The sequence below is a fragment of the Arvicola amphibius genome, chromosome 7 (genome assembly GCF_903992535.2).
Source record: "Arvicola amphibius chromosome 7, mArvAmp1.2, whole genome shotgun sequence".
NCBI lineage: Eukaryota > Metazoa > Chordata > Mammalia > Rodentia > Cricetidae > Arvicola > Arvicola amphibius.
Genome location: NC_052053.1, coordinates 29049563 through 29182754, shown reverse-complemented (window position 1 = coordinate 29182754; position 133192 = coordinate 29049563). Strand labels below are relative to the sequence as shown.

The 133192-nt window shown below is 43.2% G+C and overlaps 2 protein-coding genes across 3 annotated transcripts; both read right to left on the bottom strand.

Moving 5' to 3' along the window:
• Positions 1–15428: 15428 nt before the first annotated feature.
• Positions 15429–42370, bottom strand: Arl5a (ADP ribosylation factor like GTPase 5A). Of its 2 annotated transcripts, none has more exons than XM_038335719.1 (6): positions 42090–42370; positions 33351–33411; positions 32798–32945; positions 31146–31229; positions 23037–23188; positions 15429–19718 (listed from the first exon to the last, which is right to left on the bottom strand). In XM_038335719.1, the coding sequence occupies exons 1-6, from the start codon at positions 42133–42135 to the stop codon at positions 19670–19672; spliced, it is 540 nt and encodes a 179-aa protein (XP_038191647.1). In that variant the 5' UTR covers positions 42136–42370; the 3' UTR covers positions 15429–19669. The 2 variants fall into 2 exon arrangements, with proteins under 2 accessions (XP_038191647.1, XP_038191648.1); XM_038335720.1 differs by lacking the exon at positions 42090–42370 and adding an exon at positions 41650–41946.
• An 8207-nt stretch (positions 42371–50577) lies between these two features.
• Cacnb4 (calcium voltage-gated channel auxiliary subunit beta 4) lies at positions 50578–89997 on the bottom strand. The gene is made up of 10 exons (XM_038336467.1): positions 89936–89997; positions 84419–84495; positions 83025–83044; positions 82723–82803; positions 81688–81746; positions 73605–73714; positions 70062–70213; positions 67601–67696; positions 54736–54921; positions 50578–52224 (listed from the first exon to the last, which is right to left on the bottom strand). The coding sequence occupies exons 1-10, from the start codon at positions 89995–89997 to the stop codon at positions 51964–51966; spliced, it is 1104 nt and encodes a 367-aa protein (XP_038192395.1). The 3' UTR covers positions 50578–51963.
• Between the last annotated feature and the right edge of the window lie 43195 nt (positions 89998–133192).

Here is a 133192-nt window from a genome sequence, read left to right as displayed (position 1 = left end):
TCTATAGATTGCTTTTAGTATGATTCATCTTTACTATGTTAATTCTACCTACCCAAGAGCATGGGAGATCTTTCCACTTTCTGGTGTCTTTATTTCTTCAAAGATTTAATGTTCTTGTTATATAAGTCTTCCACTTGTTTGGTTGGAGTTACTCTGAGATATTTTAATGCTATTTGTGGCTATTGTGAAGGGTGGTGTTTGATTTTTCTCAGCTCATTTATCTTCTGTGTACAGAAGGGCTACTGATATTTTGAGTTAATCTTGTATTCTGGTACATTACCGAAAGTGTTTGAGTTGTAGAAGTTCCTTGGTAGAATTTTTGTATCGCTTATGCAAACTATAATATCAGCAAATATTGAGTTTTACTTCTTTCCTGATTTGTATCCACTTAATCTCCTTTTGTTGTATTATTGCTCTAGCTAGGACCTCAAGAACTATATTGAATAGATATGGAGGGAGTGGACAACCTTGAATTGTTCCTGATTTCAGTGGGATCGCTGGGTGTTTCTTTCCATTCAGTTTGATGTTGGCTTCTAGTCTGCTGTATACTGCCTTTATTATGTTTAGGTATGTTCTTTGTATCCCTGCTTTCTCTAAGACCTTTATCAGGAAGGCATGTTGTATTTTGTTGAAGCTTTTTAGGCATCTAATGAGATGATCATGTAGTTTTTACCTTTCAGTTTGTATATATGGTGGATTACATTGACAGATTTTCATATGTTGAACTATCCCTGCATCTCTGGAATAAAGCCGACTTGATCATGGTGGATGATGGTTCTGATGTGTTCTTGGATTTGATTTGCCAGTATTGAGTATTTTTGCATCATACGTTCATGAGTGAGATTGGTCTGTAATTCTTTCTTAGTAATGTCTTTCTGTGGTTTGGGTATCAGAGTAATTATAGCCTCATAAAGAGTTTGGCAAAGTTCCTTTTGTTTGTTTGGAATAATTGGAGGGAGTATTGGTATTCATTCTTCTTTGAAAATCTTGTAGAATTCTGAGCTGAAACCATCTGGTCCTGGGCTTTTTTTGGTCGGGAGACTTTTGATGACTGTTTCTATTTCTTCAGTAGTTATAGATCTGTTTAATTTGCTTACCTGCTCTTGATTTAATTTTGGTAAGTGATATTTATCCAGAAAGTTGCCCATCTCCTTTATATTTTCCAATTTTTGGAGTACAGGTTTTCAAAATATGACCTGATCTCTGGATTTCCTCCCTGTCTGTTTATGTCCCTTTTTATTTCTGATTTTGCTAATTTGGATATTATCTGGTTTTTGGTTAGTTTGGATAAATTTTTTCTATTTTGTTTTTCTGGAAGAACCAACTTTGTTTCGTTGATTCTTTGTATTGTTTTCTTTGTTTCTATGTTGTTGATTTCAACTTTCAATTTATTTCCTGCTGTCTAGTTCTCTTGGGTGAGTTTGCTTCTTTATGTTCTAAAGTTTTCAAATGTTGTGTTAATTCACTAGTGTGGGATTTTTCCAGCTTCTTTATGTAGACATTTAGTGCTTTGAACTTTCCTCTGAACCCTGCTTTCCTTGTGTCCCATAAATTTGGATATGTTGTATGGTCATTTTCATTGACTTTTAGGAAGGTCTTAATTTTTCCCTTATTTTTTCCTTGACCCATTGATGATTCAGTTGAGCATTATTTAATTACCATGTGTTTGTGGGTTTCTCAAATTAGTGTTGCTGTTGAATTCCAGTTTTAAGCCATGGTGATAAGATACATGGGGTTATTCCAATTTTCTTTGATCTGTTGAGGTTTGTTTTGTTACTGAGTATGTGGTCAGTTTTTGAGAAGGTTCCGTGAGGTGCTGAAAGGAAGGTTTATTTTATGTTTGGATGGAATATTCTATAGATGTCTGTTAAGTCCATTTGAGTCCTAACACCTGTTAGTTCCCTTATTTCTGTTAATTTTTTTGTCTGACCTGTCCAGTGGTGAGAGTGGAGTGTGAAGTCTCCCACTATTAGTGTGTGGGGCTTAATGTATTGATTTTAAAATTTAGAAGTGTTTCTTCTACCTATGAGGGTGCCCTTGTATTTGGGGCATAAATGTTCAGAATTGAGATTTTTCTCTTGATGGATTTTTCCTGTGCCTAATATGAAATGCCCTTCCTTGTCTCTTTGAATTTTAGTTTGAAGTCTATCTTGTTAGATATTAGGATAGCTACTCTAGCTTGTTTTTTAGATCCATTTGATTGGAAATGTTTTTCCCAACCATTTACTCTGAGGTGATGACTGTCTTTGAGGTTGAGGTATGTTTCTTGTATACAGAAGGATAGATTCTGTTTTCTTATCCAGTCTGTTAGCCTGTGTCTTTATTTTTTTATTTATTTATTTTTTTTGGTTTTTCGAGACAGGGTTTCTCTGTAGCTTTTGGAGCCTGTCCTGGAACTAGCTCTTGTAGACCAGGCTGGTCTCGAACTCACAGAGATCCGCCTGCCTCTGCCTCCCGAGTGCTGGGATTAAAGGTGTGCGCCACCGCCGCCCGGCTAGCCTGTGTCTTTATAAGGTGAGTTGAGTTCATTTATATAAAAAGATATTAATGACAAGTGATTGCTATTTCTTGTTAATTTAGTTTTCATTATTTGTGATGTTAATTTGTGTGTTTTCTCCTTGGGATTTGCTGCTGTGTTTTTGTTGATGTAGCCAACTTGTGTTGGAATTTTTCTCTGGTACTTTGTGTAGGACTGGGTTTTTGTGGCTAGGTATTGGTTAAATCTGGTTTTGTCATAGAATATCTTTTGTCCTTCAATGGTGATTGAAAGTTTTGCTTGTTATAGCAGTGTGGGCTGGCATCCATGGTCTCTTAATGTCTACATAATGCTTGACCGGGACCTTCTGGCTTTCATTGTCTCCACTGAGAAGTCAGGTGTAATTCTGATAGGCCTGCTTTTATGTTACTTGCCCTTTTTCCTTTGCAGCTCTTAATATTTCTTCTGTATGTTTAGGGTTTTGTTATATGTGGCAAGGGGCCTTTTGGGGGGGGGATGGGGTTCAGTCTATTCGGTGTTCTGTAAGCTTCTTGTATCTTCATAGGCATATCTTTATTTAGGTTGGGAAAGTTTTCTTTTATGATTTTGTTAAATATATTGTCGCTGCTTTTGAGTTGAACTTCTTCTATACCTATTATTCTTAGGTTTAGTCTTTTCATGGTGTTCCATATTTCCTGGATATTTTGTTTTAAGCTATTGCTAGATTTAATGTTTTCTTGGATTTGACTGAGCCTATTTCCTCTATTGTATCTTCAGCACTTGGTTCTTCTATCTCTTGTATTCTGTTGTTTATGTTTGTGGTTCCTGGTCATTTTCTCATGATTTCTCTTTCTGTAATTCCCTCAGCTTGTATTTTGTCTCTTTCAGTTTTCAAGTCCTGAATAGTTTCTTTCATATGTTTGATTGCTTTTTCTTGGTTTTCTTTAAGGAATTTGCTGATGTCGTTTTTTGTTTTTTGTTTTTTGTTTTTTTTTTTTGTTTGTTTTTTGTCTTTTCCTCCATTTCTTTGAGGGAATTTCTCTTCTCTTTAAGAGTCTCAAACATTCTCTCTGAAGTTATTTTTTAGATAATTTTCTTCTGCTTCATCTATTTTTGGTTGTTCAAGTCTTGCTGTTGTAAGGTCTCTAGATTTTACTGGTGTTGTGTTGTTTTTTGTGGTGTTGCATGTGTTCTTTCTTACCTTGTCTACTTTTCCTCTAACTGGTGTGGTTGGGGCTCTCTGTGACTCTGGTGATCTTCTAGGTGCCAGTGAATCCAAGGCTCAGATGTTGGTTCCTCATGGTACTGTCAATGCCACGGTTCTGGTTACTCTGTTGATTACTCCATGTTCCTCGAGGTTGCTCAGCTCAGTGCCCCCATAGTTTGCTCTGCTCCTGTGGAGCTTGTTGTCTCAGGCCTGCTCTGGCCTAGGTTACCAGCTCAGACCTGTTTCTGTAAATGTTCCTGGTCTTGATCTGATCCTGTGGAGGTCCCTGGCTTGGGGTTGGTCCTGCAGAGGTCTCTGGCTCTGATCTTCTCCCTCGGAGGTCCCTAACTCGGGTGCACCTGGACCCACAGAGGACCTGGCTCAGGCCTACTCCCTCAGATGTCCCAGACTCACACCCAGACCTGCAGAGGTCCTGGCTCAGACCTAGTTCCTTGGAGGTCCCAAACTCATGCCCAGACATGTAGGAGTCCTGGCTCAGGCCTACTCCCTCCAAGGTCCCAGATGTACACCCAGATCCTCAGAGATTTCTGGCTCTGGCTTACTCGCTCAGCAGCTTCTCCCCTGTACGTGCCTGTGGATTTCACTGTCTCAGGTCTGCTCTGGCCCAGGTCTCTGGCTCAGTCCTGCTTATGTGGAGTTCACCCATTTCTTTGTCTAAAAGAATCTAAATACAGATGCAGAAGAAAACTTGATCATTTTTATTAGAGTTTTCAAGAAAAACAACAGGTCAGGCAAGGGTAAGTCTAGGCAGCTACTAGGGGGAAGAAGAGGGATAAAGAAAAAGCCTTTCCCAGGCCAGCCTAGTAAAGGAGGTCTGCAGAAGCTGTAAGGTAGAGGGCTGAGGAATAGAGAGGAAGTCGAAGGTCCAGGGAAGCATGGTTTAGCTCTCAGATGAATCTGAAAGAGAAAGGAGGGGAAGGGAAAGTCAGACTCTATTCTCAGGGGATAAACAGCAGCATGGCCTTTGGGAAATGGCTTCTCCCTCTCCGGTCCTCAAGGTTACATTTTCACTCTGGGCTGGCTAGCTTTTCTTCCCCCTCCAGGTCATAGCTTTGGGGCCAGCCTGACCCAGGAAGGGGTAGGGAGGGAGGACACTTGATATAAGTAAGCTTGAGTCTGAGACAGGGGAAGGGCTCTTGCTACCAGTCTACTTTCAACACATTCAAATAGTACGTGACAGTTCTGAGAAGGGACTCCTTTTGAGGACTGCCCTTCGTACCCTTCAGTATAGGCGATTATGTCAAGGTTTGCTCTTTATCGTGGAGATTTCTGGATCAACCTGACCCAGAGTCTTACCGGAAGTGGGTTTTCATTATTTATCTGTGTCTGTGGAATGTGCTAGTGCTGTACATGTTGTACTCAACTGTATGCGAAGGCCACATTATCTTAGTCTCTCTCTAACGTAATATTGTTTGATACAGGGTCCGTCACTGAATCCAGAGCTCACCGGCTAAACTGGCTGACTGATCAGTGAGCTCTGGGATTCTCTTATCTTTGACCCTACACTCCAGGCCAGGTTACAAATGTATGCCACACACCCTTCTTTTTATGTGGATGATGACTTTCCATCTTACTCATTGAGAAAGGGTATCTCAGTTGGACACAGTTGGCCAATACAAATCATCTGGCTGGGCAGCTTGTTCTGGGGATCCTCTGGATCAGTGGTTCTCAACCTTTCTAAAGCTATGACTCTTTAATATAGTTGTGGTGATCCCCAAACTATAACATTATTTCATTCCTACGTCATTACTGTAATGAATCGTAATAAAAATATGATATGTGACCCCTTTGGGGTCACAGCCCACAGGTTGAGAACCACTGCTCTACATCCTCCCTCTGAGCCCAGGGATTCACATGGGCTGCCATAATCATACGGCATTTATGTTATAATTACATTGGCTATATGGATCAAAAAGCCCAGGAAAAGACGAGAGCTCAGTATAGCCCCAAATGTTAGTAGTGAGCAAGGGTGCAGGCATTTCACAAGGACTGCCCATGACACGGGAGCCAAGTCAGGAGGAACAAATAAGAGCTGAAGACTCTGCTTGCCCCTGATCCCTAATAAAGCAGGCAGATAGCCCATCCCACAAGGACTGAGGTCTAGCGCCACTGTTGGACCCCAAGCAGAAGCTTTCATTGCCAGAAGTACTTACATCTCCTAAACATTAGCACCGTGTACACTGTTTCTGAATTAGCGCTACCACATTGAGCAGCCTGAGAAATAAGTTATAGTTTTTTAGATCCCTGACCCTAGGCTGGGGCTGAAACTGAATTATTGAATACATTCTTAGTGTTGCGTGCACAAGGCCCTGGAGCTGAACCCTAGCATTGCCCAACACAATCCCTGGAGGGGAGACGAGTACCCAAATACCTACTAACTTTTACTTTGGCATAAATAAGACGTTGTGTCTATCTGTATCTATGAGATTGCCAAAGGACACATTTTTGAACACTAGGGAAAGTGTAAAAGTATATGAGAAGACAGAATCCTATCCATCATTATTTGCAATTAAAATGCTGCCCTGTGAGATGCACATGACTTCTGGCAGGTTGCTGGTCTCTTGATGTTGGACCCTCGTTCTAGCCCATGAGGGTAGGGAGTTGGACTTCTGATTTCAGGCCACCAAGGCACGAGCATTCATAAACGTATGATGGCCACACATGGAGAAAACTAACGACCAAAAACTAATGCCTCTGAAACACAATTCTTCATTATCTTAAGTGAAATTAGCAAAGCAGGCTTCAATTCTAGACATCAGAATCCCTGCCCCACCCAAAAGTTCTATGTGCAAAGAATTTCTTCTGGGGCGACTTTCCAACCTATGCACCTTCTCTTGAACTCCCAATGTAGGCTACGAAAACTGCTCTAGTTGTATGCTGTGGTGGCCATTCTTGACTGTCAGCTTGGCGACAGTTGGGATGAACTAAACCCCAAGCAACCGGGTACACCTGTGTGGGATTCTTTTTAATTAAACCACTGAAGTGTGAAGATCCACCTTAAATCTGGGCCACACCTTCTGGAGGGCAGGCTGCATAACGGAGACGGAAGAACGGAGCTTTTGCGCTCTGCCCGCCTTGGCTCTTGTTGGGAAGTCCATTTCTTCACTGACACCAGTCTACGGCTACAGGATTCCTGCACTTACTGAAGAGCAGCTGAGACAGCCAGCCTTGGGGACTGCACAGCTGCTGTGGCTGGATTCTTGGACTTCCCGTTAGTGGGCGGCCATTGTTGGACTAGCTGGACCACAGCCTGTAAGCCATTCTAACAGATCCCTTTTGTATATATCAAGGAAACAAAACTAACTCTCTTCATGCATGTGCACACACACACACGTGTGTGAGTGCGTGCATGTGTGTGTGTGTAAGGGGGAGCAGGCATAAACTTCCCTTTCACTTCAATCAGTAGACTACAAACTCATCTCCCTTAAAATACTCCAGATTACTTCATGGCCTTATTTTAAGTCTCTTAGACTGACAGAGCCAGCTGCAGAGACATACTGTCTATGGCAAGGACATAATAAGTGTTCAGCTCTTGAGCAAGACCATGGTCCTCACAATTTGGCTCCTGTCACACAGCCAGAGCACAGTCCACTCTTATTTACAGCACTCAGAATGCTGAGTTACACGTGAGGTCTACATCCCTAGAACTTAATAGGCCCACAGACGTTGGCACAACCGACGCCATGATGAAAGTACCACTCAGGCCTTGGAACTCAGCACATAGGCAGCACTACCACCTCTCCTCCCCCAGTGAGAACAGATATCTAATCCTTCAAAGTCCATTGTTCTGGGACAGTGCCTAAGTGCGCTAACTTTGCTTTTTTGCTATTGTAGTTCTGCTTCTGGCTGCCTGTTCTTGCTGAGGCATGTCAACCCAGGATGTGGTTTTTGTGCTTGAAATCTCATTCTGAGAAGGACTGGGGTCTGCGCTTGGGTCCTACACTCCCAGTCAGTCCAATTGCTGGTTGCCTAGTAAAGACTTTCTATTGGCTTGAGCCCATGTCTGAGTGGGTTTCTCTGGCGGAGACCTCTCAACACTGATTTCCCTGAACTCCAGCAGTTAGCAAAGTAGTTAGCAAAGCAGAATCAAAGCTTTGGCAAACATATCTGACTTCCTCTTTTAAAGTGAGTCATTTAGTTTTAAAATATTTATTGTTGATAGCTAAACTGTTGGCCTGTCTGGTAGTCACAGCGTATTAATTTTAATTAGTAGTTAAGACACATTCTACAGGCAGAGACAGGAGGATCTCTGAGTTCAAGGTCAGTGTGGTCTACATAGCCAGTTCCAAGACAGCCAGAATCACAAAAGTCTGTCTCAACGCACTCCCTAACCCCAAATAAAGCATCTTACCTATGCTCCTGTTCATTATACACTTTTTATTCTTAGGTTTTTTGTTTTAGTTTTATACCAAATTCATAGTGAATTAAGTAAAATTATTTTCTTTAAACTTGATATACTCAAATATTTAAATATGAAACAAAATGACTTAATACTATAATTTCTTTTGAAGATAGTCTCACTATGTAAGAGTATAGCTTTAAATTCACTCTTCTTCTGCCTTAGCCTCCTGATTGCTGGGATTATACATGTTTCACCCAGCCCAGCAGACAAAAGGTAGCCTTGTATTCACCCTGGAGAAGCCACTGCTGTCTAGGGACACTGCCTACGAGTCCTTGTTTATATACTAACTTAAGTGGATGGGCTTATGTTTAAGAGGAAAAAATTACTTTTTGTCTCAATCTAATAACTGGTAGACAATTTGTATATATTGATAACATTTTAATGGAACTGTTGCAGATCTGGGGTTGACAGTTTAAGGCAAAGCTTCATTTCCCAGTTGATTTTTACTTGCATCCTGAATCTTCAGAAGTCAAACTGCTACTCTGAAAGTAGAAACCACATACAGTAAAAAACTAACATGTAACATTGATCAGATTATGACTTAAAACCAATTAAAATGTTTAATCAAATTAAAATGTCCTTTAAAATAGCTTTAGTTTAGTATACAGACCATTGAATTAGTAAGCCCAGTTTGCTATTTATTAAGGACACACAAAGAGCATGTCAAATTACCTGTTTTAATATCTTTTTCTTTTGACACAGGGTCTTGTGTCTCCCGGGCTGTCCTTGAACTCACCATGTAGCCTAGGACAAAAACGTAGTCCCTCCTCCTTTCATCCCGAGTGCTGGGATTGCAAGGCTGTGCCTTCATGTCCTGCTTGTGCTGTGCTGAGGACTGAACCCAGGGCTTTCGGCACACTAGACAGGGACCCTACCAGCTGAGCTCTATGCCCAGCTTCCTGTGTTATTTTGTCAAATGCATAATCTGTTATTTGACATAATATCTCAAGTACAGATGCTACATTGCAGAAATGGAACACTTTAACAGATACACAGACCCAGCTCTTAACCAAGAACCAGGGAAATTCAAAGACGCCCCTAAGGTGCCCTATGGATTCTTTCCTAAGGCAAGTCTAGGCGAACAGTGCTTAGACCACTGTATAATAATCACATGCTATGTAGCAGTTAAAATGGCGAAACCCTGCAAGCTTGTGTTCATGATCATAGCCTTGGAGAATGTCATGCTGGCTGAGTTTTGATGTGAAACTTAATGGAATAGAACTCCCGGCCTCAAGACTGTCTACATCATTCTGAAACAAACAGGAATCCTGCTGGGCGGGGGAGCAGATACCTGCAATCTAATTGTTTAGGAGGTAGAGGCAAGAGGATTATGAGTTCATATCAAAACTGGGCTACACACTGGGTTCTAGGCCATCCTGGGTTGTGCAAGAACCTGTCAAAAAGTATGTGTGTTGGGAGGAATCTTGTAATATGGCACCAGAAGGAAGTACTGAGTGGCCTCCCAGTGTGACTGTCAAGCTTGGTGTTCACAGACAGAGCAAAGGTTGTCATTTGGGACTAGGAGGAGAGGACCTCCCCAGTAAAGGGAACATAGTTTCAGACCCTGGGGTAAGTCTAATACATTTTGAACTGATTACTGTAGCAGATTGGAGAGTCTTTGATGTACTTTTATTCTGTACACGGACACTATTTATAGAGGGGAATGCTCCCCTGATACCTTTCCCTACCTTTGTTGAAGATCCTTTGGCTTTGGATACATGGGTTTACAACTGAGCTCAGTTTTGTCCCAGGAATGCCCTACATTTATGGCAATACCAAGCTGGTTTGGGTTGCTGTAATTTTGTAGCAAACCAGGTCATGCAACACCTACTTCATTCTTTTTTTGCTCGAGATTGCTTTGTCTTGATGGAATTTTTGATTATCTTTAATATAAGTCATCCGTAACCTTCAACAGCCTTTATAACAGCTGGCCAACACGAAAAGCTTCAGTACTTAAAAAGCTAGTTAACTTTTGCTTCTGTTACCTCATTTTGGGGCCTCAGAACTACAAGCTGACAAGACTACCTTCCACTGTCATCACTGACAAACGTCACCTGCCAGGTCAGAGGCTCTCACTGCTTAGCACACTGCTGAATCTCCCTGGACCTATCCTGGAGTAATTTTTAAACTAGTTGTTTAGGTTAGCACACATGTTCATTCTTGTCTGCTTAACAGGCTCTACCGCTGTGGCTCCCAACCTTCCCAATGCTGTGAGCCTTTGCGGTAGTTCCTCAGGGTGTGGGGACCCCCAACCATAACATTTCCATTGCTACTCCATAGCTGCGAGTTTGCTACTATTATGAATGCAAATGCAAATACCTGTGTCTTCTGACGGTCTCGAGCAACCCCTGTGAAAGGGTCACTTGGTCCCAAATGGGTTGTGACCCACAGGTTGAGAACCACAGCCCAGTCACTAGGTGGCAGGCTCCTTGGGGCAGCCATGAGAGATTTAGTCTCCAGGTGTACATGGGAGGATTGCGTGGGTTGGGCTGAGTGAAGCAGGAAGACCCACACTGAAAGGGGCAGCCCCTGGACTGGGCTTGGGGCTTGCTTGCACTACATAGAAAGAAGCAAGCTGGAGGACTCTTAAGCATCGCTGTGGCCAGCTGCCTTAGGCACCTGCTGCACGAACTCCCTGCAGTCACCTTCAGTCCCTGAGCTGGGACCAAAACTACCCCGACCTTTGCCAAAGCATTTCATCACAGCAACTGGAAAAGAGCTAAGACCGGGTAGAAAGTGGAGTCATTTTTTTATAAATCACTTTTTTATTAATGAATTTTCAACACTTAAACTTTTAATTGACAAATCATTGTCTTGTCTAGTCAACCCTAATCCCAGTGCAGAGGACTCATTCAGGACCTCCCCAGACAGATTCCTTGCATAAAAACAGCCTAGCGTTTCCCTAGGATTTGTGCCCATCTGCATGAAAACTTTCTATCATTTGCATTCTTTTGAAAAATTTATGTGTCTGTGTATGGATGTTTTGTTTGCATGCATGTCTCTGCACTAGATACACGTCTGCTATCCAGAGGCCAGCAGAAGGCATCAGAGTCCCTGGAATTGGAGTTAGTTTGTTGGGAGCAACCATGTGGGTGCTGTAAATGGAACCAGGTCCTCTGGAAGAGAGTGCTTTTTTAAAATTTACTTTATTTAAATATTTTTTATTTATTTGACATTTTTCTTCATTTATTTTACATACCAGTTTCCCCTCCCTCCTCTCCTCCTGTCCCCTTCCCTTTTCCCATCTATGTCTCCTTCATCTCCATTCTGAAAGGGACAGGCTTGCACAAAGCATGGCACATCAAGCTGAGGGCAGAACTAAGCTCCTCTTCTTAGCATCATCGTCGAGGCAAGGTGAGGTAATCCAGCATGGGCAACAGGTTACCAAAAGCCAGCTAAGCTCCAAGGAGAGGCCCTGCTTCCACTGTTAGAAGCCTTCCTAAGAGACCAAGCTACACAACTGTCACACACATGCAGAGGGCCTAGGTCAGCCCCATGCACGCGCCCTAACAGTTGGTCCAGGGTCCATGAGCTCAGGTCAGCTGTCTCTGGGTTCCCCCATCATGACACCCTTGGCTCTTACAATCTCTCCTCCCTTTCTTTCAAAAGACTCTTGGATCTCAGCTTGTGGATCTGTGCCTTTGCTTCCATCAGTTACTGGATAGAGTATCTCTGATGGCAATTAGGGAAATCACTAACCAGCTAACAGTAGAAGGCCAGTTCAGGCACCCTCTCCACTATTGCCAGGAGTCTTAGTTGGGGTCATCGTTGTAAGTTCCTGGCACCAGGTTTCTCCTTATCCCCAAAATGCCTCTCCTCTTCAAGATATTTCGTTTGCCACAAGGACACTTGCTCAAATATGATCATAGTAGCATTATTAAGTCAGAACCTGGAAAACAACCTAGATGCCCCTCAACTGAAGAATGGATAAGGAAAATGTGCTAATTTACACAATGGAGTACTACTCAGCTGTAAAAAAATGATGACCTCATGAAATTTGCAGGCAAATGGATAGAACTAGAAAAATCATTCTGAGTGAGGTAACCCAGACCCAGTATCCCACTCATAGGTGGTTATTAAGAGTAAAGTACAGGACAACCAACCTACAATCCACAGCCCCAGAGAGGCTAGATAACAAGCAAGGCCCAAAGAGGGATGCATGGATTTCCCTGGGAAGAGGAAGGAGAAAAGATCGGGGGAACTGGAGTTGGGGGGATGGAGTGAAGGGAACTAGAGGGGGAGGGTTTGGGTGGGCTGGGTGCAGGAGGCAGGTTGGAGGCAGGATGGAGGCGGGGAGTAACAGAAGAGAGTGCTCTTAACCACTGAGCCACTTCTCCAGGCTCCAATAATAGATCTTTACATTACCTCATACTGGAAAAATCTAAGAAAACAGTTATCCTGTATTGTTTGGGGAGTGACATGGGAAAAGGCTTTTCTGTAAGCAGTTACTTGACAGCAATACTCAACACCCCTAGAGAAGCCACCCCAAACTATAGCCACCTTATACCCACCTTATAGTTACCCATGTCAACCCAAATCTCCCACTCATCCAATTAAGTTCTTATGCTCATTAAAATGCCACTTCACAACGAAAATGTCACATAAAATATGCATATGATGAAAATGTCTACCTTATCTATCTTTCCACAGGAGTTCACAAAATATGGGTTATGGAAAAAGACTCCATTGCTGAAAAGGTTTCGAGAGCAACAAAACTGAAGCTTCCAGCTTGGAAATGTGCCTGAGGCTAGACAGAGCTGTGAGTATAAGCAGCTGCCTCTGCTGGGCTGCTCCAGCAGCCTGCTGCAAACAATATACCTTCCCCTTTACTGCGTTTAGCTTTTATTTTTTAAATAACCTTCACAATGGAGGCAGCTGTCTCAAGGATGCTTCCAAAGCAATCAAATAAGGCAGAAGAGAAACAGGCAATCTCTTTATATATGCAACAACTGACAAGATCCTGTCAAAATGCTGCCAATTTCAAGCTTCCGCTGTCAGATGCGGACGGCTCTGTGGCTGCAAACTAATGTCTACTCGTCACCCAGACCTCGGAACTGAGGGGCATCTTATTTACTTACAAATTGAAATTAGACCTTTCCTATATTCTTTTCCGTTCCCACTAGTATAACTTGTTTAAGTTTTCAGACAAGTAGTTTAGGTTCATGTAGTTCAGGCTCGTCTTGAACTCATTATGTAGCTAGAAATAACCCTGGGCTACCAATCCTCTTGCCTCTACTTCTAGGATTACGGGGATGTACTGCTATGCCTACTTGTATGCAGTGCTGAGGATGGGAGCCAGGGCTTCCTGCATGCCAGGCAAGCTCTGTACCACCTGAGCCCTAAGCAGATTCTCTAAGAGCAACAGATACGAGTCAGTACGTTCAAAAGCAGCATCAGAAAAATAGCAAGCATGATGCTGTTGCCTAGGATACAGCTGTTACCTCCTAAGTCTTCTCTGTACTTCCACAGATAGCTGGGACCACCCCGACTCGGGTGACACTGTCCTACTTCCATAGCACGCATCGATGTGCACAGCGCACACTACCTTCATTTCCCTCCACCATAGCATTTCATCACATAATCTAATCCATTCAGTGGCAGGTGACAAAAAGCTAATATTCGTTAATAGAAACTTCATACAGCCAGTAACAAAAAGTGCAAAAGGGGTAGAGAGTTTATACAAGTTATAAAATGACCCCAATCTATGATGATCCATCTCAAAGAGTATCCAAAGAAATCTAAAACAAAATAATCATTTTTGTCCCAAGACTGGCTGAGCTTTCAAAGAACCAAATAAAGATGTCTCCCTGCTCTCAGAAGCTTATTTAACACTGTGCTCTCGGAAGACTTGATGTTAAAACAGGAATTGCAGTCTCGCTGGAGATCATGTACAATTTATAGTACTGAAACAAATGGAAATTTTTTTAAAAAATATTATGTATGCAGTATTGTGTGTATGCCTGCAGGCCAGAGGAGGGCACCAAACCTCATTACAGATGGTTGTGAGCAACCATGTGATTGCTGGGAATTGAACTTGGGACCTTTGGAAGAGCAGGCAATGCTCTAAGCCGCTGAGCCAGCATCGGGTTTATAAACATCAGAGGGGACAGTCTACTGTTTTCTGTTTCTTCAGCCATTGCAAAGGTGAGTGAACGCTCAGTGCTAGTTTGATGCGCTGTCAATGAATTACGACATATTGCTGGAGGTGTAGCATGAAGTAGACTTGCCTACCAGGTGTGAGGCTCTAGGTTCAATCCCAAAACTACAAAACCACAAGATAAATAGAAGCTCTGCCCAAGAACCAAAAACAGATCTTGGTGTGCCATTGGTCTTGTGGGGGAGTTCTGTGTTGCCCGTCATTCTGTTGGTAGATATCCAGTCTTCTTAGCATCGTTCATTAGAGGCTGTCTTTTGTGTCATTTGACACCACTTCTGAATGTTAGATCACTGTAGCTGTGTGGGATTTTTTGGGTTCGCTATACAATTCCTGGATAGAGAGGGTCTATTCGGCAGGGAAAAAAATGTTTCAGAAAGCGGATCTTTAGCCACCCATGATTCTTAAGATTTAGGCCTTACGTCTCAGAGTAAGAGATGGAAGCAAAACGGAAAATTCGGGGACACAGGAAGAGGAAAGGAGCCTCCTCACCGTCGAGTTGGGCTGAACTGTAAAGACTACACACACTGAAATACTCCTTTTCAGATTCCCCAGCTGTAAGCATGTAACTTCTGTTACTCTTACAAACACGCTTTCCTGTACCATAGCATAGCAGGGAATCCTGTGACCCCTGCCTCTTAGTCCCAAATCCTAGCCCTGTTCCTTCGACCACACTATGATCTCACTTCCTAAACCCAGGAATGCTTTGAACACTGCCACTTCAGAAGCCACCACACCTCTGTTTTGTTAAACACTCTAAGCACCTGCCAGCCTACCTCTTGATAAGCTCACACGCACACTTTCCTCAACACCATGAATCTTAGCCTTGTATAAATCTGTTACAACTCCCTGTGGGGGGAGGACCTAGTTTTATTCATGTTTTCTTACACACATTTGATATTTTCAACTTTTGTGTTTTCATTTAAATCAAACATAAACTGTAACTTGGAACCCCTGTCATCAGTAAGACAAGATACAATACCAGCTAGGTGGGAGTGCTGGTGCCCACCCTCAGTCCCAGCACTTGGGAGGCAGAGGCAGGCAGATCCCATGTGAGTTGGAGAGCAGACTGGTCTATAGCCAGTGAGTTTCAGAATGGCCATAGCTATGTAGTGAGACCCTGTCTCAGAAAGGAAAAAAAAAATAAACAAAACCCGAGAACATGCGATGCCATAGAAAACATGTATCATTTATTACATGGACTTAGAAATCAACACAAATCAATGTCAGGCACTTCTTAAATACACACTATGAGAAATCGCTACCAAAGAAAGATCCACACAGAGCAGGCAACACCAGAGAGATTCACCCTTCCATTTTAGGAACAGTACAGAGTTAGAGAATTGAAAAAGATGAACTATTGCATAATTAGCCCAACTGTATCCTGTTATATTTCTTCCCAATTTCACTTCTTAAGCACCCAGAGTGCTAAACTCTGCTTTCTCTTACTCTTCCGGCGGGGGCTTCACGACTGCACCTGCTCTGAGGAACGCAGCACATGCGTTTTCAGTAGCATCCTGCAGCTTTATTTTCTACTACATCCGATTCTACAGAAACACAGAATGGCTGATTGCTGTTTTTCTTCCTTCCTTCTTGACAGTCTCTTGCTATGTAGTCTTGGTGGCTGATACTAGCCCAAGCTGACCTAGTACTGCCAGCAATCCTGTCTCTTGTTCTTGAATGTTGGAATTACAGACTTACGTCACCACGTATTGCTTATTTTGCTTTTAAAGCTCGTTTCAGCAAGTTTACTTTTTAACACTAGGTCTCAAATTACAAATTCCTTTAGACATTTAATGCTGATCTTTGCTATTTAAACAAACATCAACAATGAAGAAGATGGAATGGAGGGCATTTTCAGCTGTCTTCAGGCTCAAACCTAATTACAGTTTTATTTTGTCGTTTTCCATCTTATGCTGGCTGAACTGGTTCTCGAAAACATCACCATTCTTGTTGCTGAGGATAATGCGAATGTGACAATGGCCTTTGGTCCTAATTTGCGTAGATCAAGGACCAGAAATTATGTATTTTTCTTGTCTTTCTGAATTTAGCTGTCAGCATAAGAAGTTAATATTAAGTATAATTAAATCTAGAATAACAGATGATTCTTCTACTGGTATCTATATACGATAATCTGAATCTAGCCTCCTGATAGAATCTCTGATGAGGCAAAGGTCCAGAGCAGTGAGTCAAGTCACTGGCGGGAGGGCAGACAGAACTAAAGTGGTTTACTGAAAGCCTACTGGTCTGGAAATAATGGTTATGGGCAACATTTAGAATACCGCTAGAGGAAAAAGAGCCACCTTCATTGGTGGTGAGCAAACACCAGGACAGCAAGGGCTAGCCAAGTATGGAAGTTGCTCCTGAACAAGAAACTGAACATTGTGTTTGGAGAACAGATGTAGTCAAGTATGTTATGTAAAGAAACCCTCTCTACATTGTCTGGAAAATGAGACTGGTACCAGGATACCAAGGGCAATTAGAAGATCCCAAAGATCACATATGATCTAGGATGTGCTGTTACCCCCATTAACATAGAACAGACTACAGATGCATTCTTAAAATGCCTGCAGAGAAAACTAGACAGCTGTCTGATTTTCCTATTTACACTAATATAAACAGATTGAGGTTGTCTGTACTGTATGTGATTGCTGTAGCTACAGCGAGAAATATAAAGTGCCTGGAAGAGAGGACCAACACCATCCCTCTTCTCGGCAACTTAATACTACACACTCAGACAAAAGGAAAAGACACCTTAGGGACTCCTGCCTGTCCTCAAGCTCCCCGCACTTAGCAGTGACTTCCTGTGACTACCTACAGGCACTTCCTCAAGGCCAGGAAAGCAACTCTTATTCCTTCTCTGTCATGCCACATTACGTAAGACTAGGTTTACCACCTGCATTCAAAATGCCAATCAGCAGCGCTAATGCACCTGTTTATTAAGGCAAAACATCACAAGAAAATGAACACTCATTCCCCGCTGCCCCGCCCACTTGCCTTCTCAGTATTCTACCATGATGGCCAAGGGGTGCTAGAAATATAAGGGAAACTGAGCTTTTAAAATAAAACTCTCAATATAATGGGAAACACACATTTTATACATTTTATGACAAAATCAAATATATTCAAATGATTTATCTTATGGCCATTTTTACCAAGATATCAAGAGAAGTTAAACAACTTTTTAAATTAGTATCAAAACAGGACACTAAAATCTATCCACATGTACAGAGGTATAAATCTTTGTTCTTTTCAAAGCTGAGCACAGCGAGGTTAATGATGTCTGCTCACACCCAGGAGTCACCAGGACCTGCTGAGTTCTGCCCCACGACATGTAACTACCAGCATGGCACAAGGGCCGCTCCACCATATTCAGGCCTAATACTGCTTGACTGTTTTGATATTTCTATATATTAAATCTTTTTACTCAGTCATAATTTTGCTTTTATGTACAAGTACACAGGCATCACATTGTTTGATACTTAGATTAAAAAGGCTAAAAAAAAAAACCCCAAAACCTCCAATTTTGTAAAAGTGGTAAAGTATGCTTTCTTATAACAGGTCAATAACTGACTATACTACACCAACATTAACAATGGAGTAAACACTTTAAACATCCAATCAAGAATAAATTTTAGCCCATACCTTGGCCACGCCAGTATGTGCCGAATTGATGCAAAAGCAACCCGGCAACTATGCACACGATCATTCCAATTAGAATATAGAAAGCTAAAAAGCTGTAGGTCCGGGCTTGGGAGGGATGGATGGGGCCACACTAGATGCTATTTCCCTTTGACAAAACTAGAAAGTAAGTTTGAGAAAGTATGAGAATGTGTGCGTGGAAGTCAGCACACAGAGCCCAGTGGCTGGAGGCAGACTTCTAGGTGCAGGAGCGCAGACAGTAGACCCCGAGAGCCGACAGCAGATCTCCACATGGCACCCGTCAACGCTCATCTGAGCCCCATGGGTTAGACGCTAAGTGTCTTTAACACTTTACTGAGATTTTTTAAACTTTCATCAATGTGTACAATGTGGACATCTATTTCTTACCAAAATCTTTAGGAAATTTTTAAATCTGAGACTAAAACTAATTAAATGGTTTTTTTTTGAATATTCAGCCTTAAATTTTGAGTTTTGACCATTTCAAATTTCTAGGCCACAAAAGGCATATAGAGTCACCAAGCATATGTTAAAACACATGAAAATTTAGTGTATAGTCATGACAGAAATACCGTCAACTTTTAGATAAATTTAAAAAATTGGAAATATAAAAGTTGTTTTGGGTCAAATCACTTCTAATATAAATAATGTAACATGCCAATGCCAAATTTTCAATCAAATTCTTGAAAGAACTCAGTATTTGGACTTCTTATTAAGCAAGGTATTTTATGCAGGGGAAGAACATGTAAGAAAACCTGCAAACTGAGAAATTTATCAATGTTCACTGAAAACTGCCTTATGTTTACACTCAAATTCATTTGGAGGTTTGTTGTATATTTAATACCTAAAAAGGCTGCAGTTAGAATTCTATTTATAGAATGTTACCTCTGGATAAACCCATTTCACACCATGATATCCAATTAAAAATTACCTGATAGTTTTAATCACAATTTATGATTGACTGACTAGTAGCTGAGCTGGCATAAGGTTCGCTCACTGTGCAGTTCTGCCCCGCACAGCTGGCCAGGAGTCCAGCGGACACTCCACTTACTTGCGCTGCGTTTTCCCATCTGTTACTGACAACAAAAGCTGGTATACAACGGCAAGCTTTTCCCCCACCTTTTCTTTTTTTTTTTTTTTTTTTAAAAAGCAGCAGCTCAATAATTCTGGGTCAGGGCTGGCTTGTTAGGACAGTACAAAGAACACAGCGCTAACTACAAAATGACACTAGGGTAAGGTTATTAGTTGTGTTATTTGCTTTAGAACACAAAGCCATTAAACTGAACTTGAGGTATATACACAATACATATTCAACTTTAAGCAAAATACTTTCCATAATATTACATTTTTAAAAACTGGAAACAGTATCTGTGCTGATTTGTAGTTGATTCAATGTAATGAGAAGGGAACATTCAACTTGGGGTGGGGTGGGCAAGTCACGCTGACAATAAAGCTTTTAATTCAAACGTCTTCCTCTCGTGTTACTCGCCACAGCTATTCATATCCTGGGAGGATCCATCATGAGAAAATCCGTCACAGCTTTGAAGCATTTTGGAAGGAATTGAGAGCACACTGGGTAGTGACATTTCCTCCTTGTTTTCAAATAAGTGGTCTTTTTCTTATAGAAAAATTCTTAAATCAGTTTATTATAAATATATCTGAACCGTTGGGGTTTTTTTTTTTTCCCAGCTCTCAGGTAAAGTCCAGTACTTTGTGGATGCAGAGTCCGTGAGAAAAGGTCAGTAGAGATCATCTGATCTTCAGCCGTGACATCATCCACTCAAGACCTTGGCATAATCTGTAAGACAACAAAAATGATGTGATTAAATTCTGAACTAGGAAGTTAGAGGCTAGCGAACTTCACTGCTCTGAAGAGTAAGCTGTGAGTGCCGCAGCAATCAGTCCAGGAGACGCTGGTGAAGACTCACTCACCAGGCCACACGGCCTCAAGTTCACTTTCAGCTTAATGCTCAGAACAGTGTTTAACGTACAGGGAACTCGCATGACCGATGCCCATAGAATCAACAGTTGTTATATAAACACACACACACACACACACACACACATATTTAGAAAAACAAGCACAGAGTGCAATGTATCCTAAAAACAAAATCAGACAGTAAGCAGATTTTTGTATAAGACTATTCAACGAAGCATTTAATAGGAAAGAGTAAAATTTGAATGTCTAGAATCAGCAAAACCCAAAAAATTTTAGAATACTCATATAACGGTGAAATCTTCCCTTTCAAAATATACTCAACATAAAAAATTGTTCATGGCATAAATAAAATAATGGGATACTATACTAAACATATAACAAAGTTCTGAATACAAAGTATATGTACATAACTATATAATAAAGTTCTGAATAGAAAGTATATATCCATAACTATAAAATATCTGAGGCAGTAAAGTATATCATTTTTACTTTTTATTGACCAAGTAACTGAACTAATTTTTGAACTACAGAAAAGGATTCTCCTTGTGCCAAGAGAAACTGAATGCCTAGCAAGAAGGAATCAGTGACTCTACAGCAAGGCCACACTGTCGCAGCATTCTTAGTCAGCTTTCCAGACATAAAACCGTTACAGTAACCTTTGAAGTCTGTTATTACTTACGTGTATGTGCGCACACATGTGTGCAGGTGCCCAGAGAAGCAAAGAGGGAATGTCACACCCCATGGAGTTGGAGCCACAGACAGTCATGAGACACCTGACATGCCGGGAACAGAACCCTGATCTCTGCAAGAGCAGTATGCTCTTAATCACCGAGCCATCTCTCCAGTTCCTATTTCAGCTTTTCTTTAAACTCATTTTTTATCAAGTATAAATGTAAAAATATAAAAGAATACACAAAACAACAAAGCAAACTGGTGGCTTTGTGAGCGACTACTTTTCTCCATTAGACTCCCACTTTTAAGCTGACAGAGAACAGTGCACAATAATGATTTCAAACTGTGAAATGGACAGCAGTTAACTAGAAAAACGACACTGTATTCAATTAACTAGAAAAATGACAGACTGTATTCAGTTCATAACAGCCATTTTAATCTTCCCAACAGTCAGACTGCAGTCCTTCCCAGGGTACACTAGAAATCCTAGCAAGGTCAAGTAAGGCCATGCTCCATACCATGATCTTCAACCAACTGAATCAAAATGGCACCCAAAAAAAACGTCACTTTAGCTATTTCATTTATTGGTACTCTACGTTTCTGCCCCACACTCAAGACCGCTTTTCATAATCTCAAGTGCCTTTCTGTGAATAGATACAAATTTCCAGACCTTTGAAAAGTAGTAAAAATACTCTTCCCTTAGGCTTTTCACCCAATTTCCTTCCTTCCCTTGCCACACCCAGTTTCCAGCTGGGCCGCAGAGGTGACTCAGCAGCTCAGAGCTTGTGCTGCTCCTGCAAGGCCCCAAGTGTGGTTCCCAGCAACCACACATTATAGGCTACAACTGCCTGTAACACCAGTTTCACGGAATCCAATGCTTTTTAAAATTATTTTGCTTTTACTGAGCTAAATATTTTTCTCCACTCCTCTCCCTTCCTCCCCACTACCCTTGTATCCTCTTTCATGATCCCCAAACTTCCAATTTACTCAGGAGATCTTGTCTTTTTCTACTTCCCATGTAGTTTTAGATCCATGTATCTCTTAGAGTCCTCTTGTTGTCTAGGTTCTCTGGGATTTTGAATTGTAGGCTGGTTTTTCTTTGCTTTATGTCTAAAAGCTACTTATGAGTACATATGATATTTGTCTTTCTGGGTCTGGGTTACCTCAGTATGTTTTCTAGCTCGATCCATTTGCCTGCAAATTTCAAGATGTCATTTTTTTTCCACTGTGTAGTATGCCATTGTGTAAATATACCACATTTTCCTTATCCATTCTTCAGTTAAGGGGCAGGCATCTAGGTTGTGGCCAAGTTCTGGCTTTTACAAACAATGCTGCCATGAACATAGCTGAACACATGTCTTTTGCGGCACGATTGAGCATCCTTTGGATAGATACCCAAAAGTGGTATTACTGGGTCTTGAGGAAGGTTGTTTCCTAATTTTCTGAGAAATCTCAATACTGATATCCGAAGGGGCTGTACCAGTGTGTGTTCCCATCAGCAACGCAGAAGTGTTCCCTTCACCCCACATCCTCCCCAGCATAAGTTGTCACCAGTGTTTTTGCTCTTGGCCATTCTTACAGGTGTAAGATGGAATCTCAGAGTTGTTTTGATTTGCATTTCTCTGATGGCTAAGGAACTTGAGCATTTCCTTAAGTGCCTTTCAGCCATTTTAGATTCCTCTGTTGAGGGTTCTGTTTAGGTCTGTACCTCTTTTTTTTTTTTTGATTATTTGTTCTTTTGATGACCAGCTTCTTTGTATATTTTAGAGATGAGTCCTCTGTCTGATGTGGGGTTTGTGAAGATCTTTTTTCATTCTGCAGGCTGCCATTTTGTCTTGTTGACTGTGTCCTTTGCTTTACATTTCAGGAGGTCCCATTTATTGTTCTCAGTGTCTGTGCAATCCAGTGCCCTCTAACCTTTAGGGGTTAATGCATGGACATGGTGCACACATACACAGAAAATTTTTTTAAAAGGACTTTCAGATGCTATTCTAAAATTCACTTCCTCTTTAAATTACCACCGACTTCCTTTTGCCCGCTTTCCCAATACACAGATTGAGTCCACTCATTCACTGTTGAATTCAACAGTACTTTTTCCATTTTGCTGGTCCTTGACCACACATCTGACATAGTTTACTACTACTTCTTAAATACCTCCAGCTCGGGTAACAAGCCTAGGCAAATCATACTACCTCCCAATACCCTTGGCTCCAGAAATAAGGACTTTCGTGTCATACTGCTCCATTTTCACTCCTAATCCCCCCCCGGGTAGAAAAGGTACTTTCTGGCTTTTCCAGTTCCAGTGATGCTCTTATTTCTCTATGCTGCTAAAGTAACTGTAGAATCTATATTCCGACCTGTTAGTTCATACATGTATTATCTGTGCTGCATCTCTTAATACAGTCATCCAAAGTCTCTGATTACAGAGACTGACTCCCTTACAGATTTTGTGATTTGATAGACATTCATATTTCTGAGCCAGATATGATACTCATGAGATCTTACCCCTCGCCAGTAAGAGCGCAGCATGCTTGGATATGCCACTGGTGGTCTTTTATAGACGTTAGCTTCAAAAACTGAGAGATCTCTGCTACCGTCATGCATTCTTTAACATCTTGTTTATTGGCAAAAATCAGCAATCCGGCTTTTCTTAGATCCTGCAAAAGCAAATAAAATAAAGGCTAGTACATTTCCCCATGTATTTTCAGTTTAGTTGGTTATTTTTCATAATTTTAGCAATCTGGACTATCTTTTTTAAAATTATATTTTTTTTCTCACAGGCACCCCAACTCATCTAGAATTTAAACATTCTACATCTTATAGATTGACAGAAATAAACGATCTGTGTATGGATTTACATATTTCTCAGTTATGTGTGTCTGTAGGTGTAGTTTATGCACTGTATGTGCAGATCTATAGAGGCAAGAGGTAAGTGTTAGATGCTTCATTTTGGAAACGGGACCTCTCAGGATTTGCTTGGACCGGCTGGCCAGAGCCCAGCAATCCTGTGCCCCCAGCCCAGCACGGGAGCAGCACGTGCTGCTGTGCCTGCTGTGGAAATCAAACTCAGATTCACATGCTTGAGCAGCAGACATCTGACCAACTGACCTACCTGGTAGATCCTCAGTGCCAACTGTTTAGTCTTAAATGACATACTTTATGGCCCTACGTGCTTAACACTGTATTTTCAAGCACAAGAAACACAACAGCAACAACCAACAAACTCCAAGCCATCCTTTTATTGTACCAAAACTCTGCCCCTTTACTTTTCCAGATTTCATTTTCTGCTTTATTAATATTGGCTATATATTCTAATACATGTAAAGTCACTCATGGTTTTGTGGTCTTGCTATGCAGTCTAGGCTGACTTTAACTCATCATCTTCCTTCTTGGGCTCTAGTGGGCACCACCACTCACACCTCAGCTCTCCAGTTAGCAGGCTGTCCACTCTCTGGACAGCTGGGACAGCCTTATCGCAACACTGTCCCAGATGCTTTCTTTATGCAGCATCCCTTTTCTTCCTCTCCTAGGCAAGCCTTTCACAGCCAGCGTTCCACAAGAGCATGAACTCCTCAGAAAATGACCACGCTGCAAGTAGCTGGCATCATCTGAACACTATATATAAATCAATCTACGCATCATGTAAGGCTAAATTCTCGGTTTGGAAACACTGTGTGTGCGTGTAGTGCCCTCTGCAGGGTAGAGTTGCCTGATAATGTTAGACAAGAACACAGGTTGCTGGTTTTAAGACTGCATATTTAGTTTTAGACATAGTTTGGTCCAAAGATCTAAACATACATAGTAATTACTAAAGATATAATTTTTGAAAATCTTATCCTAAACGAAAATTGACTATTATTGATAAGTGGTTATGTGGCTGAGTTAATAAGCAGACAGACTTTCCATGGGATTTAATTTCTATTCTATGATCTAGAAGTTTTGATATCTCTTGCTAGTGTACATTTAACTCTTTCATACAGGCTAGGTTTGCTAATGATGACATGCTCAATATAAAAAATTCTGATAAGTACTGGCTCAAGTTAGGAAGCATATTCTGTACCATTTTATAGTAATTTAAAGCCATCATTCTTAGTAATAAAACTTAAAACCATAAAAATAAAATTTAGAACCATAAAAATTGAGAGCTGGCTCTGCTGTAGAGTGCCCGCTGTGTAGTAAGCATGAGGGCCAGAGTGCAGAACTCGGTGATGGACATGATGGTGGCTGCCGATAATCCTCGTGTGAGCGGGAGGCGGAGCTGAGGACTCCTCAGAGAAAGCTGCAGAGCCAGGCATGCCCAGCTAGTGATTGCCTCTATAAAGGTGGAGATGAATTTAAAACACCTGACAGCAACATAAGGCCTCCCCAGCATGGGAACACACATACACACACACCAAACAGAACAATAAAAGTAAATAGAAAGGGTCTCTAAACTAAAACTGTAATTCCCTTTCTAGATCTCAAAACTCAAACTTTAGGAGAATCTCCTGCACCTCAGGCTGGCATCAATGGCCTTGATTACTTAAATGATCACAAAAACAGCAGTCATAAAACAGGTATTTTACCTTTTTAAATATTTAAAAGGTTGGAAAATCTATGCTTTTTATTATATAACCTCAAGACCAAACATACTATGACAATAATAGAAAGCATATTGGATTAAAAGCTATTTATTAAAATGTATTTGTAAACTATCAATTTAGGGTAAACAATGGTAACGTTTTGTTCATAAGCTAATAAATGTTCTCTACTATACAAATTACACATCTGATCTCAAGAATGTGAAATTCCCAGGCCTGATGGTGCAGGCCCATAATCTCACAAATACTGGGAGGCTAAGGCATGCTCACTGCTTATTCCAAGTCAGCCTGAGTAGCTTAATGAGACACTGGCAAAACCAAACATGATTTTTAAAGACTGGGGATATAACTCAGTGGCAGAGTACTTGTCAGGCACAGGTGGGACCTGGGTCCCAACAGCCCATACAGAAAGAAAATTTTCTAAGACATCTGTTAGTCACGAGAACAGTAGCAAACGCGAGCATCTACTTCTCTGTCGTAGACCAGTATCATCACTTTGTTCCACAAAGCTTCGTTTGGGAAGACAACTTCTAGAATTTGAGTCAAAGAAATTTTAGATTTTGCTGTCTGAAACTATTTTAAAATTAACTATGATGTGGGATCCCCCTCTTTATGCTGTGAATACCATTAATGAATAAAGAAACTACTTTGGACCTATAGCAGGACAGAACTTAGTTAGGCAGGGAAACTAAACAATGCTGGAAGGAAGAAGGCAGAGTCAGGAAGAAGCCATAGCTGGAGAAAGACGCGCTGAAACTTTGCTGGTAGGCCACGACCTCATGGTGATGCACAGATGAATGGAGATGTGTTAAATTAAGATGTAAGAGTTAGCCAATAAGAAAGCTAGAGCTAATGGGCCAAGCAATGATTTAAATAATTAGTTTTGTGATTATTTTGGATCTGAGCTGCCAGGTAGTCAGGAAACAAACAAGCAGCTTTCCTACTATAATTATATTCAGAGTTTAATACTTGTTTTTTTATTCATTTCACATACCAAACACAGTTCCTGCTCACCCACAACCCATCCCCCCTAACTACTCCACTGAAGGGGTAAGGCCTCCCATGCATTTGGGAGTCAAGAAAGCCTGGCACATTGAGACAGGACCAAGTCCTTTCCCCCTACATCAAGGCTGAGCAAGGCATCCCAATAGGGGTTGGGCTCTAAGAAGCCAGCTAAGTTTTAAGATTTCTTGTAAGATGAAGCCTTGAGAAGCTGTTCTTGGAGCCCCATGTTTTAGAATGCACTGCAGAGTCACATGCCTTTAATCCCAGAACTTGGGAGGTGCAGGCAGGCGGAATTCAAGGCCAGCCTAATTTACAGAATGATTTCTAGACAGTCAGGGTTACACAAAGAAACCCTAAAAAACAGACTGTGTAACTGTAGCTATGAAACAATTAACTAATTCCATTTCTGTGCATTCATTTTTTTCACCCATTTGTCACCCGTCAGAGATCTACCACTGACTCTGCTCCAGCCTACCAGGACGCTACTGTGCTTCCAATACCATCTTTAAGCGGCTCCCTATCTCCCTACTCAGTCTCCTTTTTATCTTCTCCTAGGAAGAAGTCTAAATAATATTTGTACCTATTATACAGCCCATTCAAGAATAGTTGTTATATTCAGAAGCTTCCTGCTAAAGATAAACATACATCCAAGAAACAGCATATGCATGTGTTTTCCCTTGTAAAGTCTCTATAAAACTCCACTCTGAAATAAAGAATGTTTTGTCTCTTTATAAAATCCCAAAAAAATCTTTCATTTTCTGCCTCTTTTACGGCTTACTTATCTTCCAAACTAGAAAACAGAACTTTGTAAGTGAATGAACGATGAATGACAGGCTGTATTATTTATAATAATTTATTTGCATTGGTGTATTGCCTGCATGTATGTCTGTGTGAAGGTGTCAGATCTTGGAGTTACAGTTGTGAACTGCCATGTGGGTGCTGGGAAGAGAACCCTGGTTCTCTGGAAGAGCAGTCAGAGCTCTTAACTGCTGAGCCATCATTCTCTCCAGCCTCCCAAGATGTATTTTTTTTAAACCCTAAAATGTTTGATATGAATGCCAGAATTTGAGTCCCCAACAGAAAAAAAGACATTGGAAGCCATGATCCCTGTCTTGGTTAGGGTATTTATTGCTGTGAAGAGACACCATGACTACAGAAACTCTTGTAAATGAAAATCCTTAATTGTGGTTGGCTTATAGTTCAGAGGTCTAATCCACTGTCATGATGGGAAGCATGGTGGCATGCAGACAAACATGGTGCTGGAGAGGTAAGGCTCTGAGTTCTATACATGAATCCTTAGGCAGCAGGAAATGACACGGGGTCTGGTTTGAGCATTTGAAACCTCAAAGCTCACCGCCAGTGACACTTGCTCCAACAAGCCACACCTACTCCAAAAGGTCACACCTCCTAATAGTGCAACTCTCTATGAGCCTATGGGTCCATTTTCATTCAAACTACCATAATCACTAAAACAAAATGTGTATTCTTAATTTACAAAAACCACTTTTTATCACATTTCTTAAACTCTTGAAAATGGACCTGAAACAAAATCTGTAAAGCAAAACTCAAAAGAAATCATTGAATAAATAGTAACATACAGCTTCATTTTAAGTATCCCAGTTTTCTTAGGCCTTACCAAATTATGAAATAAAAACTGTTGTTACAATTTCCTCCCAATTGGAATATTTTATCCTGGAAGGAGACACTTTTTAAGAATGAGAAAGTAAACAACTCACAAGTCTCAGGAAGCTCCTGTAACTTACAAGACATATACACAAAAAGGCTTCTTCCCCAAGTTATAAGCTAGTAATGACTATTAGGGAAAAGAGACTCTCTGGATCACCAGAGCTATTTGCAAGTTGAAAGGAGTTCCAGGAATGCTGTTGTCATGAAGTCAACCAGCACAGTATGGACTTTTGGGTAATACTGCCTCTGTGTTGGCCATGTTCCTTTAAGTAATCCTTTACCCATACTCCTATAAGTAAGTCAATAAATTTATCATGTGAACTTTGGTACAACAGTTGGTGTCCTATGCTAAACCCTATGGTGGGACGTGATCTTTATGAAGTTAGTCAGGCTTCAGGTAATCTAAATGAAGACTGGCATGTAGACCAGATTTGTAAAGTGGTAAAGCAATCAAGAGGGAAGGAGAGAAGGGCAAAGGTGATCTGCCGAGGCTACTCCAAAAGACAAATGTGGTAAACTGCAATTCCAAAAAAAAACAAACCCCAGAAAGCCAAATGTACTATTACATTTCTAGATGACTTAAACTGGAGCAGCAGTTTATAGAAGACTTAAAGTAATAAAACAGTCAAGTGATAAGCTTGCGTTGGGGTGGGCAATTATAGCTCTAGTGTATACATATAAAAGCACACCGGGAGTAGAAACTGCCTAGCAGAGTTTCTTTTTTTTTTTTTTTTTTTTTTTTCAGCACGCAGGTTTGGCTGATATAAAAAGCAAAGGCACAATGATGGCCTAAAGCATGTCAGAACCAAGAGCTGACTCCAGTGCCAGACACAGCAGGCAAGCATAATGAAAATATTCTGATGAAAGCACTCTGCTCCCCACTTGACCCTAAGTCAAGTTGAGTAATGCAAGCCACTCCTGTTAAGACTGCTAGTGTTTAAGAAACATGGAGCAGCCATGAAGTGGCAGCAATAACACAGGCAAAGAAGTAGGGATGGTTCATGGTAACTCGTTTTCAAAGCATAGAGGAGTAAAGGGCAATGTCTCCCATCTATGCTGTTCTCAACATCTTTTGCCTGATGTGGGAGGGTCTTCTGTTTGAATTGATTTCATTGGTTAATAAAGAAACGGCCTTGGCCCATTTGATAGGCCAGCCCTTAGGTGGGTGGAATAGACAGAACAGAATGCTGGGAAGAAGGGAAGTTAGTCAATCATGCCTCTCCTCTCTGAGACAGATGCAATGAAACTCCGACCCAAGATGGACATAGGCTAGAATCTTCCCAGTAAGCCACCCCTCGTGGTGCTACACACATTATTAGAAATGGGTTAAGAAAAATATGAGAGTTAGCTAAGAGGCTAGAGCTAATGAGCCAGGCAATGTTTAAGAGAATACAATTTGTGTGTTATTTCGGGGCATAAACTAGCCAGGCGGCTGGGAGCTGGGCAGCAGGAACCACAGCCCACTGCTCCTCACTACATTTGCCAATGAAACTGACAGATGTGACGAGATCTTTTCATGCCGTACTGCATTCTGCTAATGCTTCCTTTTTAGTTCCCCTTCAGGCATCCAAGATCAACTGGCACTTACTATGGTGTTTTTCATAGATCCTGTCTATGATTTGTAAAGATTTTATTACATAACACTTGTTCTACAGATGTGTAAAAGCACAGTGAAGACTACAGTTTTAAACAAGGTTCTCTGTTGTGGTTTGAATTTGAAATGCTGCCTACAAGCTCTTATGTGCAGACACTTGGTTCCCAACTAGTGATGCTATTTGGGAAGCTAACAGAACCTTGCTGAAGGAACTAAGTTACTAGAGGTAGGCCTTGAAGTTTCAGAGGTAGACCCTGAAACTGTGTAACACAGTCCACTCTCTGCTGATTTTACTTCTTGAATGTGGGTGCCATGTGACCAGTCAGCCTCCTGCTCCTGCCTGCTGCTATGTCTTCCCCACCATGACTATGTCCTTCTAGAACTGTTAATCTAAAACAAATCTATTCTCCTGAAAGCTACTTTTATCGGAGTAGTTTTATTTCAGGAACAGGAAAAGAAACTAAGTACAGGAGTGGGGTAGGTTTATAAGTCATAAGGTTGTTGGGCAAAAATCCCAATACCTCTTAATGAGTTGTCAGTTAGGGAGGCCCTGAGGCCTCACAAACTTAAAGATATCTACTGCTCTAGGTTGCAGGCCAAAACTAGCTAGAGGCCATACTGCTGAAGACAACACATACTCTAGCTACGGGATATGAAGACAAAAGGAGTTGTTAAAGGGCTTATTCTTGATGGCTGGCTGCTTTCATAGTGCTAGAAGGTACCTCACAGGCTGCTTGGGGAAGGGCTGTCACTAGGAATCATGGTTGGCTATGGATCCCAAGGTAAATGTGTGTGTATGGGTGTAATAGTGGCATGACTGTTAGGTATATAACCCATTGTTTTACAACTGAATTTAAGGCTCATTGTACAGGTGAAAACTCACTAGTACTGTCAGAAAAAAGCCCATGTCAGGGAAGATCACAAGCCCAAGGGGGGAAGCGGGGGAGGAAGGGCTGCACTGTTATTGTTTTCTTTAAATGACTGATGTGCCTGTCAAACTGCCTTTTAAACATTTCTCATATTCAGATTACTGTTGCTGTTGGCCTCAGTAGGTAAAGAAAGGAGATTTCTTTGTTTGTATTAGGGAGTGTCCTGCAGAGACTCAAAGTCTCTGGTTACATGTGGTGGTTTCAAAGCTTTGAGGCAGAGGCAAATGAAATCTCTAAGTTTGTGACCAGTCAAGGCCTGGACCTCATGGATGCCAGCACTCTACCAGTGACCTATATGCACAGCCCTAACTTACTTAAATTTTGACTACAGTAGTAAAATTATTTAAATTTTGACTTCAAAATCCTACTAGCGGGACTTAGCATAATAAGCTAGTGATATAATTTCATTAGAGCAACTAAGTTTAAATATTAGTTTGATAACAGAGAACACTCAAGAACTGTTATACATCCAGGGACTTGCGATATACCTGTCAAGCTATCAAATGATAATCCACTGTATGAATAATCTACCCACACAGAAAAGGAAAACTACTTGTAGAAATTCCTTTTGCTCAGTGAAGCATCTAAATTAGATTTATCAAAGTTAAATATCAATCTATGATTGCCTGCACCATCTTTCTCCTGCTTCCAGACATACTTCAAATTTGGGAAGTATCATAATCACAAAGCAGGAATGACATGCAAACATGACCAAGAGATTAATATTTTTTAAAAATGAAATAATCCTTATGAGGAACTGTAAAGAGCAAATCAAATGTAATACAAAGCCCATCCCCCCACTTACAACCACAGCACTTACCTCATGGGCTAGCATTTTGTAGAGCTCTTCTCTAGTTACAGAAATCCTCTCTCTGTCTGTGCTGTCCACAACAACTATTACAAACTAAAATAATTACCAAAAAATCATTAGTGACTTGGAGAATTTGGTATTTGAAAATCCAAGGTACTTATTTTGTACTTTTACAAAATAAGATACTTATTTAATTACATGATTCTAATATCAAGACACTAAAATCTTCTGTAATGTAAGACACCCAGGGATGCATTTTTTTTTTTGAGACAGGGTTTCTGTGTAGCTTTGGAGCCTATCCCGGAAACAGACCAGACTAGCCTCAAACTCAGAGATCCACCTGTCTCTGCCTTCCAAGCGCACCACTGGCGCCCAGCACGCTTACACATTTTTAAGGAAAACAAAGAATATGACGCAAACACTTTTTTCTAAATCACTACATAAATACTAATGGGCCTATATCCCTGTATTTACACTACAATGTAATTTAAAACAAACAAAACCCAAACACTTAAAGTCCTACATCTAAGTTGCTAGAACACACTGAAAGTATTAACTGGCATCTAAAAACAAAAGCTTCCTTATATCCAGGGCACTGCTATGCAAACACAACCTGTGCTGAACAGACAATGAGACCCCACTGCCCTCCCAACTCTAAGAGCATCAGGAGGCAAGAGGGTAGCAGAGCAAATGTGTGGTTACTGTACGTACAATGCTCACATTGCCTGTTACTAAAACACATTTTTTTAATTTTTAGAACTTGGTAATAATTTCCAAATAAACCATTGTGATTCTTAGCCTTTTTGCTCTTCAGTTTCCACCAACTGTAAGATTTCATTTGATAGCTTTCTGGCAGAAGACTTTATTATTGTGATACTCATTCTAACAAATAGTATTTTAATAAACCCTTTTCAAAGCTAACACAATTTAACACCTGGAGCAATCTATATGGGGGCATTACATATACCTTTATAAGCCATACATCCATTTCCTCCAAATACAATGGAATGCTAATGGAAGCTGGGGCCAGACCATGAGAGACACTTAGTAGCATCACTAATGATTTGAATATCATCTTTACATATGTATAGAATATTTTTAAGATCTTCTCATCCACACCACAAAAACCACTGGTGCGACCTTTCAATTTATAGGCCTACATGATGAATGTATCATAGGTTTCAATTTTTCTCTTGGAACATTAACATGTAAATAAAAGCATATGATTATGTCTAAATGCTTTATAATCAAGAGGTATCTTTAAGTGTAACTGCACTGAATAAAAGAAGATACACAGCAAAAGCTGGCTAGGACTCAAACCACAGAAGAGCCCTTCACTTGGCTAGGATTTCTTCCACTTAGCCACATATAGTGAGAAGAAAAGCAATCAGAAATCATGAGATGTAAGTCATTATAAAATAAACTACTTCAAACAACCCAATCGATCAACCACCCATTCTCCCTATAGAGACCTAACAGTGAATATACAGTCAAGGATTTGAGACAAGGAATGGAAGACAACTAGAGTCAAGCATAGCAGACAATGCTTACACTCTAAAGTCAAAGTACTGTCCTGTTTTTAAAGGACTGTAATGACTCAAATCCGAAAGCTTCTCAAGGACTCAGAATGACTGTGTAAGCGACAGCATTGAGAATGTTACCTCAGTGTTAGTATAGTAAGTGTTCCAGGAAGAACGAAGAGACTCTTGACCACCAATATCCCACATCAGGAAACGGGTATTATTAACCACGATCTCTTCCACGTTACTTCCTATTGTGGGGGATGTATGTACAACTTCATTCATGGAACTAGGAGGGGAAAAGTTCACAAAATCAGTGAGGAAGCTCGCTCATCTCAGGTTTACATCAAGGGACAAATCAGCATGACTTCTTTATTTCATACCCAAGTGTCCTTTTTCTATGAGCTCAAAATAAATAATGGTTTCAGAATATTACAGATCGTTTCGGCAAACTGTTATAATCCACTATTTTCCTGTTTTCTAAAAGTTAGATGCTCAATACAAACAATGAGCATGTCAGATGTCATGTAAATTTCTGGCTCACCACAAACAGTTGTTTAAGTCTGGTTCCCGGCTTATGGTGAGTCTCCTTGGAGCCACATAATTTTTCATTGATTTCATTGACTGAATATCACAAAAGAAGAAAGAGTAACCAGAAACAACAAGATTAAACTTTTAAGCAGTTAATACTTACAACTGGTAAAGGATGGTGGTTTTCCCCGCATTATCCAGCCCAACAATGATAACTTTGTGCTCTGAAATAAACAAACCAACAGTGACTTACAACACTCACACACTCCCCTACTTCACTTCTCTTTGTAATGTCACAGAAGTCGGCACACAGCACTTTCAAACTTTCTTAGAATCCAAAGAATATTCCAGCAAGCAAGAAGTGTGGTTAAGCTCACTTTCTCTGCCTCTCCTCACTCTACAGAGACCTCCCACCTTCCAACAACCTCTCCAGGTAGTCGGAAGCACTGTTCTCTCAGCCTATAAAAGTCTATGCTCAGCAAAGTATCCCCAAATGTGATCACAATTAGAAATGACTAAAGTCTGTCACCATCACTGAAGCTCCATCTGTGAAAGTTCAGGCATCCCTTGGGTATGTCCATGTGGAGTGCGGAAAAGGAGATGGAGCAGCAGCCTCTCTGTGGGTAACTAAGTGACGAGTGCACTTGCCCACAGCACTGCTGTGGCGAACAACTGTGAGGCCTGCCAGCTACAGTGGCAGGGACTCACCCTTGCTTCTGGGGCATCACAGTTCCTAAATTTTCTCCGTCTCTTGTGCCTTGTTTTTCTTTTCTCTCTAGTTCTCTTTAATTCTTTATCTAGTGAACTCTTAATTTTGTATGGTTTGGGTTTTCATTCTACCATTCTACCAGAGCTACAGCAAAGCACCTATAATTATTTGTATGTGCACAAATCTAAGCTTAATCAGGTATCCTTCAAACACATGGAACACAATATTTATATTCCTGGTAACTATAATTCTGCCTGGCAAAAGGTAGGTATTTAATAAGCACTAAATTAATATTCATGCTATGAAGAAACAATGTTGAGGATTCTAACATGAGAGTAAGGAGATCTTTACTATTCTCAGGCATTTTACAGATCATTACCATTTACTCCAGATGGGGGATCCTAATATATAGGTGCCCATGTCATAAAAGGTACAGCATCAAGTAATAGAGAAATTGAACTCAATCCAGTTTAACAAGTCAACCACAGGCAGCTTAGCACCTCTGGAGTCCTCAAGTGACATGATGACCCTCCATCACATAGTTTCTCAGCATCCTTTGAAGACCTAGGCCTATTACATCTCATACTTGGAGATGACTAGGGTGAAGGCACAGGCTCATGGACAAAGTGATCGACACTTTTTAAAGGCGAAGGGTCAATATATTTATCTAAAGCATGCTATGAAAAGTCACCAGACTACACCAACTGATAGCACTCTAGTGGGTTTCCATCTCCTGAGTCCACAAGCTCAGCCCGGCTACCATCTGAGAGTAGACAAACTCAGAGAAAGCAACACAAAAATGAGTACCCCAGAAGAACACCAGCAAGTACAATAAAGATAAATGCTTCAAACGAGCCTGACAAGCCAGGAACTAGACAAGCACCTTGGAAGGCTAACAGGAAGATCACAAGTTCTAGGCTGGACCAGGCAACATGGTAAGGCACCATCTTTAAAAACAAAACAAATCCAACTAGCTAACAAGGACAGGCTCCCTCACCCTCGCCCAACACTCAAGAGTCACTCACAGCCAACCTAACTGTTGTTTCTGAGACTTACCAATTTTAGATTTTTAAAAACAATTTTGTGTTTTTATAATAAAGAAAAAGTGACCAATTTCCTCTGAGGAAAAGCATATTTTATGGTTGAATTAAAATCATAAAACTCTTGAGATGTAGGGAACTCCAGCCAAGTCTGTTACAGACATCATGGCCCGAACGCTGCTTCCCAGAGAGGTCGCATCTGCATCAGAATCAGGAAATTCAGCACAGCAGCTAGGACACCCCTCTTCCAGGTGCACATCTAACTAGCACAGACTGCCTAATCTTACTTTTCCCTTAGAAAAGTAGGCATTACACATTTGATGATGTATGCTTTCTTCAGTTCTGTTAATACAAGAGCCTACAAAAGTATTAAAACAAAAAGACAATTCCTAGTTGAATCCTGACTTTATGGTGGAGCCTTCTTGGACTGTGGTGGCACACCTCTCTAACCACAGCATTCCAGGGGCATGGCAGCTGAGTTCCAGGCTAGCACAGTTTACACAGCATCCCCTAGGCCAATGGCAGCAGAGTAAGACTCAGTTCTAATACAAACTAGAGCCTTTCTAAAATATCAGCTCTATCCTAACTAAGAAATACATTTTGTACTACCCCATGATTAGCTACAGGACAAAATTTGGACAGATTTTGGGTACTCTGAAGAAATAATGTTTTAAAAACATTACAAAATAAATAGCACTGATCCAAAAGTAATACAAAATACAAGAATCTATGGTCCATAACTATAAAGAATGACTTCAGCACGCATGTATGTGTAAACAATGTGCCCACGAATGATAAGCACATTATCTATTTTGCACAGCCCTTAATCACCTAAGGAGGTTATGAGCGCACACTTTGGCGGTGCCAGCACTCTTCAAAAGCCTGCTGCTTTTCTGCCTACTTGCTTCCAGAGAGAGCCTGAGGTATCTATCGAGTTTTACATTCCCAATGATGTTGAATCCTTTAACCTCTGAAGATAAATCTGAGTTTTAAAGAGGGTCTCCTTGGTATCATTTTGGTTGGTCACTAGGGAAAACGTAGCTGAAATGAGAGCCAGCTTACTGTTAAATGTAGTATGATCCTTGAATAAAAAAGAATCATTTAAAAAATGTCAGTAATGAAATTCTAAATTGAGCTTTAAAAGATACATTGACTAGGAGGAGACACTGGCAGGAAAACTATCTGGTTCCCTGAAATAGCAGCTTCATGTCAGAACTCACTCTGATTGCACAGCCGTTGTGGTTCTTTGTTGGTTTTGTGATCTTTAGCTAGGCCATCAGGGACTTACAGCCCGATTCTAAAACCACTGTTTTTCTTAGTGCCTAGAAAGGATTATCTACATCAAAAAAAAAAAAGTAAAGTTTTGGGGGGCGGGGGTCACACCTGGCCACATGGGAAAGGGGGGGTCACACCTAGACACGTGCTGAACAGGACAAGTGAGGCAAGAACAATGAACAAAACCACCAAGCGGTAACAGATGCTAAGGCAAGGCAGAGGGCAGAAGAGGCTGGTAGCATAAGAATTTCATTTTCTCAGGATACCGTCTAAATAAAGGCCAGAGTACCTAGAAATAAAGAAACCAAGGGGTTGGAGCATATGGTGGATGATGCGTTGTAAGAACCCAGATCAGGAGACATAACAGAAAGCTTTTAGCAGGTTAAGACTATCCAGGATGGAAAAAACAATCAGCCACACATTAGATCTATCCGGCAAAGAAAACCATCATTTTATAGTCTACAAGATAGAAAATGATAGACGTCCTAACAGGCAAAAGTTAGGGTTGAGTGAAGGCAGAGCAGGAAAGGTAAGAAGGCAATGGAAATACCCAAAGTCAGAGGCCTTCTATGTCCCCTGCAGATAAAGCAGACAGGAGAAAGGAGTTACCCCATTGGGAACCAGGGGAAAGGCAGGAAGGAGTGTGACAGAGGGGAATGTCTTAATCCAAATCTCCTAATTCCTCTTGTGGCTGGCACTAAAATCTAGACAGCTGCTCAGTATACCTCATCTCCAGATTATCTCATTGATTTTCTATTTAATTTTGCTAGCACTATTTCTACTGTGGAGACAATGCTCTTCTAATTTTACAAAACTACCCAAGTCCCAAATACATAAATACACAGCTTAAATGTCTAAAACAGCCACAAAGGGAATGTAAGGTAACACAAAAGGTTGCTGTGACATTACAAAAAAGGAACTCGGGGCTGGAGAGATGGCTCAGAGGTTAAGAGCATTGCCTGCTCTTCCAAAGGTCCTGAGTTCAATTCCCAGCAACCACATGGTGGCTAACAACCATCTGTAATGAGGTCTGGTGCCCTCTTCTGGCCTGCAGGCATACACCCAGACAGAATATTGTATACATAATAAATAAATAAATATTAAAAAAAGAAGGAACTCAAATCAAACATGTGCAAAACTTAAACTCTCCAAAGAGCCACAGACTGTAAAAACCAAACCAAAACCAAGCCAAAAATAGCAACACAGCAGTGCAACCCAGGGGAGACTCTGTAATCCAGTGGCTCACACCCTCATGTGGCCTCCCATCCACAAGCCAAATTCTCTTCCAACTTTACTAGGGAGGAATGCGCTTACAATAAAGTATAATGACCATTTAATCAAAGGTCTAGCGTGTGAGTCATGACGAGAACCGTAGCATCCGGTCAGCGCCGTGTAAGCGGCTGAAGGCTGAAGGTGGCAGTGCCACAGTCACAGACCAGCTTAGCCCCGCTCCATCCAGGAGCAGATCAGGCCTGCTCGCACGCACCTGCTCGCACACACATCAACTCCCTCACACCTGATGCTCTTCACCACAGCCCTAACGACATTCCACAGAGAACGCAATCCTGGAGTCAGCAAGTGCTAGAATTTTGTCTCATAGTGTGCTTCTGATCAAATACTCCATAGAACCTACAATACAGCATGTTAGGAAGTAATGTTACTGAGGACAAGTGTCAATTAGACTTTGGCCATTCCAACTCTTTGACACCGTGTCACTGCAATTGCTGCTTTGTGTGAGTTTGCATTTAGGAGGTCTTTCTCACAGTGTTCCTGCACCCAGGAAAGCCCGAACACCACCACACTATTGCTCTCAGCTGGGACTGGGAGTCTGCTCTGCGCTTTACCTTACCAGCCAATGCTGTTTCATCATAAAAACGCTTCTGGTTGTCCATGGTCCTTCCTCTTTCCTTTTCTTTGACATACCCAGGCAGCTACGCATTGTCTAAACCCACATCTCTGACTACCACCGTGTAGAAGACAAGTTGTGTCCCAACAGCAAAAGCTGGGACACAGCTGCTCAAGTAGAAGCTCCATTTGCCATGCTCATTCCTGTCCCCCTCAGCCAGCAGAGCCTAAAGCAAAACATGCGGGCAGTGAGGCAGCTTTCGGTGAGCAAAGAGATCGGCCTGGACGCTAACAAGGGTTAGGAAAGCAACTGTCCATCAAGCTGTCTTGTACTAAAATTCAACTTGGGGGACTGAAAAGCATCATAAAGTTTATTTCTAAAAGCTGAATATAAGCTTGCCATTCACAGACCAGTGAGGAGGCTCTGGGAGAAGAGACTTGCTACTAAGAAACTGCTGGGGGGAGGAAGGCAGGGAAGAAACGATAAAACACGCAATATCTAGGAGATAGAAATCCCACAGTAACTGAGGTTGGCAAGTTTTACAAAGGAAATATCTAGTACTGATTAAACAAAAGACTAGTAAGAAGATAAAACTAATCACTACGCCACGCAAGAGCCAGGTACTAAGGGTAAAGGTACGTGCGCTACAATCGGCTTGTCCAGAGAGCACACACTGTCACCAAGAACAGGCACTTCCTCCTGCAGTGTCCCTCCAGGAAGCTCCACTCTGTACACCTGGAGCTTAGGGCAGCATCCTGATGAGGCGCAGACTCCTAGGCGAGCTCTTGCCTCCATGCCTGAACTCCTTTGGAAAGAGAACACACCAGGAACAGATCCTCAACACCAGATGTAGGCAGAGTGAGCAGCTTTCCCGGCACTCCTCCACAACTCCATTCCCTTCCCGACAACTAATAGGAAGGGCAACAGATGGCTGTCAACAGGGAAAGTCCATGGCCTCGGCAAGGTTCTTTCACCCACCATCTCGTGTGTGCGTGCGTGTGTGTGTGTGTGTGTGTGTGTGTGTCTCGTGCATGCAGTGGGGGTGGGGAATGGTGAGAACACGCTGGCACTAGAGCGTTTGAAACCATGTTTGAAAGTCCAGGCTTATCACTGTAAATAAATAACGCCCTAACGTGGATTTGTAAAGCTGAAAGTTTGGAGAGTAACGCAACTGGGGCAGATTAACCAACCCTGATGAAACACCTGGAACCGGGTGTTGCAAGAGTCACTAATATTACCAGCTGCTAATTTATCTGTAGAGGCAGGCTGAGTTTCTCTCCTGCTGTCCTAGACTACAATAAACACTTCATGAAGGCATGGAGATCTGCCTGTTTTATTCCCCGACTTATTCCCACCACCAGGAGCAGTGACTCTCAACCTCCCTAACATTGCGACCTTTTAATATCAATTCCACATGTTGCGGTGACCCCTGACCATAAAATTATTTTCGTTGTGACTTCCTAACTGTAATCTTGCTCCTGTTATAAATCATAATGTAAATAACTGTGTTTTCTGATGGCCTTAAGTGGCCCCTGTGAAAGAGTCATTCGACCCCAGACAGGTTGTGACCCACAGGATGAGAAACACTGACCTAGACTAAGTGATGCCCCAAACAGGGGCTAAGAAGGTATTTAACAAACCACCGGTAAAGAGCCCTTTTAGACATACAGAGTTATCAAGGGCAAGCCTGCATCTAAACAACCTAAAGGGTCACAACACAACCACTGAGTCAACACGGAGTAAAAAAGAAAAAGGTGCGAACATCTTCTCAAAAGACCAATAAGCAGTGACATTTCTTTTTTTGTTTCCTTGCCAACTGTCTGGTGGAAATCTGTTTCCTCTTTTCCAGGGCACTAACTACTTTCAAGGATTGCTGAAACTTTTTTTTTTTTTTTTTGAGTCAGAATCTCATGTAGCCCAGGATGGCCTTGAATTCATTAGGGAGCTGAGGATAACCTTAAACTTCTGATCCTCCTACTTTGGAATCTTGAGTGCTGGGATGACCCCCCCCCCCACCACCACATCCTCAAATCTCTCGGTTGGGGATGGTGAAGTAGACACTTACCCAACCGAGCTACGCCCCAGCTTCAGATACTTTTTTTAGTGATGTAAACACATTACAATATCTAGACTAAAGTCCAAGCTCTACTGAATCTGTGTGCCACTACATAGAACCTCTGGTTTTTCTAGGTTGAGCGGTAGGCAGTTCTCTATCGCCGCGCCCACTGCTCTTCCTTCTGGACAGAGCCAGAGTGCTATGCTTCTCCGTTCATCAACATAATGAACTCTGCAATTACCCAGAGACCCTTTCCAGGTGAGTCTATGAAAATAATATAGACATGCATCCTGAATCTTTGGCAAAATAAAGCATCAAAGATACACCTAACTAATGTGTCCCATTCAACACAAGTCCAAAAATGCCAACCAGGATCTGAGACAGAGCATTGAATACCGTAAAGTTACTGTGTGGTGACACACCATTTAACAAATCATTTCTTTGCAATTTCACTATAGTGGCTGGTAATTTTCTAGAAACTGAGCCCTATTAATTATTCCGATAATTTTCAAACAACGAGTAAACCATTCAGCAAATAATAGTCAAAATGCAAGCTATAAGACTTGTAGTGTTACTAATGTATTCCTGTTATTACTTGCTGGGTATTTTTTTTCTAAGTCCTAATTCATTTTTAAGTTACAGAAACAGTTTTATCACTGACTCACAGATGAAAGTGAAGACAATACCAGAGACCCTTTGACCCACAACGATTTCCTAACCCTCACAGCAGAACTGAAACCCCAGCTTCACTAGATTCAAGACTATAGAGCAAAGAACTGGATACACAAACAAAAACATCCCCAGTTTTACAACAATGTGACCTTCAGTACTTCAAACCTAGAGATTAAATAGTCAAAAACTGTAGCCTCCTCAAATTTCTCCTGTTCTAGGTGAGACTAGACCCACAGAATTGTGAAGCCACAGGAACTGACAACCCCACACACATCCGCACACACTGCTGACCAGCGCTGATGGGAATATCCTTCCACTTAATTTAGTACCATTATCCAAACTATCATTTTTTAAAATTATTATTAAAAAAAAAAGCAGAGCCCACTGGAGATTCTAAGGCCCAGTGCTTGTCTTCCTATAAAGCCAGCTGCATCCTGGAGGAGAAGCAGGCAGGACTAAAGAGTAGGCACCACCGTTCATTAAGTTTTAACTGGAAAAAGCGGGGTTGGGGGGTGGGAAGGCAACAACGCGACCAGCTTATACAAGAGGAAAACAGTATGTTGTTGAGAAGGAATGAATTGCAACTAGAGTTTCTTTTTCTTTTAAAAAGCACTACGTTTCGTTTTAGTAACTATGTAGTTGTTAGAACTGTATTCTCTCCAGTTTCACAAACTCATCTTGTGAATATTTTTTAAAATAAATCCCCTATGCATTCCGCCTCAATGTCTGCGCTTAGGCGAACTTAAAACAGTAACCTGCTAGTTACCTACTGCTAACGAACGTCTCCTGAGGTGTCATTTTAAAAGCTTTCAGTGAAACACTTAAACTAGACCCCCCCCCACACACAAACCAAAACAAACCCACCTCTAACAACCCAAGAAGGAAAACGACCTTAGGCTTGACCTTTACCACAGTAAAAACCGAGGCAAAGGAGAGCCACCCGGCACCATTCCGCGGCGTGGGTCCTCCCTCCCCTCCCCCACAAGAGAGCCGCCCGAAGCGAACCGGACAGGCCGAGCACGAGTTCCAGTTTTCCGCATTCTGCAACCCGTGGGCTCGGAGGCGCCGCCAGGCCCAAGGCCAGCGCCCCCAGCCTTCACCCTAGAACCCCATTTTCTCCCCGTGTGGCCCAAACCCAACTGCGGGCAGGCGTCGGGGAGGGAGGCAGGCCGGGTCGTGTGCTTAGGTCCCCGGCGGGGGGCAGGGCACCTCTGGCGCTCGCGATCAAATCGGAGCAATGGGTGTACGGCGGGAGGGAGACAAAGGCGAGCCGCCGGGGACCACCCCGCCCGGCCCAGGCTCACCCTGGTGATTGAACAGCCTCCAGATCCGGGTGAAGAGAATTCCCATCCTCGGGCAGCCGAAGCCCTCCAGCCGCCCGGGCTCAGGCTGCAGGGCAGAAGGACGCGCCGGGGCCTCCGCCACTGCTCCCGCGCCCTCCGCGCGCCCGCTTCCAGGGACCCGCGGGGAGGCCGCAGCCCAGGCCGCCCAGCCACGCGCGAGGCCCCGCCGCTACCGCCGCGGCGCTCGCCTGGCTCGCGGACATCGCCGCCGCGTTGTCTACTCGAGCCTCGCGGGCCACCGTCCTCCCCCAGCTCCACTCCAGTGGCCGCCGGGGCTGGGGCGGGGCGGGGCGGGGCGGGGCGGGGGTAGTGCGCAGGCGCGGAGCTGGAGGCGGGGCTCGGGGACTGGAGGCCTCTGCTGCGGGGGGGAGGGGGGAGGCGGGTTTGAGGTTCCTTCTCAGTCTGGAGCCACAATGTAACTGTGTAGCCATGCCCACCTCCCGCCCTACACACACTTCCAAAAGTCTCAGGTCGGTGCCCCGACGACGGTGAGCTTTAAGTCTCTGTTGAGCCTGTTTTCCCCGCTGACTGAAGTAAACTGAAGTCGTTGGCCTGGTTTTGTTGTGTTTGGTTTTTGAAGTTGTTACAGTTTTTCTTACCTCTGTCCTTGCACCTCCGCTCTCTCCCCGGCTCCATTCTCCCTTCACTCTCAGGCCACTCTTGGTTAGAACAGTTCTCAAGTCTTCCCCCCTTTTAGTGATCACAGAAACTGTCTGTGCTGAGCGGTCGAATCCCAAAACGCTGTAGACAGACGCTCGTTGGTTTTTTGGTTTTTTTTTTTTTTTTTTTGCCCCCAAATGTCTTTTCTCATTCAAAAGTCACCTTCCTGTTAAATAGATGGCCAAATGTTCTCTGTGCTCTTCCGTCTTGCCTACAAGTTGAACAGTTGTGCCTCTGGGTATGCGAGTGTCCATCCCTGCGTCTGCTGCTGGACAAGTGGTTGGAAACTAAAATATAAGTAATCGTTGGTGAACTTGATCAGCAGAGGTCTTGTCCATGTGTCTGTTTTGGTTTTGTCTACTTAGTTCCTTTTAGCTAAGCAGGTTAAATCTCTAGATCTCAGTATTCCCGATGTAAAAGCCAGAGAGAGGGTTGATCTTGGAGGTTACCCGAGGACTCTGATAGTCTTGACTCCTGTAAACTTAGGAGAGAGGAAACTGGGCTTGTCTGCTTCTTCCACAAAAGTAAACAAAAAGCAGAAGCGGCTTCATTTTTTCCTATTCTCTTTACCTTTGATTTTTAAAAAGGAAGAAGGAGAGAATAAAAGTAGAGATGGGGAAACGTGGAATACTTGTGAAAGGCCCCTGGAGCTGTTCCCGTTACCACCTCATCCACGACAGCCACAAGAAATGAAGCCCTGGACCTTTCCACCAGACTCCTCCTAACCATATACTGGAAAAGGAAGTGCTTCGTCGTCTTTAGACGCTTGTGTCCAAATGCCAGTCTTCGAGACATTCATAAAGGAGAATAAAATCATTAGACTAGTCTGTACATTTGGAGTATTAAATCTGGATTTATTTAATAGCCTGTAGGCTTTTTAGAAAAAGTGATGTTTGCATAACCGATTCACACGAACTCTTTAGTATTTCCATCCAGTGTAGGCAACACTTTAGCAACTCTTGAGACATTTTTGCAAACTCCCACACATCTTTGGCAACTTATTAATGTATGCCAGACATACTTACTTGTGAAGTTAGGATTTCATGTTTTAGAACTCTATTCCAGAAATGGTCTTAGACTATTTTCCAGGTGCCCCTCACAAGAAAAGGGAGATGGGGTTGGCTCCTAGCATCTTCGCTAACTTTAGTAGATAAAATGCAAAACTGGTACTGTAGCCGTAAGTGGAAAACTTTGATGAGGGATGTCAAGCTGTTGGTTTCTCCTCCTAAATATTTTATCAATTTTTTAAGTCATGAGCAAAATGCCACCAAAGACTTCTGCTTTAAGATATGAGAACATAAAACATCTGCTTTACCATTCTACTGTTAATAAGCAGAGCACTGGATACAACACAAGAAAACAGCTGTTTCTAGATATTGGAAAACAGACTCTGGGTTGTGGTCCCTAACTAAAGAGGAACCGTGAGCTTTATCGGTGCACTGTATTTCTGCCCTAGCAAAAAACATTTCCCAGCTAACTCTAGAGGGTGGACAGCCAAGTAAGAGTAGGATGATCCCTTACCACAAAGACACTTCTCTGTGTTCCCGTAGTTAGGGAAGCTGAAATTAAGGAAATAGAGTCACTGAGAGAAGGAAGAAAGAAAATCTACAGAAATTAGACTAGGAGACCATTGAGTCTTCAGCGCCATATGGCTTGTATAGGATGAAACCCTAGGTAGTTGTAGTAACAATTTCTAGGGGGGAAACATACCAGGATTATTGTGAAATAATCCCAGATAGTTGTTTCAAAGGGTTGGGAGTCATTAATATAAAGTGATCCCTTCAGTCAGAGAAAACTCACAAGTAGGACATTCAGTAGATGCCTGGGTGCTAAGTCTACGTCTAAGCCCCAACTAAGACTAGCCTTAAAGGAGCCTTTTACTGAGGATAAACTTTAGCCAAGTGAGCAACTGCCTGTTGAAAGAAGTTTGATGTTTCACAAAGGAATACAAGCAGTGTACATCACTAATAAACTGCAAGGTAAATCTAATGGTCACGCAACAAAGCTATGACAGTAACAGATCTGAACACAGGGACGCGGAGTAACTTGTACTTAGTTATTGCTGGAAGGCAGTGGTTAGAGTCCACAGTGAACTCACCATTCTGACGAGCATGTTATGTGAAAAGATGAGATTTCTCCCTACAGCCCAGTGGAAATGTACTAATGGCAAGCAAGGTAGTTTCAACATATGCCATGTTCACGCAACAGCAAGGAACTGTCGTTTCCCAGTTGGGAGTTTCAGATTGTCGGCTGACTGTTGGGGTGGTCTTAGGTAAGACACTCCAATAACAAAATTATTCACATAGCCAACACCTTGTATTTGCACGCCGCTTTGTGTGCTTCAGCTTACTACTTAGCTGGAGGGTGTTTGGGGTGTGTGTGGGTGTGTTTAAATACTTTTGAGAAACAAGCAACACTTTGGTTTTCTTAACTGTAGCTGGGTCTGTTAATCTATACTCTGCCTGCTTTTTCGGAGAGCTCACATGAATTAAATGTGCTAACATTTGTGGACTAACCTGGCGATAATACATCTCTGTGAGATTCTCATTCTACTAATGTCTTGCATATTTCCCTTGAGCCTCTTGTCCACCACAGTGGGACGAAAGTCAAATTCCAACCCTGATATGGAACACAGGCAACAGACGCCGGGGTATGTGCGTGTGTCTAGTCACAATCTCTACCCCAATCACAGAAGTCCAGAGCTGTCATTCTGGAAACTTCTGGCAATTGCCACACTAACCATTTAATGGTGTCTTGAGAACATTAAGGGTTACCTAGTATATTTTCTGTATCCAGCCTTACTTCACACATTTTTTTCTGGTATATTCCACATGTGTGTGCAATTTATACATCCTTTCCACTACAACATTCTTTTGTGATAACTCAGAATATAACAGAATAATCAGGAAATAGTCACTTCATTGATTCTTTTTCTTTACAGAGTAAATGTATAGATTTATTTTCCATTAAAAGCTACAGGAATATTCTTTGTGATGTATGGCATTTCCTCTGTACATTTCCAGAATATAAATGAGAGGTAGAATGCTGGTTTCAGTTGTTTTTAAATTTATTATATAAAAGAAAAAAATGAATGCAGTTTTTTTGTACACATTTAAATTCCGTAAAACAAATCCATAGAAATTAGGATACTGTATGCATGCACTCTGCATTTTCTTTGTTAAATGTCTTTGTTCACAAAAATAACACCACATTTTTTTCTTGGAAGCCACTAAAGCAGAAAGAACAAAGCATGCAGTACGTATACATTTGCATAGTGTATTTTACCCAGCATGCCTTGCAGAACGCTATGCATACTTATATAAAAAAATGAAAGGGACAAATTATTAAAATAAATAACCAAAATGAAAGGAAAGTTATTTGACAAAGGCATTTCCCCCACCACATCAGCAGAGACGTAGGAATAGCCTGGGATTATCAACAGCCCTCGGAATAGGGGGGAATCTTCTTATATCATTTTACCATAATTATTTTAGTATGTTTCCTATTAGTAATGTTATTTTTTATTCCCTCCCACCCCTTAAAAAATACAGCTAATGGCGTTAACTTATGCTTCAGATAGTATCAAGTACAAAACAAAACAAAGAATCCCTACTTAATATTTTTCCATGGGGACATTTTACTGATCTCTAACTTGAGGCTGGGAAAAACATAAACTTTCAAACATCCAAAGCTCAGAGGAGCCCGTGAGCTCAACTGTGTGCCATTTGTTACCTAAGGAGGAGAAACAAGAACAGAAAGTATAGTAATATAGTATGAGTTTTAACACAAAATAAAATTCATATGTTTTATGTAAAAAAAAAATAAGTAAATTACACTCACAGATCGAAGGCTATGAAATAAGTTACTGGAAAACATCAAGCAGCAAAGTTACAAAGATGAGAAATGAAATAAATATGCTAAAACACAGAAGCAAATCTACGTACTTCTAAAAACAGGACTGCCAAATTTAACAGTGGGTTTTGTTTTAAGTTTGTGCTATAACAAATGTGCTTCTTTCTCCTCAATCTATTTTCATTTATTGGCAAAATATATATATATATATTATAATTTTGTACTGTACAATATATATTTTTGCTACATTATTTTTCTACTGCTAATGCAGAAGTAACAACATAGGTTTATTTTGGCAATAAAATGCTTTCATTTTAATAACATCCCAGAAAATATTGTAAGGCATATAAAAAATAGTATGCAACGATATAGCGTTAATGACCCCGCGTCGGTAATACCCCTGTGCATCCGGAATTCACACAGAATCGGTGAAGTGTGTGAAGTGGCCTGCGAGTAGGGCAAGAAAGGCCCCTGCATAAATATAGATATAGCCATTTGTTGGGAGATTGAAGTGTTCAAAATATAACTCAGAATGCTTGAAAAGCTAGAGACCTGTTACTTTCAGCTCCCAGCTCCCATTTTAACTCTTTATGACTTTCAAGCAAGGATTCCTTAAACTATTTTAAATTTATTGGTGACATTTTCTTCCCTCTCTCTGTGGACATTTTACATCCACCAAAAAGAAAGGTTCATGGAAAAGTATAACTCCCCAAAGCTCAGCACTATTCCCTCTTATTTATATGTATTTATGGCAAGTGGGAGCTACAGCCCTTAATTAAGATTATCTGATGAGATACTTTCTAATCTCCTCATAATATACTTTCATGACATGCAGCATTTGGTATTAAGTAGATAAAAACATTGCTATCAGAGATGCATTTCATTGGAGAAAGGCTCTTTTAACACAAGAAGAAATCTTGAATATTTATTTCTGAATGCTGTGGCTATCTGCCCAAATGAGCTAGTTTTGCTCTTTCGATGAACTAGATTGCTTAACAAGAAGAAGTTATTCTTTATGTCCATCTAACGGCTCTTACGTTGACTGGTTTAATCATCATTATCCTTTCAAAGAGAAGGACTGGTGGATGCCACAAAGACACAGCTGAAGTAGATAACCTAGATCACAGTTACAGTGTTGACAATGTTTAAAGATATAAGGGACTAGTAAAACAGATTTCGTTACATAATTTCCCGTCAAGTTTTCGCTCATGGTTATTCAAGGATGAGTTTTCTATAATTAAAAAGTGTAACACTGTCATGAAAGACAAAGGCAAATAAATATAAAGGAATAAGGGCTACGGAAGCATTTATTGGAAACATTGATAAGACCTTTGTTCCAATTACATGAGCGTTCTAGACAGTGCAGATCCACAGCCAGTAAGTGGCTACAACACACCTTCGGTGCCCACACAGGGCAAGGAGCAACCAGCTCTGCCTCTAAACAGCAGGGCTCTGGAGTTCTCTTCTCAGACCTTGAGCTATAGGCCACACTTTGCACACCGAGGTAGTTCCTGTTCGTTTGCTTTGTTTCCTAGGATGGCTTCTTCTTAAATTAAACTCACTTCATGATAAGTCATAAAATCAACTCCAAGAAAACCTTACTAACATGGAAGAAATGAAATCATGGTGAAAGCATTTGAAAACCATGTAAAATCTAAAGGGCAGCTGTATCTTAACACCTTTAACTGCGGCAAAGTTGTCAGAACAAGCGCTCTATGACCAGGATGCTTTCCTTTACAGACAGACTGTTTTCTCTAGAGCAGAGGTAGTACACATATCATTAGAGAGATAGGGCAGTTTGTATGTTGGTATTGTGTTCTTCTGTTTTTAGCAAATAGCAAAATAAAATTATATAAGAAAATATACTAGCTTGCAAATTAAGGTTGCCTAGAACATTCTTCACTGACATACTGTGTCTCCATATGTTGGGATATGTTCATTTAAAGAGCTGAAGATGGTGAGCTTCTTTTGCCACCGTTTCCTTGTCTTCATTCCCTTTTTGCTTCCCCCATTCTCTATTATAAAATTTAAGGCTCCCACACAAAAGACAAGTTCAAGTATGCAGGTATGAAGAGGTTAACATTCTAAAAATACATTTTTGCAAACAACAATAATTCGCGTAAATAACACACTATTTAAAGTAGAACTAATTGTTGTCTCAATTTGTTCAGACTTTAAAACTCATTCCATTAAGGATGAAATGCAAGGACTTGAATAGTCACACAATTCAGACTCTTTTTAGGAAAACCATGCCTCTAATTGCTAGCAATCCAAATCTCCCCATCTGAGCTATAGAAAGATGAGAGCAAATCATCAGTCATTTATAAACACCACTAGGCTTTGTCTTAAGTGTTAGCATAAAGAAGGTAAGAGTGTTGATTGTGATAGTGGAGTAACATTATAAGCACAAGGACCCACAAATTGCATTTCTTCCTTTCCCAGGACCACATTTGCACATAGTTGGATGAGTCTGCATTATTACTGATCATAAAAACCCACAAATTCTAACGTGATTTATTCTGTAAGTGAAAGCAGCCTCCAACGATGCAGAAATAGTTCTCCTGCTTGTCATAATTTGCCGTTTTGAATGAAATGAATTAAAGTAATTGTGGAATTTCTTAGAGGTTCTTGGTATATTGCACAAAAGTAAAACTTTTTATTTGGTATATATATATGGATTCCTGTCATTTACACATGCAACTCTGAGCATTTAAAAGGAAAGTAAGAGTCATATCTCTTCTTCTTTTGGAGGAGAGAAACTTATAGGAGAAAGATGAAAGATATGCCAAATTAAAATGAAATAGTAAATACATCCATCAAAAATATACATTTTACCCTTTATCAATGTTATTAGCTCTTGGATAGGACTGCAAAACAAAATAGGCACGAACTTTTGATGGCAAATGATGGATGAGTTTTGTGTACAGATTAAATGGGCCTCCCTCTTTCAGTATGACATGGAAGAGCAAAAAGGGGGAAAAAGAAAGGCTGGAGAGGTTTGAAAAACAAGTGACTCTTCAAAGTTGAAAGAAATGGTACCTTTGTTGACTAGGAAATATATGTAAATGCTGTTACAGCTACCTGCCATAAAATATAAATATCTTAAAGTAGTTAAATGACCAAATTGCTAATGCTACTGCAGAAAAAGCTGAACAGCAGTCTATTCTAAATTTATACACCCGAGTGCACTCTCTGCAATTGAATGCTTTAATGCGCACAAACAAGAAACCAGCAAAGCATACAGGAAAATGTTTGGCTAATGTTTTCTTTCTCATGCAAATATGTGCTATACATGTAATAAATAGAGTTTGTTTGCTGGAGATTGCTCTTCTGTGCTCTAACAAAGTATTCAGTAATGGAAGATTATATGCTTAATAAAGAGCCCAATGAATACAGCTCTCTTAAATGTCTTAACAGAAAGTTCTGTAAGCCTCGCTAGATGACAAAAGAGAGGACAAGCTGGATGACAAGCCAGTATCAGATGTCAGCTTGTCCATTTTACTGAGGCCATGTTCAAATGCACCAAATGTGTGAGATTACTTACAACATCTCAGGCAGCCTCATTATCAGGTAAGCAGGTACATAACGGGGTGCACATACAGTCAAGACAAGGGGAGGGCACATGAGGTCGATGGGACTAGGGATATGAATAACTGATCAAGAATATGAAACTTGTTCTCTCAATCAGGAAAATTAATGAACTGATACATAGCTTTGAGGGCCCAGGTCTTGAAATTTTGGAGAAAAATAACAATATAAAGTTAATTGTACTTGTTTTCAAAAAATTGACTTCAAGGCATTTATTAGTAGAAAGAGACCTTTATGTCTAGCTTCAATTGGGGTTTTAGAAAACACATGCATTGTGTCATTTTAGAAACAAGTCCTTTCATAAAGACATTTGTTTCTTGTATAAAAGAGTCAATTTCAATAATTTCTTGGATTAAAGTCTTCTTTAATCTTTAGGATATGGGTCACCAATTCCAAACATATACTCATTGGAAATCTAAAGGCTGTTCACTAGCAATAAAACACAGCATTCCCCAAGTTCTCTAAGGCCCCGCATAAAAAGTGCCTTACTTTTAGTGAACAAATATATTCTGAGTCTGTCAGGGTTTTGTTTTCTGCAAGATTTTAATTCAGTGTTTTAGCTTTTCCCAATTAGTTTTTCTTGCGAAAACGTAACTTTCAGTACCAAGTTTGATTATGTCCATGAAAAACAAACAAAAAAAAGGCTGTTAGTTTGATTTAAAAACTGTGGTGTATTGCTAAAACATTATTTATAGTCAAAGACAGAGACTGAGTGAAGTCAGGGAAGGACACTGAGCTATGCTGGCGGAACTCCGGTGCCAGGGTCGGGTGTAGTGGCACGGATGACTTCCCGTCTGGAGCCGGCTGCCTCTGTCCCAGGAAGGCCTGGCCACATCTCTGCTATCTGACTTCAGATCTCCAGATGTATGTAGTTGTACGCAGACTGACTACAGAAGAAACAGCACCTCATTTCCCATGTCCTATAACTAGCCATGCTTGGGTTTCTCTTTATTATTCTCATTGCCAATAAACTCCTTTCCCCCTTATTTTGTCAGCTTTGAACTGGCTAACAGTACTGACTGAACAGAAAGCAAAATAACTTTGAATACAACAGCTGTATCAGGAAAAATAAAAATATTAAAATCTGAGGCGATTATATAATTTCTGCATTAAGATTTCTGAAATTTTTTGGCACTATCAGTACATTTGGTAAGGTTGAAAAGCCATTCTGGCAACATTAACATATTATTAAAATGTTTACACTTTCCAACTTGAAGTAGAAATTTAGCTTTCAGCAAATAAATACCACAGCTGGTTTTGGGTTTCTAGTAGTATTTTGATTTTCTTATTGGTTTTTTTTTCTCTGATTTTTCAACTGATTTCAACATGCTCAAGTAGACTTTCCAGTCAATTCTCCCAAATTCCAACAGGAATTGGTTTATAAATTGGTTCCAACTGGAACTGGTCATTTGGAATTTCCTACACGGGAAATTATTTTATATGTGCCTTGATAAGTACCCTAAATTACAAATTGATGTGTCTAAAATCTATGAAGAAAACAAAAGGTACTGTTATCATGTAAATGTAGCACTTAAAAATACCTATATGACTGGGCATCGAATACCCATCTAGACTGAAGGGCATAAAGTATTTCTATTTAATTCTTGCCCCTTAGATCAAATGACAGCAGCAGATACTGTGCTGTGCTTGCCAAATTAAGATGATTGATTTATCCTAGCAGTGCTATGGCAAATTGTCAACAGATGAGTAGTTTTGTTTGTTTGTTCTGGCAGCCTCAAAGCCTGTGTCGGGAGTCATGGCTGTATCCCCCAGGTGAGCCTCGGTTCCTATGGGGCTTGTAAGGGTCCTGGTACGTGTCGGGGTAATCTTCTTCCACCAGAGGGTAGTGGTCTCGGCTGTGCTGGGAGCTGGAGGACAAGCGGTTCCTACTCTTACGAGCCCTCTCGTTGTGGTAATTTTCATCAGAGGTCATTAGGCTTCGTCTCTCAATGGGAGAGTTCTCCGTGGAATGGTTGCTGTGCCTCATTCGCTGACTCTACAAATATCAGACAGTTCACTGGTTAGATAAGGTCCGCTTCGTTCGCCTAAACATGTTCATTCACGTGCAATAGCAGGCTCTGTAAAACGGATACTAAATATCTGACCTAATAAAGCATTTTGATACATAAATGTTCTGCTTGGAGCACCTGGTCTTCTTTGGGCTGCACCATCTATTGCTGCTTTATTACTGATAGTTTACGAATGTTAGTATATGATGCTGCATGGCTGTACTTCCTGGTGAAACACAGAACTGAAAGGTGACTCTTAAATAGAACTTAATCTACTCACATAGGCTTAATACTTAATAATTCTCTCCTTGCATTGCAAAAAAATGAGGATTATTTTATTACTGGGGAATAAACTTTAGATAAGATCTATTATTTGATTCCTTTCATGAATTCATAAAAGTCTTCTTAAAGTTACACACTTTACACTTACTTCATTTTGCTCTAGATTGATGATCCTTATAGCCTAAAAAATTACTATCTGTACCACTCATTAAACAGGGCACTTGTTTCTGTATCTGACACGGATGTGAAACTCTCGACAAGATTTTTTCCAAAAGAATGCACAGCATCGTGGGGCCAGCTAATCCAGGCCTTTATATACTCTTGCTTTCTTAACTGAGTTCTGCAAAAAAAATAATCTTCAGATATAAACCAAATTCTTTTAATATTGTTAACTGAAATTAACATCTTAAGGGAGTTTTTTGGATAGCCCAGAATATGTTATCTGACTTTTTTTTCTCTTATATTAGGAACACCTAATTATGTCTACCAGCTTTGGTAAGTCACATAGATGATAGAGCAGGAAGCGATGTAACAATGGGTCCAGGTCCATCAGCTTCATACAGAAGCGAACTTATTCAGTGGGTCAGAGATCATGCCATCAAACACCTGTGTTGACTTGGGGAAGTCAACCACAGGATCCAGAGCACCACATTAACTCATCGATGCTGCAGGGTGAGCTGCTGTGGGTAGACAGGTGCAGGGTTATGTGTTGTACACAAAGTGCAGCATCAGATCCCCCAACACTACAGAGTTTACTGGGTCATACATCTACCCCCTTTATTGTCATCCAGAGCCAGCCAAAGTCAACGGGAATGTTACAGCCAGACAGGCACACAGAAGGAAAACAAGGCAAGAAATCGTGCTGGTGCATGCAGACCCTCTGAACATCATCCATCATCCATCTTCCATATCATTTCTAGGCTTAAAAGAAATGCATTTGTATGGCAGCTTCCCTGCTTACAGAGGTGCTGTCTGCAGTAGAGTAATGTAGTTATAATAGCATTTCAGAGAGTGCCATTTAGCTTAGAGTTAACTCTACAAAATCTTCAATTATGACTACCATTATAACCCATTAAAACAAAACCAGTCATGTCGCCAAGAGGCTCATTTGACTGCATGTTCCTCAGCTTGGGGTCTGGATCCCTTCCAGCTCTTTGATAAATGGTAAATAATAATTAATGCAGAAAGGCAGGGCTCATTTTAGATCACAGTGCCTCTGGCATGCAACATCTAGTTCTGACTGAAGTCTCAGAGCAGCAGAAGAGACGAGCTCTGACCCTCATTGTGCTTACCCCCCTTCCCCGGTTCCCTACACTGACCAAGGCAGGCCCCTAGATACCCCTGGAAACTGATGATCTGTCACCATCTCCAAATCTGCTCACTCACTCTGTTTGTACAAGGTGGTGGGGGAGGCAGGTTTAGCAGTCTGTGGGACAAGAATGGTTAAGGGCAGCTAAAGACCTGTCTATCCTGAAGAATCTTGCTTAGCCGTCTGTGGTGCCACGTGGAAGTTGTGAACAATTATGCTGACTAGACATTAAGTCTACTAGAGATGAACTGATCTAAGTAAAACCCATTATCAATTCACAGCAATATTTTCCAGAATGGGGAACTGGTGGAGAGGGCAGGCTTTGTCAGTGACAGGTCAGTATCAGCATAAGGGTTAGACTTCTTCTTTAATTAAAACAAATTTTAAGGTCTATTTATTTTATAAGCATAAACATTTAGCCTGCATGACTGTCTGGGCACTGCATGTGTGCCAGGTGCCCATGGAGGTCAGATCTCCTGGAACTGGAGTTACGGTTATGAGCTACTATGTTGGTGCTGGGAACTTAACCAGGGTCCTCTGCGAGAGCAGAAAACATTTTTAACTGCTGACCCCTTTCCAGTCTTCAGTGTTAAAAAATACTATGTCCTTGCCGGGCAGTGGTGGTGCACACTTTTAATCCCAGCACTCGGGAGGCAGAGGCAGGCAGATCTCTCTGAGTTCGAGGCCAACCTGGTCTATAAGAGCTAGTTCCAGGACTGGCTCCAAAGCAACACAGAGAAACCCTGTCTCTAAAAACAAACCAGCCAACAAACAAAAACACTATGTCCTTTCCTCATGCTTCTTCAGATTAAGAACAATCGGAGTCTTCATCTTCATTATATAGTCGATCCTAAAAATAAAGTGGCAAAAGTTATAAACCGAACGAACAAACAAAGAAACGCAGTACCTGTAACCCAGAGATTGCGGTGGGATATGGTGACAGGGCGGTGGAGCCCACATTCCTCCCCAGAAGTGGGGTCATGGGGGTGCTACTGCTTGTGTGGGTGGCACGCCAGTACGCCTCCAAGTACTCGCCCAGATGCTCACACGCATCCTCAAGCTGATTCTCATCCAATATAACATCAAACATTTCCTGCAGATTACAAGAAAATCCATCATATTTCTGCTGTAGGTTTGACTGAAAACCCCACTTTAAGGCAGAAGTAGCATTCCTTATATATATAATAGTGACTATTAAATATTAGGATCTTGTGGTAGTAGCCCCCAAAATCTCACAAGGAGTGGTACTATTAGGAGGTGTGGCTTTGATGAAGTGGGCATGGCCTTACTGGAGGAAGTGTGTCACTGTGGGGACAGGCTTTGAGGTTTCCTGTGCACAAGATACGGCCAAGTGTCTCAGTCAGCTTCCTATGGCCTGCATATCATCAAGATGTAGCCAGTAGCATGTCTGCCTGCACACCACTATACTCCCCTCAGTGATGATAATGGACTGAACCTCTGATACTGTAAGCAAGAAACCCCAACTGAATGTTTTCCTTGTAAGAGTTGCTATGGTCATGGTGTCTCTTCACGGCAATAGAAACCCAACAACAGACATTTCCTGATTTAAAGAGAAAAAAAAAGGAGGCAAACATGCCAGTACTGGATAATGAGAAAAAACACACATATTCACACTTTTGTCCGTATATTCCTACACAGCTGAATCCCACCAATTTCAAAATACAAAAGAAACAAATTAATGATGATGCTGGAAAAGGAGTTCTAAAAGTGACTGGAGCCATGAGCATGCCCTTGAAATAAATATTACGGTAACTGTGTTGAAGGTAATAACAAGTACACAGCTCATTTTCAGAATGCTCATGAAAATTAGTTTATCTGTCTCCTGATAAAGCAATAAGGAAAGAAAGTTTGGGATGGATATTAGAGAACATACAATCATGATGGCTGCTACCATCTGATTGCTTTGTGAAACGGTTAAGAAGAAGATAGTTTAACTGAAGAAGGAGGATCCACGCAAGCAGCAGCTGGTGTCCATGTTTATGTCAGTAAGAACTTTGCTCAACATTTACCTGAAAATGGGAAGCAGTTTGTGTTCCCCCAAAGGGAGGAATGGTTCTTTCGTTATGGCAGGATGACTGGGAATAAACTAAGGGTAAACCCAATGCATAGGCTCCTTGGTGAGAAAGGCAGAGGACCTAGGTGCCTCACCAAGAGAAAGCCATTCTCGAGTGACGGACGTGCTGGCACACCCCTCAGAAGTGAGGGTGCCGAGCCAGCCTTCTCAGACCACCTTCACCACACTCCCCCTGCTTTTATGAATTCATTTTTACCAAAATAAGAACTTCCAGTAGTAAGCCAAATGCATAGATACTGCCACCAGCATTGACGTTGCTGTGGTAACAAGAAAACATGGAGTTGGTAGTGTCCCAGCTGACGCATTCCCCTCAGCGCTCAGAGCAAAGGATGCTTGAAGCTGTCATGACTATGTGAACGATCATATCGCCAGTGTTTACTATTCAGTTTTGATGCTGAGGGTTGAACCCACGAACTCAGGAAAGCTAAACACATGCTCTCCTACGGACCAGATTCCCCAAGTCTACTATTAAATGCTCACTGAATCAACCTTTGCAGACAAATTTGTGCCTAACTGGAAAGGAATTTGAAGGCCCTCATCATGGGACTTTGAAAGCTAGTGACTTCAGTTCACACTGCCTTGTTTGGGAAGACCCAACCAGGTCAACTTACACAGAAAAATGCTCACCAAGAACACTTATCAATATGATTTTCAATGCACATTTCATTCATTCATACAATATTTACTCAGTATTTATTTTGTTCCAGGATGTATGGGCATTCAGTGGCAAAGAAGTCTGACCTTACCCTGTGCTTGAGAGTCATATGTACTATCTGGTTGGAGAGGCAGGGCTTGAAGTACCCAAACCCTTAACAATCCATGTTACACCTAGACTAATTCAAAACTATGCAGAGATCAAGAAAATAAAGTCTGGGGCTATGGCTTAACATTCTCTGCTTACAAAGAGGTCTGGGAAGACTTGCTGGACTTATTAGGGAGAGGAAATGATGGGTGAGATAAAACAGGTAAAGAAGACCCTGTGGGTCACAAGATACAGAACACCTAGTACCTAAAGCTTTGGTTGCCAGAAACCCTCTCTGAAAATGTCACTTCCCACTAAGTAAACCAAAGAACTCTCTTTTGCCTTCAAAAACCTCTCCACCCATGGGTAGCATAGAGTTCAGCAAGTCACAAGATGAGACCTGAGACCGATCCTCAATGCTCTGATAGAGACCGTGTTTCTGCAGTGCCAACTTGAACAGAATGAGAATGACTACAGCCCCAAAGCACCACAGGCTGACTATAAGGACAGACCTGGAAAGAGGAGAGTGGGCAGTGCTCACCAAAGGGCCCCTCTCCGCTCTACCCAGCTCCATTGTTTCACAGGTGGTGTGACTTAGAACCTGTTCATCCTATCGTTGTTGATATTCACTGTCAAATTTAATTACATAGGTATCAATCATTAGTATGGGCTTGTTTATTCCCACTAAGACATTAATGGTCCTTTCTTAGACTGAAATGATCCTAACAATGTGTGTAGCTCCCTCCCTCTCTCTCTCTCTCTCTCTCTCTCTCTCTCTCTCTCCTCTCTCTCTCTCTCTCTCTCTGTCTCTGTCTTTCTCTCTCTGTCTCTTTCTCTGTCTCTCTCTGTCTCTGTCTTTCTCTGTCTGTCTCTGTCTCTCTCTCTTTCTCTCCCTCTCTCCCCCCTGTATCTGTGTGTGTTGCTATGCCTAGAACTCAAAGGGCTACCCACATTAGTCAAATGCTGTTGACTAATCTTGAGCTACAACCCAACACAAATAGTTTTGACAAAGGTGATAGGAATGTAATAGTGGGAAAAAAAGGTAGTCTCGTCCATAAATAGTTGACAAAATTGGATATGCTTATACAAAGAATAAAGCTGGATTCGTTTCTCTCACCACACAAGAAACCTAATTCAAACTGGAAAAAAAATCTAACTCTTAAGCCTGAAACCATGAAATGACTATATGAAAACAAGGGAAATTCCTTAAGTCATTAGTGTAAGCGAGAAAAGAAATTAGATCGTAATCTAAATACACAGGCAACGAAAGTTAAAATAAACAAAATGAGTTCACATGAAAATGAGAGATGCCAGCACAACAAAGCAGATGTCAGGATGGAGAGATGACCTGCTGGTGAGGGAAGGAACCTGCCAATGGAACGCTGCACACTGACATTCGGAATGCAGAAGGAACCAAAAAAGACGAACATCAAAAAAACCCAAGCAATCTATTTTAAGACAGGCTAAAGAACTATATGGATACTTTTAAAATTGAAACATACAGATAGCCAACAAGCACATGACAAAAAGCTCACTTTCACTAATTATAGGAGAAATGCAAATCTAACTACAACGAGTGCAGTATGTATGCTAAAGCCCGTAATCCCAGCACACACAAAGCTAAGGCAGAAGAATCACAAGTTTGAGTTCAGCCAGGCAAATCCTAGGTCAGCTTAGGTTGTAGAATGAAACTTTGTCTATACGCAAACAAACAGAACAAGGGCTCAAGACACAGCTCTGCACTAAAGTATTTTGTCTGGGATGTTCTAGGCTTGGGTTTGATTCTTAACAAAACAACAAAAATAACCGCAGTTAAGAGACCATCTCACTCCAGTTAGAATAGTTATTAAAAAAATATAAGAAATAATGGAAACTCTTACACACTCCTGGTGAGAATGGACAGTAGTATAGTCATTACGGAAAAAACCAGGGAGCTTCCTCATAAAAGTAGAAGTACCACATGGTCTGAGATGAAGCATTTATATCTAAGAGGGACTTGCACTCCCGAGATCATTGAAGAACGATTCATAATAGCCAAAATATAGAATCACCGTAGGTGCCTTATGATAAATGGATGGGTAGAGAAAACGCAGTAAGTTACATAATAGAATACTAATTCGGGTGCGGGAAAGATAGGATGGCTAGAAGTGTGTTGAGTAAAAGAATGTAGACGAGCAAGACAGCAAGACACTACTTTCCATCTATGTATGGAAGCCAAGAAGTCAACCTCGTAGAGAGCTGCTGAATGGAAGGGAGGGCAGGGGGAACGGGAAAGATTTGGGAGAATAGAAACAAATTGAGAATTTTAGAAACAGGGAAGGGTGACGGGAGAACAGGGGTGGTGCCATGTTGCAGAAGAGCAGGTGAATGTGCACAATGCACAGCTTATTGACGAATGGAGTGAACCATTAATCTGTACACTTACTATTTGATAAATAAAATAAAAAATAATTTAAAAAGTAAAGCTCAAAGCCAGACTGCAAGGTGTTGAGTGCGGTGTACGTGGACTTGACTGTCCCCCACTACACTGTTACTATGGAAAGCACAATCAGCACACCGCTAATTAAAAGGAATTTTAATAAAGTGCGTCCCTTGGCCAATGGGTAGAATATGCACACATCAGCACAGGGCTGTTTGCTCAAGTCTGATCAATTCTTGCAAACTGCTTTTTTACTGCTAAACGGTGGCTATATGGTATAAAGGATCGTTTGGAACGCTCCTAGGCTTTCAAAAGCACAACAAAAGCAAATTTCACCTTCTGAATGACACCAATCTGAATACTTGCTTCCAACTGGGAAGAATCTCACAGACTACGTGTCTTGACAATTTTTTCTTTTCTGTTTAGGAAATAAATTAGCTGAATAGAGCAACTTACTCGAAGGACAGCAGGAAGGGGATTTTTAAAAAAGTCTACAACAAAATCAAAGGGAAATTCAAAGCGAAGCAACTCAATGGATTCTGCAAGCCAGAATTTTTAACGCCACATTTTAAAATGAATATAAAAGGCATGTCTAGTCAGCTGCTTCCCATGCAATGCAGGAAGCCCTAAGCCTGGAAAGTGACGGAGAGCTATTTAATCAGCAAAGTTCGCGGCAGGTAGTAAACTGTTTGCCCCTCTGCTACCATGCCCGTGGTAATAGGGAACAGAGCAGGTCCAGAGAGCTGCCATGCCGAACACCTCCAGCATCCCAGGATGGAGCTCTTTCTGTAGCCAAGGCATGTGGGACCCGTGCAGCTGCTAAAGAAAGCAACCACTGAGTGAGGAGAGGAGCCGAAGCGGCAGGAGCAGGAGGTACGGGGAGCTGTTTTCTGGATATGCATTTTCAGAAATGCTGAGAACAGAAGCACTGAGATTTCTGGGTGGTGGAAACAGGCCTGACAGACACCCAGAGCTTGGCAAAGAGCAAGGCTGAAGAGAGCTGGGAAATTGAAGGTTTTTGATGTTTGAAAGAATCCTAAGTAGTTCCCCACCTCCCTTGTTAAGAAGTTTCACCCACTCAGGGGCTGTCTGTGATGAAGTCAGAGAAGGAGCAATCTGAAGTGGTCGCTCCGGTTTCTACTCAAGAAACTGTAGTGTTCAGATCCTATGTGAGTAACGGAGTAAATTATGTCCTTTTGGGAGGAAAAACATACAGAGAATGACTGGTGAATTTTCCTTAATGACTTCAAAATACAAACTACTCGTGTATCTTGTCCAACACGTTTATCCAGGGAGTCGTAACTTACTATTTTTAACGCAAAGCTTAAAAACCTTAGAAACTAATTATGCAGTTAGTTTTACTTCCTTTTATTTTTAAGTTAAATTAAATTTCTCACTTTATATGTATGAGTGGTTTTGCCTGCATGTGTGCATACTTGGTGAGCAAAGAGATTAGGAGAGGCCATCAGATTCCCTGGAACTGGAGTTACAGGTGGTTGTGAGCTCCCATGTGGGCTCTGGGAGTTAAACCCCGGTCCACTAAAAGAGCAGCCAGTGCTCTTAACTGATAAACCATCTCTCCAGTCTCTTGAGCCTGGTGGTGATGGTGCATACCTTTAATCCCAGCACTCTGGAAGCAGAGGCAGACAGATCTCTGTGAGTTCGAGGCCAGCCTGGTCTAAAGGGTGAGTTCCAGGACATCTAGGGCTGTTACACAGAGAAACCTTGTCTCAAAAAAGCCAAAACCAAAATCAAAAAGAAAAGATGGTTCACTCATTACTGAGCTTTAGCTCCACAGGTAATATTTGTGCAAACTCCATGGCTTATATTTTGCTTTCATTTATTTATTGTGCATAGACAATAGCCTCGTGTACAGCATCTTCCTATTTCTAAGAGGGAGCAGTCAATACCAGGGAGATATACACTTCCATTTCTTTGCAACCGTAGTATAGAGAGCCCCTTAAGGAGCCACCATTTAAGAAGAATGGCCAGCAAATTCTACTCAGTAAAATAACGTGGCTGGCTGGCTCAACCTATAATATTAATTACGTAATAATTGGCCAGTAAATGTTACTTTCCCATCCAAACGGCATTCTCTGTATTGTTAAAGTCTCTGCGGTCCTAAATCCTCAACTCACTGCTCAACTACGGATGGGAAGCTACTTTTAGGCATCTGTTGTTGTTTATAGATCCAGGAGCTCTTGTGGGGATAAAGGAAAGCCCATCAATCACGACAGACTCTGGAAGGAGCTCTACCTTAAGGTGACAGGCAAAAAAGGCAACCAGGTGGAGCCGACACAAAGGCCAAGAGTAGAGGAACACTGATTGTTTGTAGTTCATCTCCTATTTGTGGCATTTATTATGTCTTCCCATTCTTATTCTTCAAAGACAGTAACCACACCTGGCCGTGTGGCTATCCACGGAAAAGGCACTCGGTGTTTTTGTTGAGTTTCTGTCAATTGTACGGGTTCTATTGTAGCGTGGGTGGGAAGGGGCCATGTCCACCGTGCTATGCCCAGGTTGGTTGCTTGAAATCTCTAGAAAGGTGTATACTGAAATTGGATCCTGGGAGGCCTTGTCTCGTGAAGGAAAGATGTAGAACGGATTACTCTGTTTTGAAAAGGCAGTGTTAAAAATTAAAATGGCAGGCACCCAGGGTTTTATAGCAATGAATGCGGCAGTAGGGAGAACCTGTCAGATAGATGAGTGGATCGGAAGAGTCTCAGTAACTTAAGGACCCGCTGGAACTGGGCAGTAGAAAATTCCCCTCAGAACTTGCATACATGGCAGAATGACTTGGAGTCCATTCAGCAATGGGAAATAGAGCAGGACAGAAGAGAACCACTCTCGTTCTCAGAATGTTAGAGGTTTGCAGGCGAGCCTCTGCCGAAAGGATGAGCTCACCTCTTGCAGAAAGTGGTCAATGCCAATTTACACACATAAAAAGTCATTACACAGCTCAGAGAGTCACCAGGTCAGCTTTTGGTAACACAAGACAGCTTGTAACTAAGTGGGATTAAAGGATTATATTTCATTTATCATCCAATTGTCTATCTGCTTTTCTTGCCAAGTATTATGCAACTCTTATTACCAAGTTCTTAAAACGCACTATTCTCGACTTCTCTGAAAAGGAAAAGATACCAAGACCCAGGGAAGACAATTGAAATAAAAAAAATATGGTGTGTAGACACACACCAAGAAAACACAATCCAGCTAACTATACAATAAAGAATTTTCGATGGCTCCTGCATCCCCGTGCCTGGGGACACTTTCCTGTTTGTCTCTCTATATCTTCCCAGTTATTATTTGCTGCCTAGAGCATATTTTTAAATGGCCACAGGCTCCTTGGTCCTCCATGTACTGAGATGGAACATTTTGTGCCCTCTCCTTGAAGCTGGGTAGCTGCTGTGAGCACTCTGATCAGCGGAATGTTGTAGAGATGCTGGGTTGGGCTAAAATGAGTCCTTAGGAGACTGTATTTTATCATAAGGGTACAGCGTGAGAACCCATGACCCTACAGAAAAGAGTTCATGACAAAGGCCCTGGACCAAGTGGAAAGGAAGAATTGGCTGAGTCCCTCTACTCAACCCTGCTGAGAGATCTGTCAGTCATCAGATAAAATGCTACCTACCAGCCACCGTTTGAAGTTGCCACGTTTAGAGCCATTTGATTATTAGAGCACTAATAGATAACAAAACTTGACCTAGAAGAAGTGTGGCAATTTCTTTCGGCTGCATTAGTTCAACTTCTTATTTCTACGAAGTTTGAATGAAGTCCAGCACATCCCGTGGTTTACATGTATGATGACCATGGCTACTCAAAGGCAAAGCTGAATTGTTTTAGAAAGGATCCTCACTAGCCTCAGCCTCAACAAACCTAAATTAGTTACTACCTGGTCCTTAACTAAAATGTTTATTGACCCTTCTAGTAAAAGCCTTACCCATGGAGTCCAGTATTCTCTCTTCCAGACAACGGGCAGTATGTTGGCTGGTTTATGGCAACTCGACATAACGAGAGTCATTTGGGAAGAGGGAACCTCAACTGAGAAAATGCCTCCACAGGTTTTCTTGATTGACAATGGATGTGTAAGGCCCATTTCACTGTGGGCAGTACTAGCCCTGTGTCGATGTTTCTGGGTGCTATACGAAAGCAGGTTCAGAGAGGAACAATCCAGCAAGCAGGGTTCCTCTGTGGCCTCTGCTTTAGTTCATTTTCCCAGGTTTCTGACTTGAGTTCCTGCCCTGACTTCCCTGGATGAGGGGGACTAGCTTTAAGATGAAATAAACTTTTTCTTCCCCAAGTTGCTTGTGGTCATAGTGTTTTTTTTTGTTTTTTTTGTTTTTCGAGACAGGGTTTTTCTGTAGCTTTGGAGCCTGTCCTGGAACTAGCTCTTGTAGACCAGGCTGGTCTCGAACTCACAGAGATCCGCCTGTCTCTGCCTCCCGAGTGCTGGGATTAAAGGCGTGCGCTACCACTGCCCGGCTGGTCATAGTGTTTTTATCACAGCAACAGAAGCCCTAATAGATGTAGTAACCAACACATTGCATTTACTATTAGAGCAGTGCTTCTCAACCTTCCTCATGCTGTGGCCCATAATACAGTTCCTCATACTGTGGGTGACACCAACCCTAAAATTATCTTCATTGCTACTTCATAACTGCAATTCCGCTGCTATGACTTATAATGTAAATATCTGTATTTTCCAGTGGTCTTGGGATGACCCTTATGAAAGAGTCATTTGATCTCCCCAAAGGTTGTGACCCACAGGTTGAGAACCACTGCTCTAGAGCCTCCCTGGATTAAGACACATAGATATGCTATCATTGCCCAAGGTCTCTGACTTTTGGGAAGGCAGATCACCTCTTCCTGGTCTCAGTGGCCTTACTTGTAAAATGAGGAGAGTGGAACAGAATTGTATTTCCTTTTAAGTGTTCCATGAAACATTAAACCCACAGGCTGTTCTGTGGAAAAAGACCTGCAGACACATTACCGAGAAGCACGGGATATCCTCCATTCTACAGGAGCTACAAAGAGCATGTTAGCACAATGGGGTTTCTGCACAAAGAAACCCAATGACCTGTGTTTGCATTAGCATCTTCTCAAACATCTTTGGATCCAGCATTCTTTTCCCAATATCAGCTGACATCATCCCATAGACCCCAACAGTAAGACGCATACTGCAGGAAACTCTGTGTGGTTCTCCTTCACGCCAATAGTCCCTGGCACTAGAATCACCATTCTAGCTACAGAAAGTTAAGTTTTCTTGTGTCCATTGAGAGGTCACTTTCTAAAACCCGCTGCCTGTAATATCACTGCAGGATGAGACCCTGCTAGTAGAATCTGCTGGCAGACTAGAGACACAGACGGCAAGGAAGCGAGCTGCAGCCTCTCCTAACAGAACTAAAATGGCACAGTGACAACCAGTCTCTGGGTGACAGTGATAATTACGGTCTTGAAGTAAAGGGATAAATGCAGACACATTTTTAAATTGCTCCTAGTTTTTGTAATCTGAAATTTTCTTCATGTGGGCCAAAATAGAGTGCACAATTCTTTTCCAGAACGACAAAGTCCGTGAACATACTACCACATGGTCAGAGAAGCACAAGGTAACTACTTATTCAGACTGCTTGTTGACAGTGCCAGGCTAGCTGACCAATTATTCAAAATAAGACAGATGTGTCTGTCCTGCTAATATGATAGAGGAGGGCTGTCCCCCCAGGGACCCTGGCAGGTTGAGGTTACTAACCTGGGGACAAGACCACAGTGTGGCTTATATGTAAGTATGTGAATGCGTCTATTTTTGGTCCCACCTATCTCAGAGGTAGCAATATGCCATAGGTAGCATAGACCCCTTGTAATCCTCCTGGCATGAAGAAAGGCGTGCCAAAGAGACACTTCTCTTGGACTATCAGACTCCTGAAACAACGGACTCCAAGGGATTGGCATTTTCTCAGTTTTTTTTTTTTTTTTTTTTTTTTTTTGCTGGTGGAGGCAAAGGCTGAAGTCCAGGTGTCAGAGGAAAAGCTTGTCCTCTGAGAGGAAGCTTTTCACAGGTGACAGATAGTAAGACAGATGGAGAAGCTGATGTGTCAACGATGGGCAGGGCCACACCGTGACCAGGAACTCCTGTCCCTTATTTAAGCCTAAACTTCAGGCCAGCGCCCTGAAGGTGGACTTCACCACCAGTCTCATTGCTCTTGCTTGCAGTGTGGCCACACTGAACCATGATCCTCGCTGTTCATTACTTGTTCCTTCAGTCGGCACACATTGCATAGGTCACGGTGGGACCTTGCTTACTAGGGCTGCTGAAGCCCACGCTTTGACTCTAAAAACTTCAGGAATGTCCTCAGCAGCTCAAATACCTCAATTTTAATAGGACATAAATTATTGTCTCCAGAAATTATTTTGACCAAGGGCTAATAAATTGACTTAAAGAGAAAATAGGTTTCCCCCAATAAATCTCTTACAATTATATTCCCATTTTTAGTGACTGCCTCCTAAAATGCCATACTATAACTACCATTTATGCCAATTATAACTACCATTCTAAGACTGTCCTAAAACGTGGAAAGAATTGCACAGTTCTTGGCTTTCAATAACTGTCCAGTAAAGATCATTTCTCTTCAACCGTGAAACATTACAGGGCCAGAGGTTGGATGGCATATGCTTTTTTCTTTTTTTTTGGTTTTTTGAGACAGGGTTTCCCTGTAGTTTCTAGAGCCTGTCCTGGAGCTAGCTCTTGTAGACCAGGCTGGCCTCGAACTCAGAGATCCGCCTGCCTCTGCCTCCCGAGTGCTGGGATTAAAGGCGTGTGCCACCACCGCCCGGCCTGGCATATGCTTTTTTATAGTATCTCGGTGTTTAATCAAACATTCCACCCTGTAAGCAACTTCCTTAGTAGGCAATGTGGCTTTAAACGTCTTAACATAGAGAGCTCTGGATTTATCTGCGGGTGGTAACCAGATAACTGTGGGGGGGGGGGGCGCGCAGGGGCTGTGCTGGGGAGAAGAAGAAACCGCTTTGAAGTCAGACAGATTCACTTCTAATCTTAATTTGCCGAATGATCTCAAAAAATTCATTGATGAGCTCTGTTTTCAGTTGCCCCAGCCACAAAGAGGGGGTTAGACTGTATTTTACAAGCGCACGGCAAAGATTACAGATGATCTATAGAAAGCATCGAGGGAGCCCCCTGGCCCTTGTTAAGTATCTAACGAAAGGATGTATCATTGTTCTTGCCTTTCAGGCCCGCCCAGCCTTTCATTCTCTCGTCACTCCCTCTGCTCACTCCCTCTGCTCACATGAACCCACTATGACAGGGAAGCGCGATACAGCAGTGACCCCAAGATGGATGGAGCCCAGCGGACTAGATGCAGCGTAGCGCAGGATACGCCTGGGCGGCGTAGCGGCTACGTGCCAGGCACTATTCTAAGAATGTTTCCACACACGCGCACTCATGCTTTTTGAATTTTTACCCTAACCTTGTGCGGCAGGCATCCTGATCAGGTTTATCTAACTCGTCTGTGCTTGAATAGCCAAGCTGTGTCGCTTCTCCAAGTACTTGAATCAGATCCTCTGCGTTCACAGAGCATAAATATAAATAAAATACAAACATGTACTACTTATATCATATATTTAATACAATATATTTAACATAAATATTTTTTAAAATCTAGTGAAGCCACCAAGAAGACGTTATTTCTTTTAGAGAAACCTGGGCACAGCAATCATGAGTCAATTGACCAAGCACAGACATGACTAACTACCACGGCCTGAGAGCCTGTGAGAACAGCCACCCTTCCCAGCCCACCGAGGTACACCTTCTAACCCTGCAGGTGTTTCTTAGCAACGACACCAGGCAGCGTACAGTTTTCACCCCGAGCCATCGATCCCTCCACCTGTTATAAACACGGTGACGCTCTAGCTGCAAGCCAGTTTTGACCTTCCACCTCACACTTTTTCTTGCCCACCAGAATCTTCTGGCAGAAAAGCTGAAAGAAAGCCAAGCTGGCGTATTTTACTTTGCTCTTTTCTTACAAGTGTTCCATGACTAGACATGGCACCCAAGTGCTGGCGACGGAATCAAGGAAGTAGGAGGAACAGCGGGGTTTCAGACTTTGAGTTCACTTCTCCCAAGGCAGACGTCATCCTGCCCGGGAAGCCTGAGCCCACCCAATGGAACAGTAGCAGCTCACTGCAAGAATCCCTCACCACGCCTATGCGGTGCTTCCCAGCCTTCCTGATGCGACCCTTCAATACAGTCCCTCATGTTGTGGTGACTACCAGCCATACATTTATTTTCATGGCTACTTCATAACTGTACTTTTCCACTGTTAGGAATCATAATGTAAATATCTGGGTTTTCCTGTGGTCTTGGGCGACCCCTGTGCAAGGGTCATTCAAGCCCCCGAGGGGTTACAATGCACAGTGTGAGAACCACTGCTGTAGAATAAAAGCCACCAGGCTGATATGGAAAGGAACTAGCCTTCAGTGATTAAAACAGAACAGATTTTACTTACAGGCGGGCACTGGGCCAGTTTATCGGCTGCCACCAGTTGAACATTCAAGTGTTTGCTCTGAGACTTTCCTCTGGATTTAATCAGCCGCTGTAAAACCTGAGAGAGGAGAACAGGAGCCCGAGTCATTGTCAATGAGTTGAAAGAAAGCCAAACACACTGGGATTGTTTCCTACCGCGCATGTAACCCTGAGGACTAGTAAGGAGGCCCTACAATGTGAGCAATCACACACTTAGGATCTCCATGGTGACGCTGCCCACCTCACTGTGGGCCTAGAGTGGACTGGGCATGTCTATCCTCTCCCAGCTCCCTGTGGGGTCCTAGTGACAGACAGCCTCACTTCCCACCTAGATTTGTAAGTCTCTTTCAGATGTCAGAACTTCCTGTCAAGGGGAAAAGGCTTGTCTGACCTTGTTTATGTTGAGTCAACATTTTGATGTTATTTGGTTCAGTAATATTTCAGTTCATTACCCCCATGTCAGATAAATATCAAAATCACTTGTGTATGTCAGTCATATTTTTCAATATTTAATGAGATATTTGGTTTAATTTTATATTAATCAAACTATTTCAGGCATGGAAACCTAGGCAAAACATTTATGTTGGAACACTGTTACACATAAAACAGACGATATCTATGCCTTTGGTCATTATTTTTGTTTAGGTTGAAGCGGGGCCCTCTCTACTTCAACAGTGCTACTTTATGAAGTTCTGATACCTCAGTGCACAGGTCCACACAAGTCCCTGACCCTGGACTTCCAGACACCATGGCAATGGGACAGTGAAGGTAGCAGTGACCTAGCCTCACTGCAAAGGATTCTTGGTACCCCAGCAGCTAGAGTCAAGGACACTTCCAGTGGTTGAGGCAAGGCCAGTGTGTTCTAGTCACACCCCAGAGTTAACCGGTAGTGGTTGGAATTCCCACAGTTACAGTATAGGAGCAGTTCCCTCCAGGATGCTGAGAACTTGTGAACTATAACAGGCCACAGCTTCTTTAGGCTTTTCTCTGACCACAGAAGACCACGGTTTGGGTGGGGAGTTGAACAAGCATTTAGGCAAACCAACTACATTCTAGGAGGTGCTGGAAAAGAACGGTTAAGATAATGTCTCTTGGTGGATTAGCGGGGTGCAGAGGGGAGGCTGGGGGAGGAGACAGGAGGAGAGGAGGGAGGGGAAATTGAGGTCCCGGATGCAAAACATACAGACAGGCAAACAGACAGATAATGCCTCTCATGGGTATCTATTTCATATCTATTTTTAGAACACCATCACTATTTAAAAACAAGAGGGAGGACGGTGAGCGGGCTCAGTGGGGAAAGGTGAACACTACCAAGCCTGGTGACCTGAGTTCAATCCTGAGAGCCTACACGGTGGGAGGGGAGAACGTACTTCCACAAGTTGTCCTTTGACCCCACATATATGCTTGACAGCACAAGTGTACACACACACACACAGAGAGAGAGACAGAGAGAGAGAGAGAGAGAGAGAGAGAGAGAGAGATTTAAGGAAATCCTTGCCAAATTCTTATGAAATAATAGACTGCATTTGTTAGAAATCATAAACACACATTCATCACATTCATTTTTTTCCTAGCATGTCAGAAACAGTTTAAAACTTTTTCTCAATAAGGGCATTTGAAAATAAAGTTAGTTTTTACTGCAGCCAGCTTAGCAGAAGGAACAAGAGTGGGGGTGGGGTGGGAGTAGGCCCTCTATTGGTGCTATAGACTGCTACAGTTTTAAAGGAGTTTCTAGGCAGAACTATAATGGGAGAGAGAGAGAGAGAGAGAGAGAGAGAGAGAGAGAGAGAGAGAGAGAGAGAGAGAGAGAGAGAGAGAGAGAGAGAGAGAGAGAGAGATATTAAAAAAATAACTAAGTAAATGTAAAACTAAAAGGACATCAAGATCAAGAGTGCAGTCTGGGTCATTTCCTGTTCTTGTCATTCTGGTAGCTTATGTGACCCTTCGTGCTTAACCAGTAAAGCACTATATTCCCCAAAGAACCCAGCTACACAAGTGACGAGGGCTGCAGTGTTTCTGTGAGAGATGCTTACACAGCAATCCTTTACCTTGCAGAAGGCATTTTCCTGGACTATGTCCTCCCTGTCTGGCCTGGGCAGAGACTGTAGGTGACTCAAGAATCAATATTATACAGGAAATTTGCCAACAGGGAATGCACAACTTATGAAAGGCCAGGGTCCACTTTTTGTTTTCCTTCCTTGTGTTCTTGTTTGGATTTTATCATCTCTGACAGCAGGGAGGAGCTTCTCAGAGAAGATTATTATTATTATTATTATTATTATTATTATTATTATTATTATTATTCTCAGCTACCCTCAAGTCCCTAGAACTTGAGTACTGTTTTAAAATGTACCCATTAACTGACTCTGGAGACATTTTTCTGCCCACAAACGAACCTCAGGGAGGAAGCTTCTAAACCCATAGACAGGAATGTAGGGATTTACCTTTGGAGAGGAGACTTTCACGTGAACAATGATGGGGGCTAAGGACGTCTTTATAAGCTGTGCTGGGTGGTTGATGGTGTCTGCATCAAGAACAACCAGTTGCAAAGATCTCGCCAATTCAAAAATTCTTTCGATTTCACTCTGTACTTCCGCTAAAAGGGGAGACAATAAATGGTTAGTCTCAATAATTATTATTTATACTAAAAAGAAATAGTATAAGCTCTCAAATGTGTGTGTCCGTACTGCAGAACAAAGGGCTCTGAACTTTCATAGACATGTTTATCAAATTCTTTTTTTGTTTCTCTGAGACAAAGTCTATTATGTAGTCCTAGCTGTCCTGGAACTAGTTATGGCAACAGTCTGGCTTCTGACTCACAAAGGTCTGTCTGCCTCTGGCTCCCAAGTGCTAGGATGAAAGGTGTGCACCACACAATGTCTGATCTTTTTAAAACTCTTTTCTAAAGATTAAATTGAGCATAGAATAAAACAATTGGCATAAGAACTTAAGCCAGCTCTCTTGGCTTGCTTCGTACACCCAGCCTAACATGGTGATATTTACATAGCCACGGTTGTTCCATTTCGAGGTTGCTTTGAATGAGAACGGCATTTAGCAAACACATTAGAGCGACTTAAAGTGACATTGAAGTATTTCTGTCAATAGTTTATATTTTAACATTCTGTAGACTGTGTTTTGGAAGAAAAAAAAACACCTGAAAACTGTATTGATTTGACTGTTATACACACTTTTGTATCCTCACTAACTGTTGTGAGTGTCCTCAGACAACCAGTAGATTACCAAGTCTAGCTGAATTTAAGCTTTAGATACAGTGGAGTTGCCTAAGGTATATTTACCATAAGTATAACACACACACACACACACGCACAGATCATGTTAACATGCTGTCCTGCATCTTGACTCACACCTAGCTGGCCGGATGTAACAATCAGATGACTCATAGCCATGTCCTCTAAATTGGTCATATAAAAATGCTAGTTCTTTTCAAGTGCCTGAAGCAATCCACTTGCTTTAATTTATTCTGGGACAGAGCCTTGCTATGTAGCCCAAGCTGTTTGTGACCCCCTTGCTTCCACCTCCCAAGTACTGAGATGACAGGTGTGTGCTGCTGTGTGTGGTTTACAAACTCTCCTTCTGGTGTGTGTGTACGGGTGCGTGTGTGTGTGTGTGTGTGTGTGTGTGTGTGTGAGAGAGAGAGAGAGAGAGAGAGAGAGAGAGAGAGAGAGAGAGAGAGAGAGAGAGAGAGAGGTAAAACACATGACCAAACACATGTTTTTTCTGAAATTTAAGAGGTCTTTAAGTGGGACGTGGTGGCGCATACCTGGAATCCCAATACTTAGGACACCAAGGCAGAAGGACCATGACTTCAAGGTCATCCTGGGAAACACAGAGAGTTTCAGCCCAGACTGCATTCTGTATTGATATTGTCTCAAAAAAGAAAATCCTTTATATACTTTATTAATCAGCTGATGTAGTGTGTCATGCCCAAAATGATTAGATTCTACTAATAGAAGACTTTGCATAAAAGCAAAAGTTTCTTATTTCTTAAAGAATCACTGACATTTAATGCATGATCTACATTAAAAAGTCTGAGTGTGGAGGAGAGAGAAATGGGCAAGTAGTTAAGGCACTTGGTTCCAGAGGACCAAGCTCGGTTCCAGCATCCACATTAGACAGCTCATAGCCACCTGGACCCCAGCTCCAGGGGGCAAAACAACTTCACTGGCCTCCTTAGGCATGCGCGCGCGCACACACACACACACACACACACACACACACACACACACACACATCTTTTTTAAAAATAATTTTAATTCAAAGAGTCAAAACACACATCGCCTTCACATCATTAAACACCCATGTCCTGAAAGGCTTCAGATTAATTTTCCCAGTGGCGTTTTCAGGATATCTATTTAAGGAAATCCTTGCCAAATTCTTATGAAATAATAGACTGCATTTGTTAGAAATCATAAACACACATTCATCACATTCATTTTTTTCCTAGCATGTCAGAAACAGTTTAAAACTTTTTCTCAATAAGGGCATTTGAAAATAAAGTTAGTTTTTACTGCAGCCAGCTTAGCAGAAGGAACAAGAGTGGGGGTGGGGTGGGAGTAGGCCCTCTATTGGTGCTATAGACTGCCACAGTTTTAAAGGAGTTTCTAGGCAGAACTATAATGGAACAAGCTCATATCTTTTATCATTTTAGTTTCGAGTCTCATGTGCTATCATAAAATAATGTAAAATAGAATTTAGCGATTTTCCCAAGGAACTAAAAGGCAGCAACACAAACTGGACTGCTCCAGGACCAGAACCCACAGGGCACTCTTCGTCTCGGTTCAGGTAACTCAGAAATTCCTGGGTTTTGTTTACTCTGCAGCAGCAATGAGCTGGCATGTTGGTTCATACCTACTGCTGAAACAACACAAGGCCCTTGGCCTGTGGCACTGCAGCATAAGCAGCGGTGGAGCTTGGGGAGATGGGGCAAGGCCGGATCACACAGCAGGGTGAGCCCAGTGTTTAGAAAACATGTATAGGGAGCATAATAAGCAAATTATAGGCACAAGGAAGACAAAGGCATTTTTATCTACCTAGTGTATTTTCTTCAAGAAAACCAACTGTCTTGGCTACTCAGACAGGTTCTCGGGGGGGGGGGGCTCTAATGGAAGCTTCTTCATAAATCTGCTACAGGCAGGCAAAGCTGGGACAGTCAGAAACTCCAGTGCCAGAGGCCCTTAGTGAACAGTCTACCACTAGACCGCATAGTTTCAGCATCTTTGGGACTGGTGATGCTCCTTATGCCTGAGTTGACTCTGGTGTTGGTTTGCTTTTGAAACAAGGTCTTAGGTAGTCCAGGCTGGCCTTGAACTCCTGATCCTCTTGACTCTCCTTCCCATGTGCTGAGATTATAGGTATGCATACCCTCACTCAGCTTCCAAAACTGTTACTACTTTTCCCCCATGGGTTCAAGGCAATATTTCCCAAAGTGACTCACTTCTATTCACACCCCCAACCCACCTACAACCTTTTATTCTCTCTCCCTTATGGAAGGAATTTAACATGTTTTTCAAAAAGCACCCAGAAAAGACAGGTTTAGGTTTCCTGCATGTTCATCCTGACGGTCACCATTTCTACTGAAAGGGATGGCCCTTCTGGGCACACCAGTACATACAAGCACATCATATCATGCCCTTCTCAACATCGCATTTCCTTTCATGCCAGCTGTGTGTCAGCTATGACAGAAGCCTTATTGTGACATTTGGGGAAAAGGAAATGGGTGGTTTCCTATGGTTCAGCAGCAACTGAACAGAAGATCCTGAGAAGGCCATTTTTTCCCACCAGACTGCAGCGTAGCTAACAGATTAGAACTGAGAGAGGGGCTCTAGCTGCTACAGGACTCTGCCCCTCTCCTATCCATTGGCTGGCTCTCTCTACAGATACCCAACACGTCTCCATACAGGACAGCACCCACGCTGGGCAAGACATTCCCCACATATACCCCCCATGCCTGCATGAATGCCTCTTACCTAAGCTGGATCTGGTGTTAGAGCGTTCAATGATTGCTCTCTTGCTGGGATTGTTGAGGACAGACCTCTTAGCAAGAGAAATGTCAGCTGTCACTCTTGTTATTGATATCCTAGGAAGAGGAGCACAGAACAGAATAAGCTAGGAAAACATGTTATGCGGCTCTCTGAGCAATTTACAGGCACAGCGCTCAATCGCCATTTTACACACTATAGAGGAAGCACTGTACAGTAAACATCGGCCACAAGGATTTTGAACAGGCTCTGGCTCGTATGAAAACACAGACAGGGCAGGATGACGGCAGGCTTTGGCTCTTGAGCCAAAAACCACTCCAGTGGAAATGTACTCCCTCCATTATGGCCTGCCCGGCCAAGTTGCCTTTAAAACACACACCACCCCAGGAGGGAATCAAAACATGAATTAGCCACGCTCTTTCTAGGAAATAGCTTTACAGTTTCCTCCGAATTCACAGTGGCTTTGCTCTTGCACAAGGCCCGCAACAGATCCCCCCCCCCCCACCCAGCATTGCTGGCCAAAGAGGGAAAGCTTCATTTGATCACAATAAAAAAAAAAAAAATGAACCAGTTGGTCGCTATGTTGCGTTTCTTGGCTCTGTTGTTAATCCCCGATACATGGAGCATTTCTCCACAGGTCCAAGAGGAGCTTTGCAAGCAAGGAGGTGAGGAATACAGTTTCTTTCTTTGCAGGCCCAGGAGCCTCACATGTGTGCACAGGATCTGACCACATCTGGTGGGCACTCGCCAGCCCAATAGCGGAAGTCGGTGGGCGCATGAGACTGGCATTTGGTGAGGTAGAGCACACTTTACAGTCACAGAAGAAGAGAGGATAGACTTTGTGTGGAGCGAGGGAAGCAACCGGAATTATGCATTCTCAAATGAAAGGATGTAGACTTTAAAATAATTTTTAACGGAGACGGCTCAGTTCCCAGTTATTATCTGTAGAATTCAAAGCTGGTCTGCCTAGGCCACTTACAGAGACCCATGGGCCTTCCCTACCCTCATCCACACGGCTTGGCTGAGTTCAGAAAGGGGAGCATCACTTCCCTTTATCCTCAGAGTAGACTTCCTCTCCTCCAGGGTCAAACTCCTTTGAGGTTAAAGCACAGCAGAATTTCATACCCTCTCACTGCTGTTTCAGGACATTTTAATATCTGACATTTTAATGTCTGGAGATGAAGGTACTAGGAGCTTTGGGGAGATCCCAAAATTGTCCTTTTCATAAGTGCTTCGAAACAAACAAACAAAATTAAGCAGGGTCTTACTATGTGTAGCTGGATAACTTTGCATTCATCCTCCTCCTGCCTCAGGCTCCCTTATACTAGAAACATAGGGACCCACTATAAGGCCTAACTTAAAAAGTCAGGCCTTTAGAGTAACAGGGTGTGCAGGAGTTCCAGCAGGATGCTGAAGCCAACTGGGGCTGGCCTGGGCTGCTGCATTTGTAAGCTGCAGGGGCTTGGAACACTGCAATGTTTTAACATTTTGAATCTATATGACTTGATGACTGTTTGAGGCAGCCTTAAATTACCTTGCATAGACTCCAAAGCTGTGCAGAGATAGCCCAGGGACCACTCACTGTGAGTGCAAACGTGAGTGGCCCTCCACATTTCTGTCCTCTAAATGGGGCTCCCTCATGAATTCATCGTTTTTTAAAAGAGAAAGTGAAGGTAAGAAAGGAAACTCTGACAGCTAGATGACATCAGAAAACACTGGTATAAGAACTTCTATATTTTACCAAGAAGGAAACTGAGACACAGAAAAAAATCCACTGGTCTATTCCAGGCAATGACAGTCTAGGAGGCCTCGAACACAGGAAGAGGCTTAGTTACGTGGCTGGACAACTCCCTTTCAGTTGAGTTTTGTTTCCCAGTACAACAAATCTCTAAGATGAGCTAAGCCACCAGGTGTAGGCTTACAACTCTGGCCCTGCTGAGAGCACAGTGTGGGTTCAGACCAGGTTTAAAACATGAGAGCCCCATATCTGAGTTTTCCACTGCAGGTTTTCTCCTCCTCCTCCTCTTCTCCTTCTTCTTCTTCTCCCTCCTCCCCCTCTTCTTCTTCCTCCTCCTCCTCCTCCTCCTCCTCCTCCTCCTCCGTCTTCTCCTTTTTCTTGACAGTCTCATTCTGCAGCCCAGCTGGCCACAAGCTTGCAGCAGTCCTCAGGCCTTCTGCCTTAGTGTCCTGAGCGCTGGGATGACAGGCCTTAGCTGCCATACCTCGCTCAGGCAGCTCTGAGATGCAGGGTCTCCTGGGTAGCACTCTTTCCTCACAGAATGAGATCTTCTGTTTAGTTGGGGCTCTGGGCTTCTTGTTTGTTAAAGAATGGAACATCCGGATGGAAACATACTGTCATATTCTAGAACAACCCAAGTATAGAGCTATAGACAAGTGGACCGACTCAAAGAAGGACAGGAGTCAACTTTCCAGAAAAATGATTTCTGCCTTGCCAAAATTTCCTAGCTCTTCATAAGCCAAATAGTAATTCCTGGTTCTTAAATTTTGAAGAAATCATCAGCAAATGTTTCCCCGGGATACAAAATCACTTTCACATAGCCATTCAAATACAACCAGTGTCAAACATACACAGAAGAAGCTGCTTTGAATGTTAAAAATAGACAAAATGCCGAGGGCGACAAAATGTTCCTTTTCTCATTTTATTTTCTAATAAAAGACTCCATTGATAACATATGTTGGCTGTTAGCAAAAATACACACGCTTGGAGTATAGTCCAGAAAGGGCTGACTCTGACTCTAGAAGTCAGTCTATAAAGATACTTTACCAAAGGTGGATACCAGACCTTGATTTCTTTCTTTTGAAGTACAAGCTCCGTCAGCAAAGGGACTGCACTCACCATCGAGTGTCTCCTAATTGATTATGCTTTTAAACTAATGGTATGTCTCCAGCTTCTCTGTTTTCCTCATCGACCATGCATCTTGGTACCTTTCCCCAAGTGTTCCCTTGGCAACCCCGTCTAGGCAGTGCCAGCAGTTACTGGGCAGCAGGAGTCTAGTTCCCCTCAAGTCAGGGTATAGCAGCTAGTGTCCCTAAAACCCCAAAAGCAGTCCCTAAATCCACCAAGTCTGCACGTTTCCTCCTTTAGAATTCATCAAAGTTGGTGACATCATTCGTTTTCTGAATTTTTGTCTTTACATTTTCATTTATATGGGAGGGGCAGTAGGCATGCGCATGCCAGTGTGCCAGTGGAGGCCAGGGGACATCTTGTAGGAGTCCATTCCCTCCACTCACCGTGTGAGGCCCAGAGATAGAACTCAGGACACCAGGCTCGGTGGCAGGTGCCTCTATCTGCAGAACCATGCCATCTGCCTTTCCGCAGATATTCTATGGGAAGTTCTTGCAGTTGTGATACCCATTCAAAAAAAATTAGTATTCCCATGTTGCTAATGTAACAGCAGGAAGATCTATTTCTATTCTGGCTAATTAGTAAGAAGCCCAAATCAGCATAATACATATTTTTAAATTTCTAGTGCTGACGGGCAAAGTGTTCCAAAGCAGGATGAACAGGAAGGAAGGCACAGGAAGACCCCAGGGTCCCCTCTAGCGTTCTTTTGATTTCCATGCTCAAGGACAAAGTTATAGCATTTTTGAGCCTCCATCCCTTAATCAATAAAGTGGGGATAGATTTGTCCTCAGTATCGCAGAGTATTAGTGCTAAGGGCAAAGAAGGCACTACATAAAACTGATTTCTTAAATGACTGTTCTTAGCATTTATGGTGGTTTTAAATGTCCCCCATATTCTCAGACATTAAATACTTGGTCCCTAGTTGGAGTCACTGCTTGGAGAGGCTTAGGAGATGTAGCCTTCCTGGAGGAAGTACATCACTGCAGGCCAATTCTGAGGTTTCAGAAGTCACGTGACATTCCCAGTTCCACTCTTTCTGTTTCCTGCTTATGGTTCAAGATGAGAGCCCTCAGCTCTCAGCTGCCAGCTCCAGCCACCATGCCTGCTTGTCACATTGCTTCCCTTCATGCTCATAATGGATTCTTAGCCCTCTAGAAAGGTATGCCCCAAATAAACCCTTCCTTCTACAGAAGTTGCCTTAGAGGGCTAGATGTGGCAGTACACACCTTTAATCCCAGCACTAAGGAGACAGAGGCAGGTAGTTGTCTGGGAGGTCGACACTAGCCTGGTCTACATAGCTACTTCCAGGCTATCCAAGGCTACATAATGAGACCGTGCCTCAAAAATACACACACACACACACACACACACACACGCACACACACGCACACACATATACATACATACATACATACATACATGCATACATACATACATACATACATACACACATACATACAAAAATGAATATTGCCTTGGTTATGGTGCTACACACACAAATATGTGTGTGTGTGTGTGTGTGTGTAAATATCAAGTAAAGCAGCTGTTGAAAATCCAGAGACTCGTGAGGAAGTTTCCTCATATCTTGTCTCCAGAAGTTAGTGTCCATTAGCAAGGGCTCTCCTGTCCCAGAGTTGGTGAGCCTTATACATACAGCAGGAACCTTTGAGGAAGGCAGTAAGACTCGACGTAATCAAATCTATTAATTTAAACATTCAAGGTGGCACACAAATGTTCCATTATATAGTGTTTGAGACCAGCTCTAGAAGAAAGAATCGCGGGAGGGGCCGAGAGGAAAGACAGATTGGTTCTGAGGTAGAAGTTTCTCTTTTCCATTTGTGAACTGTTGGGGCAAACAGTTATCATACTTACGTGGTGGGGCTGCTTTGTGATGTCATCAGCTGACCATTTCCTTTCCTTAATAATTGAGTTCTAAGTTTCAGCACCTCCCTAAGTGGTATGCTTAAGTTCTTCTCTTTCCAATTCTTTCCTACTTGACAATTTGGGGTTGTTTTGTTTTGCTTGTTCGTTTTAGATTACACGCTCCTTGAGCTACAGTCCCCTTTATTTTAGGACCCTATCCCTCTAGGCGCCACATAGGCCATGACATGACGCTATAGAGCTACTACTCGGCAGTCAGAAAAGCTCAAGGCTGTCTTTAGGAACCCCAGTGCTGTGTACGGTGAATCTATGCTAATAAAAAGAAATTTTAAAAAACTGAAAGCCTAGATGACTAATTTTGGGGGGGAACTGGAAATGTGTGGCGTAAGCCAGCAGACTGCAGCTGGTGAGGCCGTTCCGCAGCCGGACAGTGGTGGATCAACCACAACCCAGCCCCCGGGGGTGTCTGTGTTATGGATAGAGACACATGATTCCCACTGTGTCTCCTGCAGGCTGAATGCCACTGGAGCAGACTGCCAGGCTTACTCGTTCCATAATCCACTGACAGGAATCAATTCCACACTGACATATACGAGAGATCCTTGGGAGCTACGTAGTACTACTTCTCCCCCCACAAATGCTACAGTTAGACTCAAACAAATGGAGTAAGGAATAGGTCTAAAGTGACTCATACTTCTAAGGAGTCAAAAGGAAAGCCATCCAAGCTTTTGCTTCCGGTAAAGTCAAACAGATGGGTTTCATCTACTCCACTGAATTAATTTTGAATTGGGATCTGAAAAGCAGTACTGGATTAAAAAGCCTCTTAACAAACGGATTTCTTCTTTGATCTTTCTGAAAAGCATGAGCCATTCTCCTGACGATGATGCCTCCCCTACCGCAGTCACAGCCGAAGAAATCCTGAACAGGCTTCCATTTGACGGTGCTGTTGATGCCGGTCCACTGAGTCAGCCTTCCGTGTAATTGTTCTCTTGGCCGATTTCAGCTAAAGACTATGTGCTGTTTTCCCTCCTTTTATTAATTGGTAAAAACACAACGCAGCAGATTGTCACAGCTCAAAGCACAATATTCCCCACACAGAAGACGCGTGAGCATCTGTGAGAAGCTCCGGGCCAACTTCCGCCTTACTCAACCGTCCGCAGTTGCTCACCAGTGGGCTCCCTGGGCGTTTCTGTGGTACTCTCCGCTCATCCCTCTACCACTCCCATCTTTGCTACCTACTTCTCTCCAGGACTTCGCCAGGAATGCCTCTGTCTCCAGCTGTCATTTGAGCTGCTACTGGGTCCCCTCCCCCAGACTGTCTGCCATCATCAGACCCCGTGAAAACTTGGCATTGGAATTTTAATTCTATCTTTAATTTGAAAGATGCTTCAGTAGTGTAGATTCGGTGAACGGAACAGATGATTCTACTTGACTCCAGACACCTCTGTGCTGTAACTCAATGAGCACCCTCTTCCACAGCCTTGGGGTTACAGACATCAGTCTGCTCTCCTGAAGCAGTCTTTCAGCCATTCATCTTTCCCTTTGCCCAACCCTCCGTGTTCCTTTCTTCATTTGTCATTGGTGCCTTCAGCAACATTGTTCACAGGAATGTCACCTGGAAACAGAACAACCTAACACCAGGGTAGGCTGACCTGTGGGGCGGGATCTGCTCAGATCAAAGACAGTGATGGAATCTGAGAAGGGGGCACTGCTCAGGACAGCTTTCAGTGAAGGCACCCCAGGTTAAAGCCAACGATCTATGTAGAGCTGAAGGAACTGTGTAAATGCAACAAGAACAGCAGACCTCTCGTGTTAGCTTCCTTCCATCCAGAGGCACTCGTGGGTCAGGGTTATGACCCAGAACACAGAACAGGACTAGACCATAACTGTTAAGTTAGAGTCCAGGTTCAGCTGTTTCTTTGCAATGTATTTTTAGAACATGAATTCCCTAGTCTTGAGAGAGAGAGAGAGAGAGAGAGAGAGAGAGAGAGAGAGAGAGAGAGAGAGAGAGAGAGAGGGAAAGGCTGGTTTCTATGCTGGAAGACATTAAGACTCCTGCTCTATCCCTCTCCACTGCATTCATTTGAGACAACATCTTTCAGAAACCGGAAGCCAGCAAGCCCTAGGGATGCTCTCATCTCTACACAGCACTGAGGCAGAGGCAATGCTATGCTTTATGTGCGTGCTGGGTATTTGAACTCAGCGATTTATGTTTGTACGTACAACAAGCACTCTTACCCCCTGCACTATTCCCCCATCCCCTCAGCTTCTTTACACTGTGTCTAGTCTTAAAAACCAGTGATTATTTTCATATGACTACACAGAAGGCTTTTCTTTTGACAAATTATAAACACAAAAAAGTACTTGTATGAAATTATAGATACTTGTGCTTAAGTTTTATATACACACAATTTGTGCTTGCCTTTTCTTAAAATTAAAGTCTAAAATCTATTTAAAAGCCTTTAAACATTTTTAAAATGAATTATTCAGCGTGAAGTGATAACCTGGATGCATTGCCCGGGCTTCTCGATGTGTACTATGTAAGCTTGCTTCTGATGAATCTTCAGCTTTTCTGGGTGCTTGTTTCTACACAGAACACACTCCGCATTGTGAACAATCATGTTTTCATTGTTGAATCAATACAGATTTTTTTTAAATCACGTTTCTAGAAAACCTAGGAACTCTAGACATTTTCCACAAAACTGAAGCACAAACTTGTTTGAGGGCTTGGCTGTATTGATGATAGCTTATAGAGGGGTACATGGAAAACATACCTATGAAAACCACGAGGTTGTATTTCTAAAAATAGCATCCAAATAAAGACAGTGTCTTTCAGTTATCACTCGGGAGGCTGTGGCAAAGCGATGATTGCATTTCTCTTTTAAGGAAATTTATTTATTTGTTGAAGGCTGTTTCCAGCATTTCATGCTTGCAAAGCACTTTGTTATTTAGACATTCAAATCACACACACGGACAATTCCCAGACACCAGCCAGCATGACCAGTGAGCCATCGTATTTATCAGAAATTGACATTTTCAACCAATTTCTGAAAACCAGTTCGGTATGAACTCACTAGTAAGCGAGAAAATAAAGACAAACATACATTACACCCAACAAATGGATTCATTTCCTTTTGTTTGTCCCTGGGGGCCTCATGCAATACTTTGTATTTTCATAGCTGTTTCAGTGAACACTCTCCTGGAACACTGAATTCAGTTTAATCACTGGACTTCTGTAGTCATTGGAAACAGATCCACAAATCAATTTATCACACTTTTACAGTTAAAGAAAAATCAAAATACAAAAACATCTATATGTCTCACCTCCCATCAAACCTGTGCTTCAGGAAATCAAAGAGGGCTTTCTGCATCATGTCTGTTACCTTCGCAGAGGTGAGGGAAAAAAGAATGAGGCAAACGCATGGAGAGAGAGAAAGGGAGAGAGAGAGACAGAGAAAGAGAGAGAGAAGTCAACGGTGAGAGAGGTGGAAGGGAAGGGCACAGTGACTGAGGAGAAACCCCATCACATCCAGGCTTCTCCAGGGGGCAGCTACCGATGTTCTCCAGGGCTGATTTTTCAAGATAATCAAACATAGTTGCTAATATCTCCCTTGGTTCTTCTCCAGGGTGCTGAAGAATGAATTCATAATTTTCACCAGGACCCCAGGCAAACCCTCCTCCTATGTCCCTTAGGATATCCATCTGCCCCAAGGAGACCATAAACTGGCTGCGCAAAAGAGGGCTGGCCATCTTCACATGGCGGGATTATGCTTGCCTCTAGTGATGGGTAGTGGGCAGTTCCAGCGTCAGCTCTGGGCTCAGCTACCCGAGTCTGAGCGTATTGGGAATTCTCCCTATTTGAGACTTAAAGGGTTTTTTTTTGTACATAATTTTCCTGCTCATCACCTGACGTTTCCATCTTGGAGCGAGAAAGAGAGATGAGAATTTTTGAACCGCCCCAGGAACGTTTTTTTTAGCTCATTCAACAAATGTTTACTGAATACATCCTTCCTCCAGACATCATCCTAGCAGGGGGGTCAGTTGGCCTGAAGGTTGCCCAGCTTCAGACTTAGAGATCACACCCCACCTGTTTTTTTCCATTCAAACACAAAGTGAGAATAGCAAAACCTGAGATGTCATGCAACACAACCTTCATTCCTCTTTATTACATGGCAATGTCTAATTGCTCTCCAGAGTTTAATCTAGTTTCTACTGGCTTTCCCCCACCACCTGTCTTCACCTTCTGTGAGCTGCCTTCTACCACTTCCTATCTGTCAACAGACCTGGGAGGGGTCAGATTCCGAAGGATGGTCCCCAGGGTTCTTGGTCAAGAAAAGGAGAGTAACAGATAACTTGTACCTCATAACCTTTCAGAGATGGCCCCACTAACACCACCGGACGCATGGATGGCACAACATCGTAGGGAGGGATGTGCTCCGTCTGAAAAAGACGCATCAACACGAGTGAGAAGGTGAGACCGGGCCTCTCTCCTCGACAGCCACAACATCCAGAATTCTCAGGCTGAACAGTAAGTGATGCCTAAGGGTCCCCACCGAGGAGGCCCATCCCTCAAGAGGTATGTGGGTCACAGACATGGAGCATCGCAGGCATGTACGGATAGGATACCTTAGCAGGAGTTTAGAAAAGGAAACACAACTTACCACTTTCTGCTTCTGTTTTGCTAAAAGACAACAATGAGAGCCACATCAAAATATGCAATCTCTGCAAACGACAGCACATGAGCTTAAAAGCTGGGAGAAGGTACCCTGTAACTGTCCTCCAGGATGGCCTTGCACCCACTCAGCAGATCGCTGCCCTGCCACTTCGCCATGGACATGCTACTTGTGAGAACATGAGATATGGGCCGCTTCTTCCCTGCACCAATGACCTGGCATCGCAATTTCCTGTGAAAGGTTGGCACAGGCACTCAAACAATACAGGAGATTGTTAGCTAACCATTAACTATGGGTGCCCACATTGGGTGTGGCACATATGAAGTGGAGGGCAAGTTGGCTAAAGGAAATGTAATAAAAAAGAAACAATACAATGTGAGCAAAATTACTACCACCTCAGACATTACTGATTGCTGTTGCTATTGTTGCTATTGTTCTGTATTTGTGCATTTGGTGAACCACGAGGTAATATGGCAGATCTTCAGGCATTTCTCCAGCTGGAAGAGTGAAAGGCTGTTTGTTGTAATGCCCCAGTGTCCAGCAAACATACAGAGGGCAGAACCTAGTCCACAGCCAATGAAGGTGGCTTTGCTGTCACCCAAGCATTAGGTCCTGTCTACATGGGGTAACCTAGAGGGACAGGTTGGTTCTCAGCCCTGGAAGTCAGCATGAATCCTCACAAACAAGGACCAAGTCCCCAGAACTGCCCCAGCATCCACCCAGCATTGACATGAATGGCAGAGTCTTGACCTGCCATCTGAGCTGGTGATATCGGAGGCTCTCATACAGCCTCAGTTCCTGGCCAGAGTGAAATTAGCTTTCAGGAGTCACAAAATGTGACAGGAGAGAACTTTCTAGGAGAACATCTTCATTATATCGAAAGACACACGAAGGCTTTATTGAGATACCCTGTCTCTTCATTGCATCCATTCTGGGACTCAAATGGAACTTCCTGATATCCAATAATAAAGACAAGGTAATCTTGGCTGCAGGGGGGCTATATGCCCCCCAGTATGTACAACTTGGTCCCAAGATGGGCTAAAGTCTCATGTACATACAGAACATTGTTGTGACAATCCATGAGCTTTTATATCTACGGGCCTCACAATCTTGAAGTACCTTGAGTTCTTGAGTAGAATAATGGACTTGAGGTTAGTTTATACATGGAGAAGTAGTGGGTATAGGGGGTGAATGAGATTTTTCAAAATTATACTGATGACTTGAATTTCTGTATCATTAGTACACTTCAAGTCAAACTAGAATTCAAATGAGCAAGGAAATCTTAAATAAAAGAAGCCTTACATTTTCAACCAAGCCTTTATTCCCAAACCAGTAATAACGTTGGCTTATATGCTCCAATGCTTGGTAGCAAGACCGCTCACCTGTTGTTGTGGGGGTTGCTCGAAATGTCCCTGACACCATTTCTCCAAGACTGGAGGAAGAGTTTCCACTCGATTTCCTAGAACATGGAAACAAATTTAAGACTCTTGCCCTAGATCCTCTGAAAACAGAAACTGGGAATCCAAGGTGTTCTTTGGCCTTCTACTAAATAATTCAAAGCATACTAAAACCTGATAGAAGAGCTTCAAGAATCTGCTCTAATGCTTTCTCTGACCTCAGAGGAAGTGGAAATCTCATCGAGACCTGGAAACACTTTGCAAATTCTCTTTTCCAGTTATTCGTACAAAAATTGAGCAGAAGGACCCCTGGTAAGGATGTTCTTTGGAGCTATGTGTTTACCTAAGACCAAGTATTGAAGTACCAGTCAGAGGCCAGACAGCTTAGAACAAGCAAGAGGACCCCAAGAACTTCTCCTTAAAAGTTTAATTGGGAGCGGGTTGGGGGGCAGTGTTCCATGAACTGTTCCTAATGCCAACAGTAAGAGCTATTAGTCATGATTCACATGTTCATAGGTCAATGATGAACAATTATGTTACTTATTGGCTGTGGAACACATCGTGATACATCTTGAGTGTTGGTTTTCTTTGTCTACGGACATAGATGTTATCGATACCTTACAGACAGAAGCATGACGAAAGAACTTCTGTGAATGAACCATTGGTTTTATTGTTTCTGGTGCCTCAAATTAAACTTTATGTGTGTGCGTATTTATATATGTATGTATGTATGTATGTATGTATGTATTAATAACAGCTACAATGGTGGGAGATTGTTAGTGAGCTACGTTCTAGCAGGAGATAATCAAGGCTAAACTAGAGAAAGAGGTAAATATCTAATCTAGTACGTGAGATGGAAAATGCGGGGAAGGGGTGAGCCTGGAGTGGGTACCATGTAAAATGGTGCAGGGAAGGAAGGGCTCACCGGAACTGTGCAGCAAGAACCTGAAAGAGATGGAGTGATCTGGTAACAGTCAAGGAGGAAGAGGGGTCCCCGGTAGAAGGAAGCAGCTGCAAAGGCCCCAGGGAAGAGCCAGCTGTGCTAAGAAGCATGGAGGACGAAATGTCTAGAGCAAAGGGCACCAGAGGGTTAATAATAAAACATCTAAACAGAAGATTAATCATTAGAAAAGAGGTGAACTGTGCTTCTGAGAGTTTCCATGACTACTGAAAGCTTTTCATTAGGATAGCAGGAAAGGACGACTTAAATAACACTCTGGTTTCTTAAATACAAAAATTAATTGAAAAGCAATATTGAATCAGAAGAACTGCTTTAGCCAGACACGATGGTCACAGTTGTGATCCAGTACTAGAGCATGGGGCTGATGCAGAGCTGCCTCACCAAAGACAAGCCTGGACTACATAGCAAGACTGTCTCAAAGCAATGGTAACAGTAACAGAACTTTTGAAAACTTCAAATGCATGTGAAATCAGTGCTTCAGGGTGCTCCAGTGAGACCCAGTGTGGCCAGGGCTTCTCTTAAGCTCTGCTCACCCTCCTGGAATCTGCTCCTTGCATTCTGAAGCCTGTGTGCTGTTTCCTTTGACCACAGAGGCTGGTGCATTGCAAATCCCCAGCACGGTGTCAGCCGAAGAAGATGGCGCAGGAAGCCAAGCAGAGAAAAGTGTCCCCGGGGCTGTCCACACACCTTCACCTTCTGGGCCCACTGGACAGAGGTTTTAACAGGGAACCAACAAAACCACAACTCTCGGTCATGTCAGTTGCTACCTGAGCTGTCCTGAGAAGTGAGGCTCCAGGTAACCCTCCCAGAAGAAAACTGGGGTTCGAGTTGCTGAGCCCACAGGAAGCAGCTTCGACTGTGGAGTTTATGTGGATTTCTGAGTTGCTGGGGTTCAGAACACAGTGGAAATAGTTAAACCCCAAACGTTTGTGTCCTCCTCAAGGAGAGCCTGAGTGCAACAGGTTTTCATTGGGCTGAAGACAGAGAGAGTCTTGAGAACACGTTTCTGAGATAACAGAAAAGCCAGCGGGAAACAGAGGGTGAGATAAAAGAACAAACTGCTTCAGCCAGTTTTTAATGAGAAACTTGAAAATATTACCCAATTTCCCCACCAAAAAAAGAAGAAAGGAAGGAGAAAGAGAGAGAAGAAAGATGGAGGGAGGGAGAGAGGAAAAGAGGGAGAGAGAGGGAGGGAAAGAGGGAAAGAAAGAGAGAGGGAAGGAGGGATAGAGAGAGGGAGGGAGGTATAGATAGAGGGAAAGAGGGAAGGAGGGAATGAAAGAGGGAGGGAGGAAGGGAGGGGGAGAGAAGGAGGGTGGGAGGGAGAGAGGGAAAGAGGGAGAGAAGGAGGGAAAGAAAGAAGGATGGAGGGAAGGAGGGAATGAAAGAGGGTGAGAGGGAGGGAGAAAGGGAGAGAAAGAAGGGAGGAGGGAAGGAGCGAAGGCCAGCTCATGGAGAAGACAGATGTTACCCGCCATGAAATCGGCCCCTTTTCTGCTCTTGCTGAATGCGTATGTTCTCCAGCCGCAGTGGACTTGGGATGAAGCCAATCTCGCAGCCCTCTTTGACCAGCCTTCCTATCCACCAATCGTTGTTATATTTCTGGAATGCAGAGAGGAAAGCTGCTATCAATAGTAATTCAGTTATCCTCACATTTCAGCAGTTAAATTCCAGGGAAGCCGAGGGCTCCAATGCTATTCGTCTGGTCTGCAATGCCACATTGTACATACAGTGCAGAGACAACCAACACCCTGCTTTTGCATTTTGTGGGCAATGTTTTCAGCCCACAGACTAAAGGAGGATTCTTCAGGGGTTTTATTTGTAATGGCCCAGCTGGTACATACGGTCTCTGCTGTAACTCACGGATTCTGTTGCCCTACTGTGAGAATAGTCGCAAACACTCCAGAGCATGGCTGCGGTTCACTCTACGTGTCAGCAGGGTCTTACCCAGGGGACCAGCAAAACTAGGTTGGCAGTTAATGGTCGGCTGGGGCCTCAAGGAAATGTTCCTACTGTAATTTCTAGAAAATAGATAGAAATCATATTGTTTAAACCTCCCAGGAAAGAGTACAAAGGCACCTCTGTGATTTGTATCAGTGTTGATAAGAAACTCTTTTCCGTGTGTGTGGTGTGTGTGTGTATGGTGTGTGTGTGTGTGTGTGTGTATGATGTGTGGTGTGTGTATGTGCATGTTATACAACACATACCAACTCTAGGAGGCGTTCTTAGCTCAGAGGAAAGTGGCATTTACATAACTCTAACACTGACCCTATGACAAGGCAGAGTGAAGGGTGCGTTGAATCATCACAGCACGAAATTCTGAGCAACTTGAATAGTTCTAAGCACCAATCTCATATTCAAACGCAAGCAACATGGCAGGACTCAGCCCTTTCTGCACAGAGCTCCTGCAGAAAGAAGCCAGGCTTTGTGCCAATCAAGAGACTGAGCTGAAGGGAGCATGAGTTGATGTGATAGAACGCCTCGAACAATCTGGGTCTTAGTTTCCTGTCTTTAATTCAGGATAACACACCTGAAATAACAAGCCTGTTTATTTTGTAATTAGGAAAAGGCAAGCTGGCCCTTTTGGACTCTTGGTGTGTTCATTTTACTGTGGCGGGGACAACACAGACCATGAGTCAGGGTTTCCTAGGGTTTCAGTTATTTCCTGAAATTAAGTCAGCCCACCGGGACATTAATTTGTTAAATGGTACCCCAGTGACCTGAAGGGCTGCCTAAGATGCTAATGCGACTTCCCAAAAGGGTTTACTGTGGTTCTAGGAAACAGATAAAGAACACTGAGCTTCTGACTCAATGCAAGTGATAGTTCTCTGGCCACCGGGGAGCCAGGCGCTGTGTAAAGTCACCTGCTTCAGCCCTCCCTGTTTGGTTTCGGAGCAGGCACAACCGTGGCTTTTCTTGACCTTTAGCCCTTTATATTACTGAGAAAACAGAACGTGTGTTGCTGCCTGAGAGACGGCATGAGAGGAAGGACTCGGCCAGCTACAGAAGCGTGCCCTTCCATGTGGCTGGCGTCCCAGGGGTTGAGCCAGCTTTAGAAAGGCCCCCTTAGCACGGTTCCAATCTTGCCTGTTTTGCTTTTCCTAAAGTGATTAGCATGCTCTTATTCCATGTTGTTTTTTATTTGACCTGCAAGATTTGAAAACAAGAGGCTCTGAGCCACACACGATGACCAGATCAGTAGCTACACTGGAAAAAATAGGAGCTGCCAGACGGAAGGAAAATCCCTTGCTCAACAGCTCATAGACCCAACAGCTATCAGCAAGACACATCAAAGAATTCTCAGAGCAGCTCAAAGGGGCCACACACAAAGGAAGGGCACACTCCTGTAGCAGGCCGAGTCCTTCCTTCTCATCCATTGCTGCAACATCTGGCCCCTTTTCTGCCATCTCTGCTTCAAAAGCTGAATCTAGAGGCTGACGGTTACATGTCTGATTTATCCCAAATTACTTTCCAACCCACTGGCAAGACCAGTCTCCTTGCTCTGGCTCAGGATGCTCCCTTTGGATGGGAGATAAGAGCCCAGCTGTAGCGTTTGCCCGGTGTGCATGAGGCCTGAATTCCACCTCCAGCATGGCTGATAGAAAAGCAATGTTTCTTGAATCACTGACACAGACTCTGCTGTTTCACTACTGCCATCTGGCCATTCTGCAGTGCTGCAGGATGCCCCTTCCCTGATGCCACTCTGTGCCCAATTCGGATTCTTCCTCCATACTGATGCCGCCTTCCCTCTCTGTGAACTTCCAGGATACCCGTCCATTTTTTTTTTTAAATAGTAGAGTTTATCATTCCATACAGGAATCATCAATACTATCCACTCCGCCTCTCGACTCAGAGTTCCTCACCCGTAGCATCGCTGTAGCATCATCCTCCGGCACAGAGCACAATGCTGGGTACCAAACAGAACTCCACTGTACCTAGGCTGACCGCAAGCTTAAGCTTCTGGTGTTATGATTTCATTGTCATACCTTTCTATATGTGTGGTCCCAAGTCCCCCTTACACTGTTCACTGTTTCCAAGAGTTCTCTCTGCCCCTTTCTTAACTTCAACAATGTCAAGACCACTGTTCACAGTGTCTACCATGGTAATACCCCTCTGTAAAAAGGCCCTCCTAGATACTGCTATGCTACAAAACTCACGCTTCCCCAACTTCCACTCATAGATCCATGGGTCTGTAGTCCCACAGGTGCGCCTGCAGTGTAGCATACGAGAGAGAGGAGAGAGAGAGAGAGAGAGAGAGAGAGAGAGAGAGAGAGAGAGAGAGAGAGAGAGGCGCAAAACCTAAAATCCGCTGCATCATTTCAAACGTTGAGTATGCCCCCATGTTGGAAGTGCGTGGCAATGCAGGCGATGATCTCAGCCTCTAAATCTCAGCGAGATGATATGATGGGGGAGACCCAGGGCATTAACTGAGGTCCCGCACTGGCAGCTCCTTGGGTCTCCTCTCCTGTGTGTTTGGCTCGGGCTGATTCCCAGCCATAGCTCTTTGGCAGACGAAGGGGTGCAGTATGTCCTACATTTACCTCTTTAATGTGAAGGAAGTCCTTGGCGTCAAAGGAGATGGCTGTGCTGGGAACGGGCACATCCTCATCCAGGGCGCCGCAGTAGCTCACGTTTGTTTTCACGGCGAAGGCTACAGGTTTGGACTGGAGGCAGAAGTGCGGAATGAGGAGGGAGGAGAGGGGAGGATAGAGGAGCATCTGTCATACTGAAACATGCCACAGGATGAGCGATAGTTCCAGGCAATGAGGGAACCACTTTCCAAAGAGGGATCTCTGCTGCGTTTTATAGTCACGGGCCACATCCAGAAATCTGCAGCCATGACTCTGGGAATGACTCATCCCTCGCAGCCCAGCCATTTCCATTCTTCTGTAGTACTTTCCAACCTCCCCAGTAAAGAGCTAGGACTAGGGACAGAGGGACAGGGATGGGGGCTGTCTGCTTTGTTTTCCACTCTCACAAGCTATTTATTTATTCAGTAACAGATGCTGTCCCAACTGTGAGATACGGGACATGCACACTGGGGTACAGGGAATGCTAGGAAGCCAGCTCAGTTGATGAAGTGCTTGCTGCGCAAGAACAAGGTACTGAATTCAGATCCCCAGCATCTGTGACAAAGCTGGGTGCAAGGGTGCGCATCTTTAAACTCAGCGCTAGAGAGGCAGGGACCAGAGAATCCCTGGGGTTAGCCAGCCAGTCTAGCCAGATGGTGAGCTCCACGTTCAGAAAGAGCCTTGTCTCAAATATCAAGTTGGAGAGTGGTTAGGAAAACACATTAACCTCTGACCTGCACATACATGCACATAAACATGCATGTGCACACTCATAGGTACACACACACACACACACACACACACACGAACAGGTCTACACATGCTAGGAAATGTATGTTGGGTATTAAAAACTTGAGGAGGGGTAGAAACAAGATTTTTTTTAAAGAGCCTCAGATCTGAAAACCACAGATCTTTTGTAGCTGAATCTCTTATCTTGGCAGGCCCAAGGGGCCAGTGAGAGTTAAACCTAACAAGCAGGCTCTTCACCTATCATCTCCTAGCTTTTAACGGTTTTAAAGCCTGTATAAAAGCTCCTGTTGGCAAAGCACTCCTGAGCAGTGCAGCCTGTGGGGGTTAAGCCAGTCACAAGCCTAGGCTGTGGTTCTGCCACCACCGCTTACTGAGGTGATCCCACAGTAACCAAACAGGTGGTGAAGGGTGTTTTAAAAATGAGAACTGGCGACGTGTGAGATACACGGTCTCTGAGCTTATGGGCAGCTGTGCCCAGAAGCATCTATTTGCACTGGGAATGTCAGCAGTTGAGGTAGGACCCACATCAGACTGGCTTTAGCTCCCTCCCGGGCACTATGCAGGTGCCCTACTATCAGAGTGCACAGACAGCACAGAGAGTGTGGAAGCCGCCAGCACAGACACAGAGAGCGTGGAAGCCCACGCCTCATTCACCTAGCTCATTCTTCTCTTGTTTTGATCTCTAAAAGATCTCATCATAAAATAAACAAAGAAGGAAATTAACTTTATTTGGGTTTGAGTCTAAAATTCAGAAAGGTGCCTGTCATAGCGTAGGAGCTGGCCATGGGAGTAAGAGGACAGGCTAGCCACGAACGCTGTCTTCTATGTTGTTATTGTGCATAAAATTAACTTGAAAAAGGCTCCATGCTTTAAAAAAACAAGTTAGAAAGACGTAGGTAGTGCAGGAGGACTCTTCTAACTCCTCTGGTCCTAAAACTCCATCATGCAATCGGTTTCCTGTGGCACCCTGTGTGTCGGCTGGAAGAGGAGGGTCTGAAGCTTCTGTCGCTCATCTTTGCTGCTCTCATTTGACTTGTTCAAAGTTCTAAACCAGGTCTCACAGTGCGTGTTGGAAGGCCATGTATTAAGTCCACAAGTTCAAGACCAGAGTGGGGCCGGGCAGTGGTGGCGCACGCCTTTAATCCCAGCACTCGGGAGGCAGAGGCAGGCGGATCTCTGAGTTCGAGGCCATTCTGGTCTACAAGAGCTAGTTCCAGGAAAGGCTCTAGAAACTACAGGGAAACCCTGTCTCGAAAAACCAAAAAAAAAAAAAAAAAAAAAAAAAAAAACCAGAGTGGGCAATGTAGTGGACTCCCCTCTCAAACAAGCAAGCAAACAAAGTAATGTTCTGGACTTTATACTGAGATGGGAATCTGAAATCTAGAATTCAAAGACTAGAGGAAGCCGTGAGATGATCTATAGCACAATGGTGCCTGTTCAGCGTATAACAAAGACGAGGGAGTGACAGAGAGGGGTCAAAGACAGAGAACTCCCAGCTGGCAGCTCAGAAGGCTCGCTGCCAGTACTGGGTGAGGTGAGTTTGATATTGCCACACTGCTAAGTTAGGAAATGACTGAGAATTACCAGTAAGTCAAACAGAAAAAAGCAAAGGTTTACAGGAAATGGCCCCCTGCAATTACCACTAACCTCTGTGAGGGGAACACACTCAGAGAACCTTGCAATCTGAACCCTTATCAGGATGGCTGGGAAGCAAGTTCTCCAGAGACAACACCTCGCTGTTTAGTTTTATAACAACCTGACAGAAGCTAGAGTCACTTGAAAAGAGGGAATGTCGTTTGTAAACATGCTCCCACCAAATTAGCCTGTAGGCAAAGCCTGTGGAGCGTTTTCCTGATTAATGATTGACTTCGGGAAGTCTCACACCATAGGCAGGTGGTTCTGGTTGGTATCAGAAAGTAGGCTAAGTGGGCTAAGCAGGCCACAGAGAGCAAGCCAGTAAGCAGAATTTCCCCACCGCTCCCATTTCAGTTCCTGCCTCCAGGTTCCTGCCCTGCCTGAGGTCCTGCTGATTTCCCTCAGGCAGTTGTCAGCTGACGAACCCTTTCCTCTCCACTTGGCGTATGGTCAGTATTTATCAGAAACCCTAAGGCAGATGTGAGGTAGGATGCTGGGCACAGGGGTTGAGCAATATGCCAGTTTTCAACAAAAGAAAGGGGATGAGGAGGGGAGTCACCTTTGCTCTCTCAAGCTGGATAGCTGCTTGCTGTTCTCTCTCTTGCCGAATCGCTTCCCGGTCCTCTTCCAAAGAGACATCGGAATCCGACGGCCTGCTTGTATAGGAATCTGCTGAACCCTGAGGAAAGAGCACAGAAGGCTTACGTGAGGTAAAGTGTAGCTTCTTACGTTAGCATGGTCGTAACAGAATCCTGGGTAAGCGAGTTCTTCCACGGGCATGGACTTCAGTGCCCACACACAGCCTTAATGCAGATGTAGCCAAGCATCTGCCTTACGTGGAAGGTAACATGTAGTGGCATTTTGTTTGCATTTTAATACATGAAGCTTGCCTAAGGATCAGAGAGTGAAAGAGCCCACTGGTCAGCCTCACAGACCAAGCAGTGATGACACACACCTTTAATCCCAGTAGCCACACTAGTTACCATAGAAACCAGGCGATGCATGCCTTTAATCCCAGTGGTACACGCCTTTAATCCCAGCCCTAGAGAGGAATATAAGATGGGAGGAGACAGCTCTCAGACACAGTCTCATTCTGAGATTCCTGGAGGCAAGATCGTCACTTCGGACTGAGGTCAAGGTAAGGCTGGCTGTTTTGCTTTTCTGACCTTCAGGTTGAACCCCAATTTCTGTCTGAGTTTTTATGACTCGTGTTCCAGTAGTAATGTTGTGAAGGGAAATACTGCGACGAGATTGGCACTAGGAAGGAAACCGCAATGAGAACAAGGTGGTATTCAGCTCTTATTCATGTTTGGTGCCATCTATATATCGGGCTGATAATTGCTCATGGCTGAAATTCCCTCTCTTGCACACGCAGCTAAGTGCCAAGGGAAGCTCAGGCTGTTTATAAGGGCTACATCTTACCTGTGTCTTGGCATCATCAATTTGTTTAGATTTTAACACAGCCATGTTACATAAGGAAAGCGCTACTCTAGTTTCAGGGCCAAGACCACTGTACTCCTCCACCATCAAAATGTTAAATATTGTTCTACATGAGCCCATTTGTGGCATTAATGTGCACACCGAACAGAAAATACCTTGAGAATGAGAACATGGATATCCACAACTGAAGTCCACACCCAGAGTGCTGGCTGGTCAGCAGTGGCACCCAGCCTGCCTGATATCCCCAAAGGACTGGGGAATGCTCAAGGCTACTCAATGCCCATGCTAGAAGGGCAAATGAAAACTGGAGGATCTGATTTAAAAGTTACCTACCTCCCCATACAAAAAAAAAAAAAGATAAAACAAATTACCCACCCAAGACAACATCAAAATCCCCCACAACCCAACTCTGCTTGCTTTTAGCTCCAAAAGGATCATTGACCTCCCTATTTCCTTAAGATGGCATCAGAAGCTGGTGTTTGCATGTATGACAACATTTGCACAGGAGAGGCACTGAGAGAACTGGTTAGTTATTTGGCATGTTTGATAAAATGCACTCAGTCTTAAAAATCATAGATCTAGTCACTCGGTGGAAAATTTGTTAACTACTGCACACATGCAAAAACAAAATAAAAGACAAGAGTCAGGCTAGTGCCACAGGTGTGTAAACCAGCTACTCAGGGGGCTGAGGCCTGCTTGGGCTATACACTGCACTCAAAGCCAGCTTGAATAATTTAGTAAGACCCTGTCTCCAAATAAGAAGTAAAATAAAGGACTGGGATTATAGCTCAGTAGGAAAGTCTTTGCCTAACATGTGCAAGACCCTGGGTTCTATTTTTGGTCATAATGTTAGTTGTGCCCCACCCTGCCCCCACATACACACTCACACACACGCACACACATGAGAGAGAGACAGAGAGAGAGACAGAGAGAAAGCTTTAAGAAATTGGGTAGATGGGATGGTTCAATGGATAAGGCACTTGCTGCCAAGTCTGGCAGTCCGAGTTTGATCCCAGACCCCACATGGAGGAAAAGAGAGAGAAGTGACTCCAGCAGGTTGTCCTCTGACCTCTATACACATAAAGTAGTATGAGCCCTTCCCACAAAACAACAACAAAAAACCAAATTAAAAAAATTTAAAGAAGGGAATGTCCAACAGTTCACCACTAGACCCCTGAGACATTCTTCAAAACCTAGAGACAGCTATATGAGTTTGCAGCCTGCCTACAGGAGCAGCTTGCTTCTCAGCAAAGAGCATCATCTTAATGCTTTGGGAAGTCCCAGCACATGACTTATTGCTAGATAATGTGGGATACTTGTACACTGTGGGAAGATGTGCTGCTCTAATAAAAAGCTCAATGAGCAATAGCTAGGCAGGAGGTATGGATGAGATTTCTGGGGAAAGAAAGGAAAAGGAGGGGCACGTAGGAGATGCCAGGAGACATGGAATAGGAGGTGCAAGATGGAATAGAGGTAATGCCACATGACTGAACATAGATTAATATAAATGGGTTAATTTGAGTTATAAGAGCTGGTGGGACAATCCTAAGCTAAAGGCCAAGCTGTCATCACTAATAATTAGTCCCTGTGTTGTGAGCTGGTGGCCAACACAAAAGCTCGCTACAAATGGCACCCAACACATGGCATGTTATCTGGTCCACATAGGACCAGAAAAAGCTGAAAGAACAAAAGACCTGAGTAGGCTCAGTGCTTGTGGCATACACAGGCACAGCTCTTTCAAGCGCCCCGACAACCAAGCACTTGAATGGAGATTATGAGCAGTGGGTTACATGATACTTGGTTGTGGGAGACTAGGTAGTAGTGCCTAGAAAAGCTGTTGCAAATAGACCAGCTCTGGGCAAGGAACTGTAGGCGTGAGGCTGTGCTCACACAGACCTGAAGAGGGCGGAGCCAGCCAGCAGGCCATGTGCTAAGCAGAACCACATGACAGAGGGCCTCTCCACTGCTTAGCAGTTTAAGGTTTGGCTTACATAGTCAGAGAAGATTGCAGACTAAAGTAATATTAAAAACAATCCTATAAGCCATGTCAGGATGGAAAATATTGTAACACAGGGAGTTTGGACCTTTTATGGGGCTTTGTTATTTTTGAAATTTTTGAATGCTAATGAACAGAGAACAGCAGCTGCTGAGAGATATTGGATTGTGGAAGGCATTGCTGAATTAAACCAGCCTAGAGACTTTAGGGATGGCTTGGCTTCAGAATGGAAGTCAGGAAATGTGTTGTGTTGGGGGAGAGGTTGTACAAAGTTAGCTGCTGGGCAAGAAACTGCCCTTTGCCTTGACGGCCGACAGTATCCTGTCCAAACTGGACAAGTAAGACACACAAAAAGGCAACTGCTAAACTTTGCCAAGACAAGGTAGGCCAGTCCTTCACATGAAGGTCTATCAGATATTCTAGGCCTGGAGGCCAAAAATGGATGCCCCAACATTGCAGAGGATCCTTGGGTGACTGTCTATGCATTCAGCTGTCTCTGTCATTTTTATAGCTTGGGATGTTATTAACTCTGTACTTACTGTTTACTCAGGTAATATTTTAACATTCACAGGTCTGTGATGGGGTTGAAGACTAGGTAGTTATACCATTTTCTTTGTTACCAAATTAAAAAAAAGAATCATACAAAACAGATGTGAAGTATATAATGTTGAGAGACACAAAAGCTTAAGTTGTTTATCTAAGAAAATGTTTTGAGGTCTAAAAAGATATTTTTAGAATGGTAATAAAGTGAATTAGGTACAAAACTTTGGACTTGCCAAAATAGGATAGATAACAGAATATTTTCTTCAAAATTGCCAAATACAAATGGACTGAACATTGTAAATATAATTCTTACCTGATAATTGTTCTTATTTTATATAGATTTGTTGTGTTAGAGTTAAAACCCTTTCTTTCTATTTAGATAAAAAAAAGGGGGGAATGTTGTGAGAAAATCTTTTTGTACACTGTAAAGATGTATCTCTGTCTAAGGCATCTTCTGATTGGCTTAATAAAAAGTTGATCAGCCAATAGCTAGACAGGAGAGGATAGGCAGGACTTCCAGGCAGAGAGAGAAACTGGGAGGAATCTAGGTGCTCAGATTTTGCTAGCAGACTCATAGCAGGTGGGGCATGCTGTACTGGGGTGTAGTGATGAGCTGTGGGCTGGCTTCCCGCCACCCTATGCCCCATAATAACAACACACAAATTGTATTCTTTTAAACACTGCCTGGTCCATTATTTTCAGCCTCTTACTCACATCTTGACTAACCCATATCTAATAATCTGTGTAACACCACGAATGGTGTCTTACCGGGAAAGATTCAGCATGTCTGACCTGGTGGCTGGCTTCATGGCAAATCTCTCCCTGAGGAGAGGCATGGCAGTCTGACTAACTTAGAGGCGCGGCATCTGACTAAGCCATCTACCTTACTTCCTTCTTCCTGTTCTGTCTACTCCACCCACCTATGTTCTAACCTATTAGGCCAAGCAGTTTTCTTTATTAATTAACCAATGAAATCAACAGATTGATAGAAGACCCGCCTCCATCACTGGGGAAAGGTAAAGAGTCATGTGGCAGAATGTAGATTTAAAAACCATAGGTTAATTAAGTTATATGAGTTAAGATAACAAGTATAGCAAGCCTAAGCTAACGGTCAAACATTCATAATTAGTCATAAGTCTCCATGTCATTTGGGGATTGGTGGTACAAAGAAAGTCTCACTACAGGTAGCGGTTACTTCAGAGGGTCGAATCCTAATTCTACCTCCAGCCTCTACACTGAACTTCCTAGACACCAGATGACTTTGAACCAGTCTCCTCCTCTGGAAGAGGACATATTATCTATTTCATAGTATAAAATGCAGAAAGAGCCCTCCCTGAGTGCTCGCTATCACAAGGGTGTGAGGCTAGATACCTGAAACTTCATTCGACAACAGACGTAGCAGGTCCAAAGCCCATGTTTAGCTATACTAAATATATTAGTTATATTAAAATGCTACAAGACCCACCACATAGTGAGGACCATAATAGATTAGCTTTCTTCTTCCATTTACGACTGCTGGCCCAGGTCCATGCTGATTTTAAAAAAAGAATTAAAATACAATAATTTTTCAACTCACATACATGTAAAATAGCTTGTGTAAAGTGTGGCCATTTTTCTTATTGTATTTATTCCACAGCAAACGTGCTATGATAAATGTAGTATGCCCATATCCATGTGCTTACCCAGTGCTTTTCAAAGTGCCCTTCATAGAGGAAATGCATTTGTTAACCAAATTATAATTAAATTCCTCAGTGAAAATCTGTTGGGGGAGGGGAATAGGAAATCCATAAAAGGGATAAAAAGCAGGGTGACTTTCAGTCATTGTCTAAAGAGAGGGCTACCTTGAAATCCTTCAAAGTGGAGTTCTCTCTAACACCTTTCCAAAGTTACGTACACCTTCATAAAATCCCGACTGAGGAAGAGAAAAAGAGAGAAAAATACTTCTCAAACACCAATAAATGAAGACAGTTTGTAGTCAGCCTTAACTAAGCCTTTGCTGCAGTAGAGATGAGGGGTGGCCCATCCTAAGGCGTTGTGGCACACAGACTGCGCTGACCAGAAAGTAACTAGACAGTGTACCCTTGAAGGATGTGCCCTGTGTGCTTGGTGCTTATGTGCTGGCGAAGGCTAGTGCATGCATTGGACAGGATAGCAGGCTGCTCCCTGGTCAGAGGTAAAAACAGTTCACCCTCATTCCCCGGAGGTGCTTCTGTCCTGAAACTCCCTTCATGTCTCTTAAATCATGGCATTCGATCATTTCTGAGCATAAAAACGTAATTCAGAGACTCCTGCTTACATTTCCAATATTCTTGGAATACGTCCAAGAATATTAATGATTTAATAATTAATTATTAATTAATAATATTATATTTCCAAATTGGTGGAGGTTTCTGTTTACTTCTAGTTGGTGAGAACACGGTAACCCCGAGAGCATTCTGCCACCCACCTCCAACACCTGTTTCATCACCGTAGGCATTCTGGCTTTAGCCCAGTGTCACATTTCTCTGGTAGGAAAACTATCAGGGCTGTCTTTCAAAGTCAGAGAAACAACAGAAATCCAACACTAAACGCCTTGATTTGGCTGCGGGGCATGCTCGGTTGGCTGGGTACTGACTCTCCATTTCTTTTTAAATTTTATTTCAACCGGTTGAAGGAGAGTATAAATATGTCCTAGGAGGGAATGGGAGACGGAGAGAGGGAGGGAAAAAGGGATGGATCTACACACTTATGAATGGAGAAAGCAAAGGATCAAGCAGCCACAGAGAGGCAGGGAGGAGCTGCCTGGGCTGGCCTAGAAGACAGTTTAAAAATGGCAGGGAGCGTCAGCAGGACCAGCCAGACTGGGATAGGAAAGGGATCACCCTGAGGTCTGACTATTTAATTAATAAGAAAAATAGCAAAAAGGAAAGAGCAGTAGATACCACAGGACAGGCTGAAGATGTATATATATTATTCACCCCTGCCTCACGGTGGCAAACACCTGGGATCCCACCACTCAAAAGGCTGAGGTAGGAAAGGAGACAACTTGAGGCCAGCCCAAATGATATGGCAAGTTCCAGGCCAGTTTGGTCTACACTCTGAGACCTTGGTCCCACCAAAATAAATTCCAGAAAAGTGATCATCAAGTGATTCATCAAGTGGTCTAATATAGGACCGCATGCCAAATGAGCTATTTTACATGTGTAAACGGGTTGAAAAATGATTGTCTTAACTCTCTCTCTTTTTTTTTAAAGCCAATGTAGACATGTGCCAGCCCTGGTGGATGGAGAGAGCAAATTTATTATCCTACGTAGCAGTTCTTGTGGTGTGTCAGGAAGCATCAAAGTGACTGTCCCTTGAAGGTTCTTTAGCAGACACCACTGTAGATGGCGCCTTAAAGTGGTGGTTCTCAACCTGTGTGTCACGACCTCTGTAGAGGGTTGAATGACCCTTTCGCGGGGGTCTCATATTACATATCCTGCATATCAGATATTTATATTATGACTTTTAAAACAGTAGCAAGATTACGGTTGTGAAGTAGCAGTGGAAACAATTTTATGATTGGGGATCACTACAACACATGAAAATGTATTAAAGGATCGCAGCATTAGGAAGGTTGAGAACCACCGCTCTAGTGCCTCCAAGGAACCAACCAGACGCAAAGCCATTCAAAGCATCATAAAAGCACATGTCTTAATCAAGCACTGTAGTGTGTCTGTAATCCCAGCGACGTGGGAGCCTGAGGCAGGAGGAGTTCTCCTAGTTGAACTCCTAGTTGAGCCTAGGAGTTCCAACCCAGCTTAGGCAACAAAGCAAGACCCCCCCCATCTCAGAAAAAAATAAATAAGACATGAAGAAATAAATCTACATCTTCATGAACATCAGTGGAAAGACACAAGCCTTTCTATTCTCATGAGGACCAAAGTCTCTTCGTGTTCCGTATTGTAAGGGATTTTCTGACTTCGCTCCTTTCCAGAACCTTTCTGAGTACAGAATACAAAAAGTCAGTAGAAACATTGGGAAATTATTTTATAAATGGATGAGGAGTGATCAACATTTCAAAGGCGCACTTTGCATGTGTAAGGGTTATTCCCAGGAGGAGAGTGATGGTGGATAGTCTACCAGCAGAAAGGTTTCTCCTTCTCTGAGAGGGTATGTAGGGTAGGTAGGTGAGCTGCCATGGGCTCTGGTGCCAGGGTACTGAGTTTACATCATCCAGCTTTGTTGGCTGTGGCTTTGGCAAGTTGCCAGAAGCTTCTGAGTCCATTTCCTTCCTTTGCAGCATGGATAATGGCATGTAAGTCAGAGCTTCCTACTGTTTGACTTCAGATAGAACATCATATTTTTTTTTATCACCCTGGGGAATATTCAGGAAATGGAACAGTTAATCTTTGACTCCTTTAATTTCAGATCTGGCATCTTTTCAACAGTAAAATTTCTGGTTGTCCCAGAGTTCTAGGATATATTATTGCTTCCATCACCTCTCCTTCCTCCTGCCCTCTCTGCCATTCCTCTTCCACTTTTTAAATAGTGTTAGGGTATTGGGAGATGTCTCAGACAATAAAATATTTGCCATTCAAACATGAAGACCCGAGCTCAGACCCCTAGAAACAGGTGTGCTCAGCCATTCACACTTTTGCTATTCCAGAGCTGAGGGTTAGAGACAGGGGATCCCTGGAGCCATTCTAGCAAAATTGGTGGGCTCCAGATTCAGTGAAAGGACTTGTCTTTAAAAAACAATAGGGGGAGGCATCAAAGAAGACAACCCAACAGCAACCTTCATGTCTATGTGCACTCCACATGCCAAACATGCACACACATGAACATGAATACACACAAAATAAACAACTGTATTGAAGTGTAACTTAAATACCATAAAATGCATTTAAACCATTTAAATTTAAAATTCTCTCTCTCTCTCTTTCTCTCTCTCTCTCTCTCTCTCTGTGTGTGTGTGTGCGTGTGTGTGTGTGTGTGTGTGTGTGTGTATGTGTGTGTGTGTGCACATGTGAAAGAGAGAGAGAGAGGTGAGAGGGGTACATGTATGGCATGGCATATGTGTGGAGGTGTGGAGGTTAGAGGACAGCTCTGTGGTGTTCCTTCCTCTCTCCCACGTTTACACTGGATCTGGGGATCGAACTCCTGGTCATCGGGCTTACAAGATGAGCGTTTAACCACATGAGCCATCTCACCAGCCCTAGATCCAGACATCCCAATGAAGTAATGACCTTACAAACCACAGTTCCATCCCACTCTAACGTACTATTAGGACATTTCTACCACTCCAAAATGAGCCCGCGTCCATCAGTCCCTCTCCCCTCCCTTCTCTAGGCACAGGAACCCTCTTACTCATTAATCCTTTTAACGTGGAAATAAGCTGTCCTCTTTATGGGCAATTCTAGTAGCTGGATATAGCTAACATATATTACACCAGATTAAGGCAAGAAGGTAGGATAATCTGAAAACGCTTGGCTGCAAAATACAATGATAGCAGAACGGAGTCTTGCTATTGTTGCCGATAGGGATTCATAGTTCTTCAGTCCCGAGTTTCCATGAACCAGTCGTTCAACCAGTACTGTTGGGGTCCCTATGTTAAACTTTTCCGCATGTGACTGATGGCTGCTATACTGTGGCCTGCAATAGAGACACTCAAAAGGTCAGTTTCCTGACATCAGACAAGTGAACTTCCAACTTTAAAAAAACACAGTGACATTTTCCCAGTGGTCTTTGTACTTTTAGGATGGTCACAGGACATGGACTTGAGTCTGTCTCTCCGCTGAGCTTGCACAGTGTAAGTCCACAATGTCCTTTTCCGTGCTGCAGAAGGAACACTGCCTTTTCCCTATGAATTTTCTAAATTTCTCAAGCTACGTGAGTGACTGGACCACTCTAAGACAAAATGCATAAAAGATTTTAGGTAATCTCTATCTTGGAGGCTGCCTCCCTCTCTTTCTTGCTGATGTTCTTTTTTTCTCTCTGATCTTCTTCCCAAACCATGTCCATGGATCCTTGCTAGGGCATCAAGCCTGTCAGGACCCTAACAGTGTTTGAGTCCCAGGCCTGGTACAGCAGGACCTTGTGGTAAGGCACACACCTTCCCACCATCTCTTCTTTGTTCCACGGCCTTAGTTAGAATGCAAAAATTTTAAATTGTGAATTTCATTCATCTCTATTTTAATGATAACTTGGCATTTTAGACATCAGCAGATGAATCTAACATAACCATGAAAGTACCGTGTCCTGTAACTCTGCAACAAAGCCCAGGGCCATGGGCATGCTGGGAAGGGCTCCCACTATGAGCTCTGTCTCCACCCTACCCTTTTTTCTGGCATGGTCTCACTACTACGTTGCCCAAAGTAGCCTGGAACTCACAGTTTTCCTGCCTCAGCCTGTTCCTGTGACTATAGGCTTGGTTAGCAAACTCAGCTCGTGTTTTGGGGAGAGACAAACTCTTTCTATGTAGCCCAAGACTTTGATATGTTGTCCGGTGTCTTCAAGCTTGTAACGCCTGACCCTCTCCTGAGGACTGGGATTCCAGGTGTGTCCCTCTCTAGTTGGCAGGTTCCCATTTTCATCCAAGTAATAACTTCCTCACAGAGTTCACACTGCACACACCCTGACACATCATTAAATTAAGTAAAGATTTGATATCAATGCACACTCTAGAAATAAGTAAAGTACAATCTTTGTCTTAATTTTCTGTTGCAAAATAGGAAGTAGTAAATCCTTTAATTGTAGTTTTATACAATTTATTTAAAAGGAAAAAATAATCAGTTATAAGGTCTATCTAGTTCGGTGATTGTTGTAACCGCCCTGATTTCAGAGGATGTTTCTCTGGATTGCCAGTTGGAAGAGAACCATCAATGGAGCAAACCCAAGAATCCACACTGACTGCACAGGTCCAGGGACAGCAATGCTGGGCAGGTCAGATATAAGGGTGATGGCACCCTAAGTGGCCTCTTAGGCATTCTAGGAAAGGCGAGGCTGAGATTTGAACCAGCAGGTTTGCAGGTTCAACCAGGCAGCAGGTGCTTTTACACTGCCCTTGTTCCCCAGAATCCAGCCTAGATAATCAAAATGAACATCTGTCCTACTTCAATTAGGTGACTAGACGCTTATAGGTCAAAGGTGCCTCTTCAGGTGCACCGAACAAAGCTGTCTCCTTCTAAAATGGCTGCCAGAGTGGCTATCAGATGACGTCTGACTTTGTTATAATTCCATCTGTGTGCTGAGCAACAAACCCTCCAGTTCTATGACAGCTGACAGTTGTCATGGAAGCCCCTTGAAAGAATCACAAAAAGAAATAAAACACACAGAACTTAAGCCCCCCCTACACCTATTCCCACAGTGACATGACTAGTCCCCATCCACCTAGTCCCACAAGGGACATGACTAGTCCCCCATCTGTTAGCCCACCTTTCCCCCTCTGGGTCAGCTACTTTTCCCACTGCTGTGACAAAATAACCCGGCAGAAGCCATTTAAAGAGAGAAAGGTTTATTACAGTTCACAGTTTGGGAGTGTAGTCCATCACGGTGGGGAGGGCAGGGTGGCAGGAGTGTGGGATAGCTGCTCGCAGTATATTACAGAGCACAGAGAGGTCCCTGCTACAGCTCAGGCCAATGTCTCCTTTTTATTTAGTAGGGGATCACAGCAGGGACCATAACCTATGAATGGTACCACCTATACTGAAGGTGTGTCTTCTCACCTCCCTTAACCCAATCTAGAAACTTCCTCAGACACATGCCCAAAGGTTTGTTGCCATGGTGATCCTAAACCTCATCAAGTCAACAACAAACCAACCATTCACGCCCTCATTTCTTTTCATCTCTAGCTATAATTTCATGATCCACGGGGGTTGAAAAGTTGATTTGAGAAGATTATTTCACATTTCTATTCTTGGCCAAGAATCAATGTCTCTTTTACAACTCAGTTGGCTTCCTCTTGTTATTGGTTCCACAAGTCAAAGAGGTAAAAACAATATACTTTGAGGGCAAAGCTGGAAACAGACTGAGCCAACAACATAAAAATTGGGGAAAGAACAACAACAAAACACAAGAAGTTGCTATACATAGACAAGAAAGGCTTCAATATTCAGTCATTAATATGTGTGTGTGTGTGGGTGTGTGTGGGTGTGTGGGTGTGTGGGTATGTGGGTGTGTGGGTGTGTGGGTGTGGGTGTGTGTGGGTGTGGGTGTTGCTCAACCAATTAGTGCAAGAACAGAAAAAAAAATCCTCTGTGGAGCTGAAGAGAAATAAAGTTGAAAGGCTTTGCAAATTCAACAAGGACTTTATCCTATAGGAATAATGAGAATGAGGGGTGGAAGAGAATTTTCAGGGGACCCAATACTGTCCAGCCTCCACCCCAGGGGGAGGGGGTCTACACCCTGCTTCCACAGGCTGCCAGACACTGTGTAGGAAAGACTGGTGGGAATCCCGTGTTTAACAGATGATGTGAAAGTTAGCTGTAAAAACACATACTCAGAAGTTGCTCAAACAAAAGAAGTTTTAGAATAAGGAAGGAAAAAGCTGTATTAAACCACATGCTGAAATCATGGAAAGAAAATTGATTGGCTCTGGCGGGGAGTGAGGGAACAGCTCAGAATCCACAAATCACTCCCTGTCTGGGAGCATCATAGCAAGTGTTTTAAACCAGAGGAAAGAGGGACTGGGAAGTAACAGGTGCCCGGAAAGTTCCCTCGATAGCGCCAAAGAAAACAGGAGCAACACCGACGTTGCTTCTCATGCACTTTAAGTTTAAGCCCTGTATAGTACACACACCTGCAATCCCAGCATGTGTGAGATGGGGGCAGGAGGATTTCAAGTCATAATCTTAGAAAGTATTTAAAGGCAACACACACACACACACACGCCTAAAATATTTAAATAAAATGCCCAAGTTGAAAGAACTCTTGAAAGTGATTGATAAATCTGATTATTAAAGAGTTAAATACTTATCCTGGAAAATATACTAATCAAAATTAAAAGAAAAAAAAGAAAAATTTGTTACATAATCAACCTAAGCTTCGATTGTCTTCATATTACGTGAGCTCTGACATATTAAGACAAAAAGATGAACAGCCCACCTCTTCACTCCTCAGAGGCTGGGCTACAGAAGGAGATCTTGCCTGGAAAAAAAAAACCTAGCCTCTTTTCTAATAAATATAATTAAGATGTGGTAATATTTTTATCTATTAGTTTAACAAAATCCAACCATTGGATAAAGGGTCCAGTGGATGAACACTTACTTTGCCAGCATGAGGATTGGAGTATGGATCCCATACCTGCAGCCTGGCAGGTATGGTGGCCCCCTGGAACCCCAGTGCCCTAGAGGCAGAGACAAGGGGTTCTCCAAGCAAGCTGGCAAGCTAGACTGGCTGAAACAGTGAGAACCAGGCTCAGTAAGAGACCTTATATCAGTAAATAAAAGAAATGATCAAGGAAGACACAAACTTCAACCTCTGCCTCCATAGGAAAACACACATGTATCCATGTACTTACATGCATGAGTGCCCATACACATACACACACACACACACACACACACACACACTGCACAGACATATACACTCGATCTTCCTAGCCCCTAAGTCTTTGATAACGTTGGTAAGAGTGTGAACTAGAATAATTTAGAGGTAATTGGGCAAAAACAACTGACAGTCTACTTGAAGAAAATTTACCCTAGAGAGGAGCATATCTTGGAGTCACATGTGTAGATGGATAGATATGAATATTTATTGCAATACTGTGTATAAGGGCTGTTGAATGACATTTACAGGTATGCCACATGTACCTATAAATCTAGCTATTCAGGAGCCTGAAGCAGGAGGATCTCTTGCTCCCATAGATTCTAGGCCAGTCTGAGCAACACAGTGAGATTCGATCTCAAAATGTAAAATCAAATATGTAGGTCGCTGGTTTGGACCAAATGCTTGTCCCAGATCCAAGAGAGCAGACCAAACCAGAGTGTCCATGTGAGGCTCCAGGGTACCAGGTGGAAACCAAGTTTCGTTATCCAGCTTCTGCGCAATGAATACCAAATCCCCACACAGCCATGTGTAGCTGGCAGGGTAAGCAAGTCCTCCACGACTAAACCTTTACAAGAAAAAGGACTCTGGAAAGGCCAGCCTCCTTGTGTTCCCAGCTTCTGCTTCTGCTTCACTCTGCATTTTTGTGCCTAGGAAGCTGGCCTCCTCTGCTCAGATCACCAGCACACTCTTTCTGGTTTAGAGAAAAGGGTATGCCCAATTCCGGGACTGGAGAAAAGACAGAAAGACTGAGAAGCTGAGTTCATTACGGCGGTCTGTAATTGAAACAATCACAGAGATCCTATGGTTTGCTTCCAGACAGTGATCTCACTCATGCAGTAGAGTAACATGACAGCACGGAAGCTGTGGGGAAGATGTCACTTCGTCATCAAAGCTGTTTTATCATACTTGCATATGAGGACATGATGGAGGACTCCCATTGGCTAATAAAGAAACTGCCTGGCCCATTTGATTGGCCAGCCCTTAGGTGGGCGGAGTAGACAGAACAGGAAGAAGGAAGTGAGGTAGATGGCTCAGTCAGATGCCATGCCTCTCCTAAGTTAGGCAGACTGCCATGCCTCTTCTGAGAGAGACTCAATGAAGCTCCAGTCCAAGATGGAAGTAAACTAGAATCTTTCCTGTAAGACACCACTTCGTGGTGCTACACAGATTATTAGAAATGGGTTAAAGCAAGAGGTGAGTAAGAGGCTGAAAATAATCGGCCAGGCAGTATTTAAATGAATACAGTTTGTGTGTTGTTATTTTGGGGCATAAGCTAGCCAGTGGCTGGGAGCAGGGCGGCAGGAACAAGGCCCGCAGCTCATCACTACAGGGACAGGAATGTGCTCTGAAAGAAAACCATGCAAGGACGTCAGCGTGTTCTCACCAACGTGCTATTTATTCATAAGAGTTGCTGTGGTCATGATGCCTCTTCACAGCAACAGAAACCCTAACAGGACACCGCTCTTGTAGAGGACCCAGGTTCAATTCCCACTATCCACTTGGCAGCTCAAAGCTGTCTCTAACAGAGCCACACACTGGTGCACCAGACTGAGCTCCCAAGGTCCAAATGAGGAGCAGAAGGAGGGAGAACATGAGCAAGGAAGTCACGACTGCGAGGGGTGCTCCCACCCACTGAGACGGTGGGGCTGATCTAATGGGAGCTCACCAAGCCCAGCTGGACTGGGACTGAAAAAGCTCGGGATAAAATGGGACTCCCTGAACATGGCGGACAATGAGGGCTGCTGAGAAGCCAAGGACAATGGCACTGGATTTGGATCCTACTACACATACTGGCTTTGGGCGGGGGGGGGGGGGGCTAGCCTGTTTGGATGCTCACCTTCCTAGACCTGGATGGAGGGGGTGGGGGAACTTGGACTTCCCACAGGGCAGGGAACCCTTACTGCTCTTCGGACAGGAGAGGGAGGGGGAGTGGAGGGGGGGAGGTAAATGGGAGGCGGGGAGGAGGCAGAAATTTTTAATAAAAAAAAAAAGTATGAACAGGGTCAAAAAAACCTGTCTCTAATTGCAATCAATCCCAGGGGTTCTGGTGCCCTCCTGTGACCTTCATGGGCACTACACACATGCGCTGCACAGATTCAGACAAACGCTCACACAGACAAAGTAACAATAAGTAAAATCTAAAAAGAAAATTTTTAGCGGATAGTAGTTTGGCATACCTGAAGGTGTGGCAGATCCCTTTCACTGACACCGTCTGGTGACCAAATGCCCCTCCAGGTAACTGACCCCTCTACTCCTAGTGTCCTCCACGGAAGAAGGCAGCGTCACATCACAGGCCATGTATTCCAAGCCACAGAACTTGTTGCAGCATGGTGAGCCCTCCACGGCACTTTGCCATGCCCACTCATGCCATCAGCAGTCACCAACCCCATCTGACGTTTGGAGGACTCAAGCCCCACGGTGTCCCCGGGCAACAGCTCTCCCCGTGTCGTCTCATGGGGGAACAGCACACAGCAAACCTGGTTCTTCTGTCCTATCTGCCGTTCTGTGTTCTCCGTGTTTGCCCCAATTATTCCAAAGGAAAAGGACTCATTCCTAGTTTAACCTAGTTTAATATTTCCAGGAACCAGGAAACTTCGATTGAAATAAGGCAGCACTTTACAGACACTATCTAATTTAGCCAAAACTTGGGAGTGAAATGTTTTATCTGCACTGAAATAAACAAGGCTTAGAGAGACGCTACATGCTATGTCCAAGGTCATGCAGCCAGTACAGTTGACCCCCAGCTGATATCCTTGAAAGCTCTTGATAATTGCTCACTAACCAAATAAGCCTTTGTAACACTGGTGGCTTAGCGGGTCCCCGAGGTCAAAGGCACTTTAAACTCTCCCCCTCCCGCTAGAATAAACTCATTGAGCACACCATGTTCCCCAGAGCCAACCATCACGCTTCCTCTTCAAAGCTCTTTTGAGACCAACAGAGGCGGCAAGCTACCCACCTGAGTTACCCAGCCTCCAGCTGAAAGTGTAAGACTTACGCTTCAGGCAACTGGATGATCTGAAAGAGACCCCCTCCCCCAGATCTGCTCTTTTAGCTACCGCTAACTGGGGATTGGTCTTCCAGTGCATGGTGAAGAAGTATTAAGGAAGTATTCATTTGAAGTGATAGCAAAGCACGCGGTCAACTACTTCCCCTCTGGTTGTTTTGTCTTGTTTGTCTTTTCGAGATAGTCTTCCCCTGTAAGCCAAGACTGGCTTGGAACCCAGCCTGCTGACCTCTGACTCTCGGTCCTCCCACCTTAGCCTGCAGAGCTACCGGGACTAAGGCACACTGCTGCATCAGGCTCACAGTCAAATATCACTAAAGACAAGAATGTCGCTACTGAACGAACATGACTGTCTTCCTTGCCTTCCGTTTTACTGTGAATACATCCAAGATGAGCAAGGGCTTAGGGGCCCAGGTCTGAGGCAGGAGGATAGCAAAAGTTCAAGGTCACTCTGGTAAACTTAGTGAAACCCCCAAAACAAAGGAACAGGGTAGCTGAGGCTCGGCAGTAGAGGGCTTGCATATCTGTGTCCCCCCAAAGAGCAGTCAGAGAGGAGATTTTTGTCATTCTTTGTTAGAAATGTTTTTGGCCCAAATATAAAATTATTGATTGAAATGAAGTTGGGACAGAACTCATGACCTAAATTTACTCTGAGAACCTTTCTGTTTTGCAAGAAGCCATGTGAGTGGAGAGCTGGCAGAGAGGGAGCCTCTTAGCTGGAGCCTGAGCTGGAATCCTAGGATTTTACTTTTGGGGCACAATGCTCCACCGTTTTGTGCTCAGCTATATTCTGAAAATGAGCATATTAATCTACTCCACAGAGCTGTGAGGACTGTGCACCAGAGGGATGACAGTACACATCTCAGGTGCATAGACAATCACGGCCCTTGTTTTTTTTTTTTTTTTTTTTTTTTTGTGAGGTCAAGTTACTGTTTTAAAGTTTCTGAAAAGTCAATAGAGGTGTAAGGCTTAAATTAATCGGTGTTAACAAAATTAAATGCTCGGTGATAAATTTCGGAACAACAACAGGAATTGGTAGAAAATGAAATTTGGGGATGGTATCAGTTTTATATTTTCTGTGGTCAGAATGTGGGAGAGTGAGAATTATGGATACTAAAGAAATACAAGGTTCATTTCCTGCCCGTAAGTGGCTTGCAGTCAAGTGGAGTGTATGAGATATATTCACAGAACAAAGCAACTGGGTGCTGAAATACGGTATTCAAAAAAGAAAAAAGAAAGAAAGAAAAAGAAAGGAAACACAATCTCCTGAACTGTAAGAAAGCAGAGTCAGGGGTCCTGGGTCAAAGAGGACTTGTGGGAAAGACAGAGCATCATTTGCATCTTATGCTGCTGCTGCCCAGTGGAGAAGGTGGGGCGGAGCGCGCAAAGGCCTGGCTCTGGGAGCTGGGGAAAGAGAAGCACAGAGGTCCATGCTGAGGAACACCAGGAAACAAAATGACAGAGAAGAATAAACGGGACTTCCTACAAACCAGGAAAGCCGGGAGAAGGGATGCGAGTCCTTACGGTCGGGAGCGGACCCGTGGCACCGCGCCTGAGTTAGTGAACACATCTAAGGCTGCGGAGAATGTGTGAGAGGGCCGGTGGAGGTGGGAAGGCCGCAGGAGACTGTGTCTGGGAGGCTCGCAGGATGCTGGCAGTGGGAAGGGAGGAGGGAGGAAAACAGAAACTTTTGCCAAAAAACATATGAGACTGTTTGACAGGATGCTGGGGATTGTGCGATGTAGCCACTCTTCAGTGTGTGCAAAGCACGGGAGTAGTGGACTAAGTGTGACAAGACAAGAAAATCCACATTTTTGAATTGGGTTATTTTTACCTTAAAGCTATTTTGGTATTTTGTCTTGATGTTTTTTTCTTGAGATGGGGCCTTTCTATATAGTCCAGGAAGACCTTTCAAGGCCTTCCTTCCACTCTGTAGCTCGGGTTAGCCTGAATCCTCAATCTTCTTGCCTCAGCCTCCCGAGAACTGGGATTAATGATGTGAGCCACCATCCCTGTTGCGCAATTTTGAAAACTGTTCTAAATCCATCAAAAACTATTATGGGTGTTTAACCTATCTGTGTCATCCAGCTGAGACACAGAGCTAACTCAAGACATGCAGAGGTGGGAAGGTTTTTAAATGTTGAATTGCTCATCTAATAAGTCCACCTAATCATCATTATTCACTTCGATATTTTGTGAAAAGGTTTTTCAACTTAAGCCATGGGAACCAAGATAAGACTATGTATTATAAGCAAGATTAAAATGAGTAAAAAAAAATTGTTCTTGCTTAAAAAAAATCATGAAGAACATTTGAAAAAATGTGACTTGAGTTTTGAAAACAATGTGAAATTGAAATGTGGCCTGGTAGTTGTTCCGGGGGTTATTTATAGCCAAAGAGCATAAGACTTGACAATGAAGGACAAGCAAAATGTCTCTGTGCGTGGCGGCTGGGGGTTGTATTAAGAATAAGAATCTGAAACATAAGCCTTTCTCATTTAAGCCATCATTGTCTTCCCAAGACAATTCCAGGGAGCTTGGCTTTGCTGAACAGCCGATTGCTCTGTTCCAACAGGGGAGCTCACTCGACAGAACCTTCTCCATGTGGCATGACATGCAGCAAAGATGCAGGGCATGAAAGGAAAACGAGATGCCCACTTGCAGTGCACATGCAAATTTTAGCAAAAACTGTGTCAGGGAAGAGCGGTCCTTCGGGGTAAAGGAATCTTAGAACTGAAGACGGCACTGGTTTTCCGGGTGGAGAACACCAGCCCTTGTCTCTTAAGGGAAGGTCAGCTTCCACTCACCTCAGAATGCCACGGTAAAATCATCTCACACATGAGGGCACTGGGAGTGTTCACAACAGCAGCACGCAGGGTCTCCTGGGGACACGCTCCTAAAGACACTGAAGGATGAGCCGGGGTGGTGGCAGCTCACAGCTATAACCCCAGCACTCACGAGGCTGAGGCAGGAGGATCGTGAGTTCAAAGACAGTCTGGCCACATACCAACACCTTGTCTCAAAAAGTAAAAAAAAAAACAACAAACAAAAAGAAACATGGAAGACTAATGTACAATCAACTTGTACCTAGACTACTAAATAAAGACACATTTGATAATATTAGAACCCTGAGTTAGAGACAATGAGAACTAAATTCTTTCTACCTTGGCATATTTTCTTTCTCTGGAAAGTGACACAATATTATTCATATTTTGGTTTTCACTTTAGCCACCAGAAAAGTACAGAGCTAAGTTCTAACTTTTCCCTTGATAGAGCTTTAATTTATATTTCCTTGTAAAAATAAGATGTACTTATTTGTTATTTTATGTGTGTGACTACATGTATGTGTCTCACATGCATGCAGGTGCTCATGGAAGCCAGAAGAGGGCATCAGATCCCCTGGAGTTACAGACAGTTGTGATTCGCCATGTAAGTGCTGGGAACCAAACCTCTGGAAGAGCAGCCAGTGCTCTTAACTGGTGCGGTGCCTCTCCAGCCCCACAAGTTGTGCTGAACTGCATGTATGCTGACCAACTGCTCACAGGCAGGTGGGGTATCTTTTTCATCTATGTATCCCCAAGGTGAGTTTGATACCCAGGAGGTGACAATAGACATTTGTAAGAACGAAGGAGAACGAGGAGAAAGACAGTACAGAAACATCTTTGTATTGCTCCCAGACGGTAGAGCATCTCACTAGCCACTTGGAGCTGCAGTCAATAGAGAAAAACGCTTGCATGCAGTTTTTCAGCTACACTGCTGCACACACTGATGAAATGTTGTGTTTCACTGAATTCATCCATCCTTGATCAATTGAGCAGTTAAGCACTTCCAGTCACATGTGCAGCTGGGAATTCCTCCAGCTGCCATTAATTTTGCTAAAGATTTAAATCGTCAGTATTTTTCTGCTGAAATGGACCCACTTTGCTTTCCTTCAGCCAATCAAAACCAAGTACGAGCATCTCCCGTTACTGAGGAACAGCTGAGTGACTTACAAAAGCTGTCTCACTGGTTACTGTCATCGCAGATGCGATACTATCCTAGATCCTCGTTTGTTTGGCCAACCAGATGGGTACATCTCATACATCAGTGAGCCCTGATGCTCAATACACACAGACAGTAACAAAACAACTTGAGGGCCAAAACACAAGTAAATACTTTCCCCTGGCTTCCAGGAAGACTTAGATTGTGGAAGGAGAGAAGCTGCAATAAAAATCCACACTACGTCTCCCAGTGAAGCATCCTAAAATACACTACAGACCTGACCCGAAGGAGAGCTAGACAACTACAATTCCCCCACAGCCTGCAATCAAATGACGAAGAGTGAGCAGGGTGCAGTTCGTTTGGGATGCAAGTCTCCTGCATGGTACAAATGCATGCTAGATGCTATGTTCTTAAATACAAGATAGGCTGTAGACAAACCTAAGACACTCCAGGAAGATAGATCAGAGCATTCAGCCCTAGGCACAGGAGGCCTTCCCCAAAACTGGGGTTCTTACCAACCAGTTGCTTGCTACCTGCCATCAATCTTTGTGCTGATATGCTGTATTTCATGTTTACAATTTCTCATATGCTATGGATGATATGAAATGCACATTACTTCAACTTACAACGCACCTTCAATATGTCATTGATCTCCTAGGCTGAAATCTGACTTGCTCCGCAGCAATATCCTAAGAAATATTTGCAAGCCTTGGACAGACACTGTGCTCTCTTTAAGACTCTACAAACATGCACACACACACACACACACACACACACACAGGAATGAGCATGTGTAAGCTAATATAACAGGATGGTCACAGATGTATCTTAGACCTTAAAATAGAAAGCAGGCATCAAGCTGAGCTTTTTGGCTCAAGCACCGGCTGCAATAGCACCACAGTACCTTGACCTTACAAGGAGTGTTTTTCACAGCCTATAGAAATGTCCCTGAAGGAAGGCTCAGCACAGAACAAATATCTAAGTGATGTTGAGAGCTGCAGAAATCCAGGGCAAGAAGGACTGGATGCCAGGATCTAATCAGCGGCCAGAACCCCGGCTGTATCATCTGAAAGCACTCACACAATGCAGGAATATTCTATTTCTTCTGTCAAGTTCACTCTCAGCTCATCAGCAGCTACATTGTTCCATCATCTACCTCTAGCAAAGGCAAGAGATTCAGAACAGAAAAAACTGGCATTTTCCCCTCTTTATAAAAAAGCATCAAGGGCTACTACATCAATAAAAAAAATTACTCAGATGCCTGTTTATTCTTAGCCCCAACTGAAGCATAAACGACGTTGTTGGAACGTTTAAAAATGAAGTGACTCATCGGCCTCCCTGATAAGAACATCACACGCTTCAGCACAAGAGTTTTAACATTAGGAAGCTGTTTGATACACTGGCTGTCCTATGAATAAGGGCAAAAAAATTCATTTCCTCCTGTTTGCAGGAGTAAAAAAAAAACCATTGTCTTTTGTATTATTGTATAAGTAAAAAGTTATTATTGAGCATTAATACCTATATAAGTTCAAAAACACATCAGTGTTCCCAGCTCATAGGGCCTTTCGTGGCAAGAACGTCTCTTTAGAGTTGCTGTATTTCCAGGAAGCACCCAAGCCACTGTAATCGCTGGAAGTGAAGATGGAGAAAATGCTTCGTTTGAGGTTCTTGTTTGTCTAGGGAGTGGAAGCACAGTCTTACTCCAGCAATGAAAGGTGCTGCTGGTTTAGACAGCCCTGAGAAAGCTTTTATTTGTCCAGATTCACCCTACTCTACCCTACGTCCCCTCACCAACTCCCCTCAGACTAGGCTCAAAGACCATTCATTACCTCCCTCATACCCCAAACGTCCCACACACGTCAGCTCCACTGCTGACCTGTATCTTCGAACTCCCACTTGTGCTGAAAGCATTTGTGAGTCCTCTTCAGGTTGCTCTTGCTGACCATCCTCTGTAGCTAGCTCAGTTGCCACTAAGGACTTCCTGTGCACACGTCTCCCAATGTGGATTCCCAGTCCCCACCGTATGCACCCTCTGAGGGTGGCGCCATGCTGGACACAGGTCTCTTTTCCTTGAGGTTAAGCTCAGACTTGCTTTTATCAATGTTTATTAGATGAGAGAACATAAATGAGGAACCAACTTGTGGATGCAGGGGAAACAGAGGGTAGGGGAGAGAAGACGCGCAAACCGCTAGGCTGCAGTTAGATGTATTCATTCTGTATACGGATCTCTGTGCTATAGCCATGTTTTACGTTAACACCTTCTCCAGAATCAAGTCTTTAATATCCTGACTCCCAAAGAAGTAGAAGTGACCCAAATTACCTTAGCTAGAAATAGCTGCTACCGCTTAAAATAAACCTTTAATTTTAGGATATTTTTAGATTCATTGAAGAGTTGCAGAGAACAGAGAGTCCCCATATCCCCCCCCCTTTCCCACCTCAGGTAATGCTAGATGTCTTAGGTCACTAAGACTTGCTTGTCATCACTTTTAAAAAAGTTGACATTGACTCCTCATTTTAATAAAACTCCAGTCACTGATCAGATTTCATCTGTTTTCTGTAAATTTCTTTTATAACCCCCAGGAAAATATTCAGGATACCATATTAAAAATGAAATATTAATTGACTCTGAATAAAGAAAACTGCTCCAAAGGTCAGCCATTTTGTCCAGCCCCTTTTATTGCACATGTGATGGACAGGCTGGTACCTCCTTCCTGGGTCTCAGCTAGGGAAGTCAACAGGTCAAGCCCTGCTTCAAATGCACCGTGGCTGTCAGCTCAGGTAGGCTAAGAATAGTTCAATCAGGTCAGCACAGCATTTCCAAATAAAAGAAGCTGAGGTAGAGATGATAGCAAACAAGACACCTGGTGGTAAAGAACACCATCAACTGGCATTTCAAAGGAGGGCACACGTGGATCAAAAGTCTTCGAATCTTTCAAGGGACTTTTGGTGGTTTGGGTTAGAAACAAGAACTTCAGATGAGAAGGTGAGGCTAGCTAGCATCTGCTGCTTCAGAACCGCAGGCAAGAAGGGCAGACAGAGACAGGAACAAAGGTACCGCGAGCATCTCCTTTCAGCAAAAGGTCCTTTCCAGGCACACGGGGCACTAACAGCAGAAAATAAGGCACTCACTGGCTGCTGATGTCCGTGTTCCCAGGTCTTAGAAGACAAAAAGTGATATATTTAGGGTGAGGTGGTGAACTTGAGCACTTCGGGAAGTCTGAAAGTACATACTACACAGGGACCATTTTTGCAGGCAAAGAGAAGCTGGACGTTTTGCCTGATGACATGGGAGAGTGGTTTTTACTTCGGCTAGAGCAGTCAGGATAGTTAAGGCCAATCAGGATACCTGAGCAGGTGTTCCCAGGAAAGGCCCTGCTGGGATAGTCACTCCCAGGTACCTTCCTGGCACTATTAGCCCTGCCTGGTTTCGGGGATCAGCCTCTTGAAGGACCTCGAAGGTCCTGAGGAATCAAGGAAAGAAGGGTTGCAGGCGATGAAAGAGTTACGGAAATCACGGCAAAGAAATTTGGTTCAATCCATCTGGAGACAGAAAGTCAGGGGAGGATTTTTCAATACCAACATGCACAAGACCTACCGAGATCAAGCCAGCCATAACCTAGCTCGGAGCAGGAGGGGCTCACAGAGACCAACCCCTATTTGAGAAGCCATTGGCAACTGATGGTTGCTGGGGAGGGAGAGACAGTTTTCTTCAGGGACGTCGCCTACGAGAGGCTACCCATGTTCCAATCGGTGGCCCTACATCCTTGCACATACAAACAGCCCTAAGTGGACTTAGGGGTTTTAGAGCATATGAAGTTAGGAAGGAACGACAGTGGGGTGGGGTAGAGGAGGAATCAGAGGGGAGGGGAAGAGGTGGGTATGATCAAAATACATTATACACATGAATGAAATTCTCAAACAGACCAACAAAACGGTAATGGCTCCACGCAAAGTCAGGAGAAGTAAGGGCAGAGTGGTGGGCAACAGCAAAAGCATGCCTCCCCCACCTCGAGAGACAATGGGCCTTTCTCACAATCTCACACAGCTTGAGTGGTCGCGCATTTACTATTCAGGGAAGGAGGACCTTGAACTCATGACTCTCCTGCCTCCTCCTGCCAAGTGCAGGATAATAGGCATGTGCTGCCATGCCCAAGTATCAGAGGTTTAAGTCAGACCTAAGAGTGTATTTTTCTGATCTAGACGGCAAAGGTTGTAAGACACAGAGCTAAGCAACAGAGTTAAGGCAAGACATAAATTCCATTCCCTAAGCATCTTCTCAAATTCCCTTTTAATTTTGAGCACTGGTGTTAAGAATGGGGAAAGACTGACATTTTAGGTGTGTTATTTAAGTTGCAACAGCAGCAACACAGATGATTTGGGAAGGTTTTACAGGAGGGCAACCGCGCTGAAAAACAGCAATAAATTTAGGAACGGGGGAAGGGTCAGGTCTGTTCAGTATGCGGCTGATGTACTTCTCTGTGGGTCCTTTCTGAAGGTTTCTAGGCATCTTTATGGAACTGTAGTCTCTCATCTCCTGAAACATAAAGTCATTTATCCTACAGGACTTCTGGATACACTACTCCCATTTGTTATATGATAATAATAACAATAATCGTAATAGTAATGAGAAATACAAAAGAGGTCAAAAATGTAAATTGGGCCAGCGTCCTTCTTACATGAACATTTGAAGGAATAAAACAGATTAAAGCATAAAATATTTTATGCCAACCTTAATACTTTCTATAAAGAGAAAAAACATACTATAAAATAAAACATTCAACAAAGGACTATCACCAGTTCTAAAAGAGTTGCCTCCTAGACTCTTTCCGTCTTCCACAGTGATCCCTGAATTTGGAGACAAGGGGGGTATAATTGAAATATTCCATTTAAAGCTGGGCATTCCACAGACTCTTTTTTTTCTGTACAATTGTTCCATTATGGGTCTCTGTATTAATCATCATTTACTGCCCTCCCCCCAAAAGGTTTTTCTGGTGAAGACTGGGGTATGCAACAATCTATGATTGCATTTATTTTATTTTTATGTCTACCTAGCAATTTATTCTTATGTCTATATGGCAAAATAATTGTACTAGTTTCTTCAAAGTTGGCCAATGAGATGGTTCACTGGATAAAAATCACTTGCTGTCGGGCCTGACCTAAATTCAATTCCTGGGACCAACTTGAGGAGTGGAGAAAACTAACTCACACTAATTGTCCTCTGACCTCCACACGCACACCCGTCCACACACAACTAAACAAACACAGTAAAACATTTTTTAAGTCTTAGTCTGATTATAAAGTGGTTACAGGAAGGAAATATACATGTTTACCTGTTTAATCTAAGAACTATAAAGTATTTAATGGCCATTCATATCTAAGATAGAACGTCAGAAATCTACACTGGCCAGACAGGCTGCTAAGCCATAGAAAGAAACATCAGATCTGGGTTCTGGTACAGGCAAAATTTTTTAACCACTAGCTTAGAACGTAAGTTCCCAAAGGGGAGCCATAACCCCATGGGACATTCAGCAATGTCATGAGACGCTTTTCAGTGTCAAAACTTCAGCGGCAAGAAATGCTTTCTGGTCTGTGGCTGGTAGAAGCCAGGAAGCTGCACATGGTCTACAGGGCCCAGGACAGGGCCAGCAGAGAAGAATCTGGCTTGGAAAACTAAGAGTACCACAGTTCAGAGGTTCTGCATTGAAATGTCACCTCACCTTAATAAGCAAATTATTTGTTCAAAGTTGAATGGAGGCATTTGGAAATTGATTTATGCTGTCGGGTTCGCGGCCATCCGCTCACTGAATTCAGCTTGCCTTTTGCACAAACACTTCCCTGTGAGAACAGGTAGGATGCAGGGTCTCACCCAGTGTCAGTCACACACGCCTTGGATGTCCAGAAGAGCATCCTACTGAATGAGAAGGTGACTGGTCCATTTGGAAGGCTTTGGCAAGACTGAGGCAGAACCTGTCTGACCGTCTGCAGGACGTCTGCACACACAAGGGTCTGGACTCTAAAAACCATAAGATCTGTAAGATCTTGTGCAGAACTTGAGTCCAAAAGTATTGGCAATATGCTAAAAAAAATAATAAGTGGCCCACAAGACTGAAAAAGCCTATAGTTTGAAAACTCGAGCCGGAGTGAGGAAGCCTGCCGGTGTGATTCTGAACCCAGCACTAATGTACTTACTCTAAATGCCTTCCCTGTCTGCACGCTTTGTCTGTGCACAACTAGGAGAGCATTCAGCTGAAAGCTGGCTGGGAGCCCAGTGCACTGCCATTTTAAGTCCTCCTCTCAATATGGCAGAGAAGAATGTTTTGAAACAAAAATGAGAAGGGCAAGGCAGGGGAATGGGGGTACTGCTGGTCTCCACATTAAGATGTATAGATATATACCTCGACGTCTTTTTAAAATATAGTAGGTACTCGACACTGATAGAAGCCTATTCTTTCATTCATTTAGTCAAGAATATGCATTAAACATACAACCCCACACTGGGCATAATGGGATTGGCAAACCTATACCCCGTCTTCCTCTCCGAATGTCTCACATCAAGTAAAGAGAGCGGCAAACCTGCAGCAAGCACAGAGACAAATATGGCCGTCTCTGGAGACTCATTCCCTTCCCTCCACTGCTAGCTCATCAGAGAGCTGCCTCAGCTCTCTGAGAAAATACCAACACTGGCTCCCTGAGCACCTCTCTTTCTAATAAGGCCACTTCCCTAACCAGCGCTTCCAGGGTTATATAACAGCATGGACGAGCCCTACTGAACCTATAAATACACAGCTGACAGGCCTGTGGCTGCGGTGCATGCGGGCGTCCGTGTCTAGCTTGTGCTCTGATACAGGCGTGCACACTGATAGACAGATGCCCGTGAACTCTTTTCTGACTCAATTCCGACATAAGAGCGGTATGCACCTTGCAGAGTGGACACAAGTGCCGGAACTAGCCGAGGCACGCTCACTCTTTACTCTCAGTACAGATGTTGCGAAATTCAAAATGTTTCTATCTGTCCAAAGCAGCTTCAAATAAGAATTTGCTGAAAAGCGTTTCTCCAAAATTCAAAGATACATGAGAGGGCTGACTCAGTCTGTGCTCCCTGAAGTTCCAGAAACTGGAGAAGGCTTCAGCCTGAGCTAACAGTAAAGGCAGGCTCATGAGGGGAGCCTCAGGCCAGGCCAGGGGAGCCTCGGCTCCCAGGTGACATGGTGTTCATGGCTCAATTGCTCTGGGATGGTACTAAGTCAGGCCTTCTGGGAAATCCCGCTAATCAAAAAGGGGTGAGCTGGATGCCTGGAGAGTCCTCGATAAATTGTGGGAGCACTAACCTCCGTGGCAAGGTTACTGAAACAAAGGGGGGCATTGGATACAGAATGTTGAAGAGGCACTTGGCCTCAGGGGTCCATAATGTGCAAGGTGGCTCGTGACAGAGCCAACAGCAGCAGGGACCCCCTTAGGTTTTCTCCTTTCCCCCTGCCTCAGCACCAGAGTGTCAGTGCTGTCCGTTCTACTTTCTCCTTCCACACCCTGGTCCCCTCTCAATTTGTCCAGTTGTCCTTCATAGTCACTTTTAAGAGACAAGATCTACAAGTACAAATCACACACACACACACACACACACACACAGAGAGAGAGAGAGAGAGAGAGAGAGAGAGAGAGAGAGAGAGAGAGAGAGAACCCACAATTGATGAAATCCTGGTTGAAAGTATATTATTGACGGGGCTCCGTTAAGGACCCCAATGTCTCAGACCCATGGAAATGGCAAATCTGTCCCCGGGTCAGACTCAAAGGAATGGCAAAACCTTCCTCTGGTCCAAGTAAGAGTGTTTTAATCACTGTCTGCAGAAACTGCCAATCACGGCTTCCTCCTCAGTGGTGACAGCGACCTGCACAGACCCACAACAGAGATTAGAGAACCCCACCTCCTCAGTAGTTCCCAGGCTGCTGGTGATGTGGCTCCATCAGAGCACGTGGCCCCTCAATCCCTGCTTTTCTGTCCTCTGTTCTTTCTTTATTTTCTCCACACCCCAGTCAAATCAGCCCGAAAGCCAGGCAGGTTGCTCTCACTAGCCAGATTAGAAATTTCCTTTACATGTGCTTTCAAACAAACAAAGAAACAAACATGTTTTCAAAACATTGCAACAGGCAGCATTTCTTTTTTTATTTTATTGATTTTTATTGTGCTCTACATTTTTCTCTGCTCCCCTCCCTTCCTCTCTCCCACCCCTTCAACCCTCTCCCATGGTTCCCATGGTCCCAATTTACTCAGGAGATCTTGCCTTTTTCTACTTCCCAGGTAGATTAGATCTATGAATGTCTCTCTTAGGGTCCTCATTGTTGTCTAGGTTCTCTGCGATTGTAAATTGTAGGCTGGTTTTCTTTGCTTTATGTTTAAAAACCCCTTATGAGTGAGTACATGTGATAATTGTCTTTCTGGGTCTGGGTTACCTCACTCAAAATAATGTTTTCTAGCTCCATGTCGGGCGGTATTTCTAACTCACCTGTGCTCCTTGCCCACAGTGAGCACCAACTACAGCTTTTACAAAGCCTCTTGGCAAAGAGCGCGCCCTCCAAAGTAAACGCTGGATAATTAGCCTCTCCTCTGTGTTTGGTGACCCTGCTGTGGTGCTCAGTGAGAGATGCAGTAATTTGGAAATGATTAGATGCTAGAATATGTATTCCCTGAGTGACTACTAGCGCACAGACATAGAACAGTTGTAAAACAAATGTTGCTTAGGTTTCTTTCCTTTTCCCCAATTGCACCAGTCCAAAGGTTTCACAGTAACCTCAGAAGTTGATTTACTTAATATAATAATAATATACTTATCACATATGTATAACATGTGTATATTTGTATACAATATATCAATATATGCAATATAATGTATAATTTGGTTTCTTGTTTTTACCAGAGAAGAATTTCCAATTAAACATGCATTTTGATTGTAATAACAACAGGCAGGCAGAGCAGCGCTGTGTGCCTAGGCTATGCTGCGTCCTCAAGAGCCTGAGAACTGGCCTTAGAATTCTTAGGTTTTAGAAAGTTTAAGCTTATTACATTATCTTAGGGAGCTGACAGATTTACAAACAATCTCCTTTGGAAACAAGTCATAATTTCATCATCTAACACTGATGACAATTAAAAGCATCATCAATCGGTAAAACATTAAAGGCAGCATGAACGACACCAGCTGAGGCAGCCATCAAACTCCACTACCTCGTTCCTCTTCCCAGAGTACACAGGCTTCCTTCCCATGAGCCACCCCTTCTACCACCGCTGTGACAAATGACCACGAGCCAGCCAGCTATGCCAGCACAGATTTGTTACCTCACAGTTCTGGGGAGTCAAAAGTCCAACATGGGGCCCCAAGCATAGTGGCTTATGTCTGAAATCCTAGCATCAGAGGGCGAAGTCAGGAGGATTGGCAGGATTGGAAGCCAGCCTGGGTTGTTATACAGTGAGTTTTCGGCCAGCCAGGACTACGTATTTCAAAAACCCAGAGAGAGAGGGAAAAAGGGCATGAAGAAGAAACCAAGGGAGGAAGGAAGACTTTATAGGACTTGCGATGTTTCCAATGCTGGAAGGAAGGGAGGGCAGGACAGGCAAAGGGAAAACAAACAAACAAACTTTACTGACCTAAAATTAACACATCAGCAGAGGCTTGTTCCTCGGGAGGCCCCAGGGCGAGTCTGTTTTGCCTTTTGGCTCCTATAAGCCGTTTGCCTTTTCTGGCTCACAAACCTAGTCCTCCATTTCCAAAGCAGCAAAAAACAGCTGAGTCTTTCTCAACTGTTCATTCCCTCTTCTGCCTACAGGGATTCTGTATCAGTCAGCCTTTTGCTACTGTAAAAAAAAAACGATACCCAACATAAATCAACTTATACTTGGAAAGTTTTGTTTTGGCTCACAGTTTCAGAGGTGTCAAGTCCGTGGCTGGTTGGCTCTATTGCTCTTCATCATGGTGGGAGTGTGCAGTGGAGCAAAGCTGCTCGTGTTAAAGAGGAAGGATTCCACTATCCCTTTCAGGGCATGCTCACATTAACTATCCAGGCTATCCAGGATGTCCCACCTTTGAAAGGCTCCACCATCTCCACATTAGGCATCAAACCTTAACATGTGGAGGTTAGGTACACTAGTACACTAAAGATCTATGTTATACCTGACCTCAGTGATCGTGCTGGGCCCTCTGGGCTAACACAAGATAACTGTCTGCCTCTGGGCCAATCTTTTGTTTGGTTTGGCTATATGGTTTGTGCATTCCCTCTAAAAGCTCGTGTGTTATGACTTCAATTCTGGGGGAGGCATTTGGATTACAGGAATGACTCTTGTGAACAGATTAATGCCTTTCCTTTGAGTGAGCTTTAGATTTCCTTGGGCTCGACCTGTTGCCACCAGTAGGCGGCATAAAAGCACATCTGTCTTCCATAGCTTGATTTTACTCTCTCCTCACATGGTACTTGCTTTTATTCTGCTATAATCTGAAGAAGCATGAGCTGCTCAAGCAAAATCTAGACTTGGACTTCCCAGCCTCTAAACCCATAAACCACAGGCATGGCAATAAGGGCTGGAATCGGGGTTGGAGAGATAGTTCATAGGTTAAGGGCACTGGCTGTTCTTCCAGGGGTCCTGAGTTCAATTCCCAGCAACCACATGGTGGCTCACAGCCATCTATGATGAGATCTGGTGCCCTCTTCTGGTATCTAAGCATATATGCAGACAGACACTGTGTACATAATAAATAGATAAATAAAGATTTATTTTAAAAAATAATTAGGGCTGGAATCCCAGAACCTGAGGGTAGACACAGGGCAATCAGGAACCCAAGGCCAGCCTCAGGTAAATAAAACCTTTGTTTCCAAACTAAAATTAAATTGTGTTTAAAAAACACTGTGAGGCAAAACATATCACCCCACCCCCACCTCTAGCAATTTACCCAGTCTTGAGTATTCTGCTAGAATAACAGACTAAGATGCAGAAAACAGACTAAGATCCATGCCTTCCGGTGGCCAACTCCTGTCCAGGAATTCTTCCTGAGAGAGGTAGGGGCTTCTGAGAGTCATGACATTTCCAATGTCAGACTTTTGATGCGTAGCCTAGGGTTTCCTGACAATCAGAAATGTCAAAGAGTTACTAAGGCAGTAGTTGTCTGTAGACTCCAGCTCTTGGTGGAAATCGCAAATCTTGCGTTAGTCCCATTATTCTGAAAACCTTCTGAGCTTGGCGAGTCGGTTTCATAAAATATTGAGTCAGTTCCTAAAGGACTAAACCCAGTCAATACCCAAGATTTGTTGACTCAGCCTGCTTGCAAAATAATTCCAGGCTGGAATCTATTCATGCTCATATTTGTGAGTCTAGGAGGGTTGCCAGCTTATGTCAGGAAGCTGCACCTGCGCCCCGTGTGACACTCAGAACTGTGAAAGGGGAAAAAAATAAGGCTAGGCTTGCCGAGAACCTACCTCAGTAAGTGTAAGATAACAAGTAGTAGCACTCGGGTAAAGGGCAGAATGTGACTTCCTTACAATGCTTCGCCTCTTTTAAAAATTAATCAGTATGTAAGCAAGAGAAACTTCAGGTCAGACCCCAGATTACAGGCTTGGCCCTGTCTGTCTGTTATTCTCATTCTATACTTGCCTCTGACCCCATCAATTTCCCACTAGGTCCTGAGCTCTTGTCTTCCAGATTCCACTGAGACTGCCCTTCAGGATTTCCGGCTCACCTTGCTTGTCATTCACATCACAGATCCCATGGTGCCTGCATCTGAACTTTCCTGCTTTGCCCCTCACTCCTAGCACGAGGCCTATGATCCCATGTGACCCCTTGCTTGTGGAGCCGTTCACATGTCCTTTCCGTTACTGCCAATGGATAAAACCTGACCAGGGGCCTGGATGGTGTCTAGCTGACATTCCATTCTAACCACAAAACTACCAATGCTTGGTCGGGTAACCTGGAAAAGTTGTTTCTCAGCCTCAGCCGAGGAGGTCCTGTTTACAAAGAGGAAGCAGGAACACAGGCTCGGGCAGAAAACTGAGGTTCTATTCCCGACAAAATAACCAAGAACAGATAATTTTCCAAGAACTCTAGAGAAAGCACCAGGATGAAGCATATAGATCCACTCTCACAGAGCTGAACATTCCACCCCCTGTGTAACTGTGCCTACTCCCTGTCTCCTCTGCCTCCCTGTTCATCCGGATCTCCTGGGACATCCCCTGGCTTTACGTGTGTCCCAGCACCCAGTGGAGTCCTTGGCATATAACAGCCATTCAATAGTGTTCATTGAACAAGAGCCCTAATTAATTGCTGGAATGTTACCTGCACTCTAATGCCATTGGAAACATTTTATTATTTTCTGATTCATGGAAGAGAAAGAATGCTAGAAGAAAGTGCTGTTAGCTAACACATTCCACATATCTGACAGTCAGATGACAGAAACAGCACAGTCCCTTCATAATGAGGGATATAGGTCATGACTTCATTTGAATATTTGAAACAATTTCTGAATATTTGAAGCAGTATCCTTTAATCATAAGTTCCTAAAATTGAGATGCCATGTCTCAAACTTGCAGAACATCATTTAAAATCTTATTATATTCATGATTGTGCTACTAAATGAACACCACTAAATAAACATCGTCACTGTGGAATCGAATCCATTAGTCGTGCCTGGGAGCTTTGACTATCCCGAGGCGCTGTGCATAGTTCAAAGAAACTTTCTGAGTTCAAAGAAACGCAGTGAGACAAGTCGCTTGTAGGATTGCTAAACTTTTAAACTTCACGATAGGATAAAGGGTTAAGGGAGGATGAGGAGGCTGGGGCCCTCTTTCAGAGAATCAACTGGCGAGCATTTCTGATGGGTTAGCCTTGCATTGAGGGTGGTTAGCCTATTCCAGAGAAAGAGAGCTGAAATTAGCCGGGTGAGGAAAGACCAAAGAAAAGCATGCTTGAGAAAAATGGGTGCTCAAACTTACATGACAGATTGGTTTTTCTAATAGGCAACCACGTGGGGATAATGAATAATGGGCAGTTGAAGTTCAGGTGGTTGAGGCTGAAGTTATAATTCAAAAGAGAATAATAAAAGAATACATACAGATAGAAAGAAAAGCCATGAAAAGGTTGAGTCCTGGCTCACACAACTTAGATGTCAGATGACAAGGCGGCAGCATCAAACACCTGAGAACCTTAAAGGCCAGAGAGAAGCCAAAGGGAGGACTCCAGCAAAATCAAGCGCTGGGTCTCTCTCACCTGCAGATCCTAGCTTATCACGTTTATATGGATGCATATGAGTGGGGGGGGGGGACGAGTGTGGGGAGAGGCTCTGGGCTACAAAGGAAGCCACAAGAGGGGGAAAATGCCTTGAGGAAAGGAAAGAGGGCGGTGAGACATTGTGGCATGAAAATGGAAAATCTATGGGGGGGAGAAGGATACAAAGAGGGGCAGAGATGAGGGGGAGAATCAATCAAAACCAATTTTGCTTGAAAATGTTGCGATGAAACCCAATGTGGTATAAGCTAATGAAATTTTTGATAAAAAGATGAACTCACATAAAATATATGCTTGTATCAAATGTCTTATACAGCATAGTGCCATGTGCAAAGAATACACACAAGTAGAAAATTAAATTTTTTTAAAAAAAGAGCAATCGATCCTCTCAAATACTGCTGCTAAGACAGGCAACACCATTGCCTATAGCAAGACAAAAGTCATTGGTGACCTCACTAAGAACAGTTCCAAAGGATTATGGGGGTCAAAATCCTGAGTGAAGAGAGCCCCACACAACAAAGGAGGTATAAGGCAGAGAATTGAGCACTGTCTAGAGGAAGGGCTGTTGCATGAAGCAGGGTTTGTCTAGAGGAAGGGCTGTTGCAAGAAGCAGGGTTTGTCTAGAGGAAGGGCTGTTGCAAGAAGCAGGGTTTGTCTAGAGGAAGGGCTGTTGCAAGAAGCAGGGTTTGTCTAGAGGAAGGGCTGTTGCAATAAGCAGGGTTTGTCTAGAGGAAGGGCTGTTGCAAGAAGCAGGGTTTGTCTAGAGGAAGGGCTGTTGCAAGAAGCAGGGTTTGTCTAGAGGAAGGGCTGTTGCAAGAAGCAGGGCTCTTAGGAGAGCCCCGAAGGACCTGGGAAGAATGCCAATGTAGATAGGAAAACACTGAAACTTGATTTTGACCCCATGGCTTATCTGCATTTCCATCAATTGTTAATGCAATATCAGCAGTCTGTTTAAGCCGCCAGGAATTGCATTGCATATTGCATAGGGATGGTTGCAGAAACCTCAGCAGGCTTCACTCAGCACTATGGCAAAGGCAGTTTTGTACCTGTAACAAGATCTCAAGTGGCTGTGACGTTGGCACAGGGGCATTCAATTCAGCCGCATCTCTTTATGGGGGAAACCCAAGCTGCTTTGTGCCTTTTCCATACATAATCTCTTATTAATCACTATATCAGAGACAAATTATTTTCATTGTTAAAATTGAAGAGATCCGATGAGAATCTTCGCTTTCATAATATTACACAGACTTTTGGAGCATACATACTGCAAAGGTTATATCTAGAGAGAACTTTTTGCAGTGGTATGCTTTATTTTTGCTTAAAAAATAAAATGTAATTTTAGCTTGCCTTCACGTTAAATGCATTAGCATATTAATACAGAAAAAAGGTTAGCACACCCTATCAGTTGAAAATATTATTATTGCTGATAATTACTCCTTTTGTTGTCCTGTTTTACATGAAACATTTAAAGATGTTTTGAAAAAGAGTCCATAGGCTTCACCGTGAAGGCATTCACAGCCCAAGTGAGTGAGGAACACCTGCTGAAACGGAAGGGAGAGACGGACAGGAGGAGGAAGCTGCATCCGCCAGAGATGTTACAATGAGGGAGGCTGAGAGGACATCTGTATGGCAAATGAGAGTGATTCAGCAGAGATGGGGGAGACTGGTCACATAAGAACAGGGAGAAATGCTGAAGCTTATATCCTGAGTAGGCAGAGATCAACCGAGCGCGCGAGAGGCTGGGGCTGGGCTAAGACGGCAGCACAGTAACAGGAGGAAGGCAGAGGTGGGTAAGGGAGATGCACAAATGCGGCTGTGGCGGATTCTCTCCTGATTGCTCCTGTCTTTTTATTAAAATGAAGCACAAGACCAGCAGTAGAGGGGAAGGTGGGGAGGGTTGCCATGGCTTAAGGGAGGAGCAGAAGGTACGGACGAAAAGGAAGAGTAGGAAGGACGAGTGGCAGGCAGCGTAGCTGATGCCTGTCATCTTTAACGATGATGGGTTTGAAGTGAGTCAGCATGACGGTCTTGCTCTGCTCTCATCCAGCTGCAGGGGCTAAGTGGGCGGAGCACTCCAGACAACCAAAATAGCCCAATAGGCGACACAAGAGAGCAAGAGCGGCACCGGGGCCCTGTACAGTAGAGGGGAACTTGAGACCAAGAGCAGTCTGGTTGGTTTTATCTACTGCTCCCTGTCCTCCTTCTTGTCAGTCAAACATGGAGAAAGGGAAGTTGTCAGCACACATTGAAAGACCACAGGGTGGGAAGTACGAAGTGGGAATGTAAAGTAGAGTCTGAATGTGAGACACCCCAAGAGAACATCAACGCGGCTGTGTGTGATGAACATCACAGAGAAACCCAACCGAGTCTGATGTTCAGCCTGACAAGAGAGCCTGGTGCTAGGTTGCTTGGATTTGGGAGTATGGACAACTGCCTGCACACAGAGAAATACAAGCAAACAATACTCATGTATTGTCTAAGCTTTGAAAATCTTACTCTTACTAACAATGTCCGTTTATGGGTGGGGACTTGCCTGGTGACCCCGTCTTCAGCACTGTGATGGCTGATCTCAGTGGTTAATGTGACATGTTGAAAAGGAGGAGCCTCAACTGAGGACTGGTCTCCATCAGATGGGCCTGTGAGCGCATCTGTGGGGACATTTTCCGGACAGCTGTTTGATATAGGAGGGCCCAGATCAGTGTGAGAGATGCCATCCCCAGGCAGGTGTGCCATGACTGCATGAGGAAGCTAGCTGAGCCAGGTCAGGACAGCTAGCCAGTAGGCAACGTTCCTCCATGGATGCTGCCTCGGTTCCTGCCTCTGGGTTCTTGCCTTGTGTTCTGCCTTGACTTTCCTTGGTGATTGTGACTTAGGAATTGTAAGATGAAATCAAAACCATTCTTCCCCAACTTGGTTTGGGCCAGTGCTTCAGCAAAGCAACAGAAAGAAAACTGGGGAAAAAGCTTTCTACTTCTTGGATTAAGTAACAGATACTTGAATACTAGATTATAGTGTAACAGGACCAAAAGCAGGCCGAGGATGAACCTAGTAGACCATGATCACACCTCATGTATTCCCATGCTTCTGTGACATCCCTTTGCGTATAGAATGAAGTCCGTCAATACACAGCCACAATGACATTCCTGGGATCGAACCCTGATTGCATCTCACCTAGCTCTGTCTTCTAGAAAGTCTGATCTACCCAAGTGGTCAGACAAGTAGGTGGAAAATATGGCTGGGGTCTATAATTTCTACATGTGTTTAGCAAATAATTAGAAATAAACAAAAGAAAGCAGAAAAGATTCAGTCTGCTGAATTCAACAAACCACTCTGTGCCTCCAACAGTCTGGCTCAGGGCTCCACCCCCTTCAACTTCTGATGAAGTCATCATATTTCAGCTTAGGGCACCTTCACATGACATCCAAAGGTTGGCAAAGGGCATAGCACTCATGGTCCTCCCCTTGAGGAAGCAAGGGAGGTGGAGCCAGGGGGTATTCATTTTTCAAGTTCCAGAGGCAAAAGGGAAGAAATTTGTAAATCCAGAAAGAAATCACTCATTAGAGTACACTTCAAACTTTCTCTCACTGTATCTTACAGTAAGAAATTATCTTTGTTCAGTGACTTAGGAAACACATGTGTTTGTGCACACCTGAAACATAAAATTCATGGTAGTTAGAATATGTATTTCTCTATTCGCTTACAATTTCATTTCTTTTAATAAATTTCACTCAGAATAAAAGATTTATGGATCCATAAATGTATTACAACCTGTAGTTTGTAAATATTAAACCGTGCGATATAGAAAACAAAGAATACTGTTGTCTTTATAACAGACAGAGCAGAAAGATGAAAAGCAAACTTCCCTAAAGGGACTGAGAGGCACCAGTTCATGGTAGTTTCACCTAACATCACTGTGGATCTGGGGATCTCAAGACACTCAATGAAAATTTAATGAGACTTGGTAGAGAACCGAGTAAGTTGTTGGTTAATATATGAAGTTAATATAGTAAAACCACAAGTTTCCCTTTGCAAAGCAAAGAACCCAATGGAAAACATCCCACTCATGTAGATTTTTAGATCGATCAACTACTCAGGGGGTGGTGACATAACATATCTGGGTCTTATATGAAGAAAGTTTGAGTCTTCCCCTCTGCTCACAAAATAACCGAAAAGTTGTGCACTGCCCTGGGGTGTGTCTACCCCACATTTCATAAAGACACGCTTTTTCCACGCTCAAAAGGCATGGATCACAGACAAAGAAAGAGATAAAAATGGCATAGAAAGAGAGAAAATGGCCACTAATACAGACTTCAGATAGCCATGCACATACGGGTATTTAGGAACATGATGAATGAAGCCTTTCAAAATGGCGGCAGGGCAGACAGATAGATGATGAGTGATCAATGCTGGGATGGCGGTTGTGACAGAATGAAAAAGTCAGAATAGGTCTCTGTTCAGTAATCTACTAAAATCTTCAAGTAGATCAGAAATGTAAGTGGAAATCAAATCAAAACAAAAATTATGCCAGAATCATTTTTTATATTGTGAATAATGAAGCATGACCCAAATTCCAGAAATACAGTAGTTGTGAATCAAGTTGTTAGTACACTTTGAGGGTTTCTATGTGCAGAGACTTGCTATGTTGCCCAGGCTGGCTGCAGTCTTTGAAATTCAAATGACATGCCTGCCTCAGCCTCCCTAGGAGCTGGCGCTGCGTATGCATGTGACTGCAGATGGCGATATTTAGAACGCTGGCCTTCACATAACTGTATGAAGATGTGCCCTGTGGTGCTGGCGGTAACATCACCACACTGAATCTGTGTCGAAGCCGGGGATGGGGAAACAGGTTATGGTGCAATCCAAAGAGAACTGGATGGCAGAAGCTGGTTAAGCCGGTAAGTGAGCATTCTGATGATGGTATGTATTTTGCTGAGTAGGAAAGGAGAGTTCCAGAACAGTAAGTACTCCTCCATTCTTAGATCAGTTAATTCTTAAACAAATGTGAATGCCCACATCTACATGTCTATCTTTACATATCTCTGTATTAATTATATTATAATTCATTATGTAAAACACATAGCATTATACTATTTATACTACTCTGTAACCTTTGTTGACTCGGGTAGCAAAATATCTTGAAAATAGGACTTATGCTATGCTATCTGTTGCCTGGGGGAATTCTTATTTATTATTTATTTTTGGTTTTTCGAGACAGGGTTTCTCTGTGGGTAGCTTTGGAGCCTTTCCCGGAACTAGCTCTTGTAGACCAGACTGTCCTTCCACTCACAGAGATCCGCCTGCCTCTGCCTTCCTCCTGAGCTGGGGATTAAAGGTGCGCGCCACCACGTCCCAGCTGCGTCTAGGGACTTCTATACTATTTGAAGTTTATTAGTTTCTATTATAAGCGTGTAAAGAGGAGAAAACAAAAACATGACAGTATCATACCCAAGCAAGCACTGCTTCCGTCTCTCTGACTCTAGTCACTCTCCAGTCCTTGCCAGTCAAAATAGATAAACCTGTAAGCTCACGTCCTGCCTGTGAGCTCGCAGGTCATCCCTGGTCACTGCAGTATACTAGCTGGCTATTGACCAAGAATTGCTGAGGCTCCTATGTGCCTTACTCTGAAAACAGAACCAGTTTCTATGAATAATGCTAACCTGTGATTAGAACACAATGTCTGGGTTCCTGCTGATGATATGTCTATACACAAACTAAGCCCTGAAATTGCCCTAAAGCGGAGGGTGGCTTGGCTTTAAGCTTATTTATAAATGCAGGTTATCTTTAGTCTGTCCTAATTATTTTTCCTGAAGAGCTTGCTTGTCCAGTCTAATTGGGAATTGCATTTGGAATGCGTGACATATGAAGGCTTATTCTCAGCTCACAAAAGGAACAATGCTATAGAACATTAATAAAATTCAGGCACTGTTAAGTGTAAGGGCCCGAGGAAGCTCCCAACTTCATTTTGAAGCTCCCTCTTGGTCCCTGGCAGTCATTCTGTGCCTTCCCAAAGCAGGTAAAGGACATCAGAGCAATAGTGGGTGGGCCCGCTCATTGCCACACTCTGAAGAGCTCTCGGACACTGGTGTTTGTGTTCAGAGCTGACATGTAATCACTATTGCTGTTTTCTTTAAAAAACAGTGCCTGTTGGAGCTGCACGGTAGAAAAACAAAGGCCTGGGCTCCACCTCTATTCATTGTTCCCCATAGCCCAAAATAGGGAAAGGGAGATCTAAATTTCCACCTGCTAGGGAGCCATGGAAAACTTGTAGGCCACCCACATCTTCTGCGGCTGTCAAAAAGAAACAGCTCTGTGCCTGCGCAACCTGCAGGCAGGGAAAATACCTGACAGGCGTGGTCTCGTTTCTGCAGGAATAAACGAGACAGACTGACAGGTGTGTTCTCACATGACTGAGCAGGGAGGAAAAGGCGGAGGGACTGGCAGCAGGCTGGGAATATCGCGTTAGTATTAAGGGGGAGATGATGGGAGAATGGGCGAGAGACCTAACTGTTAGAGTAAGCACAAGCTACTTCTGCAATTAAAACATTCTAACGTAGTGGGGGGTGGGAGTGGCATTTTAAGAAGACAGTAAAATGGGCTACCCGGCAAGGACACGTATCAGAAGAAGGTGCCTGTACTGGGTCAGCAAATTTTTTTAATCAAATTAGAAGGCCCATAGATAATGTGACCTCAAAATTTGGTAAGATCCAGCCAAGAACAGTTTTTAAATACCACAACAGTGAGGGGATTTTGCCTGTGATGCTAAAGGTTATATGTCCAATAAAACAAGTTGAAAGTATGCTGGAATGCTACCCCAGTCCCTCAGAACTGGACATTTGCAACTACAGTCTTCAGAGAGATAGTCAAGTTAAGTTGTAAGGTCACACACTCGCCCTTGGCATGTATTTGAGTGTTTTTCTTAAGCCTCTTTCTCTTCAAGCCCAAGTTTACATCTATGTAAACCTTTCCTTAATAAACTCCAAGTTCACACAAAAAGTGGGCACTCATGCCATATGCTAGTGACGTTATTGAAAGGAAAAGTTTGGGACTGACGAGGTGATTTCTCTGCACACATGAGGACCTAGGTTCAAATGCCCAGCATCTACCTAGGAAGCCAGG

Coding starts and splice junctions, on each gene's coding strand:
- Arl5a (XM_038335719.1), bottom strand. CDS start 42,135: ATGGGAATTCTCTTCACCCGGATCTGGAGGCTGTTCAATCACCAGG. Junction 33,412..42,089: donor GAGGCTGTTCAATCACCAGG/GTGAGCCTGGGC, acceptor TGTTTATTTCAG/AGCACAAAGTTATCATTGTT. Junction 23,189..31,145: donor ACAAAATGCTAGCCCATGAG/GTAAGTGCTGTG, acceptor TTGCTTTTGCAG/GATCTAAGAAAAGCCGGATT.
- Cacnb4 (XM_038336467.1), bottom strand. CDS start 89,997: ATGTGCCCGTTCCCAGCACAGCCATCTCCTTTGACGCCAAGGACTTCC. Junction 82,804..83,024: donor CAAAACAGAAGCAGAAAGTG/GTAAGTTGTGTT, acceptor CGTCTTTTTCAG/ACGGAGCACATCCCTCCCTA. Junction 67,697..70,061: donor TGAAAGTCTCCTCTCCAAAG/GTAAATCCCTAC, acceptor CTCCTCTCTCAG/GTTTTACAGCGGCTGATTAA.